This window comes from Drosophila obscura, unplaced genomic scaffold, assembly GCF_018151105.1.
Source record: "Drosophila obscura isolate BZ-5 IFL unplaced genomic scaffold, ASM1815110v1 contig_73, whole genome shotgun sequence".
Taxonomy (NCBI): Eukaryota; Metazoa; Arthropoda; class Insecta; order Diptera; family Drosophilidae; genus Drosophila; species Drosophila obscura.
This window is the reverse complement of record NW_024542865.1, coordinates 6,611,735-6,755,913: the sequence shown is the minus strand read 5'-3', so window position 1 is coordinate 6,755,913 and position 144,179 is coordinate 6,611,735. Positions and strand designations below refer to the sequence as shown.

The window sequence follows — 144,179 nt, the reverse complement described above, 5'->3', positions numbered from 1 at the left end:
CAGTGGCATCATTATTAATGGTGGATTAACACGGCATGAGGTGTTGAGAGTTTGACTGTTCGTTCCCTTTTGGGGTTAATTTCATCATCAGCGCTGGCCAACAGTCGAATGGAAATACAAATACAAATCAAAGCAAGTGGGGCGTCGCGATAGAGTGATAGGAAGTGAAAAGCGGACACGGAGTTGAACGAAAAGCGAAACCAAAACGGAAAGTTTATTGGGTGCGGAAATTCGAGGCGTGACATTAAATGTCTCCCGGTTTATGTTTATGTTTAATATGTATGTACATATGCAAGTAGCAGGTATGTGTGTTGTCTCTTCGCGCCAATGATCGCCACTGCTGCTAATGACAGCCGTTTCCACTTCATTTGTTGTTCCATTTTCCAAGAACGTGGCGGCGAGACACAACGAGAATCAAGAGAAATTAAACCACAAATAGTGATAGGCTAGGAGTATTTTTTGGCCATGTAATATGTACATTATACAAGACACAAAAGTGCGTATAAACTGCATATATTCTTTGAGATTTTTCCATAATTAATTCTGCAGCAAGACACAAAAATTCCGATGTGATTTCATTTATTTAAAAATAGTTGCGATTTATAAGCAAGTTTATTAATGTAAAAATAAGACAGAAAAAAGATAAATCCTCACTTAATTTGAAAATTTCATTTATTAATTAATTAATTATATTTATTATTATTTATTCATTTATTTAAAGTGATATTGGAATCACCTAAAATATGTTCACACGGCTGTCAGGGACTTGGATAACACTACTCGACACGAGTTTTCCTCAAGGAACAAAACCAACTTTTTCTTCAAGATTTCGGGCTTAGAAATGGTTTGATGATACCTCAAACGACGCATAATTAATGCACATATACATTACAAAATAGAGAACACAGAATATAATTTCTTTTCGACTTTTCCTGAGTTTTTAAAGTCAAAATTTCGTAAAAAATACCACACAAAAATCATAATTTTTGCATTTAGTGCTTTATATTTCCCAGACCGTAAGCTAAAATCACAAAGTGTTTGGTCTGGACTTCTAGCTGCTTTAAATATATTTTTAAAATAGCAAAGTTCTTTACAACCAGACGTAAGATACTAGAGTTATGTGCAAAAAAGAAGCGCTACCTCTGAGAAAGCTTTATAAAAAAAAACAAGTTTTAAAAAATTCTTCAAATAAAAATTTCTGCCATAGAAAGAAAAACCATAGTTCTTTATAAAAATGTTAAGTCCCATAATTATCAGAAAAAGTAGCTTTGGATGCTTGAGGGAAAAAAGAAGTTGGATTTTGTCGAGTAGTGTAACATCTAACTGATAGCCTCTGCACACTGAGCATATTTCGGTGGAACGATGGATCCATTTATTGGGTTGCTTTGCATGGTTTTGCCTGTTTACTCTGGGGAACCAATCCGACACTCTGTATGTTTTGCACTCAGCCAAAACTCAGCACTGCTGCCAAATATTCTGCGTTTTTTTGGTCAATTGGGTTACATTTCAGAGTCCAAACATTCTTATTGGCCAAGAAGTGACGCTTCAGCTGGAACTGGAACCAGTTCCTGCAGCGCCTTCAAAAATTAACACACACTCACATACATGCATGGATGCAAATGCGAATGCGAGTGTGTGCACTCGCACACAGCCAAATGTTTTTTGGATTTTGCGAATAATTGCAATTTACAAATCCAATAAAGAATGTCCGCATATATTTGTGAACTGTTTGTTGATGGCTGAAGGAGGGAAGCAGGTCGAGCAACGTAACCAAAAAGGCACATAAACTGTTTTGGGCCAAGTAGGCCTTGCCACGACACTCACACACAGGCACTGGCACTGGCACTGACACTGACACATGCAACTCTGCCGCATAGCAACAGCGGCATGAATCAGCTAAAACTGCAGATGTACATATAGACAAATTCTGCTTGTACATTTGCACATTTCTTTTCCATTTTTTTGCTATTAAATGAATCCGAATACGCTACTAATGAATTTTAATTCAATTTATTTGGTTGTTCAACTAGTTTTTACATACAGGCTATGGCTATGTACGTGAGTGTGTATTTGTGTGGTTGAACATCTTTGGTTTTTGACTATCCGTCTGTGTGTTTGTGTGTTTGAGTGTGTGTGCGTGTGTGCGGTTTACTCCTTGGGGCGGCGCATGGCCTCGGCCTGGAAGAGCACGCGAGTCTCGTACATCAGGCGGTTGCCGTTGTACATGATGGCGGCTTCGGCGTCGGCCGATCCAATGATGTTCGGCTCGCAAAGTAGCTTCTGGATGGCAAGCAATATCTGCTGAATGGTAACGTCAGGGCGCCAATCCAATTCCTCGACCAGCAGCGGCATGCAAATGGCCCCCGAAGAGAAAACATTAGGATGAAAAATTGGTGGATCGAACTGGCACTGAGGCGGAGTGATGGGATAATCGTTGCCAAACGTCATCTTGAGCTTGTAGTAACCCTTTCCCCAAATGGTGTCCTTCATGCCGGGGATGCCGCACTCCCAGGCGAAGAGATTCAAAGTGCCGTCAGGGTTCTTCATGGGGCGAGCCATGAAACCGAAAGGGTGCTCGCGGCGCCACTCCTTGCGCTGCTCACAAATAGCGTTGCTAGCCACAGAAGACATTCTGCACTCAGTTCTTTTCTGCACAAGAAACAGAAACAGAAAAAAAAAGAAAAAAAAAAGAGAAAAAAAAACCGAAAAAAAGGGTTATGTTGCGGAAAAGTTGAGCGAAAACTATTAACTATTGACTATTGGTTTCTGCACTCACCTCGATTGTATTATTCGGTGGAAAACGATTTACCTTCTTGCGGTTTTTTATCACTCTAGAAGTATTCACTCGGATTTACGAATTATTTGATTTTTTTTTCCTGAGAAAATTTTTGCTCGATACGCGTCACTCGGATGCCGGTTGAACTATGAAATATGGAGCAAATATGCCATCTTGAATCCCCCCGAAAATTCAGTTCGCTCACTACGTTGAATAGTTCATTTTAGTTTTTGTTCGGTTACCCAACACTGGCAGAGCGAGTTGTATAAATTATCACCAAATAAATATATAAATATTTTTTATTGGCATTCGGCGAAAATGTAGACTGGGAGAGAGATAGGCCAGACGCGCAGCTGTTCAAGTCTAGAAAAGGATCTCCAGAAGTTTTTTTTATAAATGGCCATCTAGCCAGTTCAAGTCATGTCTAGTCTAGTGGCATGCGGAACATTGCAAAACAATTTATATATCAAACAATAAACTGTCCAATATTAAGACTGTTCATGTATATATATATATCTACTCTATATTCATTCATTCGATGTTTTGGGCAAAACAAAAACATCGATAGTATCGATCTGACACCATCGATGTTTGTCCAGCTGTACGACTAAGCTTTACTTCCGATTTATGCTGCAATTTTGCTTAAAAGCACCTTAAAATTAAAATCTTTGCCAAGTAACTTGAACAAATGAATAACCGAGTGAGGAACTGTTTGCCCATTCATTGGGTAACATAGGACGGGAATATTATTGTGGAAGCGCGCCCTGGAAGGCGGCTCAGCCACGTGTGTCCGCAGTCTTCGCAAAAGAGTTTCTTTCTGTCGCTTAATGAAGTTTCCAATTGATCATTGTTCTGGTCACTATATACTAAAGTCCTTTGCTTTGCTTTCATGTGTCGCTGAATGTCGTGCTGCTGAGTGGGAACCCTCCAGAAAACTGATCACCGATGGAGCACCAATGGAGCAAGGCATGTGAGTTTGGTGTATCCCGGACACTTGTGAGTTGGTTGCCGGTACCTAGCTCTGGCTCATATTTATGTTTGTACGTATTTGATTGGTATTTTGTGTGTACATTTATGGGGCTGCCATTATTAATATTATTATTCTCTGCACTCGAGCATAATTTTGTTAGTAATTAGTTGCAACATCTTTGTGGCACATTCTAGTCTAGGCCCACGGCCAACCTCATTTTAAATTATGCTCTGAAATATGATATAAATTGCAAAAATATTTACCCCTAAGTCCAGCAATTTCGATTAAAATAGTTGCAAACCACACACACAGGGACACAGGGAGATCACATGGGGGAGCACATCCACAGCCACCTGGCTGTTGCTGCTGCAACCCTTGCAAAGCTCTCGTCTCGTCTCGCCTCGCCTCGCCTGGCTCTCTCCCTCTGTGCTGCTGGCATTCCTTCCTGGTCAGCGCAAACTAATTAAAAACAAGCGTTCTCTCCACTTGAGCATCAGGTTAAAATAGCTCTGCAGGAAGTGTTCTCGACCTGTGGACCTGTGGGTGGGCACACACACACACATCCATCTATGATGGGATACTACTATAGATGCAGAGATATAGATAGCCAGATGGCCAGCCAGGTAGGCAGGCGAGTAACAAATGAGGAGTCTGGGGCCCCAGTCAGCTATTTATAATTAGCCCAGACGATGGGCAGGCCAGGCCTGCCAACTGAAAGGGTGAGGCTGAGGGTGCTGCGGCTAAAAACTTTCTGCCCACACATTTGGGGATACAACAGAAATTGGAAATAAAACCGCAGTCCTCATACGTCACATTGACACCACAAATGATTGGTCTGAAAGTGTCCAAGTCGGATAGGAAGTGGTTGAAGGAAAACGAAATATGCATGCGCTTTGGCAGTGGATTTATGCCCAACCGATCTTAGCCCTTCGCCCAGCTTCAGCTTGGCAGTTGGGCAGTTGGGCAGTCAAGTGCTGTGTCCAACTGCGGCTAATTCAGACAGCAGTCAGGCCACTGCAAAAGTCTGTTTGGGGTCATTCATTTGCAGTCTCATTCGCATTCGCTGCATATCAGTTGCCGTAGTTGCCCCGCCTTTGCTCCCTTTGCTCCTTTGCTGCTCCACCTATGTGTGGTGCAAAATGTTGTCTGACTTGGCTAAATACTCTCGTACTTCATTTATTTTATGAATAAAACCGAAACAACGGGCCAAACACGAAGCCTCGGCCAAGTAGGCTAAGACAAAGGGCAATGCATACGAGTGTATGCCCCCAAGCTTACATTCTCAACCCTTAACACATAGCCACACACACCACACACACACACACACACACATACACACCCTCTCGACATACAGGTTGAAGTGTTGAGGAGGAGGACGACGACGACGACGACTTCCTGTTTATCTGTCAAGACTGCATAACTGTCTAGGGCCCCGGATGGAGCTGGGTGAATCCTGATTCCTGATGCCAGACTATCCGGCTCAGAGGACAACGGCAATGAGGAACACACACATACATATACATATACATGTACATATGTATGTGCGAGTGTACCGGGAAATTTTTTGCAAGTGGCGTCCGTGCATGCTGAAGCATCCACTTTGGTGCCATTCACATGGCGAGGCAAAGACGACGCCCTGAAGGGTCTACTCTATCCCTTCCTCGTCAGAGGCTCTTGCGGTTAAGCGTTTTATATTCCCTACCCAGAATCCCAGGCACCAGGCAGCAGGCACCAGCACCAGTCCCAGCACTTCGGCACCGTCTCGTAGCAAGATGCAGGTCCAAGAACCCAAAGCCTCAGACTCAGACTCAGACGGAGAGCCACAGCCTCAGCCTCAGCCTCAGCCTGTGCTGCAAGACAGGGCTTCGTCGACGTCTATGCGGTTAGAAATTCCTTCGTTTATATATTTTTAATAAATTTTAATACTGAAATTGTAGAAGCCAACCACCACCACCACCACCACCACCACACCCCTCTACCCACGCTCTCTCTCTGCTGCTCCCACTCCAGCCACTTTATGGGGTTTCTCTCGTTCGCTGGCCACAAAATTATAATTTTTATGCTATACACTTAAAGATAAGATTACAAATAATTCATAATTGGGTTCATGGCAAGCGGCGCACTGGAGAGGCAACACCCAACACCAATAAGCAACTAACAACAATACGTATAACGGGGATGGCGATGGGGATGGGGATGGGGCAGGCAGGTGGGAAAGGGAGAGCGAGAGCGAGAGCCGGTGCTGGAGCTGGAGCTGGAGCCGGAGCATTGTTGGTTGCTTTAGAAACTGAGCCAGGATCCCAGAGTCGGTTCAATTATTAACCTGAGTAGCAGCAGCGACGAAAGCAGAGAGGGGATTTGAAATATCACAGAAAAGGAGGCGGGGAACGGGCGGCACGGCTGTGCATTCACGTCGACCATGCTAATACCCTGTGGCTAGAAAATAGCCGTCAGTCAGGTGACACGTCTGCTGCTTTCTGCTCGCAGTCCTCCTTCTGCACTTATCCATTTTGTGTACCAGCAATAAGAGATTTTCCATCCCCTTGTGGGAGAAGGTGCCCCATAAATTTCGCAATCAAATTAAAGGCTTATGGGAGGGGTATTTATTTGTCGAGAACATTTTGGAATAAGGAATATCTTGCACAAGTTCATACTGAAAAGTATTGTAGCTAAATCCTTTTTAAATTTAAAATTAAAAATTCTTTGATTGTGTTACTCTGACATAAAGGAATTTTTGAATGGTCGCAAGTCGCGTCAGAAATTTCCATTAGCTTTGCCATAGTCAACGTAGTGACTTATCCTATCTATCTGCTTATCTAAGATCAACTTGTGGTGTGATCAAATGTATATGCTATTAATTTGGCTTCGATCAAAGCCTTTCGCGGCGGCACTTTGCTGCCTTTAATACGCCTGCCGTTGTGTATGGGATTTACGCGAGTGTATGCATGGGGAAAAATGTGGGTGCAATGAGGCATTTTAAAGTCAAAAACAATAATCACACCCACGGACGGCTCTGGCTTTGGCTCTGGCTCCGGCTCCGGCTCTCCGGCTCTGGCTGGGCAGCAGCTGCGAGTTCGAGTATGCAAGCAAAGTGCCGAATGCTTTTTACTGCTGGCTGCTGGCTGCTGGCTGGTGTTGTTTTCGCTGTTCTTTTGCATAAATATGAATAAATTAAAATCGGAATCAACATTTTGATATGCGCATGAAACTGAACTGAACAGCACAGCACAGCACAGAACGGGGAAACGGCGACGGCAGCCCACCCAAAAACCCCACCACGTCCAAACCCGTGCAACTCTTCGCGTCCTGTTTGTGCGGCTTCCCGGATACTGACACGGACACGGACACATGGATGGACGCACAGCAGAGGGGACAGAGAGAGAGAGAGAGAGAGCGAAAGAGAGGAAGAAGTAGAGGTTGTGGTTGGGGTGGAGGCTGAAGGTGGAAGGTGGAAGGTGGAAGGCGGGGGCCATTTTGTGGCCTGCAATTAAAAATGGCGCGCTGTTGCACATTTAATTATTGGGAATCGGCTTTCAGGTAATCATTGTTAATGGCAACTACGCTGCATTTAATCTTAACGTTGTTGTTGTTGTTGTTGTTGTTGCTGTTGCTGTTGTTGTTGCTGCTGTAGCTTTTGTTGCTGCAGTTCAGTGCAGTGTTTGTCCAGCCAATCGCCTTTAAGTTGGGCATATATTGACATACATATCTGGCCGATATATTGCCGGATATATGCACATACACACTGGCACACGCATTTATGTACGATGCTTTTATATATATATATATACATATGTAGATTATTTTTTTTTTGTTCATAATTTCATCGCTTCGCAGCCGTGTCGCTGCTCAAGCAGAAATTTCCAATTAAATGCAATAGCATTAAATAATGTGTGCCATGGGCACCCACTCCAACCCCCCTCCCACCCTGTCCACTGTCCCTGTGTCCTGTGTCCTGTTGCACCCATCAGTCAGAATTGATATTTTATTTTTAATCAATTCGATATTCACACACGCATTGCAAAAGTATTTAAATTAAAAAAAATATAACCGTGGAAGCGACCGGCAAACAAGTCAATAAAAAGGAGGCATAAGCAAACATGTATGCGAAGTACAGTGGCAGCTAAAATTATATTTACATGCGATCTGAATAATTGAATGCAGCTAGAAAATAGTGAATGCAGTAAAATGCCTCTTACTTGCTCCTCATAATCCCTATTAAATGTAATGGTAATGGCATCAAATGTGCAACAATCGGTGTCTATGCACGACCTTTAGGAGCAGAGTTCATGGCTATTCCTCCCCCTATAATTTAATAGAAATTCATTTGATTCGTTTAATTTATTTAAAACAATTAACCCGCTCGATATCTTCAGTGGATAATTTGCATTTAATGCTGATGCCATTTGCATCCACTGTGCGCTGTGAGAGTCGAGTACGCCATCATAATTGTACACAGACAAATATTTCGTTTATCTGTAAAAGTCATTTAAAATATTTACAGTCGGTAATTGGATTAGAAGCGGCAAACGGAGAAAGACAAAGGCAGCCCAGCCGTATGTGACAGATTTGTTCGCGCCTGATGAGCAATCGGGCAAGCAAAAAAGAAATGGGTGGCAACGGGCACAGGCGAGAGTCTCTGGTAATAATATACAAGTTTACAGACATATACCGACATCAAATTATCCATGGCCAGGGAGTGGGGAAAGGAAAGAGAATACTCTTAGGGGATTTTCCAATGACTACTGCTTCGAGTGTCTCAATTACGTTCACACACACATATGTATGTACCCTCGTACAGTAAGCACCATCCATCCTTCAACGATTTATTGATTTATTCTGGCATTCTAAATACTCATAATTCAGAGTAAATTTGATTTGATAATAACGAATCAAACGGATGATGCAGAAAAACAAATTTTAATTGCACACTTCTAGGAATAAGCTAAATACACGGGAAGACCAGCTAAACAACCTGCAGTGTGCACAAATGTGAAGCCGAATGAGTTCTAATTGGAACACTTGGAGCACAGCCAGTCGCCCAAACCAATCGACAGATTCCCCTCCTCAGCTGTTGCCGTTTTGGGATTAACGTTTTAGGCTCGAAATTTAAAACCGAAAACGAAAAAAGAAAATAACGCAAACCAACGTATAATGAATACAAAAAAATAAAATCTCGAACTGAAACCAAGTGAAAAATTAAGCAAAGCCTCGAAGAAGGGAACTCAAGGATGACAACGTCAGGACAGGGCGGCATGGATAAAGTTGCAACCAGCCATAACCGAACCAGAACCGAGAGGGGAAAGAGAAAGAGAAACTGCTGCGCCCTTGCGGTTAGTGCCTTGTCGTTGTCGGGTAGAAAAAGACGGGCTGTGTCATCCAGCAGGCAGCAGCAGAGCGAGCGAGCGGGAAGAAGCTTCCTCGCCGTTCCCTTGGCGGCTGTACAAATATTTTTAATAACAGGAGCCCGACCCCAAGCTGCATAAATAACATCGCATCGAAATATGAAGCCGTCGAATCCTTCCCCGTCCTGTGCTGCTTCTCCCTTGCCACTTGCCCCTTGGCTCGTCCTTGGCCAGCGTCTTTGGGCTATTAAGGTATTACATTGCCCCATTGCAATCATGGTAAAACTTAAAGCTTCAATCACAAAACAAAAAAAATAATAAGTAAAATATGAATAAAGGAGCAGAATATTTCATTTCAAGGATCGAAGATCGAATGCCCTTAAAAAGAGAAACTTCTGCTTGAATTAATTAAACGGAATATATATGTGCAGATACACAAAGAAACTCCCGAAGCAAAGCTTACTCAGCAAATCTTCTAATATCAAATGCATTCAGAAAAATACATTAAAATAAAAGATTTTCACATGCAACAACTCGTTGAACTTTGCATAGTTCTTTTGCATAGAGCAAACGAAAATAGGTGTAAGAAATTAACGAAAATTTCATATAAATATCAGCAGGACAGTCGAGAACCGGTTGGACAACGTCGCCCATCGATTTTGACAGCTACCTGATCTGGCAGCCAACGAACACGTGTCCCTGCGTCGAGGGGATTGCAGTCCTTGCCAGCAAAGGAAGCCCAGAAATGGGGCTTAAAATATGCCATAAAAAGATTCTACCAGTTTTTTTTTGGTTCCCCCTGCATTGCTTGGGCACAAGTTTTGGATTGATTGGTTTCGCTTTGCAATGAAATGTTTTTAAATACATTTTTATGATTATGGGTTAGTTTTTGCAGGATTTTTGGGGCGCTTTGCAGGGCTGCTGCTTTAGCTACATATGTATATAAAAGTGAAGTCATTTTACCTGCCAATTTGAGGTTTTATTATTAAATGGTCACTCCAAAACCATTCGCTTACCAACTGCAGTAATTTAACTTACTCTCTTACTTATTTTCATTGTACATATGTATTTTCAAAAAAATATTCCTTAAATTCGTTGCAGGGTGTAACAACGTATTTTATTTGCTAGACATTGCCCAGCAATGCGACCAATTTTCCCTAGCTTTATCCCTAACAGCGTTCTCTCCCCGCTTTGGTCAACGTTCATTTCTGTTCCATGAATTTTTCATATTTTCATTTCTGCACCGTTTTTTGCTCCGTTCTGTTTGCTGTTGCTTCTTATTGCACGCTCTCATTTGGGTATTTCTTGTCCTCGACATCGGTATTGCACCGCACACACGCCCACATTGTACTGCCGCCCATCTTGTTGCCATTTCTTGCTGGTTCTGTCTCTGTGCAAAATGCTGTAAGCTCTTCCAGAGGGAGGGCACTTCCAAATGTTAATACGAGCATGTTTTATATCTAGTTTTTGTCTCTAAACAATAAACCAATGAAAATCAATGGCAGTTTCATTTTCTTTTAACTTTAACTTAATCAAAATGGAATGTTAATAGTCGTTATGCTGAGTTTCGGTCTCCAAATATCTGTCTTTTTTCTGCTATTACTTGTTCGAATTATTTCATTCCATGTTTAAGCTTTCGCTTGGGTTTTTTTCTGCTGTTCTTTTTTTTTTGTTGCCAATTTGTATGGGCTAAGCAAGTACGTCCTGGCCCTGCCTCTTTTCTCAGTGTTTAGTTTTTGTGTTTAAATACAATGAAAATTTAACACCCCCAGTGTACCACTGTCCCTCTGTCAGAGGCCCCATCTATGCAGTCTTCAGCCTCCTCCCGTCGACAGGATGTCAGTTTTTCATTGCAGTTTGCCAGTTTGGCCGTATTCTCCGGAAAAGTTCTTTGTCATCTCTGTTGTTGTTCTGGCCTGGCCATGTTGCAATGGTATTTGAGTACACCGCCCACCACACCGCACTGCCATCCTAAACGAAGGCGAAATGTTTTCATTTGCCAAGTCCAAATTGACATTGACAATAGCGCTGGTTGTGCCACTGCCTGGGCTGCCAGTATTGGAAGGAGCACGAGCTTCAAGTTGGTATTTTCCCAGTTTTTTTTCCGGGGCTAGTTTTGCGTCTCTTAAAGTGAAATGCTTAAATGCAAGACTCGTTTCTTTTTTACGTTTAATTTGCCACTGGATTGGTATGAAACAAAAATAAACTAAATTAATAAGTAATGAGACATTGGAGCACTGAACCCAAACCCCAACACGAACAGTAATTTTTATACCCGTACGTTGTGTATGTAGAAGCTACATTTCAGATGTGGAATCCACAATATACATGTAGATGACAGATGTAGCAATTTATATACTGACTGAGTAGAGTCGTAAAGTAGAGTCGCGTCCACAGAAGCGACTCACACGTTCCTTCTCTTTTAATTTTGAGTGCTGAAAAGACTCTTGATTAAACCCATTATTACTCCCCTCTAAACACCCAAAATTGTATTATGTTTCTGTTTCAATTTCTAGAATGGAAAAAAGGCAAAAGATAAGTTGGAAAACTTTTCACTTTCTCTTTCAATGCCTGTCCCAGATGGCCTTCAAAACCATCTTTTTGGCAATAGTAAATTTTGAGCTTGGTCCAAAAATGTGGACATGGCTTCTCTACGGCTCTCTCTCCCTCTCTCTCTTTCTGTGGTGTGTGTGTGTTCATTGTTTAGAATGTGGCACAGTTCCAGCTGTTGCAGTTCCTGTTCTCCACTCTCACAGCCCCCCCCCCCCCATACGCTGTGCACACGCACATAAATTGCTCTAGTAGTTGCAGCTAAACATAAGTTATGTGTGCAAAGTGCACACACAAAGAGTGTGCAACAAATGGTGGCACACAGGCACTGGGCTGGGTTCTGGGTCTGAGAGGGGGGGGCAGCTAAAGACAGTCATGAATATCATCTTAATATGGTGTGGGGGTGGCGAGGTGACAAAGGGTCCAGCTGTGAGCCAACTGTTGCATGTCAGCAGCTGAAATAGTGCTCATAATTGCCGTATATCTATCTGTTGTAAGCCGCAGATACCCTGTAGACTGTACACTGAGTGATGGACTAGACAGAAATGCATATACATATCTCATGCAATCAATTAATTTCTTTTCATTCCCTATATAAACTGTGAAATATTTATTTATTTAAAATACAATTGAATTTCCGAGGGTATCTGCATGTCGATCGCTGAGCTGCTCGCACAGCTTTTTGTGCCATTTGCTTGGCATGTTTTACAACACTTTTTTCTAGGGCCAAGATCTGTCTCTCTCTGTCGCTTCCGTCTGACTGACTGTTCCGCAATTTGACAATCTCTCTCTCTGAGAGAGAGAGCCGCAGAGTCTGTCTGTCAGGCAGCTGCCATCAGGTCGCCATCAGCATCAGCATCAGCATCGTCGTCGATGGCACAATTCTCGTGAAATGCTTTTGACTTGACTTTTGTCGACAAAGTTTTTATTTTGGTTTTTATTTCAATGCAATTTTCACATCGCCAAGCTGCGCTTTTCCTGCTCCAAAAAAAAAAAAAAAAAAAACAAAAACAATTGCAGCAGAAAAAGCAACCAAAGGCGGTTAAAATCGCCCATCTGTCGTCTCTCTAAATACGGAACAAAAAAGGTTTCAGCGCCTGCCTGCCTGACCGCCTGCCCGCCTGCTCCTCCGACGATGACTTTTTGGCTGATTAGCGCTTCTTGCATAATCGCCAGCCGCATTTTCATTGCAAATTATAGCCAACGTCAAGCGGCTGTGCGATGAGTTGGCTGTGGCCAGCAAATTGCAGGTGCCCCATCACCATACCCCATACCCCACTGGTGCACTGCTGATGTAGATGCAGAAATGCAAATTGAAATAATAATTAATTATGGCAATCAGGCTACCGTCCTAGACCCCAAAAAAGGTAAACTCAGAATGAGATTAACGTCTTGTCAGGCAGTAGTCACAGCCCCAAGCCCCCCCCCCCCACTTCCACACCACCACCCCCTCATGGCCCACAGTCTGGGAAATGTTTGCAATTTGAGGCAACTTAACCAGTCAACAATGAATGGCTCTGGCCAACAACAGCATGCTGTCCATGTGAAAATTGCGTAAGCCTTCGAGAGAAACAACAGATCAACGAAGCAACAGCAAGGGGGGGGGTGGGCAGGGAAAGGCAGGGAAAGGCAGGGGTAGGCAGGGGAATGGCAACTTCTACTTGATTTAGTTGAGGTTGAAGTTCTGTGTGGCCCAGTCCAGTCGAGTAAATGACTTTATCTGGCTATAACTTTGGTCTGCCTTTGGCTCAGCTTCAACTTATGTTTTGGGGGGCCAGAATTGTTCTTGAATTTGGGTTCATTTAAATTATTAATTCAGTCTTCTGCTTGTGCTTGCCTTCTGGTTATGTTTCCTTAAAGCCTCAAGCCTGATTCTGTGTATTTAGTGATGCAAAAACCCAAAACAATTCCATTGTAAGGGCATTATGTTTCAAGCTATTCTACTGAACACTTACAATTAAATTATCTTCATCTGTATTAGCTGTAACTCATGTAAATCGCATCAGCTGTGTGTGGATTTATTGTCTTTCTTTTAATTTTTAATTTTAGAAAGCCAGAGGCTGGCAGATGAAGTCATTCATCAATGATCCTTTCAATCGAGTTACTCAAGTGATGTGTGCTAGGTTTTCTATCGGCATTCAAATGCAGCAGCTAGTTTCAGCATCTATCAAGGGTTACCCCCCCCCCACCTCCCCCTTTTGTTACTGTTTGCTGCACAGACTGACAGATGCTCGAATTGCTGTGGCTCTCATTAGAGCCCCACCCAGGCAAAAAGGCAAACAATCTCAGCACATCCTCTCCCCACACACACACACACACACACCTGTAATCGCCACCAAATTGACAACAATAAAAAAGAGTAGTAAATGGAGGGGGGGAGTGGTGCAACGAATTGCAAGTGCAGAACCTGTCAAGAGAATGCAAGATGAGCCCAGAGCTGACGATGCTCACGCACGCTTCTGCTTCTTCTTCGTACTCTGCCATTTAGTTACACTTGCAAAGGGTACTAGCCACTGGCATATGTGCTACACTTTGGGGGTACATAAAATATATATATATATGTGTAAAAAAGAGGCCATTGAGGAGTGAATTATGCAAAATGGGATTACAAATTGATCTTTATACTGATCTTTAACGATGGCTCTTTTAGGGTATCTAAGGATTCAGTCTTCGAGGATGGTGTGGTGGTATCCATCGCTTGTTTTCTACTTTTTTGCATATGTTTGGAACAGTTGTTCAAGTTGCTGCTGCTGCTGCTGGTTGGACATGTTAATTTTAAATTGGGTAAGCACAACACAGGGGTAAGGGAACGGGTAAGGGAACGGGTAAGGGAACGGGTAAGGGAACGGCAACCGGGTCCAGGAACTGCAGAGCTGTGCAAAACTGAGTCGAAATTGAGTTGCCGCACGTCTTCTTCATCACCGTCACCATCAACGTGCTTGTTTTGCTTCTCCTCCATCATCATTATCATCATCATCATCATCATCATCATTGGATTCTTTTTCTACTGGTGGCAATTACCAAACAGCAAATCTTACGCTGCTCTTGGGCATCATCGCATCCCATCTTCATGGCACACACGGTAGCCGACTAAGGCCAAGACATCACAGAAACTAAACACAAACAACAACAACAACAAAAAAATAAGAATAAGAAACCCAAACCCAAACCAAATAACAATTTTGCGCAAGTGAAACTGCAGGCAGCCCGTGGAGATGACAGCGTGACACGGTTCGTAGACGGGGCATAGTGTCCAGCTACCTGGGGCCTGTTTGTTGCCTGTTTTATTTACACAAATATATTCTGGATAATTGTAAAATAAATACCTTTTTATAGGGGTTTACAAACAAAGCTTACGCTTGCCTTTTGTAGTTTCTTCTGGGGCTCTATCATCTGCATCCTCGTGACTATTTCCTTCGTGTCTGTTCCACATTTTGTTGCTGCCTAGCTGGTCAGTTTTGAGCGCTTTCAATATCGCAAATTATGCCTTTGTTTCCAGCCTACTTCGTGCCCACTTGGTGTCCCAATTTCACGTTTAATTCTAATATTTCTGGCACTGTGCCTTGTCTTTCTGTGTTTTCCTTTGGTGTGTGTGGGCGATGCCTTGCTTCCATTTGCAACTGAAATTTAAAAGTATTTCCTATAGCAGACCGAATGGTCTTACTATATTGTCACGTGCTCAGCTCTGAAAATGAGAAAATGGGGAAATTACTGAATCTGTTTTGGCCTGCTCTCCGCTCGCTGTTAACTTCTTTGGCAATGCCATTATAATGATGATGATATATGTCAGCAGAGCTGAGGAGTCTCCACTTGACTGGCATACACACTCGGCGTTGACTTTATTCAGTTTCATTCAGATGTTTATCCGTTTTTAGAATATCAATTATAAGTCATTTACTTGTGGGGCACGTCCGCTCTGCTCTGCTCTGCTTCTCTCTGTCGCTTCTGTTCGTTCACCCAGTTACAGTTAATTCGGGCCAAACGCACCACCCCGCCCCATGCACCACCGCCGCCCCTTACCCCATCCAAGAGTGTGAAACTGTAAAAGTGAGTTTTAATTTAAGCTCATTTTAATTGTGAGAACTTTATTCTATTTGTTTTGAAGTTTTTGGTGTTTTGTTGTTGCTTTTATTTTGGGCTTTGGTTTAGGTTTCTTTTCCCATTTTCTTTTATTGTTTTTTGTTTTTGTTTTTTTTTTTTTGTTGGTGTAAGCCCAAGACAAATCACATAAAATGTTCAACTTAATTTTGGGCGAAGAGATTTCACAATTACCTCATTTTTGTCTCGCACTGCCTGTAATTACATTTTATGAGGTCTTTTGCCCAATTAGTTGCATCATTTTCTCAGCACTCATGCTCGCCCCATTCGAGAGAGTTTTGGGCTTAGAAATGAAGCTATCTCCCTCCGCTTGGGCATAGTCGAACCCTGGACTGGCCTGGCCTGGCTGGCCATAAAATATATATTCCAATCGGACTATTGAAGAGCTTTTTCATGTGCGATTCGATGGCAGATGAGCTGAAATCATCTCCAGTTTTGTCAGCTTCCAGCCCATAAAGATTCGCAATTGATGGGAGGACAAGGAGGAGCGAGCCATGGTGCAGCTTCTGTGGCCAGATTCAAGTAGCCGGTACCGACACCTTTCGGCCGGGGTTCATTGACCACGCCCCACCTGTGGAAGGCGACTACCTGGCTTTTTGGTGGTCCGCCGCCGCGGCTGCCGCCAGCTGTGAGAGTCTTTTTGCTGCTTCTTTTTTTTGTTTTTTGTTTTTTTGTTTTTTTTGTATTTTTTATGAGTGGCCATTAATTGAGTTTTTATCGATCCATGGATTATGATCGTATGAGAGATATAAGTATTTGGCCCGGCATATGGGGGCTCCTTGGCCTATCCCTTTGGGAATCGAAGGCGCCGCAAAGAGAAAGGGAAGGAATAAATATTTAATTGATGCAGCAGTTAATTAATTGTAACAAGTTCTCTTCGTACTCCTCTCGTACTACAAAACACTGCAAAATGAGTGCAAGAACCCAAAGACAACACACACACAGAAAGAGATATGAGTGGCAGGCACAGCAGACAGCAGACCCCAGCATCATCATCAGCATCAGCATCAACATCAGCTGCAAGCTTCAAGCTCCATCTGCCCGGAACAGTACAGAAAATCGACATCATAAGCAGAGGCAGCTACGCTAACTACCTGCCCGAGAGACAAGGGAATAAAAATAAAAAACAAAAAAACCAAATCGATGAAGAACCTCGGCCAACTGCGATCACGAAGTGGTCATTCGATTCGACTCGCAATCGCACTGTGGCTGCAACTGGGGCTCCGACTCTCAAGTTAAGGTTGGGGGTCTGCGAGTGCCAGTGCCAGTGCGATTGTGACTTGGATTTGGGGTCTGGGGTCTGGGGGTCTGGGGCCTGCCTTACACAAAACGGCGTGTTGATGCGAACTGAATGGGCAAACGTAAAAGGTGCGGAGCAACAAGAAAACAACGAGAAAAACAATTCAATCGCAGCCAGGCCAAACTGGCTAATACCCTAACCAAATCGCTGAGCTGGCTTCTTCCGCTATTTTAGCTGAGAATTCAAGCAGTTAATTTTCAATTTTAATATTTATTTTTAAAGTATTTTTAATATATTTATTATAATTATAACTAAATAATAATATATATTATATATCTATAAATAATAATAAATAATAATAAAATAAATACAAAAAAATAAGTAAAAAAATATTAAAAAATTAATATTATAATTATAACCCTCAATGATATTTTTCCCTGCTACCAGTGTTACAGCTTGGCTGGCCAATGCGAGCGACTCCCAGAATAATGTAACTTGGCAAGGCCATTAAAAAAAAAGACTCGCAGAGAATAGAAGGAGAAATAACGAAAGACTTAAGGCACAAACCTCAGTGTGCGAGTGTGTGCGTGCGAGTGGGCAAGTGTGAGTGAGGGTTTGCTTATGGTGACTATTTAGGCCCGGTTTAGAAGACCAAGCTGCACTGGGGCCCCGCCAGACATTCCGATGCAGCAGGTGTTTAGCATAAGTAATTGATATTCTACACACAATCACCAAAGACCCAGGCACAGCAACAGCAACAGCCACAGCCACAGCAACAGAAACACTCTGGACGTGGCATAAAAATCAGAGGCAAGTCGATGTTGCAGCAGGCCAGCAGAAGCAAATTAAATGAAGCAACATCCACTTGAAACTTTTCTGCCCAAGAGCCACAGATCTGAGGAAATCAACTCCGGAGCACTTTGAGAAAGAGAATCAAACAAATGATTGGAGATCTCGGAATGGGGCCAATACTCAATGCAGACTGGGATCTGCTTGGATCTGCTCGTGGTCTCATTATTTACGATTATTGGTAATGAATTTGCATAAGGCGAATGCTCAAATGCTCAAATGCTTGAATGCTGGTCTGTATGCTGTATGCTGTATGCTGAATGCGAGCAAAATTTCACACAAATCAGAAGCTTATTGGCCGCTATTTAGCTGCGGCCCATTATTATATTGATTATTATTCAAGCGATTGCTTTGGCGCCTCAAAAGCCCATACACGCTACCAGCCAGCCGACTGTCGGACGCCGTTGCCATTGCCTTCGTCTTCGTCGTCTTTCACTGTCTGCTTTTGTTGTAATTTATGTTAATTTTTCACTTTAATTTTACATAAACCACAACAGAGAAAAACGCAGACACAAGACATATTGAAACGCCTAAACAAATGCCAGTCAGTCAGGCCGGGCTTGCGAGTTAGATATATCGCTTTTGGCTTTTATTTAGTCAATGCCCCCCACAGGCGTAGGGCCCATCGTCAAAGGGGAGCGCGGGTACCACTCGATAAAAAAAAAACTAATTTTGTATAAATATATTAATGCGAATACTTTGATTGTTTTATTGTAAGAAATGCAACAGAAATTGCTTTATTCCACTTGATATCAAAAGAGAATAAAGTTGGATATTTGTGAATTCAATATATTGTGGATCTGAAAATGATTTAGATATTTGCTTATTGTTTTTTTCGGAAGGCACCTGCCGACAGTATGATTTTTGTATTCTGAGTTGGTTAAATTAATTTCAGCAAAAATTTAAATAGTTTAAAATATAATAATTATATATAATATATTATAATGTTTATAAACCCACCAGACCCCACCTGAATATTCCCAGCAGACGGCACTGCCTTTGGAGGGGGGCGGGCCCATTCATTGGCGTCGACTATTAACATTTTGCTTGTGCGGCAAATGAAAAATTTGTGTTCAGCCAGCGACCAGAGATCATTTAGAAAATATAGAAACCGACCGAACAAGACATAGGAAAAACCTACGCCCACATGAAATGGACACGAACACGACACGAGCACGAACCCATGAGGCCCAAGAGCAAATCCAAATCGAAAATGAAATCGAAACTGAAACTGAAACGAATCGAATGCAAAAATCAAATATAAATATGTATATGTATCTATATGGAGTGGAAGTTGTTAGCCTGGCTCGGAGATCTGGCATTGGTCAGGAGGGGAGGAGAGGGATGGCGCTCGAGTGGCCAGCGCAATTAATGCAAAAGGTCACATCGAAAATCCATCTCGAGCACTGCGCTGGTCCAGTCCAGTTGCCCGATCGGTCCAGTCCCAAGTCCGGCACGAGAGCCACAACAAAAACAAAAAAAAACCAGTAAGAAGTCAAGACTTGGCCTGGGGCCCACTCTAGAAGATTGTCTGTGGTTTCCCCCCAGCAAAAAGAGCTAAGCAAAACACAAAAAGACAAAAAAAAAAAAAAAGTTAACTTGCATGTGGCGCTGCTGTCAGCTTTTTGTTTGACATGGTCGAGAGTGAGGCAAATGTTTAATTATAACATTGCAAATTGTTTTAATTGCACTGGAAGAAAACAAACAGCAAAAACTAAACGAAACGAAACGTAACAAAACGAAATAAATCGAATGAAAAGACCTTGCTGCTTGGCTCGACATTTCGACTTTCTACTGCCCCCGAATTGGAGCAGAGAAATAAACCCAAGTAAATATATACGAAAGGGAAGCTTTGTGCGACTACTCGCAGTTATTATGAATGCAATCGTCTGACGAAAGTGTTCAAAATATAATCAAATCACCTATATTAAATACAATAAGAATTAGTAATTCTTCTAAAGAAAGTTAATTTGCCAACCCATATAATAGGGGTTCGAAAATACAAAAAAAAAAAAAGGAAATGACTCCAGCAGCCACTTAATCAAAAATTGCGGCAGTCATTCGCACGGATAAGGGTTCACCGGAAATGGGAATAGCATTTTAATCATATCTACTTAGACTAGATAGACTATCCTTCCCTTTTTTGGGACTCTAACTCCTTCCACACACACCACACACACACACATTGGTAGTGGTAGTGTGACTTTTGGCTGCTTTGATTATATCGAAAATCGAATCTTGATTCTAAATCCGAATGCGAATCCCTTTTTGGGGGGCAGCAATTTAAAATGATTCGCATTTGCCGTTAAGTGGCCGACACTCGAAAAAAAAAAAAAAAAGGGAAAAAGGGGAAAATAGGAAACTAAGGCAACCGAGAAAAACTTCCGCTTGTCTGTCCCTGGGTCACCTCTCGTGGGGGGGGCATCCACTTTCGACGCCTTTTGTGTCTCGTATTGTCCGAATCGATGAGTCGACACAAAACAAAATAATGCTCGTACAATTTTTAGGCATTTTCATTACGAATCCATCTACGGGGCAGATGATGGCAATCAGTTCTCGTTGCCCGGCTCCGTCTACGGGTCCCCGTAGCCCCGGGTCACAGGATAAAGGGCTGGCTCATTGCCTGGACTTCCGTTTTGCTGCCTGTCCATGAGTGTCAGTGTGAGTGTGTGTGTGAGTGTGAGTGTGGGTGCCCATGTACGTGTCGCCATGGGGCAGCAGTTGCTCAAAAATCCCAATCGCTATCTCCATTGCCTGTTCCGTTCTGTTCCTCTTTGGTCTCGTGATAAATGTTGCCAGCGAGCTCAATCAGTGCACTGGTAGAAACTAGCTAACGACTGGCACGGGCAACTATCTGCCTACCCCTGGCCGATATGATATTATCCCAACTATAAATATCTTTGGCATGCGTCCTCGTAGCTGACCTTTGGCCAATCGATGCCAATCCACATCCCACATACCCGCCAATGCTGAGGCACAAATCGCACAAAAATTCGACATACATATTAGGATTTAGTTTCGGTTTCGATTTCCCTAAGAGTCAGTCACAGTCACAGTTACGGAGCTCTTCCCTTTTCAGAGTCGTCAATTAGGATATTAGAGCAGGATCTAAACGACAATGACCATGCACACACACACACACACACACGCACACACTCCCTGCCTGCCTGCCGCCTGCTTTAAACCAATTTGTCTGGCCAAGCCCTCATCCCTTACCAAACCATACCAAACCGAACCGAACAAAACTAAACTAAACAGAAACTGTCTCTCATTCACCACAACCACAGAAGAAAGAAAAAAATATATATTTAGTGACATATTTGGGTTCTTTTTGGCCTCTCATTCTATCCCGTTTTCGTTGCTGTGGTCTAAATTGATATGCTAAGTAGTTTCTATTTTCAACTATTTTGTGGCGTTTTTTTTTGTTGCTGTTGATTGGTTCGTTGTGCGTTGATTTCGGGCCACTTAGATTAGCTACCTGACTTGGAATTCCTTTGTCATTCATCCTGGCTCTGAACGAACTGTCTCTGGCCTGGCTCTATTTTGGATTTCCATTTTACCCAATTATCACAGGTTTTTTTTATCTGGCGACACAGGGCGGTCGACTAATTTACAAATAATGAAACGAAACCGAATCCCAGTCCCAGAACTCGAATTTCTTTCGTTCTGTAGATCCCAGGGACTCTTTGCCCCGAGCTGCATATGTAGAGTGGATTTTTGGGGTATTGCGGGTATTGCTCGTTGCTCTCCATCGATAAGGAACCACAACACCGGCAACGTCAACAAAATAAAATACGTAGGTAATAAATAAAAATTGTTTTTAAACAACTTAATCGAATTTGTGTTTTGTGATTGACTCGGCCCTGTCCTCTCTCTCTTTATGCTCGTCCCTGGCTGGCAGGCGAGGTTAGCGCCAAAAGTTTTCCACGTTCTGGAATTAAAGATGATGTATCCTATATTTTTTACTCTTTATATTTATATATATTTTTTTTTAAACTCTATATTCGAAGGAGCCAAAGTTCTGCATCGTTTTAGTTATTTTTTTTTTTTTCTCTACATCTCTGTGTATATAGGGAAATCACTCAATCCACCCTCGTAGTCAAACACTCCGTCCCCGTCTGTGCCTGTGTGTTGGTTTTTATGTGCTCGCCTTTTGGCCTTTGACTTTGACATAAAAGAGGCGCCGATGCCGTTGCCGATGCCGCTGCAGCCCCCGCCGAGTCCCCGACGATGGGAGTGTTTGTGGAGCGGTACCAAATGCGTTTCTGTTGTTTGTTACAGCAATTTTTATGGGCCATTAAATTCTGACGCTCTCTGGCTTATGGCGGAGGGTGTTCCTGGCCCGCCCTTCTCTCTGCCACCCACCCTCCCTCACTCTATGGCAGCATTTGTTTGTCGCCTACACCATCGTACCACCATTGTCCTTGTCTGATCTATTTGTGGCCGTGGATGTGGCATGGCAGTTCGAAATGGGGAGTGGGGGAGTGGGAGTGTGGCATAGGACATAGGGTGGATGCTGTATAACACCATTTTCATCTCTAATGGAGTGCGGCTGTTTTTGCATTTGCCACGCGCCCCACATAAAAATTCCCAGTGCTACGGATACGATACGATACGAGTGTGTGCGATATTAACTCGGAATTTGTTTCGCTTTAATTTGTCAGATTTGCATTCTTCAGTTATGTTTTTGGGAGGCAGACAACTACAAAAAAAAAAAAAAAAAAAAAACAATCAAATTACAATCATTTTTTTGCCCAGCACCAATCTTGTTTCCCATGTTTCGGGCGAGCTGAAAATTACTGGGGCGCCACAAAACTGCCAAATCAAGTGAAAGTTTGCCACAGACAAAACATGACAGCCGCAACAATATTAACAAGCCCCAACCATTTTACACGTGTCAGTTGTAGTTGTAGTTGTTTCGTTTCGTTTGGGTTTTTTTTGTTTTTGTTTTATTTTGTGGCAGGTTTATCCACCAAATTAGAAATATGCTTATGAACAGACAGACAGCGGACAAAAAACAAAAAACAAAAACAACAAAAACAAAACAGGCTAAAAAACATACAAGCTCTGAAAAAACTACTCTCTTTGCGTGTTTTTCTTCATCGGACATTCCAAACATATGTGTGTGTGTTTTTTTTAGTTTTTTTGTGTTAGGTCTTGTGGAAAATATTTTTATGGACTTTGTTGTGGCTGTTCGTTAATATACTTACTTTGGAAACATATGTACATACTTATTTAAAGCTGCTATTAAGAATCTTTAAAGTTAATAATCAAACAAAAATTGGAATGGGCTGGGAACACTTAAATATTCTGAATTTAAATATCGTTGCAAATACTATTCAGGCGAAATGCAAGACAGGGCTCTCTCTGTGCTGTGGATATGAACAGCTTGAATAAACCTTCTAAAAGGAACATATAAGTATATAATTCTGGAATGACATTTAAAAGTATTCCAAACCAAGAAATGATATTGTCGAAAATACTACACATCCATAAAGCTATGGATGTACTTAAAACTAAGTTTTGGCTGATTCCAAGACTGCGAATAAAGCTACATACAGTTGAATAACATAAATAGCTTTATTTTCTGTTCCAAAAAAAATCGTTTAATTCAATTCCAATTAAAATTAAAATCAAAACATGTTTTAAGTTGAACAACATAAATCACGAAGCGACTGATAAGCCTAGAAATCATACAAATCGGACTATTTAAATTAGAAACAAAGGAAATAAACCCATACGAAAAGAGAACACTTAAACTTCTGCTGTCTAGCTTACGTATAGAAAGAGAAAGAGAGGGAGGGAGAGAGAGATGAAAGAACACAACCATATGGAGGCGCAGCTCATGAGTGAACTGCGATATCTTCATTGCACTTGCAACAACAACAACAACAAGATCCATGTTGCACGGGAACAGCAACGACGACGTGTGGGCAGTCGTCTGCCGTTTTTTCGCGCTCCAAAATATCAAAAAGCAAAAGCAAAAAAAAAAACATGGTACCATAATAACAAAACAAAACAAAACCAGAAATCCAGATAAAAAGTTTTCTAAGCCGAAGCCTTACATACCCATTCATATGGATTATTTCCATGTTTCTATACATTCTTTTTTTTATCACTTGATTTTTATCACACAAATTTCACTGAAGAGCGCACATGTCTGTTATATGGAGTTGTTTAAGAATATATGTAGTAATATATTCGCTGCTCATTGAAGTCTGTGAACAATTACTTCTATGTTTGAGCCAACACATGTTCAAAGTCGCAATACCGTTTCACCGTTTCAGGGTATCGAAAGCGAGTCAGGCGCACGCGCACAACATGCGAACGGCATGCGATCGCACTCTTTTGAGTGCGGGAGTGGGAGAGCGACTGCCGGAGAGAACTCCAACCACCTCCGCCTTCACCTACACCGCCTACCTGCTTTTCGCTGGCAGAGCCTGCTCTCGCTCTCATTTTCTCTCCTCCACCCGCTGCTTATTAGCAGGGCTTTGAGAGCTAAACTTTGAACTTTTGCCTGACAAAACCGCAGCTGGCAAGCTTTTGACTCGAAGGCATAATTATGTATGCTGTGCCTACCCCTCTCAGTTGCCTACGCCGTTGCACTCCTCTGCTGCGAATCCCCCTCTCTGGGGCTCGCCTCTGCTGCTCCCTCTTTCTGTCTTCTGCGGCAACCTGTAAACGATACAAATCACACACACAGCAACCGCAGGGTTGGCTGGCTGATGGCTGGGGGCGGGGGGCGCTGTGGAACTTTTGCGGCGGCAAATTGAAGCACCGCAACAACAGCTTCGTTCTCTCGGCTGCACTGCTCTCCCGCTCTTCCGCGGCTCAAGCTTCAGCTGCAGCTTACCTCTAGCTGTCTCCCTTCCTCCTGTATTTATATGGCTTGAAGCAAATATGCGCCCCTATCGGCCAGTTTTCGCTCTTGTCCTCTCCACTTCACTCCACTCCACTCATTTATCGCATAAACCAGTTATGTATGTGACCGTTCCCCCCCCGCTCACCACTCTGGCAATCACTTTGGAGTGCGGAGTGCGCTTCGGTCCTGCACTATCCTGGTCCGGTGCGCGGTCCCTGGTCTTGGGTCTCCGCTCTCGGATCTGTTGGGGTCTGGGGTCCCCGTCTCTGCTTTCATATGCGGTTCAACGTATGAAAAGTGATTTCTTTGCATAAAATTGCGCCAAGGCAATGTACACTGCGAGAAATTCCTGTGGTGTTGGCAAATCCGGTACCCCTGGGAACTACATATACTTGAATAAAATGAAGAGAGAAATATTTCTCTTAGGTACTTGTAATATTAGCCTCAAAAGGTACTCGTTTGTTATCGTGGTGCAAATCTCCTTCAACTTAATCTATATCAGGTATAATCAATGATTCCAAAGATAACCCTTTACAATGGGCTTTAACTGCTTAATCGAAGTAATCCCCCATTTCCCCTTGTATTCAATGGAAATCTTTGATTCTTGCAGTGCACTGAAGCGATCCCGATTCTGGGGACCGGGACTCGCAGCCTGATGATGATTGGGTATAATGGGTTTTATGGAGCAGCTGCTGCTGCTGCTGCTGCTGCTGTTGCTTCTGATGTTGCTGTTGCGGATGATGCTGCATCAACCTACCTGACTGCCCCACCCCACAAACACCCCACTCCTCCGATGCTTGGCCGGGCTTGGCTCCCCTCCTAAAACTTGACTTGGTTCGTTTGTACAAGTTTTGTGGCTCACACCTGTGCCCGGTTGGTGGGGCTGACATTTTGAAATATTGCCATTGATTTTGGTCGGAAGAGAATAAAAACTGAACAAAATAGAACAGCAAAAAAGAAACTGATACAGATTGTGAGTCGAACTTAGTTAGTCGGTTTTTTTTTTTTTTTGGTTCTGTATTCTGTGTTCAGTTCCCAGTTTGTTGTTCCCATGGCAAATTCTGTAGCCCTCGATTCTCAATTGTTGTTTGTTAACACAATTAACAAAGAACGACCAAAACGATTGTAGCAACGTAACCATCCATTCTGGGTCAGAGGCAATTGGTATCGCCTGGCGCTGGAGCGTTTATAATCCCCACGAGCTGTCCGTGCACAGTGCCCCTCCGCCCCTCCGGATCACATGCATATCTGTGAATATATTTATAGACAATTTACAGCAAATCAAATGACAATCCCTGGGGGGGGAGGGGCGCTGGGCCGTGGCATAGCCAAATTAATTAACATTTTCGGCACGCACATACTGTAAATCTCTTAGCATAGACATAAAAAACGTCTTGGACTTTGAATTCGGAATTGGAGTGGAGCTTCGCCTCTCGCTCGATCGCTGGCAGTTGATCATCATAAAAGTGATCGAGAATCAGTCCCCCCAACAATTCTCGCCTCGTTTCAGTGCGAACAAAAAGGAGGAAAGTTGAGAGGAGATGGTGAAAAGAAAGAGAACAATAGAAGGGGAAAAATAGATAAATGAAGAAGATTTTTGTGGTGTGGTGGGGGAAACAAAGGAAACATTTTGTTGCAATGGCTTTAAAAACTGAATTTAATCGTATTGAAATAGATTCTGTTTTAGTTTAAATTTGTTTATATTTCTGTGATCCAATTAGGGGTTTTCCTGCAAAGTTCTTATGTGCAGAGAATCGCCAGGTTCCCTGCTGAATCTCTGCTGAATCCCTGCTGAATCCCAGCTGAATCCCTGCTGAATCTGTGTGGGTAATCCCAGCTTGAACTTCCAATCTGTTCTTTAATGTTTGCCTCCACTTGATTCATTTCTGGCCTTCTCCTTCTCTGCATACAGTATCTGTATATTATCGTATCTGTATTATTATTCAATCCTTGCTTTTTTGTACTGAATGAAGTGGTTGATTCGTCCCATACCCTGGCCATCGCCATCTGTGGCCTCCGGCCAAATTGTCCAAATGTTTAGTTAGCAATTGTTGTTCCTGTGTTTGAGTGTGGAGTGTGGAGTGTGTTGGGATCCCCGTCAGACGCCCGACGGCTGTCTGCAGTCCCATATGACCCCATGGCCCCATCCTTGGGCAAGCTCCCCTCTGCTCCCATCCCGTCTCCAGTCCCCGGGAGTCTCAAGTGCAAGTGTACTCACAGTCTACCTGATGTTTATCCTCCTCTCCCCAGTCTCTGCCTCTCTCTCTCTCTCTCTCTCTCTCTCTCTCTCTCTCTTGCTTGTTCTCCCTTTCTTTGTGAGTCACTCAAACCCCCCCATTTTTTGTGTGTGAGTGAGGGGTCGGCAATCCCTCGCGGCCAAACCATACAAAGATTCTTCCATATAAATACATACATATGTACATATGTATATGTATATAAAAAGATACTCGCACATACTCCACGTACAATATACATCTATGTATATGTATAGTCAGTGCTCCATCAATGTTGCTTCTTTCACCTGTCATGCAACGGGGTTTTTTTTGTTTAATGTTTTTTTTTTTGTTTACTTTTGCCACTGCCCCAACTCTAACTATGCCCCGCCCTTGCTGCTGCCTGTGTGCCACTGTGATGCATTTTAAAATTAATATTTGGATTTTAATTAGCAAGAAATTTACTTTGGGGCAATATGGCAGTTTTGGGGTTCTCGCTTTTGTGTTTGCATTTGCCTCGGCTCCCAGCTTTAGCTGCTGCCCCTCTGCCACATTCCCCGATACCCTCGCCAGTGTATGCACACTAATTAAATATATACACACACACACACACACACACATGCTAGGCACACATCAATGGGTTAAGGAGAGGAGACGAAGGCACAGCACGGCACAGAGGAGTAGGACCAGGAACAGGAACGGGAACAGGCAGAGGCAGAGGCACAGGCAAAATGGGTTAACCCAATCATCAAATATGCAACATTTGCTTAGTTACAAAATTTAATTTTCGCTCAAAACCCATTGGTGGTGCTTTGCACCCAACACCCACCACCCCTGCTGACATCGACTCCCTTAACTGCATTTTCCGATAACGTGGCTCTAAACATTTTCCCCGACTTTTCCACCGCTTTTCCAGCAAAAACAGCACGCGAGCAATGCGATTATTGGGATGATTGTTTAATATAGAGCGCTTTTGTTGCAAATGAATTTACCCAATCTCAATGCCCCACGCACCACCCCCCACCCACCCACACCTTGCATTTCGTTTTGTTTATCATTTTGGCCCGGCCTGAACCCCAAAACGTGCTGCAACTAAAACCCCATGCTATGCCGCATCGAACCACATCGAACATGTTGCAAGCCACAGTGCTGTTAAGGCAAACAGCGCGCTGTTAGCTCTGTTAGCTGTTAAGGCTAGCCGCTGTTAAGGGGGCCAGAAAAAATATAAAAAATAATGGAAAAACTCAATTGTACAATGAAAATTACACATCTATGTAATCAAATTGAAATTATTAAAGTCATCAGACATATCTACATGTTTATGTACAAAGTGCATTAATTTCTGGGATTTAAAAGGACAGCTGGTTCTCTGCTCCGGGACATATTTAATGCAAAAATATTTACATTCACCTTCACGTTCATAAACTTTATAAAAACTTTCGCAATTTAAATTTTGTACCCTCAACGAACGGGCAAATATATATTTTTTTTAGAATGTTTTTATGGCCAACTTGACGTGACCACAAAAATGGCATTTCCTTTTGCGAATTTTTTTTTTCGTCAAGAGTCTTGACTGCAGCTGCAGCTTTAATTAAAAAACTGTCGCCAAAACGAGCAAGATTTGCTTGCCCCACCACCATGACCACCAAAGAAAAATGAAATGAAATGAAATAAAATGAAAGGGGGAGTGGGATTGGGAGTTGGCGAGAATGTGTACGTACGTTAGAGAGAGTCTAGAAGGCTCAAAGCCGCCAAAATGCGAGTGTTCAAATAATAAATTCTATTTTACGGCTCTGCTCAGATGTGCGGGAAAGTCCCCCTCCCCCTACCGCACCATTCCATGCCACTCTCCGTTCAATGGGGGGGTTGAAATGAAAGCCAACTCTTTCAAAATCGATTCAAAAGCAGCAGCAAAATTAAATGGCATAAATTTTCGAAAAACTGGTACTTATTAAAATTATAAAAAATAATACGTACATAAATTTTGCCTACGAAAATGTTTTGCTGTCAAATGTTCACAAAGATGACGACAATCAAATTTTTTCAAGTGCCAACGCGGACCCATAAAAAGCTCCTTCAAGAGATGGAGATGGATGGTTGCCGAAGCAGTGGATGTGGAAGAAAATGGATGGCGTAGAGGGTGAATCAACCACCAAAAAGCGGAAGCCCCCTTCAAAATTGAGTCCCCTTCACGAAATCAACTCAACAGCTAAGCTCCATTCATTCATTCGCTGGACTGTGGACTGTGGACTTAACCCCCCAAAAAACAGCGACCACAACCCTCGTCGGGCCAACAGCCAACACTCCCCACGCAACACTTATTGAAGTTGGCAGATTTATTGGAATTTAAAATTCCCAGAAGTGAATCGCAAAATCTAATAAACGCCAACAGTCAAAAAAAAAAAAAATACAAGAAATAAAAGGAAGTTGAAGACTCTGCCAGGCAATAGAAAATGAAAAGTTAAAAATAAAAGTTGTTGCTCACTTGCCCTTGGTGGAGAAGGGGAGGGTGCTACGCAGCATTTCCTACACTTGGAGTAAGTGAGGTGCAAAGTCGAGAGATTATCCAATCAATTAGCATAAGAAGCATCTATGCATATCGATTGGGCTGAAAGGTTTTCGGCCCACGAAACACCAAGGGAGTGGAACCAGAGAATCAATGTTTAACCATTTGCATATTTAGTAGCTTCAGCCTTTAAATATAATGTTAAATTAAATTATTTTAAGCAATACTAAATCAAGATATATAAATTACAAAGGTAACTTCTTTGGGAGAGCTGCCAAGAAACATTAGCAACATTTTCTCCACTATCTGCACGATGTTGCCTAACGATGTTGAAATGTTGAAATTCCTCTTAAATTGTGGTTGTTACCTGCCTTCAAATGGAGTATCTATCTATTGACCAGAACAAGGCGAAAATCCACTCTTGAAACTCACACCATAACACAAATTGTGGCAGCAACATTCCTGGCAAACGAATTTAATACAACTTAACTGATATAATGCCAAAGCAAACCCCAGAGAGATGGAGAGAGAGATGTATTTCAATTTAATTACAAGACTCTCGGCCTCATTAGGTTCCTTCCTCTACTTGTGGTGGGCAGTGGGGTGGGGTTCGTTCCTGAGATACTTTGAAGCACATTTCTGTTTTGTGTTTTTTTTTTTAATAGCAATTTGCATGTAACCGTTTTTTACTCTGGTTTTTTTGGCGTGTAAGACCACAGCCAAGAGCCATTATCAATTTCCTCTTCCTTCTACCAGAAGGAGACGCAGAGAGCGGGGAAAATATACAAAAAAAAAATATATAACGATTTAATTAAAAAGCTACATAAAATATGTTTTTCAGTCGAGGAACAAAATCAAAATCATTTTGGTACAAAAACAAAAATAAATAAAAAAAAAAAAGAAACGAAAAAAGATACAACCAAGGTAGTATCCCTCCTCTCATTCTTTACCACGTGCCCGTGCCCCCCCAGCCCCCCTCTTTCACCTGTGCGGCCCACTCTCTCCACCTTTTCCACCTGGCCATCTGCCTATCCCATCCACCCAGCCTGAGCCGCATCCTCCGCTCATTAAGTCATCGTTCGAGTCGAGTTATTCAATGGGCAACCTTTTGAGTGGTGAAAAGGGCGGCTGAATGCAGGGGCGAGGACTCCCAGAAGGAGCGTTCAAAAATGCGGGGGAAAAGCTACAAGGAGAGAGGTAGGGAGAGAGAGGGAGAGCGGGTCGCATCGCATCGCATTTTTATTTTCATAATTTAATGTGCTGTGTGGCGCTTGCCTTTTGTTTTTGGCAATGCCCAAAACACTCGACAGCAAAAAGAACAACCACGAACGAGAAAATGCGCGGAAAATCTGTGCGCGCTGCAAAAGCAACAAAAACAAAAACCAAGCACCAAACACAACACAAACAACAACGAGAAGGAACGTGTGAGTCGCTTCTGGGGACGCGACTCTACTTATACCCGCACTCAGTTTCCTTGTCTGCGCTACACACATCCACTTTTACCACAAATCGAATATAGAAGAAGATTCAGGGCCGAATCCTCAAATACCCTTGCCGGTCCATCTCTGCCATCAAATTCAAAGGATAGTTACTAAGGTTAGGCAGATCGAATAGAAACCTATTTTGTGGTCTTAAAAATGTTAATTCTCTGCCTGGCTAACGGAACAGAATACCCCATTCAAGGGTATGCACATTTTTTGTTATGTTCCCCTGCTCCTTCTCCTTTTTTTTTTGGGAGGCAGCGAAATCAAAGAATGCGAATGTGCGAAACGTGGCAAATGCGTGGCATGCCCACGACCACCCACACACTCACTGCCGCTGAGCAGTGAGCACACACCCCAACCCCAACTTTCACTTGTGCCTCAAGCTAAGAAAAAGAAAAGAGAGAGAAGCAGGGAATGGCTGAGAGAAACAAAACAAAAATTAAGCAACGGCTGCAAAATGAACGCCAAAAACCGTTTACCGAGAGTTGTTTACGAGGCTGCCATTTTGGGTGAACTGAAACCCACGACCAAAACCCAAAAACCGAAACTTCCCCACTCTTGATTTCTTCAACCGCCCCACGGAAAAACATATGTTGTTGGAGCATGGGATATGTGCTAGAGGTGGTGCCAGTGCCGGTGCCTGTGCCTGTGCCCTATGCTTGGGGGGGGGCAAAGAACTCAGCCTGCCCTAACCCAGTTAACCAGGTAAATGGCATGTGAGTTCAAAGATTTCCATTACATTTTTGACATAGTACTGGGTGTGGGGCTGGAGCTAGGGGTAGGGGATAGGAGATGTAATGCTACAATTTAAAGAAATTAAATCACGAATAAGAAGGTTGCGAGCACCTAGCACAGGGAATATGGGATACAATTAATCAATGCTGCAGTGGTGTAGAGGGGGGTGTGAAAATTCGGGGAATTAGGCATATCATGGGCTAAATTTGTGTTAAAATAATACGCACCATTGGCATATGGGAAAAATAAAATATACATTAAATACAAAATCTTAAACACTGATGGATATAAATATACAATATGTAGATGCTGCAATTCAAAAGGCAATCAGGCAACTGATAAGCAAACCGCCCTAAAATCCTCCCATTCCCATGGCACTCGCCCGCATGCTCAAAAATTATAAATGCTTGTTTAATATGTCAAACAACACTTCTAGGAGGGGCAAACACAACACACAAAAATTTAAATATATTTTAACGCATTTTTACTCTTATGCAGAGTGCAATTAAAAGCCAAAGCCAAAGCAGCAGAGCAGCAGCAACAAAAAAATATCAAATAAAAATTCAATTGATTTATGTGGCATGGCGGCACGCATGTAAACGAGCCTGAAGCTGTGTCTGAAGTCTGAAACTCAACTGATGATGATGATGAGGTTGGTCTGGTCTGTTCTGGTGTGGTGTGGCCTGGATGGATGGGACTGCGACTGCGACTGATGGGAATGATAATTCGTATGACGTCCGCCCCCCCGCCTAATAGCCGTTACGCCAAAACAATCAATGGGACTGCGCTAATACTGTAGCTGTGGATATTATTCTAATTTTAAACAGCACGTTTGCAAAGCATAAATGAAAATTTGGCATTTATTTTATTGCATTTATTTGGGTGGAAATTAGCTCTTGCAATGCACGTAATAATTATTCAGATAGAGTATCTAGAGCTTCGTTGTCTGCAGCCATTAATCTCGTTATTTATATGTTTGTTTTTTTTTATTGTTGGGTATTCTCTGGGTAATTTTTTCGCTGTTTCTATTAGACGTAATGACTTTTAAATGAGACGCGTGCCCGTGGATAGCGGCTTCAAAGCAAGGCGATGGACGGACCCCGTCCAACCCAAATAAAGCCATCAAAGCACATACACATACACATACATACACACATATATTTGGCTAAATAATTATTATTAATAATAATAGTCGCATTATGACAGAAATAATTAAAACCCGTCAAACGGTCCGTGGATGCGGATGCGGATGCGGGTGCTGGTGGGAGGGCGTTCGTGTGTCGCTTTGTGGCTTGTGGGCGCCGTTGCCACTATTTTGAATTATTGAAAATGATTAAAAGGCACAAAGAGAGCACACACTCGCACACTTTTCAATTAAAGCAATTAATGTGCAAAATAAATGCCATCGAAAAGCAGCCAAAAATTGTTTCGACAACACACACAACAACAACAACAATAAATACCATAAAATAATAAAACAACAAAAAATTAAGCACAATGATGGATATAAAAATTGGAAAATACAAAAAAAAAAAAAAAAAAAAATATATATCAAATGGGGATTTGCAATTGGAATTTTGCTTTTGAATGTTTGAGTTTTCCTTTTGGAAAAGTTGGCCTTAAATTTAATGCTCCAAATGGTTCAGGCAATAGCAAGCAAGTCCAAGTTCTAAGACAATTCAGAGAGTTAAAAGGCTAAATGCCTTTTGTTGACTGACAGCCCCAAAGCATCGCTTAGCTCTATGCTACTCTTGAAACGTCATAGGAGTATCAGCTCGTGGCAACCCTAACTAACCTAACAAAAATCCATTTAACCTCTTCCAAACTAATCCAAGCTCATCAAATAAACCCCCCCCCCCCAATTCTTTTGTGTGTGCCTGCGCCTGTGCCTGCGCCTGTGCCTCTCCTCAATCACTATGACTAAAGATTCATATGCACAGCACAACAGTCGAAATTGGGTCAACTTTGGATTGATAACCGAAGGTTAAGCTGCCATAAACAAGGACTGGCTGGCTGGCTATATCCCACTGAAAAAAGGTACCTTCCACCGCTACCTACTTCCCCTAAGGGATATTTGCTTGACCTGGCGACTGGCATAGTGGGAATAGTTTCGGGTGCCATCATGATGGATGCCTTGCCAGCGTTGGGTTCCGCCCGCAGTGTGGATTGGATGTAGTAGCAAAAGGAATGAAACAAGACAGCGCCCACATATCACTCAGATGGACTGTGGCTCTCCTCTGTTTTCCCGCTGTCTCTCTCTCTCTCTCTCTCTCACTGTTTTGGTGTTGGCCATAATGACCACAGCGACGAGTGGGTCGAGTGGGTCGAGTGTGCTGATGACGAGCAGTTGGACAACAATGGGCATGGGTGGTTAGAGACAGACAGACGGACAGCATGATAATGACGTTGATCAACGCACACACCCTTCAATGGAGAGCAGGAGAACGCGTTTATTGCGACGTCCATTTGTCTAACCTCCAGTGCTCCAGCCATTAGTACTATGTCTAACACCAAAGCCAACACCGAGCATAGCCCACAGTTGTACGCACATTGCAGTCGTCTGTTGGTCGTCACCCACTACACCCAGTCGTAACTCCCATGTAACTCCCAGTCATACACAGGGGTACACCGGTATAACCGCCAGTCATGCCACCCACTACAGCTCCCAGTTCTACACCCACTTTAGCCTTCCATGTTAGCCTTGCCGCCTTCCATCCAATTTTCTGCTTCCTGGTAGCGTCTTCCCAACATTTTTTTTTTTGGTGCGTGTGTCTGTCCTTGATTCTAGTTCCTGGCTCTGTCGCTGTCCCTATTCCTGTCTGTGGCGTTTTTTTTTTCCACGAACACCTCGCCATGGGTATGCCACACCCACCACACGCACACAGTTCCACTCCCACTCCCACACCCACTGCCATGCCACGCCCACATTCAAGTCACTTTCGTTGGCGCGTCAGCAGCTACAAAATATTTACAATGAAAAATGTCAGCAGGTATTTATTTTTATGGCTCAACATTCGTCAGTCTTATTGTTAGTTGAGGCGGCAACCGTTTGGGGGGGGGGGTTTCTCCCGTTTCTCCCGCCCTGCCTGCCAGTGGGTAGGGGTGTAAAGTAGCTGAGTTCAGTATGGGGACGATACGGTAAAGGTAAAGGGTGTTTCATTTATCCATGGCATAGCTTTCGCTGGCTAAGCTCGATTTTTATGGGTTATCCATCAGCCGAAAATGTTTGCCATTTCGCTTAAATTTCCGCAGGGATTTTTGCAGTATATTTTAGCGAAATTTCCTTTTATTTTTTGCAATTCTTGAATAATTAATAGTAGTGCAGAAATAGAGACAACTTGTCTAAATCTACGATATCGTTGCATTTCTTTTCACAGCTTTATTTTTGTGTGTTTATTTTCTGTATTTTTTGTAGGCATGTTGTAGGCATATTTTAACTTCGTTTTTCTTAGATTTTGTGTGTTTTATTTTCTGTATATTTTTTTGTGCACATTGTAATTAAATTACGCTTTACATTGTGTACTGAAATATTTTCTAATTGCTGTTATTTACTCAATTAATTTGCTCGAAATATCTGAGATATTTCATGGTTTTTTTTTTTGTGTCTTGAATTTTCGTGTGCGGAAATTCAGTTGAAAATGTATTTAAGAATATTTTCCTTGGCCCAGACCTGCCTTTTGCCTGGCCTTGCCTTGCCTTGCCTTGCCTTGACTTTGCCTGGCCGCTCCTGTCTTTGCTTTTGGTCTACCTCTGCTCTGCTCTGCTCAGCCATACCCCTCTCTGTGTCTCTGTTGCTTGGCCATTTTTATGAATATTTATTTTGTCTCGCATATTAAAAATACAAGCCCCAGAACACACACCAAAAAAACCACACAGAGAGCTGTGAGCTGAGCGCTGAGAGCAGGAGCAGGAGCAGCCAATGACTAATAGTTGTATATTTTATTAATATTTGTCTCGCTGGGAAGGCACTGCCGCAGCCGAGCGTCGGGGCAGCCATATTAGAAAAGCTTTTCACATGCCACGGACACAGGAGAAAGTCGTAAGGGAAGGGACGTGGCCAAGCCAAGCCAAACTACGAGTATAGGGCTATGTGCTGAGGCCCAGCCCCAATCTCAAAAAAGCAGGCAGCACATTTTTGCGTGCGTGGCCAAGACACAGACAGAAGACAGAAGTGGTAGCGAAGCAAAGGGCAGAGAGTGCAAGGGAAAGGGTATTGGTATTGGGAAGGGGCTAGAAAATGCTGCCACATGTTTTTTTATGTCACTTCCGCTTTTTATTTATTTTTATACCCTCGGCTCTCTCGTAACCCCAACTGGGGCTCCCCTCACGAAACTGTCAACGTTGCTGTCGTCTGAGGTCGAGAGCTGAAAGGGAGGAGGGCTGGCTGGAGGAGAGGGGGTTATACCGACCCCAAAAACATTTTGTTTTCTCATTAGACAGTTTCTCTCTTTCACTATGTTTTTGTTTTTGGTTTCTTCTTTTTGTATTTCCACTTGGAGCATTTCATAATTGTCAGCCCTTAACCCACACACACAAAAGCGGAAACGCTCCAAAAAATAATCCCAATAAAAATCCAAAGCGGAGTCCAAGCCCAGACCCTGCCAAACCGCATTTCCGTATTTGACTTGATGTCTGCTACGTTTTTTTGTGTGTCGAGCTTCTAGAAGGAGCTTGGGTCTTGGCTATTATGATATGGCGCGGACATGTGTGATTTATGTGGAATTTGTTCTGGCGCATTCTCGGCTGCGGAAAGGGTTGCTATAAATCGTAGACTGAAATCCGATCCGTTTTGAATGAAAGTGGAGATCTTTGGGAGAAATTAGTATTAAGATTTAAACCAGAAACAAATTGGAACTCCAATCAAATCTTAAATAATTCCATATTAATAATAAAATATAAATGATTCATCGAGGATACACTTTTGAGTTCTCTCTCTCATGCAAAGGCAACTTTGCACTTTGCACTCTTAACTTCACTTTTTATACTCGTACTCAAAAAAGAGTTAGGGGGTATATTGTATTTGTGGTTAAAGTGGATGTGTCACACATCATTTCTATCATCATTTCTCCGATTATTCCTATATGCACATAAACATGTTCTTGTTGCACTTGCAAAGCGGGGTTTTTCCCGCAATCTCCCTCTTACGATAATATGCACAAATTTTTCCGTTGTGTTTCCGTAATAAAACCATTGAAAACCTACTCGGCTATCATTTATCCGATTATTTCTATATGTACGCTTTACTTGTTGCACTTGCAAAACGGGGTTTCACCGCAAAATGTGCTGACTGAGTACGGGCATAAAAGTAGAGTCGCGTCCCCAGAAACGACTCACAAGTTCCTTCTCGCTCTAATTTAATTTCAATGTTTCTTAAGCCGAATGTTTCTGCCACTTCTGGTAAATCCTCTGGAAGAGCAGCAGCATGAATTTCTATAGTTGACTCAACAACCAAAAAGGGGTATTAAATATTTTGGATTTGGATTGGGTTAGTTCTTGGGCTTACTTGGGTCTACGTGTTGATATGTGGCGCCTGCTGCCACTGCCGCTGCCGCGTTGTGAGTCATGTGTGAGGGACGAGAAAATGTTTTATGACTACGCCAAAATGAAAATAACAAACGAAAGGAAAAAAAAAAAAGAAACACACACAGTTGCCCCCACCTCTCCCGCCGGTCGCTCTCTTTGCACATCGCCTTTCATTTCCGGTTTTGTGGCGGTCATTGATTTGGCCGAGCGCTAATTTAATGACATTAAGCTGGTTCCGATTTCGTTTCCTTTCTGACCACCTTCCCCGGCCAAAAAAAAAAGAGGCCCACCACACCTCACCCATTTTGGCATTTACCCCGCAACCGGCACTTTGTGCCGCTCTCGAGTCCCATGTCCATTAATTTTCTAGTTTTTCGCTCAACTTGTAATTTGGCACAGCTGCAGTTCGGCGGCGATGACGATGGCGATGGCCAACATTGAATAAATAGCAATTTCTATGCAATGTTTTTCTGCAATTTAAACTTTATTTTCATTTATGGCTGCTGCTGCTGCTGCCACTTCTCCTCCGCGTCTCTGCGTCCGGGCGGAGCTCGGTTTAAATTTCACTCTTATGGCATTCCACTTTCTCTCTCTCCCTCTCTCTCTCTCTCTCTGCTCTCATTTTTTGTATATTTTTTGTTGCTTCTCTTTTTGTTTAAATGGTTGAAATATTTTGTCTTTTATGTTGGAGCTGGGCCCATCAACCAGAAGATGAAGATGACGATGGCAGCCAAGGAAATTGGATTAGTTGTACCGAAAGTGCATATGGAAGTGGGGAATACGCTATAGGTGGCATCACATACATGTGTGTGATTCTCTCAGATATTTGTGTACTTAATCACAAACATAATTATGATTTAAATCATTTTGATTGGAAACTTCCGAATTAAAACTCTGCTTCTTGTCCTGGGTAGTCGGAGGCTCTTTCCCTTTTGCCATGGTCAAAGCTTATTTTGCTATTCTTAGCAAGGACCTACCTAGTCTCATTGATGGCCCAAAACTTCCTACAATATCCCATTAACCCTACCCCTGGCCATTAAGTCGCCCTCTGCACCACTTCACGCTGTGGGGCATCTGCCCAGAGGTAACTCAAAGTTTCTCCTTACCCATCTTATTTAATACGACCTAGGACAAGGCAAAACTTAGAAGTCCGGGGGTTGAGCGGGAGCTGGAGGCTTTGGCATAGTTTTCCACGTGTAAAGGTAAATGAAAATGTGGGGGGAGGGACAGGGACAGGGCCAGCGACAGGAACAGCCATCTCTCTCTCTCTCTCTCTCCCCCTCGCTTCCTGCTACTTTCTCTGTCTGTGTCTGTGTGTACTTTTCTCATTTGCTGCTGAATTTTTATTACAAATTTCTTCATGATGATGGCAAGCAGAAGGCGAATTTTCTTCCATTTTGGTCCTACTGCGGAGGGTATTATGATTTTGACTAGGTGTTTGCAACGAATAAAAAAAAAAGGGAATTTGTATCGTTATCAATATGTGTGTGTTTCTTGTCTCTTAATTTTAGTCCCGGTACGCTTTGAGTGCAAAGAATTTCTATGAATTTTGGTACATTTACAGGGAGTAAATATGAATGAAGAACTTATAATAATTATAAATATATTCCTACATACAAAATCAGTGAAAAAAAAAACCAAACAAAAATGGCAGTATTATAATAAAATATATAAAAAAATAAATAAATAATAAATAATAATAATATAATAATAATAAAATAACTCGAAATTCATATTTATCTGCCAGGGCATTTGTAGCTTCGACCCAAAAGGGCTGCCTTGCCGTCTTGCTGTTTTTTTTTTTACTAGTGTCGACATCGTTGATAGTGCTGCGAGTGGGGGTGGGGTTTTGGCCAAAATAAATAGCCGGCAAAAGAGGAAAATCATTGCAATAGGAAATGAAAATGTTGCGGGCTGCAGAGCGGCAAAAAAGGCGAATCGAATCGAGGCCAGGCCAGGCCAGGCACGAGGGAGGGGGGGAGCGAGAACAGAGAACTGGGAACCGGGAACCGGCAACCGGCAGAGATAGGTGCTAGAGACAGGAATGTTGCAAAATCAATAGGAAGCAGCATAAGGATATTTAAGCAGGATATTTAATATGTCTCCCCATGTTCTCGTCCCCCGCACCCCCCTCTGTCCAACCGCGCTATAGGTGTATGCGCTGTGATGGCATTTTCTGGAAATATGATTTTCTCCACAAAATACACAGCACAAAAAAAGGGGGCACATTCAAGGGCTAAAATTGAATTTTTTATATTTATTTAATTTATCGAAATGCCTTTAATTATGTTTGAGTTGTTTAAAAAATATTCCTTCAATGTTAATATGGTTGTTTATTACTTAATAATAATAATATTAATTGCGGTTTCTTTTTTGCTCAGTGCAGGATACACTCAGGCGGATACAACTCTTACCACTGCCGCTAAGCGGAAAGAAACATCATCTTGCAGATACATTTTCCGTCATTTCTTTCTCGCTGGCTTTGACCAAGCCACTTAAGCCACTTTCAATTTGATATCAATAATGGGAAAAGAGCTGGACCCATCTCTGGGTTATCTTCGAGCATCTTTCGCCATCGCCTGCCTCCGAATGCCCCGCGGCGATTTCTAACGTCTGTTGCTGTTTTCCTGCATTCCTTGGGTTCTCTTTTGCTTGCTATCTTTGTTGTATCTTAAAGTACGTTATACATACACCCACACCCACAGACACAGACACACACAGACACACAACTCCAACTTGAACTATTTATCTTGTTAGCGGAAATCTATTGAAAATGTTGATGTCCTTTGTTGTTCCACTGCCTGTGGGAGGTCCTTCCCAGTCTGTCTGTCTCTCTTCTGTCTGTGTGTGAGTGTTTTCCAGTGTTAGTGTGTGTGTGTGTGTGGGAGTGCTGCTTCCATATGCTTCGTTCGTGTGCTGAAAGTTTCCCATTTTCAAAAGCCATTTTATGTGGGGGAAACCGATACATACATACATATGGGTTAGATGCGGATCTGTGCTTCGTTCGATTAGCAATCACTTACATCTTTAGCAAAGAAAGTTCCTCCACACAGACCTATCGAATGGCAAGTTATCGAATAAGTTATGCAACAATACGTTCACATAAAAAGCTCCATTGCATAAGAAGGGTTAGAAGCGTTCTACTTGCTTGCTCATATATTAATTTATTTATTTTTATTTAATAAGAAATATTAAATATTAAATCTGGGTAGTGATTGCTAATATGCTCGCAGTTTGCTTGAAAGTCAATGCACATTAATCCCAACCCATTAAACTACAAATAGATACAGCACATGCGAGTATATATAATTTTAAGTGCCTCATAATTTCACTTTGAATGCCAAAATGCATCACAGCACTGCAAATCCATAAATCTATTATCTATCTGCTAACTAAATTAAAACAAAAAAAAAATGCTCCAAATTAATCGTTCAATATGTTTAAATATGCCGCAACACTCGTCTGTCTTTATCGCAAATAAACGATAGCAAAAATAAAAAAGAAGAAAATAAACGATTATTTTGCCGAACATTCCCCCAAATAGTTATCTCTGTTAAGCAAAATCAATAAAATGAGCAACGTTCAAGGGTTTCGATACCTTTTGCTGTCCTGCCCGGGGAGAGTGGGTGTCCGTGTCCGTGTCCGTATGCTCGGGGCTCCGGGGGGTTCAGTCAGTGGAGTGCTTTCAATTATTTTGCAATTGCGCTTTTTGCCTGCCTGCCTGCCTGCCTGCCTGCCTGGTGCCACCAACGGTAAATGGTAAACGGTAAACTCTTTGCCATAACGGTTAACGGTTGTGCCATCAAGGTGGTGGCCCCCGCCTCACCGCAAGTCCCAAGCACTGCTCAAGCTCCTAGCCTAACAAAAAAAAAAAGAATAATAATATAGACCCAACCGAAAAGCAACAACATGTTATTGTCATAATGTATTCTAACCCCCAACCGCCCCCCCACAACCCCCACTGCCCACACTGCCCCCACCCAATCCAGAGCTCACGACATTTTCAACCCTTCAATGAACTGAATCTCCTTTTAACCCCCGTTTGGTTAAATTTGTTGACTTTTTAGCGTTTTGTCTTCACATTCATTTGATGTTGCCTTCGTTTTTGCCGCTTTAACCATTGAACCCAGCACACTTTGCCGTGGCCTTCTTTGCCTTCTTTTCTCTGGTGCTGCTCCAGCTCCTGCTCCAGCTATTTCTTTCTCTTTCGCTGGCATTCTACTCCGTCTGGCTGGGCCATAATGTTGGCAACTTTATTTGCGGTTTTGGGTGACTGTAAATTACACAAACAGACGCGCAAATGAAACATATGTAACAGAATGTCTCCTCTCGATATATATATCTCCACCCACCCCACTTCACTCTGTCAGGGAGAGTTGTGACTGCCAAGGCATAATAAATTATTAAGCAAAACTGCGAGAGTGTTCAGTGCTCAGTGCTCATGGCAAATGCCAATGCCAAAATGTTTCACACAGTAGACACAGGCACAGTAGAGTACTCACAACCCCTCACACCGCCACAACCCCCGTTTTAGGGCCCTTCTCCTATGCTCTCAACTCTTTGGCCGAGCCTGCATGGCGTATGCGTAATTTTGTTTTATTTGCCGCCTTTTGTTTCTGGCGCTCGCTGCCATCTCCCTGCCTGTATTATTTATGCATAGGACGCATGGAAGATTGCATACATATCCAATATATGTACACCCATATATACCCAACAAAAAACAATCAAATGGTTAATAAAAATCCAACAGCAACAGCAACAAATTCGAATCGAGTATCGGTGCCCCCTCAACCGGGAGACAAGCAACTTCACGTTACATTTGTTTAAGGGGCATGGAGGGGGGAGGAAAGGGAAAGGGAATGCCAGAATAAATGTTGCTTGTGAAAAGTCAATTTGAAACACAGCTGAAAATGTTTATCCATAATCTGCAAATGAAAATAATTCCTGAAATTTACAGGGTGAAATTTTGTAAGCCATAAAATAAGTGAATAAAAATATGCACAAAGTCTGCTCATAGTAAAATCGAAGACGTATAATGAAAATATTTAAATAAAATATATTTAAATAAAAGAAAAGGCTAAAGCCGGTTCTGCCTATGAAATTTGTTGGGAAATTCTATTGGAATATTCTCCCTGTACAGTGCACGCGCTGCCTAGCTGCTAATCGATTTATCGATTGGGAATAACCATTTTTTTTCGTTGTGTGTATTACCAACTAATGAGAGAAAAATGGTATAGAAAAGTGAAATTAAATATATTGTGACGAAGATGTTTTTCGGTCAGTTGTAGCTACGCCAATCCACCCCCACTCGCAGCTGATGAGTGACCCACTCAGACCCCCCCCACTCCGTTCATCCCGCCCACAAACCACTGTGTGGTCTTGGCCCCAACTATCGTCAAAATAGCTGAAAAATTTACTGGCAATTTGCATAGCTAATGGCAATAATTCGTTTCTCTCCGACAACTTGGCGCGTTTAGTCGAACTTAAAAAGTTAGTTGTTCGTATTGCGGCCCCAGCTGCTATTGGTTGGATGGCGCCAAATGTTTGGCCCTCCAATGCTCCCAGCAATTGTTAGCATTTAAAATTTTAATTGTATTTGGTGGATATCTCTTGAGGCGGCAGCCAGTGAATCTTGAGCAGAAGCAAATCAATTCTTTTGAGCAGCGGAAGCAGTGAGCGCAGAGCTCAATTCTTTTTGCAGACAAACATGCCAACTGAAAAAAAGTATTAAAATTACTTTTAGTTTGTTTTACTTAGTGTTTTTTTTGTTCTATGTGTAGAATGACAACAGGAGAAACAGTGCAGCCAACACGGCAGCAAAATGCAATGACATTTTAATCGACAGCCAGCGACCGCTTACAGCAGCCCCAGCCCCAGCCCCAGAGCCAGTCCCAGCCCTAGCCACAGTTCAGCACCGCCCCCCAATCCTGTTCCATAATATGGGTATGTAATAACGTTCTAGTCACCATTGACAGCTTGCACCGACAGCATCAACCACGGCCACAGCCGCAGCCACAGCCACAGCCTCAAACTCAACGGCCAACGGCAGCCTCGCCCTCAACAGTTGTCTGGCTGACAGGGGCTTCAGATTTCATCGCTGTCGTTGTTGTTGTTGTTGTTGTTTTTTTTCTGCAGTTCTTTTTGTTTCTTTTTCAGTGCTCCCCTTCATATTTCGGTTGCAGTTTGCAAGACCCTCTACAAAAGCAGGGACGGGACAGGATCCAGCAACACAGAGAGCAACGGCAGCAACGGCAGCCAGCATTCGTGTCGTCATCATCATCATCATCGACTTGTGCAGCATCAGTGCCTCGTCAAAACGTCAATCGGTGTAATCAAGCGTTAAGTGATTCTGCGGAAGCGCAGCGAGGCCTTTACTTTGTCGTGGCATTCCAGAAGGAAAGCGGGAACAGGACGGGCCCATGCCCAGACCCAGACCCAGACCCAAGCCCAGGCCCACTGCACAACTTGTGACGAAGCTAACCTCCGATGGACGGGGCCTTGCCCGAGGCGCAACTGTCAGATGGAGACACACTCTACAGCTACCGCGCCCCCCCCAAAAAAAAAAATGTTTACACAGCAGAACCAGAAGCAGAAACAGAAACAGTAACAGAAAACAGTCAAATCGAATAAAGCTAAATTTATAAAATGTTCAATTTATTTTAAATTAAATTTTTCAACCATGGAAAATGTTCGCTGCCGACTGATATTTATTGGAAAATCAAACACGTGTAAATGTGGCATAATGGAGATATTTGAATTGGGTTTGCAAGGCAGGGATAACATAAAGGATAAAGGATAAAGCTTTCAGAATACAAAATTAGGAAATAAAATTGTATTTTCTGGCGGGGAAAATAAAGCAAACACTTGGCCCTAAAATGTGCCCAAATGATAAATCTTAAGTGCAGCAGCAGCAAGGCACAACAAAAACTCTGCAGAATTTAAGCTGCACTCGAAAATTGAGCAATAAATTGGAGAGGGAAATTGAGTAATACGCTAGAAAAGGTGCAGGTTAAATGCTTGTTAATTTTTGTAAGCTCCCGCGACGTTCACGATGGCCTCTATGACATTTCAATTAAACGATCATAATGAGAAGAGCGCCCAAGCAGCCGCAGCAGAGAGCCTGGCACTGCCACTGGCCCTGGCCCTGCCACTGGCCCTGTGAGCTGTTGTTGGACATGGGAGCCGAGCCAGAGCCAGGTCCAACAGCAGCAGGCGGTCAATGATTAATGGGCCAAATGCTGAAATCTGCGCCCAGACTGCGAAAGTGTTGACTGCTGCCGTTGTCCATCTCAGCCAGAGTCCGTCCCCATACTCATCGCGGGCATAATTTGCCTACACATGTGGAGGGGGAATGGGGGATGGGGACTTGGAGCTGGAGCTGGAGCCAGTTGCATTATCTCCATTCAACGATCAGCATCCTTCTGGTATCAAGGTGCCGCTTCCAACCGGTTCCACAGTGCAACTTCCCCACTTGTACTTCGTTCAAGCAGTTCGTCTCCTTCTCCTTCTACTTCTCCTTCTCGTTCTCGTCGTCGTCTTTTGCATTGACTGCTGATTGCACACGAAAAGGAATCGAGGAATACCTGAGCAATGTTTTCGCGGCTTATTACGCGCGATCGCTCTGGCTCTCTCTCTCTCTCTCCGCTCACTCACTTGTGTAGTGTAGTGTAGTGCAGCCACCTGTGCGCAAAAAAATCAACCTAAAAAAAAAAAAAAGAGAAGAACAAAAAAAAATGAACGAGAGGCAACAAAATCAAACCGAAAAGCAAAGCAAAGCAAAGCTCGTTATATGCTGGGAGGGCAGCGAGTCATTGGACCAGTTTCCAGATGGATGGATGGCTGGCTGGCTGGCTGGCTGGCTGGCTGGGCTGCATGGGGGACAAGCCAAACACCGCCAAAGTGGAGCAGTCAAGCAGGCTTTGAAATGCCGCAAAGCTGCAAACGGTTTGTCCTCATCCATTGATCCAGTGATGACCCTTTCTGGTGGCTTCATTTCGCACCGACCCTCTCGCACTTCCACTTGAATTTATTTTTTTGTTTTTAAATTTTTAATCCAGCTGTGAGAATTCAACAAAATATATTAGCTGTTCCCGCAAGCATTAAATAATCTTTGTTTATCGATAAATATTATACTTATTCATATGCTCCATGCCAATGCATTCCCAGCCACTTGGCACTCAGCTCGCGATTCATTCATGCCGGCTGCAGGCGCTCCAGCTGATTCACATTTAGCGGCTTTTTTTTGTTTGCTGTCGATATTTAGCTAAGTATGATCAGCACTGACCACGCAGCGAGGCCTGCAACTGGGGCTTGGGCTTGGGCTAGGGGCCAGGATGCTCAACACGCAGCACAGGGAAGCGCTGCTTACCCATCAGAGATCTCAGAGCCGAGCCCAGCCGAGCCCAGCCAAGCCCAGCCAAGCCGAGCAGGAGCGAAGCTCGAGGAAACATGTTACGTGCAGAGTCGGTGCAGATTCGGTCCAGTCCGATCCGGTCCAGTTGTCAGGGGAGCTCAGAGATTAAGCACTGTATCAGGGGGGCTTTTCGGTTGCATTAGACCTGTGACCACCTGGCGCTCTCCGCCAATCAGCGAGCAGCTAGCTAAATTAGTGCTGGACCCCAATGCAAAAGTAGTTTCTTAGCTCATAAATATACTTATGTATATATATATATATATATATATATATATATATGGGACATACATACGCGTGCAATTCTTCTGCTTTTACGTTTTTTTCTTTGGGGGGGCCCCGGCCCCTCTGCCACTTTGGTTTATTTTTATTTTTAATATGCGTAAATTTTTACGATCTCATGTTCCTTCGTCCTCCTGTCACTGCACACTCCTGGGAGCTGCGTTCCGTTGCCCCAGCCTGTGCATCTGTGGGGTGTCTATGGGCGGCGATTTGCCTCGCTTCAATCTGCTGCTGCTGCTGCTGCTGCTGCGTTTAATTTTTTTTCCAGCCGCTTCTTGTTTTCTGCTCGGTGTTTTGTTTTTCTTTTTTTGGGCGGTCCTCGGACACTTGTACACTTAAGTGATTTAGTGTAAATGATTGTGGCAAAGCGGAGCCTGCTAAAATGTGAAATTTTCAATGTAATTGACAAGGCTTCTTCATTTTTTGTTCAACAGCAGATCACTCACCCTCCTCCCCCCCCAACCCGACTGCAATCGTTTTGCCATTTTAGGCAGGTGGAAATCAGTTGGAATGGGTGTGGATATGACTATGGGATAAGTGGAATCGTTAATGGTTAATGGATAATGGATAAGGTTACCCGAAAGACAGTTGAAACAGGAACAGAAGCTGTGTCTAGCCTGGCCTGCGCTGAATAAAGATAAAAATAAAGCGCTAAAATAAAAAAAAAAACTTGGTTGCATCATCTCTGATTAGTAATTGATATAAAGAAAAATTAAATCAAATCTTTTTCAAGCTAAAAACCCATTTAAAATGGAAAAATCTCTTGGCTTTCTCGAACGACTTTGGAGCATTCCAAAATAAAGATAGAGAGGGAGAGGGAGATGCAGATGCAGATGGAGCTGGCGTGGAACTACGCTACCGATACTCGTTTGATCTCCTGCAAGTACGCCCACATTTTCAACATTTATCAATGTTTCAACACTAAACGAGCGACGAAACCAGTTGATGTCCAACATATATACAAACAAACAGCAGTTGACTTGGTTGTGCAACAAATTAAACGCGAAGAAACCAGTCAAGTGACAACATTTTGTCCCAGATGATGACGATGATAGACAAAACTGGCAAACTGCAGCCAGCTGGAGCAGCCAGCTAGAGCAGCCAGCGAGCAGCCAAAGAAGATGATTTTTATCATTTGGTTGTGTTTGGGCTGCTGATGCTCTTGAATTTATGTGCGCGTTCTAATTTTAATTGGCAATTTGTGGCCATAATTTGTCCATAAAACTTAATTAACGACGAAAGCTAACAACAACCGGCCAGCCGAAAGATGTCAAAATAAAACAAACACCTCAGCCAGCCAGTCAGCCAACCCCGAAAGACGGAGATGAACGTTTGTGGGTCGGGGGAGCTTAGGGGGCCTGACCCCGTCGTTGTTGCTCTATTTGCATGCAAATTAAACGAAACACCAATGGCAGGAGGATGAGGAGCCAGCTAAAAACAAAAAAAAAGAATCAAAGAAGAAAATGAAAAACTAAAATAATGGCAGGGGCAGGCAGCGTTGCAACGAAATCGGAATACCCTTAGTACGTATAAAATCAATGCATTAATTTATTTCAATTTTATTTGCACCTTCTTTAAGCCACTAAAAAACCAATCCGTAAGAGTATTATTTGAAACAAAGTACTGGAACTGGAACTGACACTGGAAACTGGAAACCGAACAGAAAATTATAAATACACAAATAAGAAAAAACATTTTGTTCGGCCGGGCCGCACGTTAAAACCAAATCGAACCAAAATACCATTATAAAATCAACAAAAGAAAATAACGCAACAGCAAAATCGAAGAAGACGCGTACAGAACGTACGAAGCGGAGTAAGAAAATCGAATAAAAAGAATCAAATCAAAATAATATAAAACCAGTCGAAATGTTTTATTTTGGAGGCACAAGTTACTCGACATCTTGAATACCTGCTACAACAGGTTTAGGGTAAGGAAAAAGTATAAAAAAAAAAAAAAACAATAGATTATAGCAACAAGGGCTGACTGGTAGGGAGGTAATTTTCGAGTACATTGCGAGATATTTAAAGGTGGAGAGAGCAAAAAGAGAGAGAGATGGAAACTACCCCCTTAACTGCTAAGCCACACTGCGAAAGAGTGAGCAAGCGCAAGGTGGCAGAGTCGGAAAACACTTTACTTTTCCCTCTGGATATGCTGCTTATTTCTAATATATTCAAAATATTCACATATGCAAGTAACTAATGGGCTGGCAAGGGGCACGTACTAAATGCTGCCTTCTGGCTGAAGCTTGGCACAAATCGAACATACCCCTGAACCCCCTGTGAGTACCAGGTAACATAGCCAACGAATGAGACAGAGACAGTGTTTTGATACATTTTTTTTCGTTGGAGCGCAACGCATTTTGAATTTGATTTGATTTTGTTCATCGTTTGTTTTTGGTCATTTCTATTTAAATTTTATTTGATTTTATTGCATTTCGTTTTACGTTTACAGCGGAGCAGAAGAGAAGAAGCGTAAAAATTAACAAAACAAACGACGATGGCCGGACCGGGCCGGGCCGGGGGATCGTTAAAAAAAAAGTGAGAGAGCAACAGGAGAGAGGAAAACCCTCACATACCCGGGTTCGGGTTCAAAATCAGTATACAAAAAATAAATACAAGTCGAAACGTTGTGAGTCGCAGCACAAGTGATAATAATACTAATAATACCTGGGTACTCCAGTGAGTAAGTTTTATACGAAGGACCGACTCCGAACCAGTATCGGAGACAATTTTCTCACTTTCTTTTTCGCAGAAGGAACACATTTTATTTTTCTGTTAATGCCGGAAAAAGGAAAGGAGCAGAACGCGCATCACCATCAATTTTGCATTGACTTTATACCACATTAACATTGACGGGGGGATCAAGAATATATTAGGTATACACATACCTAATGCTTCCGATGGGAAGTGCCTTCATTTTGCTGTTGCATACATCCACTCAAATTGCATATACCCCGTAATACCCTTTCAGTGCCAGGTACCAGGCAACGCCGCGCCAAACTTGCATAAAATTTGCATTTGAACAATGTTCGGTCTGAACTTAGAGGTGTGGGGGGTCGAGGGGGTTGAGCAACAGTAAACACCTTATAAGCTTTATGTAATCTTGTGTCTTTAAATCAATTAGCTATGGCATATATATGGCCAACACGACTCGACAAGAATCTGGGTCTCGCCATATCTCTCAATCAAAAATATTTCCCCCTTTGGCTGCCAGTTTTGATTGTTTTCATATCATTTCTGTTTGCTTCACATCTGTTTTACATAATAAAAATCTTTATTATAATCAGACATTAGCCTGGAAATTGTTTTGGGGAATATCATCCACAGTCAATGACCGCCGGTCGTGGCATAACTGGAGCAAGTTTCGAATTTTTGGTGTGAATTTGGTAGCAAGGTTTTCATATCAATACCTGGGATACCTTTGCTTGACGATGATCGCTTTTATGAGCACTAAAATTCAGCGAAGGAATAAAGATAACGCAGTCTTGCCTCGACTCATAAGAATCTTGGCTAATACCAGACTTGAACTGGGTTTAAAGAGGTTTGACAAAATGTCTGCAACTCAGCTGAAATAATTTTCGTTTGACATCTTTTAACACAAACTTAAAACTTCAACAAAAATCATCCGTGTAAAGCTATCTTTGTGGATCCATAAAACATGTACAAAATAATCATGAAAAATGTAGAATCTTTCACAGGCTAAAGCGCAAACCACTCATTATCCAATAATTGTACAGCCATGATAAATGGCCAAAAACGTGGCAAAAACGAAAATGTTTCATCGGCTAATTGGGATTCGGCGGGGGCTTTGCATATATTCTAATTGCTATTCAATTTCTCAAAGACAATTTTTCAATTGTTTTAATGCCTGGATGATTGATACGCCTAATTGCTGCTTAGGTGCGCCGCCGCAAGACTCTTCAGCCGTGGGCCCCAGGCCACGGTACGGTGCCAGAGCAGAGCAGAGCAGAGCAGCAAGTGCATCGCAGCCCAGAGAGAATCAAATTGCAAAACAGCAGCCAACTGGGAAAGCGAAACACGTTTCAAAACCTCGCATTTTGCTTGCGTCATTAAAAAGAGCCTGATTTATAGCCACAGCCCCAGTCACAGGCACAGCCACAGCCACAGCCTCAGCTCCAGTTCAGGTCCAGTTCAGGTCCAGGTCTAGGCCTAGGCCCAGGCCCAGTTTCAAGCTAAGCATCAGAGCTCTGCTGCAGTTGGCAGTTGGCTCTGGAAATGGCCGTGTTTCCACACATTGGCTACCACTTTGGCAAAGACACAAGGCAAGGCCCAAACGCACATTTTCCCATCGAGCTACTGGGGGGACTGGTGAGTAAACTATAACTATGACTATCGCAAACTACTCTGCCCCTGTCCGTACCCTGCTTTGTACTGAGGATGCGAGCAGCCTGTTGCTGCTGGCAGCGCAAATCAAAGCGCAATATGTTGACTACATTTGACTTCCCGGTAATTAGACGTGCATGCCAAGGCGACCGCAATGACGACGATGAACTGAATTTGCAGTGTCCCAAAACCAAAAGGGAAACAAAAACCAAAAATTAGAAATGCTCTTAGAGCCTCTTCGTTTGCTATAACAAATATTCTGCTTGCCACTGAGGTTTGTCGTGTATTTCCTTCAACTGAATGTTTAGATATTTGTCCATTACGTAGAGCTATTAAATTTGGGTCTTTAACCTAACAAAATGTCCTTCCAAATTTAAGTCATTGAGCTCCAACTGACTTCAGGTTATAAATTTATGGGAAAAAATTTAAATCAAAGTCCCAAGTCCGCAGACTCCTCCCTTGGAGCTCAGCCAATTAATTTAAAAATGTTGCAAAAGTTTTGAAATAAACTTCTTGAAGCATAACACCAAAAATATAACCACTTACGAGTGTGTGTGGAACCACTGTAAGCGATGGCGTCGGCGTCGGCTGCCATTGATTAAGTGTTTCGAGTGTTTTGGCCGTGCTGGGGCCCGGTCTGTGGGCCTCTCTTTGATGTGAAGTGCACCTGTTTTCTAAGCCAGGCCAAGACACTGGCAACACAACTCGAATCGAGCCGTGGCCGGGGCCGGGGCCGGGGCCGGACCGGGGCGGAGGCCAGTCCAAACAGAGTCATAAAACGCCACAGCGGCCACGCGCACTCCACAGCTTCCAAGGCTTGTTACAACTGGAGTTGGAGGTTGGGGCTGGTGCTAGGACTGGGACTGGTGCTGGGACTGGTGCTGGGACTGGGGAGCAGGCTGTAGAGAATAGCCACAGAATGGGCTGTGCTCAGTCTGCGACGCGCCGCGGGCTGCTGCCGTTGATGCTGTACTTGGAGCTGATGTTGAGGATGAGGCTGGATGTGAAGCTGAAGCTGAACCTGGAGCTGGACCACCGACGAGCGATGTCCAAACGATCGGCGATCAACGATTTCGATGTCTGCTTGTTATTATTGATGCTGCAGCATATTGGAAGTGCTCCGCACATAAATAACTTGCCTCATAATCAGACGCAGGCTTCTTCAGTGACTTCACTGCCTCGCTCTCCTGCCTGTCGCCTTTGCCATTACGTTTGTGGCAACACACACACACACACACAAAAAAAAAAGCTGAATCCACCAAATATGGAATCATATGTAGCGCCAGTTGCAGCATTTGCAGCTGCCGCACTCTCCAGCATCAGCTTTCAGCTTTAGCTCTCGCTATATCTCTTCCTGTCCTGCTCGGTGGCTCGGTGGCAGCTCTTCGGCTCTGTGGCGAGTCTTGTAGGAGGCGACAGGTGCAATTATGCGCGGCTCGCTGCATCGGCTTTAGGCGGTGATTTCCGCATGCCTCACGCAGCATTTGCACATTGCCGCATTTGTCATGAGATGCCACAAATTAAAAGTGCATTGCATTGGCATCTCCATTTTGTCAGCCAAAGCGGCAGGGAAAGCCTTTCCACTGCAGCTGCGTTTAAGCTTCTTACGGGCCAATTGTTTGCGTGAATTAAATCGTTCAAATTTTGCGTGCTTCTATTTTTTATTGGCTGATTTGTTGGTGCTCCCCCCTACTTTATGCCTCTCCGCTTTCTGTCTGCAATCAATCATTGATCCTGGCCGGAGTTGTGGGCTCAACCAGCAATGGGTTCAATGCTTAAATTCTATCAGTATTTTGTTCTCCTTTAGTGCTCTATTTTTCGTTTGCTGGCTATCACAGATTTGTTATTTACTTTGCATCTTCTTTATATTTAAAATATAAAATTATATTTGTTTAATTTTTCGTTGCATTTGCAGTTTTCCTTTGGCTTTATTTACTTCTTTTTTGTTGCCTCTTTTTTCGTGGCTTTTCTTATGTATTTCATATTCTATTATCCAACCGCAAGGCTTCTGTTTATCACACCTTATACCTTATGGTCTGCCGCTGCTCATTCTGCTGTACCCTTATCCCCCTCCCCGCCACACTGCTCTTTCTACTTCGATCTTCGATCTCCGTTCTCCGATGTCTCGGGTTACGCTTATCGATGTCTGCCGATCACGCGCCATGTTGGCAGTTTTAATTATGTTGTTGCTGTTGCTGTTGTCGTTGTCTTCGATGTCTGTTCTTCTATAGCTTCTTCGGCCAAAGATTCATCCTCTACCTTCTCCTCACCCTCACCCTCACCCATTCCCTTTCCCTGGTGTCCTTCTGCTCTGTGTCTGTGCCCCTTGTCTCCGCGTTGCCGTGTGTGGAATGTTGACGAACTGCTGTCGCAATTAATACGCATTTGCTGTCGTCGTTGTCGCTGTCGCTGTCGCTGCAACCGAGACTGTTTACCCATCTCGTAACTCCCTTCCCCCTCCACCACACCACACCCTTCACCTTGTCAACAGTATTTGCTATTTATAGATGGCTTTTGTCCCCACGCTGTCCCCACAAAACAGTTGCACAAACTGGTCCCACTGATATGGCTGGCGCTCATCACGGTGTTGGCTGTTGGCTGTTGGCTGTTGCTGTTGTTGGCCAAGTTGTTGTTGCTTCTGTGGCTTGGTGTTGCAACTGGTGTTGCTCCTGTTGTTGCTCCTGTTCTGCCCCGAGTTCTTGAGGTTGCTGCTGTTGCAACTAATATCACTTATGTGCTTGTTGCAGTGCTTTCGGGCTTGGGGGCCAAACAGTTCGACAAACATCTTGAGAGCATAATTATAAATGGGTTATTAAAGCTTGTCACAGAATTTAGTTATTATTATGCTGCAGCTGGGGATGGCTTGAATATTAAAAACAAAATACTTAACCTTTCAATCAAGGGAAATCATGAGGAAACTCTGCCTGCCCACAGTCCACTGTCCCTGATTTGTATTTGGCTGGGAGCATAGGCTCATGGCTCACAGGTAAAGGCTCTCACCAAAGGGAAGTGCGCAGCTTCAAGGGTATCGAAGACTTCGCGACCCTTGCGCATCGCTGTGGTGGTTGCTTCTACGGATTCCAATGTTGCATTTGTCTCCGAAATTGATATTGCTGCTGCCTTCTATCAGTAGTAATAATTGTGGTTGCTGTTGCACTGCTCACAATCCTCTGTTGTTGCTGTTGCACTGCTCACAATCCTCTGTTGTTGCTGTTGCCCTGCTCCACACCTTTTGTTGTTGCTCTCTACTACCTCTGTGGGACGTTGTTGCTGCTGGATAGCTCGGCTGGCGCTGCTGTTGTCGCAATCTGTCGCTCGTCCCACTCTGTTTGCCTGGCAATCAGTTCTGCATTTCGTTGTCCCCTTCTTTCCGAGTTGCTGCTTAACCTGCTGGGGCCACTGCCACTGCGACTGCCCCTCCCTAGCCACCACATTCTCCCTGGCCCTGCTCTTAGACAGCATTATAATGAAATTATTTGTACTTTTTTTTGCATTCTGCATTTTGCTTTTGCTGCTGCTGCTCTGCAGACAGTTGCCGACATTTTCTACCGGGCTATGCTGGGCTTTGGGGGGGGGGGGCTGGAGACATTGGAAATGCTTTCCCTCGGACCGATTGTTCGATACGTGAAGCAGGCCAACACCTGCCCTCCCTACCCCTACCCCTGCCCACCCCATCCACGCTACGATGTAATTATTTCAAACTGTCTCTGCTTCCGTCGAGTGAATATCCTCCTGCTGTTTGTCGCCCTCTCCATCGCCATCACTTTTGTGTAGTTCGCTCTCAGCTCTCACCTCTTGCAATTTCCTTTGCCACACAGTTTTTCTTTTGAGCTTAGAGCACCAGAGGAAGAGTGCAAGGGGAGGGATTTATGCACCACACACACACACACGACACGTTTTCCAATTGAGCAATGAGGTTGAGCTGGAATGAGTCAGATCGAAACTACTTAGGAAGTGGAGAGTGTGGAGAGTGGAGAGTGATGGAGAGTGTGGAGAGTGGAGAGTGGAGTATGGAGAGTGTGGAGAGTAAAATGGAGTGGGTCTAATAGAGCAAAGCTGCAAAATGAAAATGAAAATGAGCAGCGGCGAGTGAGTCGAGTCGAGTCGAATGCAGCAACTGAAAGATGAGAAATGTTGTGGAAAGGTGGAGGGGAGGGTTGGGGTGGGACTGGGCGCTGGGCGCTGGGCGCTGCCCACGGAGCTGTGTGCGCTTTTAGCTTAAAATTTTCCATGCAAAATCAATAAGATTGCCGCTGCGAAAGGAGGGAGAGACCCAAGTTAATTTTCGTAATTGGCATCTTAACAAGGTTATCTGCATTCGTTGCGATTTGCCACCTCAATCACCGCCCCGCACCGCCACTCCAAGCCAACGCCAAGCCACGCACCAGCCCCCATGCCTTATCAATTATGCAACTGGCGTACGTCACACTCCACGCCCAGCAAAGTCCCAGCCACCCCCACCCCACATTAGCATCCAAATGCAAAGAGATTTGAAATGGAAAATACATTTTTTTGTTTTTTTTTTTTGACTGTCAAATGATTTTTGGATCAAACTGAAGTTTCATATGCGAGTATTCGAGAATTCCCTTTTGCTGTCCGTTTTGTTTCTGAAAGTTTCTGGGTGCCGCTTCTGCATTTAAATGAAGTTGTAAGCCAAAGCCAAAGCGAAGCGGAACGAAATAAATAAATTTATAATACATATATGTATGTATGTATGTATATCGTATGCATAAGGAATCCATTGCGAATGGGGGGTCGTCGGTCGGGTCGCTGTGCAGGGTCTTTGGTAGCGATGCACTGCGTATAAGTTTTTTTTTTGGGGTCTTCCAAAGTTTCGAGTCAGTGAATTATGTACCTGGGATATATCAGCTTGAGGCTGTGCACGACAAATAAAAAAAAAATAAGAGACACTTATGACAGGTACAAATGAGAATATTAAAGTTCTACAAAATGTTTCAGTTTAAAAATCATCAAAGCTGTCCCCGTCTAACACACAACTGAGAGGGATAAGCCAAGACACCCCCGACGCACAAAGAAAAAAATATATATATATTTTGGGACGCAAACAAACGAAAAGGAATTAATTAGAATTTATTTTAAAAATTATAACTGCAGTTTCGACTCACAAAAGAAACGCAAAATATGCCATCAAACTTCAAATTAAATCAGCGATAAAATCAATGAAAATGCCTTAGAAATGCAGTTGCAGTAATATGTTAATCGAAAGCAACTACCCAGCGATATATAAACACTAAAAGATTCGAAATATTAATTACTGCATCAATTAAAATCCATTATAAAATTTTCATCTAACACTATGTATGTAGAGAAATTATAATATACAATATAATAAATATAATATATTAATATATATATTAATACTATAATTAATTAATAATATAATATATTATATAGTTTATTTATAATAATATAATATTATATATAATATATAATTATAATAGAACAAAATACAAAAATATATCCAAAATATAAAAATGAGTTTTGAGTGGTATTGAAGAGCTCTATTTGAGCTCAAGGTATCTGGCAGACCTGCTGCACCTGCATTGCCAATTCCCCATTTCTCATTCACCATTCACCATTCAGCCTTCCCCTTCATCAGCTCGCTGCTGCTTAATTTATGCACGACCAGCAGCTACTTGGCTTGCCCTGGGTCCAAGCGTCTTCTTTACCCATTTGCCTATTGCAGCATAATTTATCTTTATCATTCCTATATTATGATAATCTGTCGCGTCTTTCGCTTTTTCATTTTGCCTCGTTTTCTTTCAGTCATTTTATTTAGCCATTTTTTGATGTATGACCCACTGGCAGCAGCAGCCATACATACATATATGTACATATGTAGATGGAGACATTTATGTTTGAGTGCGTGTGTCCACGTTAAGTTGTCATTATGATTGACAACAAAGTCGTCGTCGACGTGCCTTGGTTTTGTAATGGGCAACGTCGATTAATTCTGTTTTGGGGCGGACACTCGGGGGACACTCAATGCTGTCCTACCTTCAGGGGATTTGCAGGAGTTCGGTTACGGCTGAGCACTTCCAAACGTGTAGTATCATAATAAATACGTAGCTTGGATACGTTTGGGCTTAACCAAAAACAGACGGACAGGACTTAACAAAACATTTTGGATTTAATTCGGAATTTATAAGCAACAACAAAAAATCACGTATAAATTAATAAATAATTAAAAATCAAGTAAACTGATATTGTATTTTATTTTTATTTTTTTTTTAGTCAAAAATGTGCTGTAAGCCATATTTAATTGTTCCACTATCAAATTACATGCTGTATTAATGCAATTAAATATCCAGATTGTTTTATTAATGTATTATCTTTGCTCATCTTATCTTTGTGCTAATTAATTCTGAACTTACATTTTAATCCACATAAAAAATCATCTCGCAATTAAGTTTCAAATTACTGTAGGCCAGTGTAAGGTAAATTGAATTTAGCACATAAATGGAACAATTTTCTTTGCCGCCCCTCTATTACCAAATATCCGTCCTGCAATGCAAACGAAATCAGTGAAACGAAGTTACATTCTATATGTTTTTTTTTTGTGCGTTGTTTTTCTCTTCATTTATACCCTGGCAATGGGTATGATGGCTTCTGCCAACAATCCACAGTTTTATATACTTCTTCATGGCTTGGTAAATTGGTTGCCAAGGGGCAACGATGGCTCTGCCAGGGTATCAAATGTTTCGGCCTTAGAGGATTGCTTAATTTGTTATTGCACGAGGTCCTTGGGCCGATTCCAAAAGACGCAGCCAGGCACAAGACATCCAAGAGGCAGGAGGCAGCAACAGAAAAAAAAAAAAAAGAAGAAAAAGAAAAAAATATAAAAATAAAACGCCAAGATAATCAATAAATGAAATTCAATTTGCTGCGCCATTTGCGCAGACAGTCAACAACAAGGACACGGGACTCTGCCCAGATCCTCGCTGCATTGCTACTTTAGCTCCTTGCAGCCCCAGTCCCAGCTCCTCCCTCTCTCATCATCATCAGAGCCCATAAAATGAGGACATCTAATGAGCAGGAGGCGGAGAGCTGGTAGAGGGGCTTGGGTGGCACCGTGAGCCGTGAGCGACGCGTGACGTTCGTGTATTTTATCGATATTGCAATTTATTGTATTATCCCGCAAACGACCAAGCAGCTGGGGGGCTGTCCCCCATCTCAATAATATTCGCTAGCTATAAAGTGAAATATGTGTTAATTTTTTTCTTACCATAGCAGCAGGAGGGGGGGTGGGGGAGACTGCCGTCACGCCCAGACATCTCGCAGCAGTTCTCCGAATATACATACATACAATATACACACATATATAGCCATAAATATTTGTTGTAATGATAATATTGACATTGATAAGCGTCCACAAATTTATGCACAATTTGGCTAATTGATTGGGGCGCGTCCGGGATCCAACCACACAGCCAGCCAGCCAGCCAGCCAACCATCTAGTCATTTATCCACTTGGCTCCTCTGCAAAATGGCAACAACGCACGCAAAAGAAAAAAAAAAAAGAAAAAAAGAAAAGAAAATAAAATAAAGAGTGTAAAGCAGTGGGAGGTGGTTGAAAGGTGGATAAGCGATTGGATTTGGAATATTTTAAGCGAAAAATCATTGGAATTAAAATTCTACATAAATGAGAGAGCATCTACAAATTCTTTCAGTCAGTGAATTGAGTGTCAAAATTAAGCGGTAACCAGTAATCTGTGTAAGCCATAAATAACCATGACTATTAGGAGTCATGTCAGCGTCATTCTTTGTCCAAAACTTCACACAGAAGCATTCTAGTTTGGGTAGTGGAAATTGATAAGTGCCCCCCTGGCAACAGTTCCCGTTGCCACCCATCAAATTGTAGATGATTAGCTGGGATTTTAGTTATTTAATTAATCTGCCCTGCGATTCCAGCGGCATTTTTAGCTTCAACTTCAACTGGAAACTTTCGCCTGTGCGAGGGCAAACTTTTGTCAAACAGAAAAGTTTGACTAACAGGGAGAGAGAGTCTAACAGGGAGAGATGAAAATGAAACCGAAGCCCGCAGCTGGGTACTACATAGAGGCTAGGCTAGCCCTTTCTCTCCAGAAACACTGGATATGGCCAGTCGGTTCGGACCGTTGTTTACTTTTCCAACTGATTGAACAGCAGCGTTGCGCGGGGCGGCATCAAATGAAGCATGAAGTGTTGAGGCAAGACGCAGCAGCCACCGCAGCCACAGCGTGTCTGGGGTGCCGGAGCCGGAGTCGGAGCCGGAGTCGTCAATGTCAAGTGCACAGAGGCGAGCGACGATGTCGATTACCACCGAAAATCCACACAGAGATGGATAGACAGATGGAAACCAGAGAGAGCGAGAGAGAGAGAGAGACAAAGCCAGACAGTTAAACGCCCACGCAAAGCGAAAAAAAAGGCACAGCAGCAGCCGCTAACTGGACCCCTTTAAGGGGCCCTCTGACAGGGCTGCCAGGGCAGCGAATAGAAAATATTACCTGAGATTATTATGGGCAAAACTTTAACGCAATTTTGTTCATATATTTAACTGGAATGGTGGCAATGGGCAGCACAGCAGAATCAAATGAAATTGGACTAAAAGCTAATACAGAAGACCTGCCAAAAGTCAACAATATTAGTACATATAAAACGAGTAAAATTAGTTATAATACATTTTATTATTATTTTAATATTTTTTTTTTTTTTTTTATTGATATTTTTATTATAGATTCTTTTTTATTATTTTAGTTTTACTTATTCTTTTAATTTATTATTTTTTTTATTATTGTTTTTTATTTTATTTTTATTATTATTTTTTTTTATTATTGTTTTTACTATTTTATTATTTTTATTATTATTTTCTTTTTATTATTATTATTTTTTTACTATTATTATTTTTTATTATTATTATTTTTTTTATATTATTTTAATGTTTTTTTTTGCACCCCTGGGTTACCTTGCCGCTGGCGATTTTTGCGTAGCGACGACTGTTTTGACACAAATTGAGAGCGAGCCACAAAAACGCTTAATTCAATCAAAAGACAACAGCGAACCGGACAACCAACAAACAAGCAACAGCCAGCAGCAGCAGTCAGCAAATGCAACAAAAGGGGAAAAAAACTTTATACAATAATAACAGTGGACACAAATTAATTTTGCAAGCCGTCGCCAGCGACACAAATTGCCGTGTCATGTCCAGAGTTGAGTTATCTGTTTTTTTTGTCGTCTTTTTTTTTTTTTTTTCTTTGTGCACGCTCTTAAGGTGAAGAGAGAGAGAGAGAGTGAAAGAGAAAAAGCGAGAGAGAAAGAAATGAAAGAAGAAAAATGCGAGTATAAGTGCATATATAATGCATAGAAGTACACGGAATATCCACTGTGGTTTGTCTTCGCTGACAAACTCATTCCAAGGCGACTACAGCACGAAAATATGTTTGTGACATGTGAGATTTTATGTAAGTGTAAGGCATAACTGAGAGTGAAAGAATAGCAGCCAGCAAAGCATTGAAAATGCTTGTATTGCTTTAAGAAAAATTCATCCTGAAGTCTCGCTCCAATTTTCGCATATTTCCAAATATATTCATCATTTTTGTATACCCAATAAATGGTTTAGGTGCTACGCTGCAGCATTGAAAGCGTGTGTCCACTTCGTTCTTCCGTTTGTATTCCTTTTTTTTTTGTTAGTATTTTCTTCATTGGTTTTGTTGGTGGAGCCAGAGGCAGGAGGTGTGATCGAGCCGCGATCGGTGCGCCTGCCCCCCCGTTCATGGTAATTATTATTTCGCTCTCTCTCGCTGCAGGGAGAACACTCTGGTTTTTTGGGAGGGTAGAGCCAAGCCGAGCCGAGCCGAGCAGAGCAGAGCAGAGCAAGTAATTTCCACTAATTACGAGGCAATGAGTTGGTAAAACCACTGGCCAGGGCCAGGGAGGGATGTGAAGATGTGTGTCCTCTTGGGGTGATCTTTAGTCGCATGATTTGCGTTTTGTGGCCAAAGTGTTAACGGGGAACTTCGAAGCTGTCGCCGGGGAAATTGCAAATTAAATATTTTTTTTTTTTTATTCTTCCTTCACTTTTTGTGCTGCTGTTGGTAAACACTCAACGGACGTTGGGTAAAAATCATAAACACAAATCAAATGAATTTTCATAATTGCACTTGTGTCTTGCCTCTTTCCGTTCCGCAGCATGAAAACAAAAAAAAATAAAAAGCGCCTGAATGAGAAACTGCGAGAACATAAAAGACATTATGGTCAAATGTGCCGCAATCTGGGTTCCCCAAATGGGGCGTGGCCAATGTCTAGACATGGAAAGTTGTCACTGCCACACGGGAAAACCTTAGCAGAACTAACGTACTTGGGCTCGCCCGAGTGTTCCGATCGATACTGGCATTATTTTTTTTTTATCTAATTTTGGTTTCAGCTTGGCCACACGGTGTTATATTTACTGCGAGGATAATGTATTCTATAAAAATATTATTTTCTGATTGCTGTCGCTGTTTGATTGATTGTAAAACAATTTAGTTTTTGTTCTTAAGGTTGACTTAGATCTAGAGCCCAGTTATGGGTTCATTTTATGCTCTCGCTGTGCAAAATCTCCTTCAATGTCCCGTCCTTATGCCTTATTTCCTTGGCAATTTTTGCTAACTGCATTTAAAAATATTTTTGTGTTCAGTTTTTATAGTTTTATATGAAGTTCCTTTGAGAAGGCTTGATGGCTGCTTGATTCAAAGTGCTCTTGGCCCATCGATTATGTGTTGGCTTGGCTTCTTGTACACTTTCGTACTAGTGTAACATTTTCTTACTAAGCTCTAACCAACAGAATGCCGTAATAGTTCGGCATTTCTTCCACATGATGGCTCTCTGGCTCTATCCTCCAAATGCCTTTGGTCTTTTCAATTTGTGAACAAGAGCAGGACAGAGCAGAGCAGAGCAGAGCCGACTGTTGCCTTAAATTTGTAAAGCTTTTGTCATATGTTGCCACATGGATAAAAATGAATCTTTCGGTATTCCTTCTTCAATTTCCTACGCTTTTTGTGCTGTAATTCTTTGTTTCATTTCTCATTTTTTTTTTTTCGGCTCTGCTTTTGTTGGCTTTGGTCAAACTATTTTGCATTTGTTGCACTTCGTTTCGGGTGCAGTCCTCCAGTTCTCCAGTCCATAGCCGTAGTGCTGCTGTCAGTATTGTTATGTCTTTGATTTGATTTTATTTTAGTTCCTTTATGCATTCTTTTTGTTGCTTTTTTTGTTGCTTTTTTTTGTTGCTTTTTGTTGTTTGTAGCGTCTCTGGGATTCATTTTTTGAATGTGTGTGTTCTTTTTTTGTAGTGTGTTTTTTGTTTGTCAATTTCACGCTCTATTTGTGAGGTTTGCTATTTGCCTTTGCCTTTTGTTTGATTTGGTTTTTGCCATTCCCACTCCCATTCCCAGTACCATTCCTTTTTGCCTTCTGTTTTTCGGCTCTTGTTTTTTTAGCTGTTGTATTTTTTTGCGCTCTGTGTTTTGTGTCGAATCTTTGATATTTTTGTACTTTTGACCAATTTGCGGCGCACAATGCAAACAAACAGCCAACGGTATACACATAGACACAACTATAGCTGCTGCAGGAGTATACATACATATGTATATATGTATATGTATGCACAATCTATACAGGGTTTTTGTGTGAAAGAACGGGCTTTGGAGGTGACAAATGATTGGCAGCTTTTCAATATGGCGCTAATTGAGTTTTTAATTGTTTGACTTATTGACTTGTTACACTTGTTGACTTCCTTTTTTTTTTTGCGGCAAGCGAAACAGAAACAGAAACAGAAACACTCCTGGCCCCGGTAAGGGTATCCCAAAGTGTCGCCTGAATTGCTTCGTAATTTGTTACGGCTATTTGCTATATCTATCCGGTACTCGTAGTTCGTTTTTGAGGTATATTGTTTTTTTTTTTTTGCCATATTATAAACTATACGGATATATGTATTAATTAATTTTCATTTCATATAAATGTGAGTGCAATTTCTGCATCATTTCGATTTTTCTAAAGTTTCTTTGGTATTTTATTTATTTTATTTTATTTTATTTATTCGTGCATAGTATTGGTGTGTATATATTTATTGTTTGTATATATTTGCTTGCAAGGGTATTCTATGGTCGGTAAAGCGACTGGGCACTTGCTTTTCGTCTGAATTATTATGTTTATTTGCATCTCGGTCGCTCTCCATTTGGTGCATCTGCTGTGTCTGCCAGCCGAGGACCAGGACCAGAACCAGAACCAGGACCAGGGTTCCATAAGTATTTATAATTTGATACGACAACAACAACGTCGAGCGGCTGGCTGCAAAACAGCAATCAAAATCAGGGATGCCTCTGGTTGGGTGCTGGGGAGCTCTTTGCAACTGGTTTTAATGGCTCCGTTATTTGCTGAAGACTCTTTCCATCCAGCTTTGCGAGGGGCGAACCACTCAAGTTGAAATAATTTTAATTTAGTTGCTTTCGGCTCTGGCGCAAACTATAAACAGGCTCCGCTTCGTCCTGGCATCACCTCCTGCCTTCTGTCTCCTTTCCTCCTTACTCCTTCTATATGTACGTTTTCTGCTGGTCCTGCTTCGCCTTCTTCTTCCTTTCATACCCCCTCCCCTTCTGGCTCCCGTCTGCTCCATCTGCCGGGTTGTCATCAGCAGTTTCCATTGATAAGCAACACGCACTCTCAAGCCCCACAAGCGAGTGATGCTGATGCCGATGCCGATGCTGATGATGCCACGTCATGTGGTGATTATGTCTGGAAGCGATTCCAAAAAGGGGTTGTGGCAAGGTGCTGCCACTGAGGGGGAATAAGTTGAGTGAAGATGCGGCAGATGGGGGGGGCTTTGGTTTTGATTCACAAGAGTTTCAAGTAGATTCAATAACGTTGAACGCAAGAAACTCGTAAGTAGCGAAACTCGAACAGGATAGAAAATTTTCGAACTCGTATTTTCAGACTACAAAAAAAAAACCCCCCAGTTAAATATGTCGAATACGCGATTTGGCAGTTCCCTTAAAATATTTATATATACTAATATAATATAATATAAAATAATATATAATATAATTTAATTACCCGACATAAAATAAAACGAGAAGGAACTTGTGAGTCGCTTCTGGGGACGCGACTCTACTTATACCCGTACATAGTCAGTATATACATGTTTGAATATACATGTATATACATGTGCGAGCGAGAAAGAGAATGAGTAGCGGGTCTCTGGCTGGTGGAGGCGGGGGAACCAACAGAAAATTTCTTCATTCTAGCTATAGTTATGATCCGATCTGATTCAGGCTAGGCAATCTGGTAGATATGGTCATTCTCTAAGATACTGCGTTTTTAGTTTTATCGTCCTTTGTGGGGGCGGAACGGGGCGGGGCGAAATTTTTTTCTAGCTCTTATAGTCTGAGATCCAGGCGCTCATCGATACGAACAGAGGCACGGACGGACTCTTTTTTGAGTACGGGTATAATAAAATATTGCTCGTTGTCAGTAGCCATTCTCGTCGAGATTCCGGGCGATTTTTTCCCGCCTTGGATTTTATTTAATAGAAATAAATGTGGAAAGGGTTACACAGCAACAGAGTAGTACCGGGGTTGCCCAGGCAAACCTTTCAACTGGTTTAAGGACCCAAACTGAACCACTCGACTTGCCATTGCCATACAAATTTCGTTTCAAATCAACCTTTTTTTCTTCAGGAAAGAATTTCTCTTTCTTAGCCCTCTTTGCCATTGAGGTGGTGAGCGAAGCTTCCTCATGGCAGACAAGAGTCGACAAACTGCATTTGTGGGGGGGAGGGATGGGGTGGGGTGGGGTGGGTTGTGTGGTTTGTACTCGCACAGTGTCTGGGAAAGTAATTAATTTCAATTTGTAAAGTTCACAAGTTGTTCCCCACCATCGCATCGACCCTTCCTACGTTTTACAATGCCCGTTTGGCTTCTCTGACAAGCTGAAATAATTGTGGTGCATTCAGATAAGCTCTCAACGAGGACAACAAGGACAACTTAATATGCATTGGGTCCTCCTAACCCCGAGCCCCAAAAATGAACAGCAAAAAAGGATTCTTGGCTGGTTCCATTCATTTTCTCAGCCCCTCGACCTGTTTTTGCCTTTCCTCGGCTGCAGGAAATTCCCCAACTTTGGTTGAATTCAATTTTTTGAGCCATTTCAGTTGAATGTTCCCCATCTGACAGACAGCAATGGGGGCATAGAACTGGAACCCACTTTTTTGTGTGGTGGACTGGTGGGCTGGTTGTGCGTTGGAGACCCCGAAACGAATGCTATAAATTTATTTGCCATAAATTTACGACCTGCTGCAATGCAGGCAATTGCAACAGTAACTATAACAATAGCAACAGAATTAGAAACAGAAACACAAATAGAATGAGAGCAAATGACAATCGAAATATTCCATGCTCGTTTGCTTGGATTTTAAGGGTCCGAAGAGAAACAGTCTGGCACAAGTGCACTAATGAAGATAAATGGGTAATGGATCGATTGATGTATTCACATATTGACAGACATAAATTGATAGAATCCAGATCTTTAGTAGGGTTAATGTATAAAGATAATAAACATCACTACAGCTAATGTAAAAACAGAAAAATGTATGGCCAGTGAAATCGAAAGACATATCTCTCGCGAGCTAAACAAACGATCCTCGTTCCTGGGCTGGCTTTGCTTTCTGTTGGGCACCCCAATCTGGTGTTCTGAAACGATGTTTTCTATAGCTTGCAGATGGTTTATAAATACTGTAATATTTAATATTGCTGCTGACTTGGATCGTACTGTGGCATTTTCTATAACCATATATTTAAGTATTAAATAAAATAACTTAAATAAAAACAATTGCTGTTGATTTCCTGAGCTCTGAATATATGCTGAGAAGTCGATACAGTTTTACGGATACATGAATTTGCCACAAGTTCGATGAAGCCTTCATGGATTTGTAGAAGTTCAAATGGAACAAATACAGTGGGAAAAATCCTTGGCACTAAAGGAACAGTGTTTTACAGTGGAATGGAAATGATTCTTCCAGTTCGAAATGCTTTATCGAGTTCGTAGTCAATTAAATTTCATAAAGAAGATTTGCAAATTGGGTGCAAGAATTGTGGCTGAGCCCAGTGCAGGGCGACTGATGAGTTATCTATAGAAAGCAGTCAGATGGATCCATATCCAGAGAAAAATTTACATATGTAGAGCATGCTCTGAGATTTTGAGTTATTTATACAAACAAACAAAGAAACAAACTTCAGTTGATCGCCAAATTCCCTTCTCTACTCGTACTATAATTTATTTTTTAACGCAGTGACGACATGGATTGCTTCCAAGTGCCGAAGGTGGTCAACAGACACGTGCTCAAGGCCATCTATCACTCCTCGGAGCGGCTGTTCCAGGACTCAATCGCCTTGTCGGCTATTAAGCTGGAGGTGAGCTACACCATGAGGAATGTCAATCCTGTCCATGACCTGGACACCTTAATTGAGGCGTCGCTAAAGAACCTCACCCTGATCGGCGTACTGAAAGAGACAGCGATCAGTGGCAGCGCTGAGAGGGAGTATGAGCTTCAGTTGAAGCCTGCAAACGTGTCACAATATCAGTTCTAAATCCGCTGTTCCTGGATCCTCAGAGTCCCCTCGAGACCAAGTTTAAGAAGTTCGCGGTAGATCGCTCCGATAGCTAAATTTGTTGCAAGGACCGGAGGTACCAACTGATGTTCAGGATGAGACTTTGGAGGATCAAATCATTAATACAAAATTACCCACAACAAAAGTACATAGTTAATGTTCATAAAATTATAATGTTCTTGCATGCTTGTTAAATGCAATTGTTAAAATATTAAAAAAATGGCCAGCACCCAAAGAACCATTCACATTCAATCTTCGATTTCATTTCTCAGTCATGCATTTAAATCAAAGGCAACTTCATCTTCATGTGGCGATCGTCCGTCAATGGGCATGGATCAAAATTATCATTTGTCGACAACTTTTCATTCTCATCCTCCTCCACTTTGCACGCCCTTCCACACACTTTTCTGCTGCAGCCCAGATGGAGATTTTTTTGGTAGAAAAAAAACACATCTGGGAAGATGAGAGAAGTGTAAGAGAGAGGGGGGAAACTACGAGTAACCCACTATGTGAGAGTCATGTGAATTATGTGAAGGGCTCTGGGCAATATTTTATGGTCCTGGGCCTGGGCCTGTGCATGGGCCTGTGCATGGGCCTGGGCATAGAGGCCTGTGTTTGTGTAGTGGCCATGTGTTTGTGTGTGTGTGTCATAATTTACAACTGTTGCAGGAGAAGGAACAAGGAACAAGGGCCAAGAAGAGAGCCCACAGCCAGAGCCCTGATTAGATTACAATTCCCTTTCCGTTTTCCATCTCTCTTGCTGCCTGCTCGCCTACAAATTGGATCAAAAATGTATTCCCCGGAATTGTTATTTCTGTTGCTCGTTTACCCTTCCAACTATGCCGCCTTAATTTCCGAGTTCCTGGAGTTCCTTACAACAACAGCCACAACAAAATAGTTAAATTCAGGTTAATCTAAAGAGACTTTCAACTGGGCGAGCGAGATGAAGATGGTAGAAAAAGTTGGCTCTGAAAATTACAGAGCAGCGGAGCAGCATCGAACCGAACCGCTAATTAAAAATGCATCCATCTTTCCCAAAAAAAAAAAAAAAAAAAAAAAAAAAAAAAATAGGGAGATGCAGCAACTCTTTCGGTAAACACACTGCTGGCACCCAGACATAAATCTTTATTATCACAAAAGCGACAAACGACAATGATATACCAGAGCCAAATAGGGACAGGGGACAGGGTACAGGGAAAGGGTACGAAGCCGAAACCGAAGCGAAATGAAGTGATGATAAATACAGGAGTCGTCGTGGAATTAAGATATAAGAATATACATACATAAATGCAGATAGGTAGATAGGTGGATAGGTAGAGGTGCATGTGGGCTATGTTGAACGAGTATTTATGTGGTGGAACAGCGGGATGGATAAACCAATAAGCACAAGACATTAAGAAGCGGACAAGACTGCTCTCCAAATTCAAATGCATCTTAATTAGACTGCCCCAGAGCACAGTGGGGCAGGTTCCATTAACTAAACGAACCACTTCACAAGCGCTTAGAACAATTTTGCTGTTCGTATCACGCATAACGATGAGCCCCACAGGGTATGCTAAAGATATCGAAATGTTCCCACATTGGGCCAAAGCCAAAGTTATACTATATATGTACCATGATGGAACAGATGTGATCAACTTACTCGTAATATTATATTCCACTGCTTTCTAACAATTAAAATCGCCATCAGCATATCTACGTGGATATATTTGAGTAGCGCTGGATCCCAATTTGTATTCCCTTTAGCCGTAAGGTGAAACCATCGGCTTTCTTAGGGTCTTAATCCTTATTTTTGATCAAATTTTCCATTGGCTTTGTGCCACTGTATATCATCTGCTTTATTGGGCGCCATCGTCGGCACTGATTAGACCATGGCCCTTCCCATTTATGAGTTCATATGCACAGTTGCCTAATGACTGACTGAAGGCATAGCCGGGTGACGGTCCGACTCCGTGGCTCCGACTCCTCTGCACCTAATCAAGTACTCCATAGACTCAGCTTCAGCTTCGCTCCCTCTGCTCTCATTAGCATTCACACTAATTGTTGGCGGGCAGGAACAGTTTTTCTTTCTTTCCGTCGGCGCGATTGCGATTGCTTCTGCGACTGATTTGATTGAAACCAAAAAACAATCAAAGTTGCTCTAGCGCCAGAGCCAGTTGCCAGTTGCCAGTGCCAGCTCCAACTTCAACACACGATCCAGCTGCTAATGAAGTCAATCTCATCAATGCACATTGCGTGCTCATTTCCGCTTTTGATTTATGCTGCCCCCAAAAACAATGGCCAGACCGAGACCCAGACCCAGACCGAGAGGCCCTGGCCCCGCGAGCAGGGAAATTGCAGAAAGTGCGACACTGGTAATACATATACTAATAGAGGCAGCGAAACGGGAGGTGGTTGGCTGGGGGGGGGCAAGTGTGTACTGGGGCCAGAACCAGGTGCTGATTGTGATGCAGGCCAGGCAGCTACGGCGGCACAGTTCGTTTGCTTTGATTGATGATGTGCGATTGTGCAAACAATAATTGCGAAATTACAGTTATGCCAGGGGGGCTTCGAAAAAAAGGAAACACACAAAAAAGGGAACCTTTAAAAATTTCCAAAAACGGAAACAATGCAAAATGATGATGATTGAGATTGATTGGTTGATTGAAACGGCTGCCAAATGGTTATGGCAAATGTATGTAATGTTATACACATTAATGTTAATGCAAGTTTAGCCTGATATCTGATTGATTGACTTGTTGAACAAAACTACATTAATAGACCCATTTTCACGGTTAATCCTGTCGACACTGTAGGCCTGCAGGTAGCCAATATTATTATTGGAAGAGAACTTTAGATAGATCATATAAGCTGGAGAGGGACTGAAGCTTCTAGTTGCAGAATTTATTATATTTGAATAATTAGTGTCCCATCTGTACAAAATGAAACGAAAATAAATACAATACTTCGAGTAATTCAAATGTCTTCGGCTCCAATTTCATATCACAGATTGACGAATAACTCAACAAAAATACTCACATTTATATAGACTCGTTTCATTGTGTAATCCCGCACTCCATTCATTTAATTCAATGCGACTTCATAAGCTTGGACTGTGGTGCGAAACACTTCTCGGAACAGATGTTCCTGGACTCCATCCCTTTGTCAGCCACGCAGATCTGCGGTAAAGATGTGAATATGTAGGGAAGTAACGCCGGGGCACAAGGAAAATTCTATGGAATAAACAAAGGCATAGACGATTTAAGTTATTAAAACTGCATGATGCTGGTGCTTACTTTTTGAAAATAGCAAAAAAAATTGAAATCAAAATTAATTTAATACCGAATAAAAAATATATATGTATATAAAAAAATTAAAAAAAAAATAAAAAATAAAATTAAAAAAATAAAAATACCAAAATATTAAAATAAAATGAGAAAAATCAACAAAGAATTTTATTCAATTTTTGCACCACGCCCCTCTGTCAGTTGCTTTGACATTGATAAATAAATAAATAGAACCTTGTACTCTACATGTCCCTTATGTACGAATTTTAGTCGCATGCCAAAGATGAATGCCAACTGGAATATTGAATATTGAAGAACAGAAAACGGTTTGGAGAGCATTAAAATAAATGCTTAAGCTATGTAAATATATACTATGTACATACATGTGTACATATGTATGTAATTAGAAGAACGGGAGTAAGGACACCAGCAGCTACTATTAGAGAGAGAGGTGCCTGACCAACTGGGATGGATGCCATGGGAAGAGAAGTGAGAGCGGCACAAGTGCCGAAAGATTCGCAACGAAAATCTGCTCAATCACTTTTCACTTAACCCAAAACACAAGAACTCCAATGGAATGGGTGAGAGGGAGAGAGAGAGAGTGAGTAGAGAGGCGAAGAGAGGTGGACAGATGAGACTGGGATGAGACGAGGCAAAGCTCAAAGCGCTCTTCTGCGGGCAAGCCGGCATACCAAGAGAGCGAGAGCGAGAGTGGAGTGGAGTGCAAAAGAGTGAGGGCAAAAGTGTGTGATGTGATGTGATGTGTGCGTGTGTGTGTGGGCTTTAGAACAGCAAATAACAAAAAAAATAAAAACAAAAGCTTAGAGGCCGAACATTTTGCTACCCTGGCAGATGCAACCTTTCCATGACAGCACACATAGTAAACTCAGAGTTACATATGTACATACATGTATGTATGTATACATATGTAGTGTTCTTATGGGAATTCTGAAAAATAATAATTATTCGTACATTTGATACTCCATGAATGATCATACCCTCTTACAGGGTACATATGAAAAGAAAGAGAAACAGGAGAAGAACAAATAAACAAACAAACAAGCAACAACAGCAGCAGCAGCAGGCAGCAGCGGCAGGCAAGCTGGCAAAGAGCAAAAAGCAAAAGCAAACTTTACGTGGATGATGATATGCAAAAAAGGGCAAAGTCAGGAGGAGTGTCAGAGGGAGCGGGATGGCTGCTTGTGGAAAGGCAACACATGTGCAGAGGGCTGTCCTTACACACACACACACACACACACATCCCGCACACGTAAACTTGATATTTAATTCCTGCTCCAAAAAGTAGGAAAGAAGCAGCAGAGGCAGAGAATAAAAGCGTTGCCAGCATCAAAAGCCCCACTTGACCCCAAAGGAACAAACAAACAAAAAACAACAACAAAGGCAAAATCGAAGCGAGAAGGAAAGAAAGGCGAGAGTGAAAGAGAGAGAGAGCGAGAGAGCGATAAAGGAGCCAAAAATGTACCCCGTCTATGTTGCTTGACCAAAATATGTTTGCAAGCAAAAGTCAGCCTTTGGGCAGGAGCGTGATCGGAGGAGAGAGAACCGTTTGAGGAATCTACATAGCAGTTATTGGAGATGTTAGCGTGAAACATATCGTACGTACATATGTATGTACACAGGTATGTACATAATCACATGCATGGGAGATGAATGCATCGAAGGGTCGGTCGTTCATCTATGATTTGTGAATATTTTAAATATTTTAATATTTTAATATTTATTTAAATATTTTAAATATTTTAATATTTTAATATTTATTTAATATTTTAAATATTTTAATATTTTAATATTTTTAATATTTTAATATTTTTAATAATCTTAAATAACTTTTATAGCTTTTTGAATCGATCTGTGGCTATACTGAATTATCATTTAAATTGTATATGGGAACACCAGAAATGATTTAGTTCGTTACCCCATATTCCCCCAGATGTATTTTTTGAGTGAAAAGTCATATTTGTGTCTTCTTTTGATGATTGGAGTCGACTGATCTTATGGGTCGTATAGCCTATACCACATCCTGCTTCCTGCAACTCCTACACGAAGCTCGTGCTGGACATTGACTATCGCTGGCCTCCAATTCTCCTCTCTGATTGTTGGCTTATGCAAAAGGCTTTGCCCAGGACTTAAACGTTCATTAAAGTGAGGAGCCTGAAAGAGGGAAACTCTCCATGCAATTTGTTATTGTTGCTTGCAGCACTCCACCCCATTTCCAGGGGGTTGGATGGATGTGGGTTGGGTGGCTTATATTGGCAGTTTCGAATGTGTCAGCAGCAGCAGGTGGCATGCTCCAACACCCCACACTGCCCCGCCCCGCCCCGCCTTGCCCTGCATCCTCTGCTGCCCCGACTCCTCCTTCTGTTGATGATGAAAGTGCGTCAAATGGTTTTTTGATTTGCTTGTTTGCGTAACTGAGCTTCAAGCTTCAGCTTTCCCTGGCCTTCCCCTGCCCCTGCGCCTAATCCTAATCGTAGTCCTGGTCCACAGCTCCATACCCAATGCTCCTTCCTAATTGCGTATGCGTGTGCTGTGCCCTTCCCGGCTGAGAGATCCTTGCGTAAATTTAACAAGTTCGCACTTGAGCCGAGTAGACCGGTTCCGGGCCCGACTCGAGTCGAGTCCTGCAAAAGGGAAAGCAAAGTATAGCACAAAAAACTACGCCTGCCAAAAGGCAAAGAGAAAGTCGAGGAGTAAAGGGCGCTGCCAGCGCAAGACCTTCCCTGGGATTAATTTGATTTAGATGTTCAAGTGTTTTGCCTCAAGTTCCGCCCACTCCATTCCACAGGCCAAAACTTTTTTTTTACTTTTTCTACATTTTTTTGCAGATACTCCAGAGGAACTTTTTAGAATCGCAAAGCACCACAGGGTACACTGTATTCCAGTACATGTACTCGTAGTATGTAGTAGCAGGAAGGGTTTCCAATTCTGTGATATTTCCAGCTTCCTACTTTAGGCCGTAAATAATTATAATCACATCTTTAAAATTGTAGAAAATTTAAATGTAATTGTGCATCGAAAAAGCCGATTTGTTGCCGTTATAAAGCGAATAATTATGCAAAGAATTTAAAAGGATTTAGGAAAAACTCTTAAGCGGTGTGAATGAATTCGAAAAGAGTTTGGAAACAGAGTGAGGACTGTGAATTTATTCGTGCAGATCCAAACCAAATATGTTACCCTTCCACTTGGCGGTATAGACTAAGGTAAGGAATCCGCTAATAAATATTACAAAAGCCAAAGAGTTTTTAACCATAATTAATTCTCAGTGTGAATATATTTTATCTATTATAATTATTTTTCTTTAGAGCAGCATAGATCTAAATTCTTAGGCTATTGGTTGGCAAGCCAATTAACTATCTGTTTGCATACATTTATTATTATAAATCATTTAAGTGCATACATCAAGAGTTCCCGAGTGTAGATCAGGAAAAAGCTTAAAATATAGTCAAACCCTTTGCTTTCTATTAATTAAAAACTGATGAAAACAAAGACAGCGAAGAGCAATTAAATTTAAAAATCCTAAGCACATCCAATGACTGCTCCGCGAAGCAGAAAATAAAAATGTAGAAGCAGAGTATACGACTATTCAATATCCAATTGGAATACAATTACCATCTAATCAGGCTCCAGCTGGCTCTCCATCTTGTTCTCCTTCTCCTTACTTTTCCCTTTTTGCACGCGTTTTTTTTTTGTTGTTGTTTTTGTTTTTGCTGTTTGTGTTTCTTCCTCTTTTATCAACAGGAAACAAAGTTGCCACGTTGCCGTTGACAGCTCGTAACACAAAAAGAATGAAAGCACCAGAAACACTTAAAACGCTGATTTACGTCACGTCTAAGACAGGCTACAACACCTCTCCCTCACCTCGCTCACTCTCTCTCTCTCTGCCACCCACTGCCCTGCCATCGCACAACCGACTTTGTGTTAACCCTTAATTGAATGGAGGCGGCCAAAAAGGGTGGCACAGGGGATCATTACAACGCACAAAAATGTCTCACCCCCTCCCCCACACCATTTTTGGCAAATTGACTTTTGTACCGAAATGCAATGCAGCGGGGAGTCGGGATGGGGCAGGGTACTGGGGATATAGAATGACGGGGCTACAAATCGATGAGGTGTCAACAATTCGTACCCTCACCCATTCATCCAATCCTTTAGCTAACCGGTACTTTTTTTTCCGTTTCCTTTTCTCTTTCTTCTTTTCAGTTTGCGCTTTGACAGCTGCAAATTAATTAGATTTAATTATTTGCTTCATTCTCTCAGTCCAGTAAGAGTCCCCTGTCCCTGGCCCTGTTCCTGTCCCTGTTACTGTCCCCGCCCTGGCCATGCCTTGTATTTTCTCTCTCTCGGTGTACTTGTATACTGCCCTGTCATGTCCTCGTTTCTCATTTCGTTGTCCTTGTACATTGATTGAGCCTAATTAACTGTACTTGAAGTTTTGTACGCGCTCTGCGAAAATTTCTATCATCCATCAAAGCCATCAAAATCAAGGCCCTTCCCCTAATAGCAGGTCGGCGGCACGGGTCGGGTCGATTGAGTAGCTGTTTCCTCTTCAACCCAGAATTTGTATCTCTCGTTCTCTTACAATGGCCTGCTATTACGGGACAACAGTCGAAATCAATCAATTAATTTTCTTATCGATGTACTCGTATCGCTTTTTGCTAATTTGCAATTTTATTTTCTTGAAAATTATTAGAAATTAAATGCGATATTCATTTGTGTTTCTGTGCTTGTGTGCTCTCTCTCGGATTTGATTGGAAGTTTTGCACTTAATAGAATAATCATGCAAGTGCACCAATAAAACGAATGCTCGTCCCTACGTCCACATATTAATTAGCATTACAGGAAATTTGGTTTTGTAAATGATTTTAGATGGCTGTAAATTATGTAAAATTTGCAAAGCAATATCACAAACAGAACGAAGACTGTTGCCTCTCAACAGTCAATTTATGTGCTTTAATTTATTTGGAATAAAATGATTGATTTAGCTCTTAGTCTCAGGCACTAAATCTTAGTTAAGTCTCCATTTTCATTTGGGTTTCAACTACTTAAACTGAAAACTTTTGGTTCGCATTTTTCCTTTTTTTTTTTTGTTTCAGATTAGCTCATAGTACATGGAAAACCAAATGACATTTATCAATCTCTTGATGGATAAATGCTGTGCATGCATAATGACAGTACGTCTCGAAATTATAAGTAGTTTAAACGATTTGGTCTTACTATGGAGGGGATGTAAATCAAATAGCAGCAGAGCAGCAATTTTGAAAATATATCTAGAATTATACTGAGAGCAGGTGACTGCTCCTGGACAGCCTTACCTTACCGTATTGAAACGCACAGCACTGCACTAAAGATTTCTCAGTGAGATTGCTGTAATTAATTCACCAAATCATTTATCAATCAATCAACGGTAATGTGTCAAGCCACAAGCAAAACCAAAACCAAAAAAAAAAACAAAAAAATACTTGCAAAAAGCAGACCAAAAACCTCGAAAAGTGGGCTAAAAAAAGTGGACACGACAAGTGGATAAAAAAAAAAAACCAACCAACGACAAGGTCGAACTTGTGAAGGCCTTGCCGCACCGCCGCCCCCTTCCCACCGCTCCAAGAGTTCCATGAAGAGAACCGAAAATTGGCTTACAATTGGTCTTGTAAAGCAACCGAAAGCGGCGACAGCCAAAAGTACTAAGTAAATCAAACGTCAAGTGGCACACCGAGCAAAAAAAAAAAACTACAAAAAAAGAACAAACACGTTACGGCAATTAAAAGCCAAACGGAATACAAGAAATTCAACGACAAAAAGCATTAAAAAAAAAAACCAGAATGAATGGGAAGGCATCTTTGGGGCCGAAGATTTTGATGCCCTCAAGTAGAGTATGAAAAAAATATATGTTAAAGACATCCCTTTGAACGGTAAGGAGTAAGGCATGGTTTACCGATTTGTTTGTTTGGTTTGGGAGATTTCAAAAGCAGCATGTCTCATGCAGCGAAAGGAAGAAAATGTTGTATAATAAAATAAAGAAAAAGTTGCTGGTGTATGGCCGAATGCTGGTAAATTTTCTTAAGGGGTATACAAAATGCCGCACACAAAAATGGAATAAGAAAAGAAAAGAACAAAAAAACCCTCCATTGGATGTCGTCGCTGTTGTTGGCATGTCAATAGACCAATAGAAAAAAAGAAGAAGAAAAACAGCAGAAGAGAAATATCAAAGAAGAGGCTTAGAAACCGCAGTATTTCGACGTTTCTTAGCTGCATTGACACTTGGCCCAATATAAATTACACAAGAAGAATAAATTGCATGAAGATGACAACTTGAGGTCCGTTCGTGAGTCAAACAGATGAAATGCAAATATCTGAATTTTTGATTCAGGGCCTAAAAACTAATCACAAGATTGGGTTATGAACTCTTTTTAAATATTTTTCCCATATGAACTAACTGGAGCTAATGTAAAAATAAAACTTTTTTCACCACACACTTTTCTGCGTTACCCCCTATCTACTTACTTGCTTACTTACTCCCTTATTATTTCTATTTTGCTGATTCAAGCTTTATACTGGGTATTCTGGCTTAATTTAAAGCATTGGTACTACGTAAATTTTTGTACCCGTACTCAAAAAGAGTTAAGGGGTATATTAGATTTGTGGTATAAGTGGATGTGTGCAACGAAGAGAAATACAATTTTTTCTTTATTCTACATAAATCATAAGCTCAAAAATGTATATACTGACTGAGTACGGTTATACAAGTAGAGTCGCGTCCCCAGAAGTGACTCAGACGTTCCTTCTCGTTCTATATGAGAAGCTCTAGTAATTTTACTTCAACTTTTTTTTTTGCTGCCTCTGATACTGTCATCAGTGTAATTTTATTAGAAGTAGTTATTACTAAAGTAGTGACATTTGAGTCAAAATAGTTTCTGCACGTATATTATTGAAAAGTTACGGATCATCGAGGGTAGTTTTAATTATTTTTTATTATCTATTTCATAATCAATGTAAGATTACCAAAATCTAAATTTGCAATATATTAAAAATATTAAATATTGAATATTAAAAATATTAAATATTAAATATTTAAAAAATATTAAATATTATATATAAAAAATATTAAATATTAAATAATAATAAAGATATTAAAAATATTAAATATTAAAAATTCCAAAGCAACTATTTTTGTAATTGATATAAAAAAGAAATATCCCTATATTTATTTGTGATTGAGAACGAACAGCGGACAATGGACAGCTGAAGTTTATCCTGATCACAAGTTTTACAGTGCGGCTAAGGAGTAAGGCAACAAATCAGAGCGTTCAATGCAATCATGTGATTGATATTGATTTCTGAAATAGTTGGACGAATGGTCGAATTTTTGTAAGCTGAAATAAACCACAGCAAAGTGAATTCCCATGTGCAATAACGAGTATGCGCGCATGCACGAGTATTTGTATTTTTCTTTACTGAGAAGAACGTTTTTATGCACACATATGGGTAGCAATAAAAGTGCCCCTTTCATCGCTATGCAACACAAGAACCACAAGCCACGCGTGTCACGCACTCATCGCTGCAAAAGGAAAAAAAGGAAATTCTACAATTATGCTCCGGCTTGACCACAGGCATGGACACTCTGCATGCCAAATGCCAGCCAGCCAGCCAGAGAGCCAACCAACCAAACGGACGGAGTCCAGACGGCAGGGGCAGAGATGAAAAACTTTTCCACTTTGCAACTATTTCAAAAGTGAAACGAAACTTGTGGCCCACTTAGCCGGCTATACGAGTATGTGCGGACGGGCGGGCGGGCGGTTGGGCGTCCGTCTTCTCCTCCTCCACGAAGCCAGTCCGTTTTTGTGTCAACGCTCGTCCTCGGCACTGTCGATTTCCAATACGGTTCGTGTCTTTGCCTGCTGCATGATTTATGATTTTTACCAAAAAGTATTTGCGGCTTGTGCCCCTAAAACCCCCCACCCAAAGCCCAAAGCCCAAAGCACAGAGTCCGAATCGGAATCCGGAGACCGGAGAGCAGAGTCAGTGCCAGAAGCGTTCAAAGTTGTCTGCTCAAATCATTTTAATTGAAAATTACACATGAGCGAAGCCGAAGAACTGCCAAAGAAATACAAAAAAAAAAAAAAAACCAAAAAAAAAAAATGAAAATGAAATGAAACCCACATTGCAAAAACCTTTGACCAAACCGAAGTCTGTTTGCTCTGCGATATTTTTGGGAACTACATATTCAGGGGTAGAACGAATCCATTTAAATTGATATCCGTGAATGAATGAATAATGCTACTTACATGTATTTTTGTATGCCTCATAATTATTCCCTTATGTCTATTGTGTTTTATATTATGTATCTGTGATATGATATATTCAACGAAACCCGTGTGAAAAACCCGCTCTGGCAGTGCAGCGAAATGTATCCGACCAGAGTACCAGTACCCAAAGTGGAGCCAAGGGCGCAGCATGGTGATGTGTGTGTGTGTGTGTGTGTGTGTGTGTGTGTGTGGAGGGAGCAACACATGTCCTTGGTTCTGGCACTGGCCACCCGGTTTCCGCCTCTAAAGGTTTCGCGGGTCTTGGCCGGGTGGCTTGGCATCGACTTGACTGGATTGTGTTTTGGCCTGGACTGGCGCGGGACCGGGTCTGGGTCTGGGTCTGGACTGGCACATGGCACGTTTTGTACGTACCGGAAATGTCCATTCACTTGCATATTAACAAAGTTCCGCACACAAACACAGCAGCAGCAGAGTCTCCTGCCCCTTGACCTATGCATATACTTGGGCAGTACTTAATAAACTCCCGGGAATCGGACAGACATGCCCACAAAGAGAGAGACAGAGAGAGAGAGAGAGAAGCAACTGAGTTGCTCGTACATCATAGAGTCCATATCCTTGCCAGGGGCCGCCGACTGCTGTGGCTGTGGCTGTGGCTCCTCGCTCTACACGGTTCTGGTTGTGGGTCTGTGTTTGGGTTTGGGGGTCTGACTTGTGGGTCTGTGGGTTGGTTGGGTAACAGGAAAGTATTTCGAAGGCACCGGAAACCGGAAGCAAGCAATAATTCAAATGAATTTCAAATCAAATCATTACAAAACATTTACAAAGTATGCGCCAAAGCGCTGCACAAAACCGCACCACAGGGAAAGGAAATGCCATGGGGAAAGAAAGTGGCAGGAGAACTTCAACTTCAACTTTGACTTTTTTCTCCAGCTGCAGGTGGGCCGCGCGCGCCCATAAACCCATATACCAATTTCTCCACCCAACTTGGCCTCACAGTGATTAATTTCTATTATTATGACACTGATTAGGTCCACTTACAGGCTCATTACAGTCATGAGCACATAATGCACAGCCCGGGACACGTGACGGTGATTTAGAGGAAGACAACCAGTCCCAGTCGCAGTCGCAGTCCGAGCAAGCGATAGGGTACCCGCGAGGGTACTGCGTTGCTGTACGGATAGCGGACATTTATCAAGACATTGACCGCCGCATGCAGTGCCGTCGACCGTTTGTCTTGCACTTGACCAGGGCCCAACCCCAGCCCAGCCCAGCCCAGACCCTCGGGGTGGTGGTGTGCGCAGGCACCTAAGCACAGACCCGTACACGGCCTCCCCTCCGACTCATGCCCGGGGCACTGGGCTGAGGCCCTGAACATGAACACCAGTTGGCCCATAAATTAAGGCCCTGGGACATGGCACTACACTACACCAATTTTGAGGCTGCTGGAGCAGGTGGTGTGCCGGCATTCCCACTGTAAATGGAATTTAAATATTACGAGAACTCTGTAGAATTAAAGCTATCGAATGGTTATGCTATATGTCCTTATAGTAATTAGGAAATGCATTTAACAAATTCCAAAATTAATTTTTTATTTCCGAGTCAGTTGTTCGCCTCGAGCTGGTATAAAGATTTCCCACAATTCCATAAAACTTCATAATTTAAATTTTTCTTAGACAAATTGAATTAAAACGTACACACCATTTTAACATGAATCCACGAGCATTTGAATGCTGTTTTAAAATGTCAAAAAAAAAGTACCTCGATAGACCAGAGACAATATCTGAATAAATAATATTTTAGTTGCTTTCAGTCAGAAAGACCTTTGGCAGTAGAACATTGCTGGACACTGGACAGCTGTAATACCCTCAGTCTGATGTCCCCAGAGCATGATGGAATCCAAGTTAAAAAATATTTTGGGTCAGTGTTCGCAGCAAAGTGAAAAATCCTCGGAGCAATTAAAATTAGCTCATGCCAAAATAATAGTCGAATTTATTATTCAAAAGCTGTTTTCGAATGGTAGATGTTTGGTCATCAAATCAAAAAGTTCCAATGGGTGTGCAATCCGTGTGCCTGGTTTAAATAATTATCCAAGGCAGAGACTTTTCCCAAATAATCGCTTGAAGTAAACGCGCCGACAAATGTGTTGCACAGTGTAATTTGCTTGCATTCAATTATTTAAATAAATAAATTAATGTTGCCTCTTGCAGGGTAATAATAATAATACAAAAAAAAAAATGGTTTTACTCAAAACAAAAAAAAAAAAACCGACCTAGGCGATGGCTTAACTAAGTGAGGGGAGTGTTGAAGGACCGGAACTGGAAGTGGGAAATGGAATCAACCGCGATTGGGCCGTACGACCATCACCTGGGCCTTCTTCTTGCCCCGCTTGTTGCCACGACGCCGGCGTCGTTGCAGATTGTTGTTGTTGACGCTGCCGCGTCGCTTATTGACGCGCCGGCGATTGGGCACACGACGTCGAATGTTGTTGTTGTTGCCAGGACGACGACGCGACGAAAGGGCACCCTCGGCCACGATCTGGGGCAGTAGATCGGCGATGGGTGAAGCCCCATAGATGGCCTGATTAATGGCCGAATTGGTGATCGTCGAGCCCGACGATGACGACGACGACGAGGAGCTGCCACCCAAATTCACATAGATGGCACCATTAGTGGTGGTTGTGACCAGCCCACTGCCGGTGGTGGCAGTGCCGGTGCCACTCACGGAGGTGCCAGTGACGAGGCCCGTACCAGTGGCTGTGCTGGTGCCTGTGCCTGTGCTGCTCGGACGCAGCTGCTCCAGCATATCCTGCTTGTTCGTGATGTACTGATTCAGGGCAGAGTTGAAGCCAGTGCTGCTGCTGGTCGAGCTGCTGCTGCTGGTGAGGCCCGATGCCAGGAACCGCAGCTGTCCGTTCTCATTGCCATCCTTCACAAAGATACCCGCCAGACGCGACTCATCCAGATCGGGCGCCGCCTCAGCCTCAACCTCCTCCAGCTCCACATCGGCTGGAATTTTGGCAACGGGAGATGGAGATGGTGCCGCCATGGCCGCCGCCAACAGACACAAAATGTAAATTTTGTACATCATTTTGGGGGAATTGCTCTGCGTCGACTGCGTATCGTTGGCCAGATCATGGGGGCTTATATACCGCTCAATGAGTTGACGGAAATTATGGTTCATTCAATGCATGGATTCATGGGCTCATGGATTGTTTTTTTATTCGCGCTTTCTTATTTCTGGTGGTCATGTGTGATAGAATTCTCGCCATCTGCCAGTTGCCCATCGCAAGCAAATACGAATATGATTTTCATTTTGGCATTTTTAGAAAGCACCGCATGGCCCCAGGGCCTATCCATGGCCGGTGTGTGATGACCATGCGATTGCTAAGCGTGTCAAGAAGTACTTTTATCCAATTGTTTGCCAAGATCGTGAACCTCAAGAGGGGCCCACAGCAGACCCACAGAGACCCATGGCCAGAGCCGCACTTTAATTAAAATTTAAAATCAGAAACAGGAGAAATTTCTATACAGAAGATGCAACTTCTTCTGTACGGTGGGTTGTTTTTTTTTTGCCACTGTGGGAATAGTTTGTCAGTTCTGTAGTGACACGAAGGTCAAGTAACATCCGCAATTTAGTGTATGTGGTACTAAAAGTGGCTTAAAAGAATAAACATTTAATATATAGTTAAGGTTTGAGAAAAGCAGAAGTGATTTTGTTTATTTCGTGCCTCTTGTGATGAAAATTAACGCAATTGCGACATGCCCACACGCACATTTTCGTTATCTTTTTCGATACGTCGGCCTGTTTTTTCTGCTCTACTATTTAGCATGGTCATTGCTTTTGCATTTGACGTCTCAAAGGTATTTTTCACTAAAACACTATCACCATATCAGTAGTTTCCAGCGGTCTGTGGTCAGTGTGCCACAGATGTTGCCCCTGTCGGGTTGTGCTGCTCAATTTTTCGCCTAAGTTGGCCAACACCGACAGTTTTTGGGGCCGAATGCCTGGAGGGGTGGTGGGGCGTGGCTGTTGAAATAAATTTCACTTACGCCAACGCCAAGGCACACACTTGCCAGGAAACGGGCCCGTGCCTGTACCCAGAATGGGAGCTATCTCCGAGTGTCTGTCGCACAGTTCGCGGTTCGTCGTTTACTTGGCAATGCAATTACAGACGCTAACCGCGCGTGAAAACAGCAGCAGCAGCAGCAAAAGCAACAACAACAGCAACACTCGCCCCTGATACACTTTTGCCCCCCAACCAACCCACATCCAATCTCCCCAGCAGCCAGCATACCCTGGTAGAGGGCATTCCCATTCAGAGTTGCCATTCAGATATTGCAAATGAAATGTCTGCCTGTCCTGCACTTCGTAAGCTTGGAGGATCCCATTCCCTGTTTGAAATTATTGATGGCTCTTTATGTCTGCTGAAAGCAGCAATAATAATGAAATTTCTAGGCAGCTAACGCTCTCATTCCGTTCGTTCGATTTTTTGGCTTCTCTGACCAATCGGAGAATCACTTTCCATGCCGCAGCTTCATACGTCATCTGTGTGCCTATATAAATATGTGTCCTCGACGGCCTATATAAATATGTGTCCTATAATTTCATATGCAATATTATGGAGCATTAAATTTTTGCAAAAATATGTGAAGACTGACCTGCAGAAATTATCCTGTGAAGTATTTTATAGGGGATTCATAACGAGACATTTTTTAATTGATTAGCATTTAGAGTTGCAGTTTTTGCAAGACTGTGATCTGATTTACGCCAGAAGGTTTTCAAAATTCGAACAAGATTTATAATATGCAATTCTCTATATTTTTTGGCTTGGAATTTCTTAATACTTTTTCGAGTTTCGTATTTAAACAGGAGTTGTCTTCAAGGGTACTGGATGTCTCGATGCCGCTTGAGGCTTCCTTTGCTTCCTGCTTTGCTCTCACGTTGCTTTTGCTGCCACTGAGCGGCTTAAAGCGACGCAATGACAATTAACAACAGGCGACAAAACGACAAAACGACAACGAATGAAGGTGAGAGAGAGAGAGAGAGAGAGAGCGAGGCGGCCACTGGCGGAGGCAGGCAGGCAGTTGTGGGTGGGCTGAGTCGGAAGAAGATGCCATATCAATGACAGCGACAGACAAACGTGAAAATGCAGAGTGGATGGGTGTGGATGGGGAGGGTTTGGGGGAAAAAACTTCAACTCAGGATTCTCGAACCTGACACCGCAAGAGGCATTCAGAAAATACTCTGCTCATTCCCTGCATATACCCGCGCGCGCGCCGCATAACACACTTACGCATATTAACACAGGCTTGAATTTTTCAGTTTTTCCCTCAGCTTTGCCCCCGGAAAACCTCAAACCAACGGCAGCCCAGCCCAGCCCAGCAACCCCAACCCCAACAAACACACACACACACTTCACTTAATTTTCATTTTCACGTGCAATTGAAGTGCAAAATGCGTTTGGCAATAGAATTGCCAGCCAAAGTTTTTCCTTTTGCCCTAGTTTTTCCTTTTTTCCCCTTCCAAAAACCGACCACAATACAAAACTCAGTTCAGTTTTTCCCACTTTTCCACTCGCTCTCTCTCTCTCTGTCCCTATTTTTTCCTGGATTTTGGGTTTGGGTTTCGGTTTTGAGAACAATTTTTGTAAGTGAAATTTCAATGACATTTTAATGGAAATTGCAAATGAATGAGGGGGCCAAGAAAGCACGAAGAAAACTCTGGCAACGGTTAGCTCAACTCCTTCTGTGGATACAAAGTTGCATAATTGATGCCGAACATTTTTTTTTTGGATTTTTCTGGGTGCCAAATAATTGTATTGGAAATGGCGAACAAAAGAGGCACTTAGTTGCAATCTAAAAGTAATCAAAAACCAAAAGAAAACAATCATATGCAGAAAAAATTAGCGAATGTAGAGAATGTAGGCAAATAAATAAATTCTATTATTTACTTTAGCCCAGTAGTCAGATCAGAACAAATGTTGCCTAGAGTACCATATATATTTTGCTAGTTGCAGTGTGACCAGGCTCTGTGCAGGCTCAACGGTTACACTGCACAGTCAGCTGTTTTTTGTTTACAAATTTGTTTAAAGTAAACAAAGCCTATGAAATGCACTTCTCTGGCTGGGGTTGCTCTTGCCCAGGCATATCCTGGGCCTCCAATTATTTTATTGCCAATGGAACGTATCGGGCTATCAACAGCAGCAGCAGGGGGGACATGGAAATGAACGCAAGTAATTTAATGTAACACTGAGGCATGTGCCCCTTGACTATGCCACATCTGCGGTAGCGTCGGTAGATATATGTAGTTCAAGCCAATAAATGCAATTGTAAGTACTTGGTGTTAGCCCAACAAAAAACAGTAAGCAAAACGCCTCTGAAAACCTCTAACGAAAACCGTTACTACCTCCCCCGTCATTAAGTATTTTAGCAGCGTTAAACCTCATCTGCGCTGGATAAGTCCAAGGGCAAGAAATGTTAGGGTATTGTATTTACATACACTGCGTGGGATCAGTGGCAGGCAGCGTGTGCCTGATTCGGGATTAACTTAAGCAAACATAAAAGTCCTTTGTTGTCTGCGGTGGATTAGTAATAATTATAATTATCTGTACACACGTCGTGTAAATGGGCAATAAAATAAAAGAATACATCTCAGGTAGCTGTAACGGCGGACATCGTCCTTCAACGCTCGTTTTCCCTGCACTAAAATCAACAGAAACCAAAACCTTGTCTATTGACTTTTGAATACCACGAACTGGTTAGGTAAAGTTATTTTTGTTTGTGCTAACCAGCACAGATGTGGTTTAATGGTAATTATATATATAAAATGTCCATCGGCTGAGAAATTGTAAAATAATTGTGAAGAACTGCGAATCGCACACCTACGCTGTTTTCCGGGAAACATTTCCACTGCACGTGTTTACGTTGAGCTTCGTTTGATTCACATAACTCACGTTCATAGCATAGCACATAATTACATTACAGCTTAAGCAGTGCTTTTGCTTTCACTACACAAATAAAAACAAACCAAAACAAACAAAACAAAAAACACAAATAAAATCAAATATTTGTATGTGCTTAGAAGAGTTACGCGGATTAAGAGATGACATTCTGCATAGAGATGACAAGCATAGTTATCGATACAATTATGTAAATAAATATGACTGCAAGCAGGATCGCGGTATTGAAACATTAATCTTATTAATAATATATTTAAATGGAGAAAAATTCTTAATTCAATATAAAAATCCAGACAATTGTTATACTTAAAATAACAGAACAGAAATTCATTTAAAAGGTAAAGGCCTGTCTCCAGCACCGCGGAAAATTCCTGCCAAAAATTTGCAAGTTATTCCGTGAGGGTGTGGCACATAGCTGAAACAGCTGTGTTTTGTAAACAGAGTCAGTTGTGAAATTCAATTGAAATTAAAAAAGAACAAAAAAATGCACTCTGACGATGAAGTGCTGGTGGCGGCATATATTGCTGCACAACAAGAATAATATTTTGCCTTCATCTTGCACCATTCACTTCGTGAATAATTGTTGAATTTTTTGTTTGTACCCACGAAATTTCCAGTCTTCGATATAATAAACAAAACAAAGCTCTATTCTCAATTTGTATTGTGAAATAATGGACCAGTAATCAAATATTAAAATAAATGAGCGATTAACGCTTTTGAAATTTTAAAGGCATTTATTTAATATTCAATTAGTGGAAATAGTTTGTCATTTTAATTCCTGAATTCAATCAACTGAAAAACAGATATTGTTTCTGGAAACTTTCATGTTTTTCTGAGAACCATCAGTTTGAAGGAAAACATTATCCCGTTTTGGTACGTGATATTCCAATTCCGTTGTACCTTCAAAACTTTTTCAACTTTTCTTCACAGAATTCTTGAAAATCAGAGAAAAGATCTCTAGGAGATCTCTCAAGATTCAAAATCCACTGGAAAAATGTTCTATATCCAAATCAGATTGTCAACATGGTCTAGCACGTGATATCAATGCATTAACGGAAGTGTTTCAATTGTCTACTCCCTGTATATGTCGCTGTTCTGGGGATGGATGAGTGCTGCCCAAAAATAGATGCGGAAATTTAACAAACTTCTGGCTAAAGATCAATAATCGTCTCTGTGCTGTGCCGTCAGGTAAGCCGCCCCCGGAAAAGGAACATTGAAAAATGTAGCCCCAGAGCTACAGAGTCATAAAAAAAAGTGTCCCACCCCGAAAACGCTTTGTTCTTCGACCCCAACCGAAAAATGCCAAACAGACGCGGCAAATAAATAACCAAAGGAAATACTAGAGGGCGTAAAATGCTGCCGAGGGTATTACCTACAGATCTCTTCCCCATGCCCCCCTCCCACCAACGACAGAACGCTGGGCTTACCCACTTAAGCTGAACCGAAAATCAAACTCCTCGAGGGGCGACAAATTAACACACAACAGGAAGAGCGACAATGAGTGAGGGAGTGAGCCAGGTGGGGGGATGGAGGATCTATTCTTGGATAGCCTCGCAGACAATTTGGTCGCTTGATCCAGTCATCCCCCAGTCAGTGTGCCCACTCCTCCATTCCATTCCATTCCTTTCCTCTAGAGTCCCCCAGTCGCCTAGTCCCCCATGTAGCACCTTTATTAATTGCAGCCGACGACGAGACGAGCGTTTGACATGTTTAATGCGAAAAATATATCTAGAGATGGGGGATGGGGAGAAACGAGGCATAGTCTCATTTTGGGGGATTGTAGGGGACCATGGGAGTTCTATTTCTGTGCCATCTGCAGAATTCTCTCTCGGACGCTGACGCTGACTCAGCCGCAGTCTCGTGTCTCCCCATCGGTGGTGGGGCGACGTTGACATAGGCTGGAAATTCATTTGACTTTTGCCTACATATGTACATCCCAAGCATCATCTATTTTCTGCCAGACTCGGGGCATAGCCCAGACATGCCCAGCAACAGCGATCCGTTGACTGGAGACGCCAGCCGCCCGAGGCCAAAGTCGAACATGGAACGCTATGGGGATCGCTTGCATATTGGGGTATTGCGATCGAAAGTGAGAGACTGCAGACAACCCGCTGACTCTGAGAGATCTCTTTGTCTTTTATGGAAGAAGGAAACGAATGCAAAAGTTGTAGTTGAGAGAACTACCAAATACCCTACCTATTCGCACGCAGAAATCAGTTATTGCTGTTGATCAGGCTTGTGCCGGAGTCTATCCACAGCTGTTATGTGACTAATCTTCCAGATAACCGCAATACTCCAGCAAAAGGCTACGAATTTTCCAACAGGCCTACAGCCAATACCACATGCTCGTATATCTAATCTAAATGAATAGTTTGGCGCCTAAGAGGATCCTAAATCATATCTCTGGCAGGACACCCAGCAGCCTTTTTGTTGAGTGGGGCGGGGGGGTGTGTCCGAGTGTGATTAGGTCTGGTGGGTTTGGTGACAGCTGCAGGCGGACACGATTGCAATTAGGAACAAAAGTATTTTCGAATGACTCTCTGCCATCATAAGGACGTTCATAAATTAGTTTGTTTGAACCTGCGACTGGGAATGGGACTGGGGAATGGGGCGTAACACAAACATCCAAAACATGAAAATCAAATTTCCATAGCCAAGTGGAATGCATTTTCGTGAATAGTTTTGACCACTTGAAAGAGGCATCGGTTAACGGGCATTTTCCACTTGACTCTCTGAGGCGCCGAACGAGAGAACACACAGAGAAAAAAAAGAACGTGCAGGAAATATAAGAAAAAGGATGGGGACAGTTGGGACAGAAGTGTTTTGGTCCTCTTTAGTCATCTGAATGCGAGTTTTATATAAATCAATGTCCACTACTGCAACTGCACTTATCCCAGAGACCGAGAGACCCGAACCCAGCAGATACTCGTAGATTAGAGTGCACTCTTCTGTTCGGCTCATCCTGCTCCCACTGCTCATCTTTTGATTTCGGTTTAGTCGAGAGTCTCCTCCATCCCCTTGTGACCCACGGGCTTGCGTTACACTCGAAGGATAATGACAGACCGCTGCATTTTCGGTTACATGTCATTTGTAGAGTTCTTTCTCCCACTCGAGCAGGGCATTGATTTCGTTTTTTTTTTTTTAGTCCGTAATTTGAGCTGTAACTTCTTTTTCGTTTGAATTTTCGCCGCAAAGTTTCACTTGTTTTCTCTCTCTCCTCTCATTTCCCCCTCATGTTTATTTGTTTTGTCAACATTTCGATTTTGCTGGATATCTTGTGGATTTTTTGAAGCTGTCTACGGTTACGCGTTTTTTTTTTTTCTTTCTTCTTGTGTGTGTGTGTGTTTTTCCATTGAAAGTTTCGGATTCGTTTTTGGAAAATCAGGAAATGCAACTCAATCAAAGAACTCTTCTTTGGCCCTTGTCGACTTGTGTGGCTTTTCTCACACATTTTTCACGCTAAACCCCCGTCAGAGTGTCGGTCGGTCGGGGCTCTCTTTATTGGCTTACCCGACATCACCCGCTGTTCTGGTGGTGCCCGGTTCCCGGTGACGGTGCCCCGTTCCATTTGTCATGCTACGAGAGTATTGTTGGATGTTGCGTAATGAATTTGTTTTTACCAACCTACAAAAAAAGCAAAAAAAAAAAAAAAAAATTAAAAAAAGAACAAGGAATTGAGTCAAAAACTACCGTGTCGTGTCTTAGTTTTCCTTTGATATATGTTCATATTTTTTGGTTTGTATTTACGTGCATACACATCCATGGTATATATCCCCCCGATGCCCTGCATGTGGCGTCAGCGACCACCGCAGCGCTTTTCATTGGATTTTCATTAATTTGAGCCGTGTAGTTTTTCCTCCTATTGTTGTTGTTTTTGTTGTTTTGGGAAGAGAGGGCCGCGTAATTGATTTGTGGTTCATGCATCCTAGGCAAACAAATTGGATTTGCATCGGTTGAATGCCAAACGGGGGGGGACTACCAACTGGAATTGTGGAGTGGAGGAGAGTGGGGAGCGGGGTTAATCAAATACAAGTGAAAGTGCCGGAAATCTGTTGAATACGATTGTATTTAGAGCTGGAGCGATGGTTATATCGTGGTAATTATACAGATACGTCATGGTATGTGCTCCAACATAGCCTACTGAGCCCACTGGTAAATGCCATCAGATGTTTTGAGTGCAGTCAATAAAATCATAAATTGTGCGACAGTTCTCAATGCTGTTTACCGAAGAATAAAAACAGAACAAAAACCCCCCGAGTTCCCTAGAGCAGAAGGAAGGCGTGAAGCAGATCAACGTACCAGGCAGTCCCAGGTAGTCCCAGCCTCAGCCAGCCATGTCAACAGATCTGCATAAGCCCTGATGGGATTAAATACAAATTCCGTAGCCACAGAAGAACCCTAGAAGGCAGCGTCTACATGGGGGCTACCAAAAAACCTTCAGATCTAAAATTATATATTTTTTTTCGAAGGTCTTAGCTGCCAGTACATAAACTGCTGAACATATCGAATTATAGTCCCCATTGACGCACTCCCAGGACACAATTTACTTTGAGGAATTCTTCGCCTTGTTTCCGCACTTAACAACACCTGCTCCCTGCTCCCTACTCCCCACACCCTGCTCAATTGTCCGCTCCATCAATCATTCGTCAAAGCAGCAACAATTGAAGCCCGTCATTGTGTGAGCCACAATCAAATCCGCCGACTCATTGGAGTGGCTTTCGTGTTGTTTTTGACACATTTTTTTGGAGCACCAAATCGATCATTATCATCAGTGCCAGTGCGAGCCGACGTCGCAACGCCCTCAAAAAAAGCAAAAATAAATTCGAATAAAAAAACCACAATTAGGTTCGAAGTTTGGGTTACGCTAGTGGATTGATCAGTGCTATGGGAAAGCTTTAAGTCATGAGGAAATGGAACATCAACTTTAAAGAAGAATCCAAAATGTGACCTTCCCAGCGTTCCCAGCGTTATAATACCCCCAGCCAAAGGGTATGCCACAACAACAACACACATAGCAAAGGAATGATCCACCAAGTGGTGGGCTGCTAATTTGGAGCTCTGATTTGGTCATTTGCCGTCTGAAAAGCGAGGCCTATTGTTTCTGCTTTTTTTTTTTTTTGGTGCTGCTTTAATTTTTTTTTTTTGTTTGAGCGCTAAGCTGCTTTTTTTTATTTGTCTTTGTTGTCTTGTGTGCAAATTAAGTTTTATTAATTTAATTTTTTAACGAGCTGCGATCGGCCAAGAGATTTATAGTTATGCTGGGGATGCGACCACGACGACGGCAATGGCAACGGCAATGGCGACGATGATGATGATGATGATGGGGCAGGCGTCGCGTCGGCGTCGGCGTTGCCCAGATTTATTGAGACATATATTTCTTATAGGGATTTCTGGGTCTGGGTCTGGTCTTGGCTTATTTCTATCGTAATTTCGTTCGTAGAAGGCATCGTAATGATCGCTGATGAGGTGTTTATGAGCATCGCCAGGCATTTTGCATTAGTCACGACCATTGTGGCGGTGGCTACCATGGGGGCGTATCGTTGCGCGCGTCGGTCAAGAAGCGGCCTGCCCTTTGTATTGTTTCCCCTTATTTCTTTTTTGTTGTTTTTTTTATATATATTTTTTGTTTTGTTTTTGGTTTTTTTGGGAATTTTCTATCTGGGGCAGTCATTAGGCGGCGAGGCAGGGAAATCGATTTGAATCGATCCGGCGTAGAGAAATGAAATCGAAAACGTGAGAAATTGATTTTGATATGTAAGTGCAAGAAAGGGTATAGCCTCTGTTATTTGCCGGAAACCCCCCTCAGAGGTGTGCATATGTATAATCATAAATCAAATCAAATAGTTTATCCATAGTGGCTTCCGATGATTTTTAGAACTAGATTAACTGCTTGTAGAGTTTTTTTTTTAAATTCAATAGCCCACTTTTGTTTTAAGAAATACAACACTAGTGGTAACTAGTGGGGAGATCTTCATATAGACATTTCTCTGGGTAGGCAAAAAATGAATTGTAAATAAAAATACATTTCCATAAAATTCTGTCGCCTTATTATTATTCAAATAGATGAAAAAAGCAACTTATTTAACGAATTTACACATAATTTCATTAGCTTTGATGCGAAAACCAATTCAAATAAGCAAAACTTCATGTTTTTGGTATATTTCGGTATTTTGTTTGGTATTTTTATAGTCATGTTTTCTTTTAAAAATATCTGCTATAAAACAGATAATTCTTGAGAAAAGTTCTTCCACAAAGTCCTTCTAACATATTCAACTATCTCAAAAAAATACTAGGAAAGCGTTTCGATCTCAGCTAACGGTATATTCCTTGCTGTTATTAACCTAGAAATTTTTGGTATTTTAGTATTTTTTTAATATTTGAAAAACTAAAAATTATAATTGCGTGAAATTAAAAACTTTTCGTAGAGACATCAATGCACAATATTTACCAATACATTGCCTCAATCTTCGCTGAAATCTGAGTTTAAATTGATATTTTTGTGCATTTAATAGCAAGCATAATTATTATTTTCGAGTTGTTAAAAACTAAATAGATATAAAGAAACCCACAATTATACAAAGCACTTTAATCGGGTGGCCGTAGCCGTTTAGAATAGCGTTAATGGTTCCATTGAACGCGGCCATCCATCTATTTGCCTCGACAAAACACATTAACACTCTCCCCCCCCGTCCCGCACACTTTACTCGCCACACCGCACCGCACCGTTGCGCCGTGGGTCGCAAATATTTCCCCACTTAGCGGATCTCGCACTTTGGCCGCCCCAAAAGTGCAGTACGGAAATCAAACAATGCCATTAGGCTAATAATTGCCGCTCGTTATTGTTGTAATTGTAGCGGCAGGGAGTCAGGCCAGTGGCACAGGGAGAGGGAGGCAGAGGCAGAGAGCTTGCCCATAGCCCAGTGGCACACACACAAAAACACACACAGACACTGAGAGAGAGAGAGAGGCAGACTAAACGTATTAATTAAGCTATTTATCTAAACTAATGCGAGCATTTAGTGGCCAAGACAAGAAGCAAATTGCACTCATTAGCCAGCAGAAGCAGCTAAAGTAGTAGCAGCAGCAGCAGCAATGGGCCTCTCCACGGCTCAATGGCAGAGGGAGCCTCGCTGGCCTGCCGCTCCTCCAATCTTCGATGAGCCAATCGGTTTTTCTTCCAACTTTGGCTGTGGCCCCCAAGAGATAATTGGCTTGGATAAGTAGACACTGCAGAGCAAGTGCCTGTGACATGGGCCCCATAGCCGGAGTCGAGAACGAGAACGAGAACGGCAACGAGCCCGTGTCCGTGTTCGAGCCCGAGCCCTGGCCCGGGGATTGAGGAATGTTTTGTGAACCAATTGAAGATATCGTCACTGTGGCAGATGCGATCAATGTGGTCTGCTGCTGCTGCTGCTGCTGCTGCTGGACATGATGCTATATCATCATTAAAGCCGTTCGACGAACATAGCCGAAACGGCTCTGGCTCTGGTCTGTGGTTCTGGGAGAAGCAGCAGCTTATCATCTGCCGCATCATTAGCTTGATTATGATTATCAATGAGCACATCGCCAACGCCGTTGCCGTTGCCATCGCCATCGCCGTCGCCGTCACTGTGCCACATTAAATAAAACAAGAACTTGTCTTTGTCTTTGTCTCCGCTGGAACGCTGAAACTTAAACTGGAGCGAACTCTGCTGTGGTAGCCCCTGGCATATGCTTTGACTTTGGCTTTTGGCCGTTTTCTGGCATCTGCTTAGCTGACCGCCGGACCATTTGACCGGGCTATGCCCCCCTCCCCACACAACTCACACAGCCGCCAGCTCAAATTAATCGTCACCTAAGCTGCAGAGCTCATTGGCAATGCCATTCAGCTGGTAACACGGGGAAGGTAAGCCAGGGCAAGGTATTCAAAGGGAAAGTCTCAGTTCCCTAATGGCAAATACAAATATTCTAATGTATTTACACCAACAAATCTGTAGTGCAGCAAAGTAGAAATCGGCAAAAATGAAATAATAATTTAAAAATCAGATATCCAGAAGTCTAGAAACAGATGGAATTAATACATTTCTTTTATTTTTTATTATTTTTATTATATATTTATTTATTGGTGAATTTTAATTTATTTATTGTTTATTTATTTTATATTTATATAAACTTTAAATTTTAATTGAATTATTTTTCATTTGTATGTTATATTTAATTTATTTATTTTATTTTTTTATACGTATTATATATAAATTATTGGTCTTTATTTTAGTGCGAGAGGGTGTACCTATATTTAAGGCGCTAGTCACAGATTTATTTTATTTATTATTTATTTAATCTTGTAATTTACAAACAATAATTTTAAATGCTAAACATTTTTGTAAGCATACTTAATTATTTTTAATATAAACTTTAAATTTTTTATTGAATTATTTTGCGTATGTTATATTTAATATATTTTTTATTGGAGCTCTAGAAACGAAAACCAAATACAAATGAAATAATTACACATTAAGGGTATTCGTAGTTCTTGTGTTCTCTTTCGGGTTTTATGGCCGTCTCTCCACTTGTTTTAATTTTCGCCGTAGTTTCATTTTTGGGGCTTTCTCAGATTATTTCAAAGATCTGATGCGGTCGATAAAAAAGAAAAAAAACACTGGATACCATTGTTGGTTGTTGTTGCTGTTTTTTTTTTTTTGGTTTGGTTGTTGGGTTCCGACAGTCAGCGTGACAAATTGCTGCGAGCAGAGCAGAGATTGGTTTTTCGGATTCATACCCCTGCACCATGCCCTCTCTCCTCTCCTCTAATCATTATGATTAGCATAATGAGGTAGATAGTCAGCAGAGCAGGGCCAGAGCAGGGACAGTCCAGAGCAGAACAGGGCCAAAGGCATCATGGTAGGGGATAGGCTGGCTATATATTGATTCTGTCAGCTGTTCCTCTGGTTTCTGATTTCTTTAATGGAACCCCAACAGCCCCTAGGGGACAGGACACACCACACACACACCCCTCCTGCACTTACACGTAATCATAATCGTAATAAAAGGCCACATATGGTTGCCAGGTAGCAGGATGCCAGGATGCCGTCTGTATGGGTGGGGATGGGGTGGCGGTTGGGTGCTGGAGATCATAGGCAAAATGGCTATTGAGAAAATGAGAGGAGATGAGCAGGGTAGAGATGATGCCACATGTAGAACTCGCACACACGCAGAGAGTGAGTGCGGAGGGTGTGGGGGAATGTGCTCATATTTTAACATACCCGGTACCCCGTCCCCTGAACACACACCGAACCCATCAAAAGGGCAACAACAGCATCATCATAAGCAGGATACCATCTTCTGTCAACGACCCCCCCAACCCCCAACAACAACAACAACAATAAAAAGCCACAAAAACTGTCGCCAGGCCAGGCACAATGTTTGACAGATGGACCTTCCGGATGGGCGGAGCTGGAGTTGGTTTTTCGCAGCAGCAGCTCATCTAATTTTTGCTACTGTTGCCGTCATCCATCCCCCCGCCCCCAAATCAGATTTGAAATGTATCCTGCTCATCGGGTATACATACATACATATGTAATATCCTGCAAACCGCAATATGAATGAAGTTTTAATAGTTGTCTCCGCGGTGACACATTAAAGAGCCAAAACCAAAAACCAGACAGATAACAGATAGCAAGAAGAAAAACCAAAAAAATGAGAATAACAAAGGGAAAACTATAGCCAAGGTGTGTGCGGGTTCGTGGGGGGGTGGGGCATGTGGCAAACAATGGAGCGACGAATAATGAATCGCACGATGCAAAGATACAGCTAGGCAAACGGAAAATCTCTCATATTTTACGACACTGGTGAACCCTGCCACAGCCACATTCACACAACACTCACATCTGGTGGGGATTGCAGTTTAATGGGGGATCCAGATTCTGGGGATGCCTGCCGCCTGCTTAAGAGACCATCAAATGGGGCAGACTAGTTCTGGTGTAGATAGAGTGGAAAGTTGACATTGAATTAATTTTTTTTTTTATTAAAAATTAAAAATCATCTTTACTTCTAATTTTTATTGGATAAAATAATAAAAATAAGAATTAAAAATTATTTATAATAAATAAATCGTAAATAGAAATTTTTTTCGAATATATGTACATATGTAGCTTATTATAACTGAAATATCAATTACAGTATATTCCATGTTACCGTAACTTTTTTCCTTCACATTGATTTATTTATTTTAAAATTTATTTAGTTTTAAAATTTATTTTTATTTTAAAATTTATTTAATTTTAAAATTTATTTTATTTAAAAATTTTTTTTATTTTTAAATTTATTTTATTTTAAAATTAGCATTCATAACTGTTATTTGCGGTCCCTGGATTTTTATTTTCATCATTTATAAATATAGAACAAGTCCCAAGATTAACTTAAATCATAGCACAACAATTGGAGAATTTACGAGAATTTCCAAGCGAAAAAGTTTCATTGTTTCAGAAATTGTTTCAAATATATCCTCAAAGGTTGTTGAGTTGAGTTCCTCCAACTAAATCAGGTGCCGTATGCAAATATTGTACTCAAAACCAATTGATGCAATATTTATATATGTAACATTTATATAACATTAATTTTGCATTAGCTACAAAAATTAAAGCGGCTGCAAATTAAATATAGAAAAATCTGCAACTGGCTGGTGAAGTAGATTGCTGTACTACTGGCTTTCTGCTAATTTCTGCAGACACAACCCTTGCATCAAATCGATTTAGTTAATCGCTGCAATGCATCCCTGTTGCATATGTACGTAACTTCGCTTTCCTGTTTCCGGTCTGATTGCTTCTAGAACGTGTTCGTCATTCGATATCAAAATGCTTTTAAATCTTCCACTTGAGATCATGGACATTGTGTTCGGGTACCTGCCGGAGCAAGACAAACTGAATGTGGCCCAAGTCAACGAAGAGCTGGGCCGTGCATTTCTCTTCCACGCTCGAGGAAAATATGAGAAATTCAACTGCATTTATTATGAAGACGAATCTATTCTACGAGCTATTTTATTATTTTGCGGACACTCAGTATTAGAACTAAAAATTTTTTGGGATTTACCGGGTCCACTTTGGAAGCTCATAGCAAAGCAGTGCACAAATCTAGAGTCTGTCACCATTAATACCCCCCACACCCCGCACGAGAACTCCGAATATGTGCTGGCCATAAAAAGTCTGAAAAATATTAAAATTTATCCCCATTAATCCGGACTGTGAACATATTTAATATAACAGGGTAAGAACTTAACCAATAAAACAAAACAAAAAACAATTTGATTTAAATATGTTTTCTATTTTGACAGCACATCAAAATTTTAAAACTAACCAAACTCAGAACCTCAGAACTCAAGAACCAAACAATAACCAAGTTATTACACATATGCAAGAAAATTTTTGAATTTCCAGAATTGGAGCACCTGGGGAACTTCATTCTTTCCCAAACTGGCCCAAGCTTAAATACTTTGAGACTGCAAAAACATATACCTGAATATATAGTTAGAATAAACCTTAAAAAATGTACAACTGTTCCAAATATCATTAGGGCCCCAAATACACAAGTGACAAATCGACTTGGCACAAAATTCCGATGACAGAGGACCGCCATACATATTGTTAAATATATACTGTATGTTCACAAGGCTTACGTATATGAGTTTTTTTTTTATCCTAATCAGGTAGAGCTCTGCTCCACTCACTCTTTGCGGAAAGTAATAACCGGAAATATTGCATATCGGGAACACAAAAAAGAAAGAAAGACATAAAAAAACTGTTGTAGTGCCTTTTATCGCCTGGCAAACTTTCGAAAGTTTACGTCTCCCTTCCTGCCTCGTTCCCCGCTCCACCGAGCTACGCGGAGCAACATCTCACGTAATTTTCCACAAGCATAAAAGTTCCCGACTTCCTTCCGAAAATCAGTTGCGAGGAATGGAGCGAGTGGGTCTGCCACAAAAGCCCCCCCCTGCATATTGTATTTATATTTTGTGATTTTAATGCGGCATTTTGTGGCTGCCTCGGAGCTGGCTCCTCTCTAAATATACTCGTAAGTAGGTGTATGCCCCCGACATTAGCAACAACATTTTTATGACATAATTTTTGTTGTTCACCAGGAACAACAAAAAGTACATACACCTAAAAAAGGTACGCCCCACCGTCCAACCTGGCCCAACCTTTAAACAAAGATAATCTGCATATGTAGTCGGAGGATTTACCGACCCGAAACCGCTCCGACATCGATGACCCGGCAGGCAGGCGGGCAGGCAGGAGACTGGATTCTGTTTTTTTGGGTGGCAGCAGTGTAGTAGGCGGGCGGCCCCACCTTGGACTTGTATTACTCATCTCGGGTGCCTGCCTGGCTCATTCCGGGCCATAAAACCGAGCGAGCGTTGGGCGTGTGCGTCGCTCCCACAGTCTCTGAATTGTAATTACAAGCATGTAACCTAATGACACGGTGCTGCCGCCTTTGCAACATCTCCCCGTCTCTCTTTGGTCCTTGGTCCTTGGCACATGCACAACACAGCAACCTTCTTGCCTGCCTTTGTCATTATTTTTTGTGGCTTAAGTGAAAAATGTTTTACAACTAAAAACTTACATACAAATATGAATACGACCTGATTTCAGAAGGTATGCAAAGAGATTATTACCACCTATTTCACATTTCATTCTATATTTTTTTATATATACCAAAATTTAGTTTTAGCTCTCAATCCAAATATATAGCAATAAAGAAAAGTTTACATATACAAAAAAAGAAATCATTAAATATGGTAGAAAACTTAAACTTTGGGTCGCTATATCTCCAGGTAAAACCATTCCATTCACACGAATATAAAATCCTGTAAAAGGTGGCACAGTTAACTTGTCAACCCTTTCTTATTTTGGATATCCACGCGGCGAATTTCGAGTAATAATTATGAGAGTGCACAAAGTCTACACAGCAAGGTTTTTTATATATTAAAAAAAAAAATACATTTTTAGGCAAGCCAATTTACGAAGCAATAATATATATTATTAAGAATATCAGCAGAAAAATCTTTAAAAATAGAATCTAAATAAAACTAAAAAAAAATAAAGATTATCTGAGATTAATAAAGACCACGAAGACGACTGGCAATAATAAACGCATCATTATACGCATACACACACACTCGCACATACAGCCTCATTAACGGCATGCCCACACCCACACACCCATAGTACATGGCACTGTGGGCACCAAAAAACGCGTCTCAGCAGCATCGCCAATTGCAGGTGTAATATTTCAATGTGCGTGAGGTTTACCCCCACCACCACCCCCGTAGAAGCGCCATTCCGGCAGAATTTATATTTGCGCTTAGCTTAGTGGGAGCCGCTGCCGCCGCGCTGCAATACTCGTAAATAGAAGAGCACGGGAGAGACAGGAGTCGAGTTATGTGCCGAGCCTAGGCTCGTTCTAGTGCCTAGACCCTGTGGTAGGGGGCACTCTGGTGTCTTGTGGGTGTATTATCTTTAGAATTTATTACCTACAAATGTTATTTCTGGAACGTTAGACACACTTGCAGCAGCAGCAGCAGCAGCAGCCACAGCAGCAACAGCAGCCGCACCCGCTGCTCGTTGGAGGCTGGGTTGAAAGTCAAGTTTTATGCGGAGCTGCCTGGGCGGTAGGTCTGCCTCATCAACGCGTTCATTAGGCGCCAAGTAGCATTGGACCCCTCCTCCTGGCCACCCCAACCCACCATCATGCGGAAAACCAAAGTGAAGCTCTAAAAAATGCAAAAAGCAAGCGAAGAAGGTGGTTGAGCTATGTATATGTTCGGTTTGGGGGTGGAAGCAAAAACAAGGCTAAAAGGAAAAGCAAAAACATCATTAAATTTATGAGAGACTTTGGCCCGGGCATAATACGAAAAGCAACAAAGCAGCTTACTTATTTGGGGGCTCAGGGGGTATTGATATAGGAGTCGAAAACTTTGCCATAATTATCCCAGGTGAGTCTTTGGCCAAACTAAGCGTTCGAGTGGCTTTTTGGGCCAAACTTAACAGCCACTTTTTTACCCATAAAAGTTTCATTTTTTGGCAAGCCGTGATATGGCTAGGATACAACATTTTATCCAATTTATCCCTCCAATAAAATCAGTTGAAACCCAAACCCAAACCCAGACCCAGACCTATGACTTCACTTTCGTTTAATATTCATATTTAAATTTTAATTTAATTAATAAGGTTCACTTTTGATCAAATTTGACTGTTGTTATATAAATAAAATATATTAAAATATAAGAAAAGTTTTTTTTCGACTTTTTCTGACTTTATTAATGTCAAAATGTTCCGCAAATATTTCTCAGACGGTAAGCTAAAGCTACATGGTAATTATTTAAGTAGCGAATTTTATGTAACACCTGCGCTAACCCAAATTAAACATAATAAATTATAAATAAAACCATGAAGTCTATGACAAAACCTGCTGGACGTTGCTCCCACCCTAAATAATAAATGTATGTGCATAGAAAATTCAGTGTTTGAGTATTTACCGTCATAAAGTATTTTACCAGCGTTGAACCACATCTGCGGTGGATTTGTGTAACGTTTTTGAGGCCAGAAATACAACGGTCGCTTGCTTTACAGTAGCTTGACCTACCCAAACATTTACCATCTTAGGAATTTCGATTGAACACATGTCTTACCCCGAATAGAACCCTAACAGCAGACCCTTGCTCTGACCAAACGTACTTGACTGCCGTTATGCCACATCTGCGGGGGATCAGTTGAAGGCGGTACCTGACTCTGGATTAACTTGACCAAACATAAAGGCATTTTGCTACCGCGTAACCTCTTCTGCGGTGGATTAGCACTAATTAGTTGTATGCCTGTGTGTAGCAGGTAGCCGTACCTGAGCAAATTATACTTCAACGGCTATTCAATACAAAAAAAAATTTAAAAAACTCAAGGAATTATTTATATTCCTTGCTGATGGAATTTAACTATAGAATAATGCTTTCTAATGCACCTAGTTCACAGATGTGATTTAACACTGATAAACATAAATAAAGGGATTGAAATCCAAAGAGCATTCTAACTATTTTCTATACATGGCAGAGATACGTAATAGATATATGTAATTATTTATATGCACTCCAAAATAAGAGCCATTCTGTAAATTAGATGCTCGTCATAATTTTTATACACAAACTTAATTTGTGGAATGTTATGGACATGCGTTTTATTGGGTTTTTAAGTTATTTTAATTAAATGGATCGGAGCGGAGCATGTTTGTAATTAGTAATTAGTATTGATTAAGTAACTTCTTCAGAGGTTTTTGTTTGACTATTGTTTTTTGTTGATGCACCAGAAATGATTTGCTTGACAGACTCGGGAACAATTATGCAGAATTTCTGCAGTTGCACTTGAGCAGATTCTCGAATCCTTCGACTGTAGCAGGGGGCACAGCAGTCCAGCAGCTAATGAAAAGAAGTTTACATATATTGCATGGATCTCTATTAAATTATTTATATTTCCCTTAACACTTACCAAGTCTGAAATTAATTTGGAGTTTAATTGTTGGCAAGTTTGTTTGTTTTGTTGGATGATTTGATTTTATGGTTGTTGTGTCGAGTTCAGCTCGCTACTGCTAATTCATTTTGCCGAATAAAATTGCCTGCGTGATGCTCTTGAGGACGTAATTATCCTGCATACCAGCCCATGTGGCAGTGAGAAGCGTGGCCAAGTACATCAACAGCAGATTGTCAACGACTGCTCCCATCCAAGCGAAGCCGAGCAGCAGCGAACTCATCATGATGACGAGCATTGCCGACTTGCGCTCCATAAACAGATACTTATCCATTGCGTTCCAAATTGTCTTGATGCTGTAGATCTGCCCGCAAACACTCTCATATTTGGCCTCGTGGTCTTCGTCCCAAATGACGCTACTCAAAAGCAGGCGTGAAATCGTGGGCAACAAATAGTCAATGATGATAATCAGCCATGCGAGCAGAGATATCATTGTTATGACCGATAGAGCCAAGTACCACAACATAAAATATATGACGCTTATGCCGCCAAATACCAGCACGCAATAGTAATTTTTCTCCCACGTGAGCACACGATATGCACTCACTATGGCCCCCTTCCAAGGCTCCAAATCACGCTTGAGAATCTCCACATTTAGGTGCTGATCGATCTGCAATGCTGTCATCTTTGGTTCCTTTTTTTAAACGCAATTTCTGTCGTCAATGTAAAGCAAAAAGTCAACTCTTTTCTACGTGCCAGGCCAACGCTTGTGCTGTCAATGTATGTGTGCATAAAATCAGAGGTGTCAAAAGGATACTATCGATAATGTCGATAATTTTGTACCATCGGTTCCAGTACCTACAATATTTATTTATTAACAAAATTCCCTGATTATATTCTGTACAAATTTAAAAATTCAGTGCGACTACGAATTCTTAATCAAATCGAAATAAGCTTTCGAAATCCCCATTATATTGAATATACATACATATAAATAAAAGCGAAAACAATTTTGTTTCATTCCCATAGATATATGTATATTTATATTTTGTCGTTTAAAAATTTTAATTTTGTATACTTAAATGTCTCGTACTTAATAAACCGAGGCATATTTAATTCGTGTAGCTGCATATAACAGGCACTGGGGACTTCTATGGTTTCGGGATTAATCAAATTGTTCTCCAACCGCGTAACCAAATGTCGTACAGAATTTTGAAGACGCGACAATAACCGCAAACCGCTGAATTATAATGAATCCTTTATGTATATCTATTCTATGACAGAGAAACGTTGCGATTCGTATCAAAATAAACAAGCTCTTTGAACACCTGTCGACAACAGCACGTTGCAAGCATCTTTGTGCTTAGGGAACAAGGCTATAATTATTTTAGCTGCTATTATTAAGCATTTATACTAAAAACAAACAATCGAAATTAAATGGAACTGCAAACTTTTAATTTTCCTGTTTCCGCTCTCAAACAGACCAAAAAACAGCCTTTGGCTGAGTTGGAACAGTGGAAATGAAACGATTGTGGCACTCGATATGCTGTTGACAGTCGGAAATGCTATCTGAACACACGCCTTCCTTCCGTTATTTGGACATTTTGATTGGGCGGGTAAACAACGTGTGTGTGTCCTCTCTTTTGTTTACTTGCAAAATTAAAAGCTCACCAAAAATGGCGACTGAAGATAATGGCAACGCGTTCCACATTGGCGATTTGGTGTTTGCCAAAATACGGGGTTACACGCCATGGCCGGCAAGGATTACGCATAGTCTAATGCAAAAAAGCAGTACACTGTGTTCTTTTATGGCACGGGTGAGATCGGCTATATAAAGCCGGAGAACCTCTGGCCGTACAGCCAGCACAGGCAAAAGTACGCCACGCGAAAGAACATGAAGCGAGGTGAATACTCGAGGGCACTGCTTGAAATAAAGTGTGCCTTCAAGGGAGAGCCAATGCCGAAGCCAATCATTGTACCGAGCACCAATAATTATGATAATGATTATGATTATGACAATCAAGCACCAGAGATATCGACAAAGGTCACAATCCCCAAGCCTTCGCGCCCACCAAAGGTAAGTTACACTCCAACTGAAAGCATCTGTCATCAGTCATCAATCGAAATATTTGGCTTACCACACACAGAATACAGAAAATGAGGTTGTGCTGGTGTATATGCCAACAGCCAAAGTCCTGGGCATCAACATCGACTACAAGAAACCAAAGAGATTTGAAAATGCCGCCGCAAAGCAGCTCTGGCTGGATAACGCACGCAAAGAGGCCAATCTGCTGAAGGAGAAGCTGCTGTCGGGCCAAGTCGATGCCAGAAGGCTTCCAGCTGGCCAGATCATTGTTGATCCCTCGCCCAGAGCCACAGCCACAGCCCAGCAGCAGGAAGTTGATTTAATGAGAGAGCTGCACGAACGCGAGGACAAACTATTTACGGAGCGAGACTTCATTGAGATTTGCGGACAGATCCGCGAGTGCCTGGGCACGCGGCAAGCCAATGTGGGCAAGTGTCTGAAGCTGCTGGATCTGTTCAAGGAAATAGAGCTGGACAAGCTGATGCTGCTGCGCAATCCCGAGTCCGTGGACACAATTCGTGGACTCACAAAATATGTTGGAAATTTGAAAGTTTGGCAGATGGCGCCCAGCGACGAGGCCGAGTTCAATTCATTGGCCCTAGTCGTACGGCAAAAGTCCAAGACCATATACGAAGGCTTCCAAAAGCTGTTCAACTTCGCTGTGGGGGCAGACTTCTATCTGGAGTTCTGGAGGGAGGTCACGACCTACAGGACCCACACAGACCACCTAAATGCAAATTTGCGCGTTTTAATGAACGAGCGCTCGTACAGAAAGCTCGTTCGTGACAAACAAGGACAACCATCAGTTAAAACTGAATCCATCAATAAAAAGCACAAATACCAACAAGATAATATAGAATATTAAGTAAAACTAATTTAATTTTAAGTACAAAGCATTTGTAATCCCGCACTACAGCTCGGCAGCACAACTGCTGTTCTATTGCTAAGTTTGCTAGAATTAAGACAACATTGACAGGTATATCTAGCTCCTAAGTTGACTTCGTTTGAACTATTATCATTATCTTCACGCAATTACAGTTGCAACTGTCCCTAATTTAATATACCGGCATTTATTAACTAGGGCTTTTTGTTTTTGAATGAATTTTGTTATCATTTATTTTAATCTGCTACAAAATAAATACATTGCTCGATGAACTTTGCTTATAAAGTAAAAACATTCTAGTAGTCCATTGGATCCACATCCTACAGCCTAATTCACATTTGTGACATTCTGAATGTGTTCTTACAACAAATATATTTAGCTAGCTTAAATAATTTACAACGCAATGGATTGCTTCCAAGTGCCGAAGGTGGTCAACCGACTCGGAGCAGCTGTTCCAGGACTCCATCGGCTTGTCAACTATCAAGCTGGAAGTGAGCTACAGCATGAAGAATGTTCGTCCGTTCCATGACCTGGACACCTTGATTGAGTCGTCGGTGGAGAACCTCCTCCCTAATCGGCGTTCTGAAGGAGACAGCGATCAGTGGCAGCGCTGAGAAGGAGTACGAGCTTCAGTTCAAGCCTGCAAACGTGTCTCAATATCAGTTCTAACTACGGCGTTTCCTGGATCCCCAGAGTCCGCTCGAATCCAAGTTTAAGAAGTTCGCGGTAGATCGCTCCGATAGTTAGATTTGTTGCAAGGACCGGAGGTACCAATTGATGTTCCGGATGAGACTTTGCAGGATCCAATCATTAATACAAAATTAACAACAACAAAAGTACATAGTTAATGTGCCCAACGAAGGTCTTGATCAAATTATTATGCATTTACATACATGTTGAAGCATTAAAGCATGGCCAACGCCAACAGCAACATTGCGATGACAATTTTTGCAGCTAGAAATAGCGGGCAGGGATCCTTGGAAGTGCCCTGGCAGCAGGTGCTTAACCCGCCTACGAGCTCCCTTTTTCTAGGTTTATTTGATGTCCGGTATTGTCTGTCTGTCTGTTGCGATTATTTCGCCAAAATATTGACGCTCGAAAACTATTTTTAAGCTTGCGTTTGCCAGACGCCCCAACCAAATGCATTTTTGCGGTTTCAAAAGTGCCAAATAAAAAAAAATACAAAGACGCAGCAGAACAACAGAAATGATGGCTTGGCTTGGGCGCTCTTAACCCTTTTGGCTTAGCACATAGACAGGCAGAAAGACGGGCTGGCAGACAGACAGACAGGCAGGCTGGCAGACAGACAGGACAGGACAGGACAGGACAGTAGTCGACATCGGTGGTGGCGCCACAAAACTGTTGCATTTCTTGTCAGCTTCTGCTTCTTCTGCTGTTACGCTGCCACTTGCCCTGCTCTGCTCTGCTCTCATCCTCCATGTGTGTGTGTGTGTGTTGCTTTTTCCGGTCTTTGACATTTACAGCAGTTTGCCCTGACAGGACACCCACCCACAAGCCCGCCAAGAAGGAAGGGCACTACTCTGGATGGTGGGTGGATGGGTGGTTGTGGCTGTGGCTGTGGCTGTGTCAGGACTGACAGTTAGTCATAGCATGCTGACGGAAGGGTGTATGTGTATGAGAGGGACCCACATGCATGTGGATAACGGGCGGGCACCCCACAACAGCGGTACAGAGGGGACAGACAGCTACCATAATGGCGTCATAAAGATGATATCATAATTTCCTACTTTGCTTTGCTTTTTGTTGCCTTTGTTGTTGCCATTATTTTGGATTTACCTTTTGCGCCATTTCACCTTTCCATTCCCCGTTGCACCCTTCTCCCTCTCCCTCACTCTCTCTATCCTTTGGGGATCTCTCTTTGTTTATTCGCCACTTGTTTCTTCATCGCTTCGGTTGTATTTATTTGCTTGTCTTCCCATTTAGTTGGGGGGGTATTTTCTGATCACCACCCCTCCACTGCCACAATGCGTCAATATTTGTCAACCCTAGCCAAAGTACGGTGGCCCACAAAACGCACACTCCAGTGGGTTCGCTTAATGTCCAGGAAATTCAGCACGGCAGCAGCACTTTAAATCAAACGGAAAAACTCCCAGTGTAGTCGCAGCCTGTAATCCCCTGGAAGATCTATTTCTATTGCCACAGATCATTCTTTGTGTTAACAAAAAGATTCGCATATTGGCTTGAAGCTGAAAATTTGTGCAGCACATTGTCCAGATATCCCACGAAGACACACCTCTAACAATAAAAATAGAAACAAATTAAAAATATATATAAATAAACTCTAAAAACAAGCAGCATGCAAAATCAAAATACACCCCGTGTTAGGGTATGCAACAAAAAAAAAAAATAAGAAAAAGAAAAATACATTCCCTTCGTTGGTTTGAAATTATGAATAAATTTAATTTTCCATAGCAGGGTAAAATAAAAAAAAAGAATTAGAAAAGAAATATTTTGTATAACTAAACGGAGCATGGCAACGCCCGGTTTCCAGTTGCCAGTTCCCCCCTCCAATCCATCAACAATGACGACAAGGGTTTGGGTTTGGATTCGTTCCATTGAGGACCTGCGTCCCCAACTAAAGACTGAGAAAGAAAGCGAGAGTGGGGGCACAAAACTACACTAAGAATCTATTTTTAGTTTTCAGCATTCAATGCTTCAAAGGGCGGTACAGAAGTGGGAAGTGGGTGGGAAGGGGAGTTGCTTTAAGTGAAGGCGATAAAAAATATTGTGGAATCTGGAATTATGCTAAGAATCCTGGAACCGGATGGCATGCTTTAATGACGAGGAATCCAAGTAAAAAAAAAAACAACACAGAAACCAAAAAAAAGAATAAAATCCCAAGCTTATAGTATGATAGACAGTGAATTTAAATAGTTGAAATAATGGAAAGACTATTCCTTATTGCAGGCGGTAAGTACTTAAGTCCGGGAGTAAGTCGAACCGATTGAATCTCGTTTACGAGTGTTGGCACTCACTCAGTCATTTATTCGGCCTTCTCATATTTCGTGTTAACATTAAACGCACCCTAAAAAAACACCAATCCGACGAACCGCAAAATGTCCTGTGCCGCCACTTGGCTTAAAATTAATAAAAATTTTATTTGCCTTTCATTTTCATTTACTTGCATTTTATTATTTTATTTTGATCATTTGGTTCGCTGGCATGAAGTGTGCGCCGCTCGGGGATTGGGGATTGGGGAATGAGCAGTGAGGCCAAATTGACATGAAATCAAATAAAGAAATTTTTATGAAGCTATTAAAACGAAGAAGAAGAATCAGAATGAGAATCAGAATCAGAATCACAGAAACGGAATACAAGGCGAATAAATAAATAAGAAACTGCAAGGACGAGAGACGCGGCGGCTGAATGAAAAGCGAATGGAAAAACATATTTATGCATGGCCTGGACAAGTCGCTGAGATGGAAATGAATCACCGCCGTGGAGCAGGAGAGTGGCAAAACGTGAGGGGGGGCAACGCGAAATGGAAAACGAAAAACGAAGAACGAAGAACGGAACTGGAAATCAAATCAAAGAAAATTAAAAAACCATAAAAAACTCATTTAAGCCAAAAACAAAAATGGAATTTTCTTGCCGAATTTCTAGGGGGTACAACCAAAGTCTTAGATACTCTTACAGATATGATTACAGGCATAATTATGGCAACATCAAATCTTTTGATCATCTTTCCTGCTGTGCGCTGCAAATGTTTGTCCATAGGCGTCATACCCTCTGCAAAAAGTCAAGCAGCATGCAAAGGACAACAATAAATGGCTAAGCAGCAGCAGGCGGAGAAAAACATGCAACGGAAATGTGGCAAATGGTAAGTGGGGCCGGGCAGGAATCCATCGAATCCGAGTCATTCGGGCGCGGCAAATGTTTAAATTAAACTGTTAAAAATTGTTGAAGAAAAACAACACGAAGCAAAAACATCTTTTGGGTGAAATCTTTCCAGAATAAATAAGGAAAGGAAGCGAAGAGAAGCAAGCGAAGTGTTCAAATGGAAAGGCGATGAATACTAATCAATGGTTGAGTTTTTTGAGTTACATAAACTGTGCCTCAAAATGCACTTTAAAAGATCAAAATGTTGGAAGGGCTAACAATTCTTTGGAGCTCATGTTTTGATCACACAGGATCGGCACTAGATATATATATCTTTAAAATTAAACAAGTTTAAATGCAACAGTTTTTTTTTTACCCTCACCCAAGTGGCACACAAATATTGCACTTACAGATTACAGCTGGATTATCCAGTGTCCCATTGGTGACAGCTTTGCCGGTGAAGTTGCACAGTAAATATTTCCTCAGCACATGAAAACAATAGCAGAGACTTTAGTAAAGTAATTAAAATTCAAATGACAAACACTAAGGAATAATTGGTAGATTAAGCTACTTCTGCCTCCTGTATGTTTCTTCCTTTGCCACACGAGGTGTTGCACAAACAGCAGCTGTAAGGAGTTCTCGATGCTACCTTCCAGTGGCTTCTGGCCACAAAAGTGGCTCTGCGGCATCTGTGGAATAATTACAAATATAAAATAATTGATCAGAATATTAATGGTGTCGCCTGTGGCGTAGATTCACGACAAAACTTACCATTGCAAGCCTGTATGTACACACTTTATGGGATAAAAAATGCTGGATCCTCCGCTTTTTCGACATCGGAAAACAATTCTACACTCTTCTCTATACCCCTGAACACCCTTCAATTATAAATATTAATCCATTCAATCAAGTTACATGTTAATTCATTTATTTTTGGTTGTAGAAAATGATAAAAACATGCGACAAAAATTGAATAAAATTGTGTCTAGAATAATTTGAATTGAAGTCTAATTTAAGAGTGCAATCCAGCAGAGATCTGAAAAGTGTATATTTTAGATTGAATATTAAATGAATTGCAGCAAAACAGATACCTTGCGACTGCAGAACGCAGATCACAACTGGAAGTGGGCTTCATGCTTTACGCGCAGGGGCAGGCACCGTCGCCATCTTCATCATCAGTCTCGTTTCCCTTCTCATACTCTTTCGACAAATTTGCAATATCTTTACGCAAAGACCGAATCAGAGCTATAATACTTGTTAGCCGACGGATTATACGTTTATAGCGCTTGTTGATTTTCTTATAAAGCCTCAGCTCCTCGATGATTTCGTCATCTTCAAAACCACTTTCGTCCGACATGACCAAAAACGTGCTTTCAACTTTTATGCGAAGTGCTTAATGCCGGAAATCCCAGACAGGGTTGATACCTTTGACAGAATGCCGGAAATCACAGACAGAGTTGTTACTGCACCGAAGGTTTCCGATACTCCAGCAGCGGTATTCCTGAAATGAACTTGGTTAAAAGAGGGATTTGTTTCTATAGATATTTTAGTCTGAAGTACAGGCTGCCTAAGACACATGACTATAACTTAACTCCATGGCGGCAAAGTGCACAAACAAGTGCAAGCCAGTTACAAAAGTGCAATAATGAAGACATAGTAAATTTAACTAAGGCAGTCGAATGAAAACAGATTATATGGACATTATATTTTATTAGTTTTATACCCGGTACTCATTTTAATTTTTTAAAAGGATAAAAAAACATGTTGATGGCATATTTGTCCTGCAGGATCGGATTTATACAATATTGCAGTGTACAGTGTACCGTCCTCCAGCTCCACAGCGCCCACAAATAACACATTTCTGCTTGCTTTACAACATTTGAAATTTTATCAGATTTTTTTTTTTTTTTTTGGGGCTTTGACCATAACGATGGCAGATTGGTTGGTCACAGGAATCTTGCCGTAGAGACTAGTAGCGCTAGTTTTTTTTATATTTTTTTTTGAGAAAATATTGATTTGACGAGTGATTGATGATTTTATTATTATTTTGTTTTTTTTTTATTATTATTTTTTTATTGATCACAGAAGGTGTTCAAGCAAGGACTTTCGCCATTACAGCTCGGCAGATTGCTTAAATCACACATTTATTCGTGATTTATTTATTAGGCTAATGGAACAGATTTTTTAACAGATTTCTGTTTGTAAACAAACACAATACAGTGTAGCCGTAGAGCACGCATATTGATCGCATTGGTCACACTGGGCACCGCGTGTAATAAATAAGCACGACGGAAAATTTAGCGCGGGTGAGTACTAGGCTTAAACCTTGAACACGTGGGGCAAAATACTCACTAAAATAAAGTGAATCCCTCTGAAAAACAACAAGAAAATGCAGACCCAACAAGCGAATGCAGTTTGTGAACGATTTGGTCGGGGGTCGCCGGTGTCGCGAAAGCTGCTCTCGGACGTGGCCATTGGTAAGTAGTTCCTGTGTACATGCACATGTTCCTACATACATTAATTTTGTTTGGCAGCCATGACTAGCAGACGAAAAATAGAGGCCATAGACATTACCGTCTATGTTCTGGTGAAGACCAAACCACTGCAGAAAATGGACACAGTGCCGCGCAACGTTGCCAAAAATGATATTAATGAAAACCAAAGCCAATGGTTCGTGCAACATGCAGTTCGAGTAAGGATCCCAGAGAGATATCCACAACACAGCGCGGATTTGCTTTTTTTTAAATTAATATCCAGTGCTGTTTTTTTTCTATGGAAAAATAAGGTATTATTACTTAATTTTCGCTCCAAAAGAAGTGTGAAAGCTTAACCCGTGGAATGTTGTGGTGCCGGTGCCAAGTGGCGGATATAATGCCCGGGCACTTTCGTATACACGCAAACACGTACATTATTATTACTGTTACTGTTGTTATTATTTTATAATGCGCTTTATTGCATATTGTACATATAATTTATATGCTTCTAGTTGTCCCTGCTTTTGCTCCTTGTGCCCGTACCGTAACCTCGTACCGCTGTCGATTCGCTTAAGAACTCCTCAGGCGAACTCCTTAGAGCAGATGTAGGCCAGTAGGAAGGTGCCTTTAACATCCCCAGATGGATCCTTTACTTGATCTCCTTATTGCCCGTTGTCTGGGGGCAACTGCTGGCCAGGAGTTCCTGCATTTCACATACGGAGGGGGAAGTGCTACCTTCAAAGCCAAGAGGCATTTGTGTATCGCTTGGAATAGTCGTATTTAAATTTTAAATAACAAAATGGTTATGATATATTCCATGCAGTCGTGTGGGAATTCTTGAGGTTCTTTGTTGGTAGGAGGAGCCAGAGCCAGAGTCTCCTTGGTTGTCCTACCCTCAAAAAGGGTTAAGTGGCAAAGAAACAGCAGAAGATATTCACACTGGAAACACACTCAAATGAATTAAAATGCAATTGAAATATGGCAAATGGCAAATGGAAAATGGCATGCCTTGCAGCTTGGAGTCCCTGAGAGCCAGAGAGAGAGACAGAGAGAGACACACACACACACTCAAGACGTGAGGAAAACAGCCAGGAAAGGAAAATACTGTCTGCCGGGAGGTTGCTCAAGATGAGACACAGACGGCGTCTCAGTGGGATTTGCCCTGCCTTGTCGTCCCCTCAAAGACTGCGCCAAAAATAAAGCGAACAAAATAAGAAAATAAAAGAGCGAAGAAAAAATAGTCGTACTGTTTGCGGAAAATGCGCAAAAAATTCGCTTTTCCATTTAATGAAACTATCAGCGTGGACAACAAGTGCCAGACTTGACATTTAATGCATTTAATTTGTTGCACCAGTTTGTCACAACCCAACCCAACCCAACCCCACCCCACTACACGCATCCATCCCCCGAGAACTCTGCTCCCGACGATGAGTTGCTATCGACTGTGAGCGAAAATTTAAGTTTTTGAAAAGTAATTCAACTTTAAGTTGTGCCCAGCCCGGCTCTCCCTCAAAGTGTGCGGCAAAGTCTTAAGAAAATAAACTTCAACCAAAGGATGGACATACTCCGGGGCTTGCATACAGTTTGGAAGGTGGGGGGGGACCCTTGAAAAAGATAGTCCCATCGTCCCAATCGACTGCAGCTTCAATTATAATTGGAATTAAATTTTTAAGTGCAGAATATTATATTACAAAAAATTACGTTTAATTCTATAATTCAACCAAAGGCCGTAACCTTGAACGTTTTGAGCCAGAATTGCCAACACATTGTGGGGCGTTGCCGCCCACAGGCGACCCGACCTCGGGCACCATTGTCCTTAAGGCGATTTAAGCTTTTTTTCAAACACTTCTTTGTGTCATTCAGGTATATTTTCTGCAAAGCTTCCCACCCATCTCCTGCCGACCCGCCTTCTCGGTGGGCTAATTGGAAATTCAAATGCCGCCGCCGCTGCCGCCCACGTGAACGCCCTCGCCGATGCTGAATGCTGCTGGTGATGGTGATGGGCAAAACCGTATCCATGTCTAATTAAACGTGAAAATCCTTGACCTTTGAACCTTTTTGTCGAAGCTTAGGCAAAAGTCGAACGGGGGAATCTTCGTATAAATAGGGGAAAAATGAAAGAACAGGAAGTGAAATATTTGCGTTGACATTTGTCTGGGGGCACATGCTCCTCGACATGTGGTGGTCGGTCGGTTGTGTTGGGTCGGGTCGGGGTCGCTCCTCCCTCGAGCCTCGAGTGTTTCATCTGCTTTCATCGGTAGCACAGTTCCGTTTCGGTTCCCTGTCTCCGTCTCCGTGTCTCTGTGCCTCACTCACTCTCTTAGACATCTTATGGGGGGGGTGAAAATTGTTATTGTTGTTCCAAATGGCGTCATTGTTGTTGTAACAATTGTTGTTGAAAACGCAATTTCGATTTGAGACCCCCCGTCCGTCTGTCCATCGTACATACATACATATGTACAGATATATGTACACATGTATGTTCATACATATATTTATATTGTACTTTTGCTTCTGGGTTCCTGGGGTTCAGCAGAGAGCTCCCCTACTTGAATTGTATTTCAGCTGGAGTGTGAATCATTTCCGTTTGTATTTGGTTCATTGCATGATTTTCACATTAAAGTTCGAAAAGGGGACCCCGAGACCAGACCCTGTTGTAGCAGATCTTGGTAGGACCTCCTCCATCGCTTGGCTGACTCTCGGGTGCCTGCCCCCTACTGCCACTCTGCTGCTGTTGCTGCTCCTGCTGCTGCTGGTGCTGCTTCTGCTTGATTGTGTTTTCCTTAACTTCTTTTCAAGCGCAATTATTGACGTGTGCCCCTTGAACAAGCAACAGCAACAAGAACAATCAAGTTGATGCCTCTACAACAGAGTGGCTACAGTCGGGGGGTTCCGCCTCCTCTGCTGCTGTGTATTTTTGCTCTATTGCATATTTTTCTGCAGCTCCCACTAAGCCCATTCAACAGAAGACTCTATAAGACACGTCCTTAGCTAGTCAGAACAAATGACACATACAGATACACAGATGTCTTGATGTTGTGATTCTTTCAAGTTTTCAGAGGCAGCAGCTATCCGCGACAATCCTTGTTGTTGCGCTCCTTGTGTACATTAATTTTAATCGAGCTGAAAGATTCAGGAGTTTAAACTTTAATATATTTTGCGCCGTCTGAACGGCATATGTACATAAATTCGTGGGGCAGCTGCTCACGTAGTTATCGATATTTCTCACGAGATGGTCACACTTATACCACAAAACTGTAGTGTTATTATTTCTACGGTCTCACTATTTTCCGTTCGATGTACGACCACACTTGCAGCACACAGACGTATGTACATATGTATTTATATGTATGTATGTACGTACATAAATTGGTTGCTGTACGTAATAAGCTGTATATATTTCACTCATAACTGCGTTTCACGCTGCATCCGCATGAGCTATAGCTGCAAAATTTGGCGACGCACACACACGCACACAAATGTATTTTTAAGTTATGGCAAAAGGTTTTACAGGAACATCCTCGACTCACAGGCAACGCACTCGTACTTGGTGCACTCTTTCAGCGTTTGCTGGGTAACAATTAGTCGTCTAGTCGGCCTAACTCTCTCACTTCTGTCGCTCTTTCCACGCTGCTCAATGGTTAGTGTTTTGTTGTTGTTGTTCTTGGTATTTATTTGCGCTCGAACGGTTTTAGTAGCAGTATAATTGCCCCACTAGCAACGGAAGCGGAAGCGCTCATCACACACCCGCTCGCTCTCGCTCTCCATCACACCCCCACCCATCACGTTATCCCCCCCCTCCAGAACATTCTCCATCACTTGAGGCACACAAACACACAGAGGCACACACAATAACAAAAAAGAAAAAAGCAAAAAAATAAATCTTCCATTTTCGTGTAATTTACTAAATGGATGTATCATCGAAACTCATTTCAAAGGAAAACAAAGCAAAAATAAAAAATAAACGACGCGCTATACCCAAATATCGGAAATCAAATACTTGTGTACAATAAATTAACAAAACACCGGATTAAAACAACAACTTCAAGCACCGCGCGCCGCGAAACTGCCGAAGCAGAAGCAGAACCCGAAAGCAAAGCCTTTCGTAGGAATGCGAAAAAAATAACGGATTTCCTAGTGCATGATTGTATAGCACTGTACGTGGTACATACATATAACAGTGTTCCACAGTGGATAATTACTAGAGACCAGAAGATCCATTGCCGATGGTAAGCAATTCCGAAAGAATTAATAATAAAATATGAAGTCATATACATATGTATTTAAGAGACCACATATAATACGAATAAAATATAAAATTTATAACATATGTATGTTTCTGTGGGGGAACCCATAATCTCATCCCAAAAATCAGTTCGATCGTGTATGTACATATGTGTCCCACTGTGCATTGCAGTGAAGACGGCGCTTCCTTCCTTCCGTACAGCTGTCATCATCTTATTCCAACCACAAATACTATCAAAATCAACACAGAGAACAACGTAATAATAACAACGGTAAAGAGGCAGGAACCCAAGCAAAAGAAACAACGCATTGCTCGTAAAATTCGACTCATCTCCCCCTCCCTCAGTCCACAAAGAACAAACAAAAAACGAAAACGAACAAGCAGCAAAGGAGGAAGCTGAAAATTCACGTTCGTGAAGTACAGCAATTAGCGCGCAAACTGTCGCGCCCCCGACCGAACCAACAACAACAACACCTTTTTCTTGTGATGATCATCACGCGCGCTCTCGTTCTCGCGCGCTCTCACAGATTTCTCATTCCATCGTTCTGTCCCACTTTAGCGCTTGCTAGACTCTGCGCTATCTCGCTCTCGCCACCTTCCCCACACACATATGTACATACATACATATTTATCAACATAGGCGAGGGTGGAAATCGTTCTGCTTCCATTAGCCTGTTGCTCTCGCCTATGGAAAAAACATCGCGAGCGGCTCAACCACAGTGGACTCTAGTTAAGGTGAAAATAACCTCAATTGAGATCGTTTGGTCTTCGGCTATGTATATATTTTAAGCTAAAAAAAATTGGAAAGAATGGAATATTGCTTAAAAAAAAGGTAAGGACTAGTTGTGACCATATACGGACTATTACTGTACTCTCCCCTCCCGTGCAACAGAACATCATATTTTTCCTCGTCTTGGCTCATTGGCATTTGAAGCGTCTCGTGTTTCCCGTCTACGTCTTCTGTCCATCTGTCGGGCTTCGTCTGTCGCTTCCACTAAGTAATCCCTCTAGATTTAAGGATGAGGAACCAAATCCCAGGAAATGTGCACAAAAATGTACATAAATTCGTTTTACTTTTAGGTCCGTGGGGGCCCACCACCGATCAGACAGACACGTGTCTTCTTTCGTGTTCAGCTCTCTCTCTTTCTCTGCTTCATCATTGCATTGCTCATCTTCCTTGCTTACTAGCGTTGCTCATCTTCATCATCTCGGTCTGTGCTCTCTCCCGTTAATTCATTCTCTTTCATTCGACGCTTCATTGCAGCGGTAATTGCTTCCAAATGCTTAAATGCCTTCCATTGTACCTCTTTGTGGGTCTGACATCGGTCGTACATCTCGTGCTCCTTCTTCACTTTCTTCTCCTCCTTCTCCTTCATCCCGTTTCCAGTTTCGGTTTCAGCCTGCCCCTCCGCCTGTGTACGGGATGTCCAACATGTGTCGTCGTCATTGATTTGTTGTTGATGGGCATGAGGCCTGTTTCTGAAGATGGGTAAGGGGGGGATGGATGGATACGTACAGCCGCCGCCGCGCTCTATTGACATTTGTCTGTCAAAACCCAAAAATCAAAAACGAAACAAAAAAAATCTCATTCGAGGGGGCGTCTTCGGTGTTTTTTGTGCGTGCTGTTTCTATACCCTTGTAAAATGAGCACTACTATTTTGGGTAGACGTTTCAAACGCAGACAAATAATTATCTTCTACATACATACATACATATGTACATACATTTACATAACTAGGAATAGCTGCAATGGAATGTGGTTTTTGTAACATCAATGGATCTGCAAGGGTATGACTATCTTCGGCTAGCAACAATTTTTTTTTTGATTTGGTTTTTTGTGTGTTGTTCCAGGAGGCGTTACTCGTAAATTTCTACTTTGGCTGCTGGAACCACGTTTTTTTTTTTTTTTTTTTTTTATGGTACGGTACAACATTTCGCACAGCTCGGAGAGGGAGTGGGAGAGAGAGTGCGAGAGATTGATGGAGCCATGTGTGTGAGGGGGAGTGTCAGAGTGCTGTATTGTTGGGGTGGGGAGGGAGTCTGAGAGCATGGAAAGTTCTCCGCTGCATTCTGGGCCAGTCGAACGCTCGTTTTAATTATGAGCCCAGCCTTTGTTGTGCCGTTCTGTTTACAGTTGTTGTCTTCGCATTACCTCCCCTCCCCCTCTTCACACCAACCACTTCTCCTCTTTCATCGTGCTGCTTCTTTTTCTTATTCTGCTTTTTGCATGCGCATTTTATTTAAATTTGTAACCTCATTCCCAATCGCATGCAGCAGAAGCTGATGCAGCAGCAGCAGCACAACACCAGCAACACCAGCACCAGCCTCAGCATCAGCACCAGCAATTGTCAATAGTTCTTCGAACTGGGGAAACGTTTTCAAGTGCTTTGTCACGAGATCGCATGGCCAAAGAGTGACTCAGGCAGGGCCTGCGAATTGGCCTGCTGACAGAGATGCAGTTTCATCAGCTGTGATGGCAGTGAAGCGGCAGGCAGTGACTGTGAAAAGTGGCTGCAGTAACTTAAAGCAAATGTTTACTGACATCATTATTTCCAAAAGCATTCATCGCTAGTGTACAAAAAATAAATTCAAATAAATGTTTAAAGTCGCGAATTTTAAAATAATTCGGTCTACAGTTTTTCGTTTGAATTGATTTTTTCCAACCGGACCTTGTCAAACGCGAATTTTATTTTGGTAGCATTTTTAGCGTCTTAAAACAAAAGGTCCTTACGTTTTTGTTTCATTTAATTAAATGTTATTACGAGTGGGAACAGTACAGCATCTTATTTTAGTTGCTTCCAAATCATAATTTCAGGAACAAAAGTGGAATAAGACTTAGAAGAAAGGCTAACATGGCTAACATCCTATACTGAAGATAGGATAGATCCCATTAAATACCAATAATATTGCATATTTATGACAATGTTGTATAATAAAACAATTTTTTATTTTTCCAGGTTTTCACCTTTAAACGAAGGATCTTCAGATACTACTCCCAATAGTGACTATATGGATGCTATGGTATGTATAATATTTATAAATATTCACAAATGTACTCTAACTTAAATTAAATTTTCCCTGCGGAAGAGTCATTACATAAACTGTCAACTTTTTGGACTTCAAGAATTCATCTGAATCTGAATGTATATTAAATCACAGTTTTTTGTGAGACCCCCCAACACCCCCAACTCCAAACGATGGCTCATCTCCATTTCGGGCCACTCCCCCGGGGGCCGCTGGGTGACCCATTCTGGATGGGCTGTGGAGCTCTTTATGCCAGTTTGTCTTATCAATGTCAAGAGAGTTCCCTTTCCCATATAACACTTTTCCCATCGTGTGATCGAACATGCAAGCAGCGTATATGTACATATGTATGTATGTATGTACATGTGTATATTTACATACTATCTGGTTGATGGATGGATGGATGGGTGTATCTCTCCAGCCTCAAGCACACACACGCACACTCATCGTACATACAAACATACATACATATGTATGTAGGGCAATGGTGGAGCTGTTGCTGTCACTTTTGTGTGGCACTTCCGGCCGGGGGGCGGGCAGAAGAGTAGAGAGGTGGAGAGGTAGAGGTATGCGTATGCATGCTACTGCTGCTTTCTTTCTTTCGGCTGCATCTCTGCATCTGCTGGCCACCAATCAAGATTTTAATGCCATTGGACCGGCTAATTTATGCCAGAGTATAATATCACTTAAGCTGACTCCGCTCGGGGAATGGAAGTGGAAGTGGCAGTGGCAGTGGTAGTGACAGTGTGGGAGTGGGAATGGAAATGGGACTGCGATTGGGGACACTATCTATAAACAGAGTCATGTCATGTTAGCGACTGTCCCCCAGCCATCTCTGTTATCCCTAACAGGGGCACGAAGTGCCAGACAACGACCTGGTTTCCTCACGGCTGCCTGCCGAACAACATTACGGTTCTGGGGCCGCCTCGTGCCTTGATGCCTGGATGCCTGGCTGTGCCTGCCTCGTGTTGCCTGCTCGGGGGACATCCCCCACAATCGGGTCTCATTTTTTGTACATGTACATCCATGCGACACACGACGAGACGAGCCGAACGGTAGACTGTGCGAGAGAAGTGTTCGGTCGGTCGTTTGGTCGTTTGGTCGTTCGGTCGGTCGGGTCGGGTATTATTGTACATATATGTATTTTTAGCGGAGGCACGCGACGACGCCACAATCCGAGGCTTGAGGCTGCTGGGAACAGATTCCCTGCCACAGCAAATGTTTTGCATGCCGATGCGCGTGCCTCTGCCACCGTTAACAGGGGCAGAGCGCCGCTGTCTCTGTCTCTGCTGTCCTCTGCTGACTGTTCTGCCACTGTCATGCCGCGCCACTGCTGCAGCGCTACTTCGGGGCTCCAATGGGGTTTTGCTGCGTTTTCGTGGAACAAGTTTTTAGTACGTGTTCCGCCGTGTCAGCATACAGTCGTTCCCAGCAGCGACTATCGGAGGTATCGGACCCCAGAAACCCGTACAGGTCGCGCTCGCTTTGGGTTATCTGTCTCGGTCTAGCTCGCTCTCGCACTCGCACTCATACTCGTCCCGCTCCCTCTCTCTCTCTCTCGCTCTCACTCTCCCCCTCCAACTTAAACAACAAAAATAAGAATCAGAAACGCAACAACAACAACAAAACATCCAAATAAATAACGGCACCGCCGCGATATCCCAAACATTATTTGTGTTATTTTCCTCCTGGATTCTAAGTGTTGGGGTGAAATTTTTTTGTTGTATATATTTTTGGGAAAATAAAATAATTTTAATTATTTTTTTGCCTGTGCAAATTTGAGTGCAATTTTTTGATATGTACCTACAACAACAACAACGAAATTGAGAATAATTTATAAGGAATACAAATCGTAATCACACAGTGTCCAGTGCTAAATGACCGAAAGGAAAATCACAATTAAAATAAATTAAACATTTTTTTGTGTGGTGCGTACCAGCCAGCTTCCTGTGCAAACCGGTCCAGCATCCGACGCGCGATTGCACCTGCAAGAAGAAGTCAAGAAATTCATAGAGAGGCGGAGTAGTGGAGGAGAGTAGTGGCGGACAAGTGGCAGCACAGCACAGCACAGCAAAGCCGCCAAGTGCAAGACGTGAAAGAAGTGCCTGACCACAACAGAACCAGTAACCAGTTTTATTTTGGAAAAGAAAAAAAAAGGAAAGAAGTGGTTGGGCTGCCCACAAAAGGCTGCGGGCCCCCCGAGATTCGCCGAGAGCCTGCCAAGGCCACACCGTAATCCTTCTCTATTGTACCGTTTAAAGAGCAAACAAAAGGACACAAAAATATCACAAAAAACATTTGGACATTTCTTTATGGTAAGTTCTTTGTAGTGACCCCCGTCCGCAAATGTTTCACTTTCTCGCTTTTTGGATGCAGCTAAAAATGGCCATGGGTTCGCTCTCTCATTCTCTATCTCCATCTCTCTAATCCAATCCAATCCAATCAGTCAATCAATCCATCAATCAATCAATGCAAAATGACTTGAAATTTTCATACAACAAATAAAATGCTGCAAGTCAATTAAGATGGACATCCATAGAAATAGAAACAGGGGGGCGCCCAAGGAGCAGCCTGAAGATGATAGGCGATAATATGCGATGGGTGTGAGGGGGGGAGCGGAATGTGGGGGTGGACAGACAGGCCTGGCCAGGTCTACTCTAATGAACTATGTCCGTCCGTTTACGGGATAGCTTCTATTTAGAATTTAAACCAAAATAAAATAAATTTCAATAATTAGAAAACATTTATAAAAATGTGCTTAAAGTTTTTAATTTGCTATTGGATAAAATAAGTTTATAAAATAATAAATAAAATATATGTATAATATTTTCAGCCGTTACCCGTTGTATTTTCTTATAGATTAAACAACATTTTTATTTAGTCCACTTTTATCCTTGAAAACCAAAAAAATACTAAGTATGCATTAAAAGTTCTAAAGAGAATTGAATTGCCTTATTTATAATAACAATCCAATCAATACATTTACATAAATGAGAAATCTTGCAGAGCCCACTCAGTGGTCTGTTTTTTTTTTATGAGATTTTTAAAAATGCAAATCTGTTTGCAGTGAAATGAAATCCCAAGCTTTTGGCAAGTTCTTTTTAATTTGCTAATTTCTCAAAGAAATACAAGCAAATTATTTTGCCTAATTGGGTCAACTATTTCGTATACCCGAAAATCACTTAGCAGAAGCAGAAGCCGAAGCAAATCAAACGAAAACTTTATGAAGTTAAATGTTTTCTCAATTTCCAATGGAAATATGAAACATTTATTTCATTAAATTGGTTATTTAAATGAAATAGTTTATTTCCAGATTTCTCGCCTGATTTCTTGTTGCACATTTCTCTCTCATTTCTCCCACATTTTTCCAAACCCAACAAAAAAAAGAAGTACAAGTCAAATTGTTGTGTATTTTCCTGCCAAATTCTAGAGGAATTTTTCCAATTAGAAGTCTATAAAATTCTTGTCGCACACATTGAGGAGAGATTTTGGATTTCAGGGGGAAAAAACGGTTTGACATTTTTGTGGGTTTCGTTCATTGAAATGCTACTAGGATTCCGGTACGTACAGAATTCTGCCTCCTTTCCGCATGAATTCTTTGCTGTGGCGTGGGTGGGGAGGGGGGCCTCTAGCCATAATTTAATTGCAGTTTAAATTCTCTAACCTTGGATACGCTCCCCTCTCTCGCTCTGCACACTCGGTAAACTTTTAGCCAATTGCCAAATGACAAAACCAACAAAAAAAATAAAAAATCTTGTTTGCCAATCAAATTTTTCAAGTGAAGACCACAACAAAGCAACTGGAGAGAATCCAAGGGGTAAATGGCAGAAAAACAGAGCGGGTGGGGTGGTGATGTGGGGTGATTGAGTGTGAGAAAAACCTCATCACACCAGACCAAAAATATTTCCCTCTTTGGTATTTTTTTTTCCTTTTTGCTAGGCTCTTGGGCTTTTCAAGTCACAAAAAATGCCTCATATATAGTACATATGTACGTATGTATGTATGCATGCTTATATTCTTGATCAGCAATCTATATATCAAAGACGAGAAACAGGTCGCTTGCTTGCAAAGATATTCGAACCAAAGTCAAACATCTCTGATTTCAACAGCTTGTTTCTCGCCCAACAAAACTGTGCCTCAAGTTAATGATGGATACTGAATGGTAAGGGTATCAAATGCTTCGGCATCCCCGAGACTTTCCTTTTTTAAGTTGAAACTTTTCTAATCAAATTAGGAGTGTGGCGGCGTTTTAGGAGGGGTGGCGTGGGCTGGGAGTGTGATGCTGTGAAAGTGAAAATTATCAAAGTCAATTTACAGTCGGTGGAGAAAGAAAGAGGCCATAGAGCATATGGCCATAGACAGTGGGTGTGTGTGGGAGTGGGAGTGGGAGTGGGAGTTTGGGGGCCAAAGGACACTTTAATAAGCGGCGAGGGATAGGCATACTGGCAGCAGTCGGACAGCAGCCAGCATTACTTATGGTGTGCTGTCAGAGCAATTTCCATTTTGATTTGAGTGAACGACTACTTACCAGCCTAACAGTCGTGAAACGCACTGTTGGCTTGGCCTGGCCCGCCCATAAAAATGTTCATCATCATTTGTTGCCTGGCCCGAACTGCAAATGGCCAAAACTTTACACATCTCAATGACCTTGGATCACCGTTTCCACTCCTCCATGTTGTACTTGCCACCACGGCCCCCAAACCAGAAAACATATTTTTTTATTTATAAATGCGAAACGAAAATGGCAGATGAAGCGGTGGCAGAGCAGGCAGAGAGGGGGTGGCGGTGGGAAAAATAGAAAAGTTTGCTGCATAAAACTGAATTACCGGAAATTGGCCAACAAAATAAAAGGAAAATAAACGGCAATGCGAAAAAATGCTGGAAGCTCCAGCAAAAGTAGGTGCTGCCCAAAAACGAGGAATACGAAAAGGTAGAGAGAGAGATAGAGAGAGAGAGACAGAGAGAAATACGAATGCGAGGCAAATCGAGTCGAAAAAGTTTTTACCAATATACCCCGGTGTGGCTATGGGGAGTACAAGGGCATATTACTTACCCACAAACAGGATGATCAGATAATACTGGATCGGATATGGATAACTAGAATATCGAAGTGCAAATAATACATACCTAAGAAAAATCCTCAGTCGGTAGTGATTCCCCTGATGACCCTTCAGATACATCCAACTAATTCCCCATTCATACACGGATGGGATGGGTATTCGCATTGTCGATGCAATCGGCTCTTGTATCGTTCTTACTTGTTTTTACCTACTTAAATTCGCTTCTGGTGCTTCGACTACTACAACTTCTCCTCGCTGCGCCGAAAGTGTGTGAAGGGAGTGAAAAAAAAGTGCAGAAAATAAACAAGAAACTAGCGCAAAAACTTTGCTCCAACTGAAAGAGACAGCAGCACACAGATAGACTGAGACAGGAATACTACAATAGAGGGAGAGAGACACGGAGAGAGAGAGTGAGTGAGTGATTGAGTGGGGTGGGGTGGGGAAGAGGAAAAGATGTGCCAAATATGGCACAGAGAATGAACCATTAACCGAAAATATGACAAAGGCAGAAAATGTCCCAGAGAGAGATGCCAGAAATTAGAGAGAATAAATGGCAAAGAAAGCGAGAGGCAGAAAGCGGCCAACAAAATAAAAGATATGAGGAAATTGTGAAAAATACTTTCAACTTTTGCTAGACCATTACAAAAAATGTACGAGTATGTGGAAAAGAAAATACATATCTAAAAAACAAATAAGATAATGCTAAAAAATAGATTTATTGATAGCGAGAGGGCTTCGCTTTAATGCTCTCGTTTTTACCCTGTTCCGAGTCCTCAAATCTGTGCACAAGAGAGACTTGAAAACTCGCTTAAAATATCATTTATACTCAAGCTAAATTTCAAAGGAACTGCAAGAAAAGCTTTTCCACAGCCCACCCTCTCCTGTTTTTTGCACCTCGAAAATTATATCCATAATTTGTGCATTTTCTTGAGTTTTCATTTAAATTTAATTTTTGCAGCCGTTTCTGTGGCCGTTTGTGCTGCTTTTTGTTGTAATTGCAAGTGTGCCACTTGCTTTTGACACCTGCTTTCAACAGGGTGGGGGGGGCAGTCATTTATTATGGCCAAGAAGCTGGCCTTGCCCCGCACTCAAGCGCCTTCATTTCGCCCTCTACAGATGTGTACCCGAGGCAACAAAAATACACCGACTACTGACTTTGGCCAGATGTTTGCTCGTAATATATATGAATGATTATAATTTAGCTTTTTTTTTAATTAAATAACTCGAATGCATTAAGTTAAAATCCGATTACTATATTACTATATTTATGTGTGAAGATAATGAGGATATATATTTAAACATATGTACATAAGACAAATAAATAGTCGGTTTTTGGCTGAGAATTATTTAGTAGATATTCCCCAAATGGAATCGAATTGTATGGCAGCCAACATTAGTGGGAATACATCTGAGTAAGGGTATCAAATACTTCGTACTTCGATGCTGGCTAGAAGAGTAAATGGTATTATTATTGTTGTTGTTGTTGTTGCTGGCTCTGTCGCCGTTTGTAATTGACATGAAAATTTAATGCCATAATTTTATTTTGCACTTGGCCTCGCACTCCACCATCCACCCACCCACCATCCAACCACCCATCCCCTTTCCCAGCATTCCTTCGCACTCTTTCAGTAAGGAAGGCATGGCACCCACCCACCTCCACTTCCCAGGCCACCTTCAGTGGTGTTTGCCTTTGTGCTTTTTTAGATTAGAAAAGTTTTGTCGTTGTTTGTAATTTTTTGTTGTTTTGTTTTGTATTTTTTTTTTTTTTTATTTTATATTATATTTACGGTTGGTGTTTCGTTTTTCTCCTTTGCCCTTTTGTTTAATGGGCCCGCAGGCGGCCGCCCTTGGCTTATTCGCCGGAGGGGGGGGTAGTTTTTGGTCAACTTGAAAGTGTTTTGAAGTGGACAAAGTCCAGTGGCAGTCAAAGCAGCCAAAGGAGCCAAAGGAGCACAGGTTCATTGTCATTTAGTCCTCTTTCCATCTGCAGTTTTTCTACTCCCTTTTTTTTTTGTTTTCCCTTAGTATGCGAGAAGTTTTTGCGATCAATCGATTTTAATTCAATAAATATACCGCTGATTTTTTTTTCTTTGGTTTTTGTTTTTTTTTTGTCTCAATTTTTGCAGAATTTGATTGAATTAATTTGCCATAGCTTTTAGGAACTAAGAATTTTAAATGCATTTTAATGAAATTATGTGGATTCTATTCAAGGCGATTATTATCGGTAATTGAAAGCGATTGGAAAGTGTGGGCAAATGTCAAGACAAAACCCATTAAAAAACAAACAAAAAAAGCGAAACCCATATTAATCCAAACAGATTGTCCATAAATTATAATTGATTATATGTCAATTATTATAATTAATAAAAACTATTAAATGTTAGCAGTAGATGGTAGATAATGCTCACTCATGGTACAGTTCCATTAAGGGAAATTTTCAGCTATTTTCCGGAGTATACATTCCACTGGCTTCTTTTTTCCAGAGACTTTCCCGTTTGAGTTGTATCCTCCTGTTTGCTGGAAAATATATGGGAGTGTGTACTCTCCTCAGGATACTTGGGCGTTTACTTTGCTTCACTTTTTTGTTGAGCTGAAAGTTATTAAAAATTAAACAACTTTAAAGTGGTTTACTTGTAATTAGAGCCCCCAGTTTTCTTTGTGCTTTTAACATCGTGGTGCTCCAAATGGGCTTTTCACGTTGGTTAATTCGCATTTATTTTCCGTATAGCATTCCTCGGGAAATGTTTCACTTTGCGGGGGAGCAGGGCTGTATCATTTTTTGTTCGGGTTTTTTGTCTGCTCTTCTGTTTTTTTTGTTGTTTTGTTTTTTTTCTGCTTTTCTGCCGCAGGGAGTTTGTGCTTCCATTTGGGCAGAAAATCGCACCGAAAAGGCTCCCGGGGCGCCTTCTGCATTCGAATGACCTGCTCAATGCGGGCCACGCCCCCACCACCGCCACTGCCAAAGGAACAGAGAGAGAGAGAGAGAGAGAGAGAGAGCAGCAGCAGCATGCTTAATAATTCAATTCGTAGGCACAGTCACGGGAAGGAGTCACGATGTACATAGCAAACAAAATAAAACACCCAAAAAAAAATCCAAATAAAAAATAAAAAACCGCAAAAAATAAAAAATAAAGCTAGATTCGATGGCCGAAGCTTTAGATACTCTTACTTACATATCCAACATAAATATATACATATTAGTGGATAATAATAGAAGAAAGGAAAGTCCCTTCCTTATCCACGAGGCCCCCTGGGGCTAGGCCATGCCATCCTTAAGCATAGAGCCGCTGGGCAGTGACCTGTGCGGGGGCGGGCACTTCCGCTGTCCGCTGTCCACTGTCCACTGTCCACCTGACCCGCACTACTTCCAAGAAGAAGCAAACAGAACACAAAATGAGGAACAAAATCATTTTGTTTTTTATGCTTTTTTTGTTGGGTTCTTTTATTGTTGTTTTGCCTTTGCCTTTGCCTGTGCCTGTGTCCCTCTGTGTTGTTTGCCTTCATTTGCATATACAATTTTTTGAGTGACGCCTCTCATTCTGTCATCTGCCCCCCCCATCTTCAATTTGTGGCATAACGCATTTTGTGTGCGGTCCTCCAGGCGCAGCAGTTCTCCCCACAACACGGGCTGCACGGGTCTCTGATCGCATGTGCAAGCCGTGCTCTAGCGTGTCCTTGCCTGGTTTGATCAGCATCAAAAACGCATTTGGATGCGGCTGTACGACCATTGGGGATATTATTAAAAGCCACAATCAGTCCAGAGCCGGGCAGGGAGCGACTGTGCTTGGAGCAGTACTAATTCCAGTACCATCACCACATAGGCCGGGGAAACCAACAGTGACTCCAGTAATTCATCCAACAGGATGTGGATGTAGATTTATGTTTCCTGAAAAACAGGATGCCAAATTTTACAGTCACAGAATCAAGTTAGAAGCGAAGAAATATCATATCTGCTATTGATCCTGATCATAAATAAATACATACATATGTATTCTTTCTGTGGTTTTCATCTACATATCTTTCTGAATATCATTATGATCTCTTCCCTTGCTACACGTATGAATAGTGAAGCACGTGAAGCCAGCCAAAAGTTGACTGCTACTACGGAGGCTGCTCCACCCTCCAAATGAATGTGGTTGAGGGTGGGTGTGGGGTAGCCTACTGCCCCGTTGACTATCCAATCACTTACTCCACTCACTCATTCATTTGGTCATTCATTCATTCATTTCGGGCCGGACTCTTGGGTCGACTTTGCATTTAAATCAATTTAAGCGTTTTACAGTCAGTTGAACCTTTTGTGCCCCATGTCATGTGCACACACACACACACACACACAGATAGAAAGAGGACTCACACACACATGTCTCACACACATACAGAAACAGACAAACCCACAGGCATAGAAACAGAACAGAAAAATGAATGTTTTTTTTTTCCTCCGGTTTGGGTCAACGGGAAAGGGTCCAGAGGCAAACCAGAGGAGACAGAGGAAAGACCCTCGACAGACCGAACTCAACCGCAGACTAGAGATGCAAAATGTGAACTCTGAGCATTTTTACATGAAAGTTGTTTAGCCGCAAAACTTAAACCTCAAAAGCTAAATGCTAAGGGAATTTAAAGCGGAGAGGGCGGGCACTACTCCCCGAACGGATGGCTAGCCAAATGCACCAACTATTTATGGTCTGGTCCAACAGAAAATCGCTTTGTTGCTGCAGAGTCTCAATTTGAAGGTACTCGGAGAGATATCCATTGAGTTGTCACATCCTGAATGCCAGAATCAAAATGATAAACTTGTAGGAAATAATGATGATTGCTGAATGCCTTGAGAGACTGCGAAAATTATAAATCAACAAGACAAGTGAAGGCTTACGGAGATTCTTCGAGCAGAAGAAAGACAAAAGCTGATTGCTACCAGTCCATTTGCACAAGCCAGAGCTGTCCGTTATTCACTTTCGGGCCAAAAAGGCTGCTTGGAATGCAATGGGGTAGCCCTAAGCTGAAGCTGAAGCTGAAGCTTCAGCAAAAAGCCCCAAGATATTCATGCAGAGACCCGCTCGATTCACATTCGATTCGATTGGCATTTGGTAACCCAATCACGTGCTCATCTCTAGCACACACACACAATAGAAAATAAAAACTGGGGGGGGAAAGCGGAATGCGAGAGACATTTCTTTTTTTTTTTGCAACTGTGAAGCCGAGAGCAAATTATGCAGACACTTAAATATGCCATAAAATTATTTGAATTCTGCATCAATTCTTTGCATTTTTATACCTCCCCCCCACCCCCAGCCATGGCTATTTCATCCCTTTACCGGTTGGGTAGAATGTCGAAACAATGTTTGGGGCCTTGCTTCGTTTTGTTTATAACTCGAAATATATTTATTTTTGGCTCAGCTCGAAAGAAAATATGTAAAAATTGGGGGAGGGTATACAATGCTCGTATGTATCTTTAAGGGTATTCCCGGGGTCTCTGTTCTCATTGGTATATAGCAGTTCAATGGGTTATGGAGCTATCCTTAAATGGGTATTGCGTATGTGAGTTTGAACTTTAATCGTATGATTCCGTTTCTAGAAATAAGAGTATTTAATAGCATACCCTGTTCTAGACATTTGGCCATCTTTGCACATAGTTTGGGCGAACATTTCACTCATTGCTGGGATTTCTTTGGGGTACATTTGATTTAATTTAAATTTATTATTAAACATTAAAATGTTCACTCTTTTTCTAAACAGATTATTTGATAATGTACCTACCTACATTTATTTCAATATATACTATATGTATAAAGTTATTTCTTTATTTTGTAATGAGCTTTGGACTTATTTGAGGGAATATCTCTGTCAGGAAAGCATACCACAAAATCTATGCTGCTATTTCCATATTGACTCGTGACAAAAAGGATTTAATTTATACATATACCTATGTATGCATACCCTTACAGCAAGTATTTTGATTTGGACTTGCAGTTGGAAAATCAGAGCAGAAAGAACTCGCTGGCTGAAAACGTTCTAAATGTAAATAAAATTAGAATAAAATAAAAGATTAACTTCCATTGAAAATAAACGATCTGTAGGTGTATTTAAAGCTTCGGCGCTTTTCCCATATCGTTTTTAAGGTTTCCCTTTTTTCTTTTCTCTGATGATTTTAATTTTTATTGTTGCTGTTTTGTCCGTTGTTGTTTTTTTGTTTTTGTTGCTTTTGTTGAGCCCAAACAAGCGTGTGAAAATTACAGCTGTGTGAAGAACAGGATGCAGGCCGCGCGCAGCACAAAGGACAATGGGCAGCTACTGTATGTGTGTGTGCCTGTCCCTGTGCCTGTCCCTTTACCTGTAACTGCAACTATGTGATGTGCGCATCTCGATGTGTGTGTGTGTGTGTGTGTGCCGTGTCCTAGCTGCCACCATTGTCACAATTGTTAAATATTTATAATGATACAACAATTTTTTTTATTGCTGTCTGGACACTCGTGTAAATTATTAAGCTTTCTGAGCGAGCAAAGAGCTGAGGGCAGGGAATGTCCAGCTTCCTGTTGCACTTGTTCGTCAGCTGCCACGCCCACTAACAAAAAAATAAAACACTTTATTTACTCAAAATTAAATGCAACATGGACCACAAAACGAAAAAAAGAACAACATTAAGAAAAAATGGGCATGGGAACACCAACGTCAACGGTTTTTTCTTTTTGGTTTGTTTTTCAGTTGCAGTGTTGCAACAATTGTCCTGCCTATGCACTTCATGCTGCATGGCCATTGCCGCAGAACAAATTTTAATTTGCTTTCGCTGTTCGTTTTAATGAAATGGTAAATTTATATGTAAATATGTATGTATGCATGTTGAACACATTTCACTGCCGCCACTAAATGATGACAAAACAAAAAATGAACATAAAGAAGGCAGGCCACACGGCGGCACGCAGATCGATACTTGCTGTGGGATCTGCCATACGCAATCCGATCACACAAATCACAGCTCCAGGAGTGTCCCAGTACCCATTTTTTATCTAAACAAAAAAACATTTAAAAATGTATATAATATATTTAATTTGTAGAAAATATATATTTATTGTAAATATGAAAATATTTAATTTATACAAAAAAAAAATAATATTTAACATATATATAAAAAATAATAAAAATATATATATAAAAATATATAATCAGAGCTTCAGGAGTGTCCCAGTCCCCATTTTTTTATCTAAACAAAAAAAACTTAAAAATAAATATAATATATTTATTTTAAATATGTTATATATGTTTCATATATTTGTAAGTCGTATTTTGCTAAACATTTTTAAATCCAATTATTCGAATCTCAGGGTTATACTTATTTATAATGCTCTCTCTCTCTCTGTCTCTCTCTCTCATTTTGTTTCGCTCTTTTTGAGCTTTTCTGCCATTCCGAAAACTGTTCATTCATTCCTCGTGCATCGCGCATTCGACCACAATTGAATCGATTAGAAAATACCTTAACACCTCTCTAATAACCCTTAATCGAGAGACTAATCCCCGCACTTTGCATGCCCAGCACGCTGCATAATTTTCCCAAAAATTGCACACTGCCTAATTTTCGGCGATTTTGGAGTTAAAAAAAAATTGAATTTAATGTGCGTGCATTAATTGCACGTCCACCATGCCACCATGCTACACACAATAACACGTGTCCGCCTTTTGTGGGCATATGCCAAATGGTATTTCGGTTGTGAAAAATGTTCTAACTTGTTGTCCAGGCCAAACCGCCGACGCCGCCGACGCCGCCTCCACCGCACACAATTGATGATGATTAATGGGAAGAATGAGGGCAGCGGCGGTGCAGTGTGACGGATGGTATGGTATGGTATGGTTGGAATCAAGCGGTAAGGGGCAACAACAGTTGGCGGGGGTTGGTGTGGTGTGGTGTGGTGGCATCAAATTGAAAACCCAATAAAACACTCAATTTATTTAAATTGCATACGATTGACAATCCGCCCTGACTTACCGTAGAGCATCGATGCAGCAGGCAGCAGGCAGCAGGGCAGCCACAGCACAAATTCATTTCATTTTATTCCGTTTCACACAGGCACTTTTCTCTCTTTTTTTTTTTTGCCTCTCCTCGTAGAGCGGGGAGCCTTGTGGAGTGCGTGTGTTATGGCTCTGATTAGTTAAACAGAACACGTAATGCTTGCCACAGCAAAAGGCGATGACAACAACCAGAACGACCCGCAAGTCGAACAAGCAGAACAACAACAAAAAGTTGAATATGACAACAACAAAAAAGAAAGAGAAAAATGAATGGGGCTGGGGGCAAATAAAAACGTAAGCAAATCACAAATTTGTGAGCTGTTGTTCCTCCATGGCATTAAGGAAAATGCCCTGAAATATTTATGGAGATTTTAGGGAAATTTCAAACAAACAAAAAGCGATCAAACCTTTTTTCACATGATTAAATATTACACTCGAAGATATTGAAACATTTTTTTTTGGTAAATTTTGGCTTGGCTTCTTTTGGTTTTCAAGTTCCATAGAGTTTTCGTTTTGGGGCGGGCGGCAGGTTGGCTCCGAAAAAATTGTAAACTGCAATTTTTTTTTGTTGCCGTCACGCAATTTTCTATCACTACATCTTGGGCAATTGGTGGGCGTGCTAACACACAGCACCGCCCAGCCCCTTCCCCCTTCCGTACACCCCCTTACCATCACGCAAAACCCATTTGTCATAAAACATAACTCAGCAATTGCCCACGCCCCAATGAGCCCACGTACGCCCATCAATTGTCATTTTTATCAGCGTACCATGTCGCGCTTTCGTTACATTTTTGTTGTTGTTGGTTCGTACTGGCGTTTTCTTCTTCTTCTTCAGAGGGTACCCTTGCCAGAGGGTATTATGACTGCTCGGCCAAGAATAGAATGAAATTTGTTCGTTACTCTAAAATAATATTGCATAAATTAAGCGTGATCAGCATCAACTCTGGCTGTCTTTATCCGTTCTAATATCCGCATTGTTTATTTATTTTTATTGTTAAAATTGCGCTATACTGTATCCAAATCGTAGCGTAGGAATGAAGGATCTGCGAGGGTATCCGAAAGCAATCGGACCAAGAAGCAGGCAGGTTCAGTGAGGGAGCAACCAAAGTGATGCCTCCTGACGCCAGAGCAAAGTCGTGTTCCACTCTCTCTCTCTTCGGCTGATTCTTTGCTGCTTCTTTGAGCTCATGGCTGCTCTGCTTTTTCATTGCCTGTCTTGCATTTTGCTCAGTTCATCTGTTTCTGCAATAGATCATTATTTTGTCTGGCTTTACTGTCTCCGCTTCCTTCCTTGCTGCTGATCCTGCATCTGCTGCTCAGCTCAACCTTCAACTTTTATTTTTGGCACTTTTGCCTCGTTCTTACGGCGTTCTGCCTACTTTTTTCCCCCCTAATTTTTAAAGCTTTTACTTTCCTTTTTTCTTGTTTTTTCGCCTGCTGCTGCTTAGTCTCCTTCTCCAGCGCTGCTTCTTCTACTGCTTAGCCAGCGTGACGCTGCTCCCCATCTTCCTCTTGTTTCTCTTCGTGTCTCGCTGCTGCTGCTGCTGCTGCTTTCCCCTTGGCAGCGTCTCGCATTAAAATTTTAAAATGCGTGCCCAAAATTTTCGTGCCTTTTTTTGTATTTGTATTTTCTTTTGTTTGCTTCCCACTGCCGTTACATGTTCTTCCGCCACCCAACAGCCACCACCCACTGCCCCGCATCGCCACTTGCGCAGCTCTTGTGGCGCTGCTTTTACGCCCACGCTGTTCTGTTGTTGGTTTTTCTGTGTGGCGCAACAATTGCCTGCCACCCACCGACGCAAATGGTCGATGGTTGAACTTCAGAAAAAGAGCAAAAACTCTGATGAAAAAGTGTTGCATACTTTGCAGCGTCGCTTTAAGAACTTTTATAAAGGAGATTTTAATGCCTGTCCTTCTGTTTGCATATAAAAACTGTTGCTGCTGTTGGTATACACCGCAGGCAACTGACGCAACATATAAATTATGTTCAGTGAAGCTTTCCAGCAGGTATCTATGCCCCACCCCCCCCCATAGTCGAAATTTTCTTCGCATCTTAGCTGCCAAAAATGTTGCTAGAGATACATTTAATGTTCGTCTTGGCAGTTGCTGTAGTTATTGTTGCTCCCGCCCACTTAGCACCTCCCACCCCATGCTGAACTTTGGCTAATCAAAGAGAGCTTTGGCTGCCGGCCATGACATACACCACTCCTCCCTCTACCCCTCCTGTGTGTGTGCGAGTGTGTGTGTTTCTGTGGTTAAATCAACTTCAACTTCAAAGCTGAAAATATTAAATACTTCAAGCAGATATTTCTGACATTTTTAGGTATTTGTGAAGTGATTTCAAGGCGATTTAAATTCTTAAGTTTGTCTATTAAATGTTGAGAAAACAAAAACTAAGAGAGAGTAAATTTAAAAGAGCTGCAAACCATTTAAGTTGGCAGCCTCAGGAGTTGCACCTTCCGGCGCCGCAAAGTAGGAGTTATCTGTGGTGAAACATCTCTGCACTGCACTGCTCGGGGCTCTGTTCTGTTCTGTTCTCTTTCCCCCTTTATGCCACAACTAATTGCCCCAAAGTCTTGAAATAAATTGAACTTATCAAAGATTCGCTGGCTGTGTGGCAAAACTCTGACCAAAAATAAATATATGTATATTTTTGTTGCTTGGCGTTTGTTGTTGCCGCAAGGCTCAAGGCGGGTGGAAGTGGCAGCTGGTAGCGGTGCTGATGAGTGTTTTTGCATAGCATATGGTTATTGTCCAGGCCCAGTATGTAGTAGCCATCCGCCCATTCCTCATTGCCTGGGCAGAGGCATAAATTTTCCTAGCTCCAAGCTCCAACTCCTGCCACTGCCCCTGCCACTGCCCCTGCCACTGCAACTCTGTTTTGTGGGATTGCCTCCCAGTTTTACTGTCTGTCCCCCCCACCATCCATGTTGCTCTATTTGTCAGCTCGTGAAACAATCATAACTTCCCTTAGCCCCCGTTTCCCTGCGTTTCCCCCAAAGCCCCAGTAGCCCTACCGGCCCTTGATCATTCCTGGCTGCATGGCCTGGCAATGTTTTTTTTTTTGGTTTGGGTTTGGGTTTGGTTTTGGCTGCCAACGCATGCAGAAGACTGCCCCTGTCCCTGTGCCTTGTTGGGGCCCCCGCTTGCATACATTTGTTATGCTATTTGGGCAGCCACCTCACACGACTCTTCCCAGCCCCTTTGGGCCCCTTCAGCCGCTGCTCCTCTTTGGCCTCCTGCAGTGTCGCCCTGTTTTGAAAAATTCATTGAATCATATGACAAGACAGAAAACGTACTGTACAGGGTGTACCCCTCGTAGGAGGAGGGCTGGGAAACGATAACTAGGCCCAAAGCAGAAAACAGCACAAACATTTCAGCTTACAGCCCCCCTCCCCCCAACACTCTTCGTTCCAGCGCCCTTTCTAGTGCGTGTTTTTGGGCCTGGGGCTGGGGCTGGGGCTGGGACTGGCGCTGGATCTGGTGCTGCTGGCTGAAATATTGCGTATACGCAATTTCTGCTTGCAACAAGAGGCTGCTGCTGGGGCGTCTGAGTGCAACGAGGAGAGCAAATTGAGAGTGCAGTGTGGAGTGTGTGTAGGCCGTTCTGAATGGTAAACTAACGATGCCCCAGCCACGACTCGAACGTCCTTATCAGCTGCAACTGGGAATGAAGCATAGAGAAACAGTTTCCAGCAACAGCAACAGCAACAACAACAGCAACAACAAAATGAAACACAGCGACAGAGAGATAGTTTTTGGAATATCATGAGTCTTATGGGAAACGTTTCTTTGGTTCCTTTGGTTCTTCGGTTTTGTGATCTTTAATTATTAATGAGCTTGCAGATAGCAGCGAGTGTCATACATTTATTCTATGTTCTCACTGTGTGATAATCCCGGGGAAATTGTAGAGCACGGAATAAATATTCAAGATAATTGGGTGCCATTCTCTTAGCCGTTGCAATTTTTGTATTTACACCTAATAATACTCGTGTGGGTATAACGCAATTAACGCAATTTTCTGTGGAACTATTATTATTTTTTTGTTTTTTTATATTATTCTCCATTTTATGCCAATCAACTTTTCTGTCACATGTGCGCTGGATGCGGATTAAAGGGTGGGTTTAATACTATTAACATTGATGCTTATATAGCAGAATTTTTTATTTCCTTGCCTTGTGGCATCATCTAGTTTCCGCTACGCTATTCTACCCCTAGCTCCACTCTCAACTGAGCCCCCCCCCCCTCCCCCTCCCCCCCCCCACAGTGTTCTTCGTTTTCCCATTTATGAGCATCAAAAAAAAAAAAAATAATAAAATCTGAGAGGACACCTGCAACATAAAAATTGCCATTCAATTTCCTCTTCAATATCCTCTAATCATGCTGAAAAGTATGCTACGAATGGTGTCTCCATTTCTTTTTTTTTTCTTTTCCTTCCTTTTTTGGTTTCTCTTTTCCGGCCATTTCCCCGAGCACTTCTGCTAATAGCTGGCGAATGGAATATCTTTATATAATATCTATCTATCAAAATTAATATTTCAAAAGGAAACATCGACAGTGGGTATGTGGGTGATGGCGGGGCGACAGGGAGCAAAGCCATTTCCATGGACACATTTATATTTATCAAAATGGTCGTTTCTTTTTTCACTCCCTTTTTTTTTTGGTTTGCCTGCGAATATTGTTTTTTTTGTTTGTTTGTGCCTCGAACGACGTGACATAATTAGCCAAAAAAAGAAAGAATGAAATAGAAATATATATGCATAACGCCAGAGGTGGGCGTGTTCCCGGCATTAGGGCGTAAAAATATTAATTTCCACTTAAATGAAAAATTATGCTCAATTTAAGCGAATTTTTATGGCGGCTACGCCAGCAAATAAATTCTTGCACATAAATTTATATGCTGCCCCACCTACCGCCTACCGCTGCCTGCACGCTAATAACAATAATAATAATAATAATAATAATCAGCAGCAGCAACATTAGGGCGGGGTAGTGGGGCGTGGCACACACACACACACACACAGGGGAGGGATGTAGGTAGGTAGGTAGGGAGAGGAGTAGGAGGAGTGAAAGCTAATGCGTGGCTATCGTTGGGCGATTACAATTTTGTTATTAATTAGATGCGCCCAAACGGACGCGCCGTGTAATAATTCACAGCTCTCTCTCTCTCCCATCTATACATACGCACATGTGCGCCACTCTAATACCTGCACCTGGATCTGTGTGTGTGTGTGTGAGAGTTGTTAATGTGTTGAGTATTAGTGAGAGTTTAGTCCGTTTTATGTTTCAGTGAGGAGGAGTTGGGGGGGTCAAATGAATCATTGAGCAGTTAAAGCAGCCAAAAGCTCAAATGGCCTTTTGAATGATGACTCTCCGTAATTAGAGCATTTTGCATTCGATTTTTTTTAATATTAAATATTCGCTTCGAGCAACAGAAAGTTGCATTAATCCAATTCACAAAGTAAATTTACGTTTTCTTTCTGGAATTAAACGGCAAAATTATGTAAGACAATTACCAAGAGCCCACAAGAACCGTATCGGTTTTTTGTTAGATCGCTGCCAAAAAACAAATTCGAAATAAATAGCCAAATATTTGTAGCCAAAATCGATGCCAAAATGAACCACCACCAATACATCGAATATGCGAAAATAGTAGCCATGACCCAAAGCCAAAAACGAGCAGAAATGAAATGCTGCCGCACCACCAGCACCACACATACAGCAACAAAAAAAAAAAAAATACATACCGAAAATGCAAAGCAAATGTATGCCCGGGCATTAGTTTGCCGCAAAATTGAACAGTTTTCCAGCATTTTGTGGCCTCGGCTACATAGCAATCCTCATAGCAGTCCTCCCCCCCCCAGCAATCCTCATACCAGTCCCACTCCAGTACAGTACACCCTGTCGACTCCATGCCCGGCGGCCTCTATCAATTTCAATTGCTGTTACTGCCGCTGGCAGTGTAATCAGTTTTTCGCTTATTGCCGCTAACTTGGCCCGCACACAACGAGGTCAAATCAGACACGACACGCCTACTCCGCCATCTACCATCTACCCATCCACCATCCACGATCCCAGCCCTGCAGCTTTTGCAGTCCTGCCATCCTGCCAGCCTGCCCTGCCGCTCATCAGTCGTCAGTCAACTGCTTCGTCAGTATCCTCCACTTCACTCCACTTTGGCTCATGGCGAATGAAGGGGTGGGGGTGGGGAAGCGGTAGCGGGAGCAGTCACTATATTGGATAATTGGGCAATGTGCAAAATCATTCGACACTTTTGCCCAACTATTTTTTCATCAGCCTCTCTGCGCTGCTACAAAAAATTGGTTCACTTTTTTTATGGTTTAATCTCCGTCTTTTTTTTCTACAGCAGCAGCAGAAAATATATTCCCATTTTGTATTCTGGTTAACTATTTAGACACATTAATTGCAGAGCCACAAGTCGAGAAAAGATTTAAGTTATGGATTTAAAACAAATATATTATTTAAATAATATCCGTCAGATAAAATAATAAATAAAAAAAAAAAATCAAAATATGGAAACTCTTCTTGGGTAGCATTTTGTATTTATTTATTTATCTCAGCTGTGAGGCTGCCACGAAAATTAAATCCGCATAAAAGGTATCCAATAGTCGTCCATAACTCACTCTCCCTCTCTCTCTCTCTCTCTCTCTCTCTCTCTCTCTCTCTCTGTCTCTCTGTCTCTCTGTCTCTCTCTTCAATATGTTTTATTGTGTGTGTTTTCTGTTTATATTTGTTCGCTTTTGTTGCCATTCTGCGGAGATGCACACAGCATAAATGTTGCGTTTGTTCATTTTTTGCTTGTGCAATTGGCGAGAAATGTAAATGAAATCAATTTCTAGTTTACCCATCCGGCGATTGTAGAACCCTTTTTGTTATCGTTGTAATTGTTGCTTGTCCGATTGCTTTGATGTTGCTGCAACTGCCACTGCAACTGCCAACTGCCACTGCCATTTATTGATAGTACTATTTTTTTTTTTTGCGCTTGCAGTATTTTTGTTGAGCCAACAAGTGGAGAGCAACAAAAATGAGCACAAAAATGCACTACGAATTAAGCGAAAAAATATTTTACCCAAAAAAAATAACTCAAAAAAATTCGTTGTAAACATTGATTTTAAATATTCCCTTTTTTTCACGCTCTTTCTCTATTTTCAGGTGAGTTCACAAACAGAGATTTTGGAGAGCTGTAATACAATCAATAAGTGAGTGTATTTTGTTACGTTTCGAGTTGAACATGATGGAGAAATGGAATATTTTAATATTTATGAAAATTAATTTAATAGAAATATTTATATAAATTTTGTTGTTGTTGTTTGGTTTAGTTCACTTTACTTCAAAGACAATTGCGAAACGAGCTGAATTCTTTTTTAATTAAAAAATATGCCACGACCCACAGCCCCCCTCGCATGGCAGCGCACAGAAAAAAATATAACAACTACTGGTGGAAATAGACAAAATGCAGTCATAGAGAGAGAGAGAGAGGGAGAAATACAGTCCTCCAAAAACCGCAGGTCCTTCCCTCTGTCGGTTCCATCTTCAGTCAAATTCATTTTGAGTTGGAAATTTTTACTTTTTGTTTTGCCTGCAATTTTTCGTTCCTGCTTTCTTCTCTGCCTTTTCCTGCTTTTCTTAAATTTGTTATTTTTTTTTTTGCGCTCTGCGACAGCTTTTCATTTGGTAAAGGAACCAGGCAATCCCTCAACCCTTCTCCGGCATCCAGCCCACTGCCAATGAAGCCCTTTCTGGCTTAATGCCTTCCTAATTGAAAGTTGCAAGAATTACAGGTGAAACCGAGTGCAGAAAGAGAGAGGAGAGGAGAGCAGAGTACAGTTGAGGAAACGAGAGATAGACACAGAGAGGGCAAACGAAAGAGAAGACTCCGAGGAGGGGAAAAAAGCAAACCGCAAATAATAATACGAAGAGGAAGAAGAAACAGCATCAACTGGAAACAAAGCTGTCCAAAATGGGGGAAGAGAACAGAGGAGGAGAAGGCAGTGGCGAACAGAGAAGGAAGGAAGGAGTGGAGTGGAGTAGAGGGTCAGGGGGCAAGGCTATTGAGTAGAAAAATGCCACAGCCGAGAGAGAGTGAGGGCGAGAAAGCAAACAAAAGAGGAGAGAAGAAAACTAGGTGAATGTAGAGGCAAAAAAAGCAATAAAAAAGGATCAAACGAGAAGGAACGTGTGAGTCGCTTCTTTGGACGCGACTCTACTTTAATACCCGTACTCAGTCAGTATAGAAATTTGTGAAATATAGAAAGAGACTCGGCTCTTGATGCTGATCAAGAATAGATATACTTTATATGGGGTCGGATACGTTTCCTTCTCTGCGTTGCACACATCCACTTTTACCGCAAATCCAATACACCCCTTAACTCGTTTTTAGTACGGGTATAAAAAAGGCAAAACTACACAAAAAAAAAAGGAAAGCTCTTAGAAATGATAATTAAAAAATGGCAGGATAATATGAGAAAATCTGGAAAAATATTTCATGTATAGATGATAGGCTGAACTATTATAAAAAGTGAATCAGTGCCAAGAATTCTCGAAAGGAATGTGGCAAAGGAAATGTAGAAATCGAGCAAATGGAGCAGATGTAGCACTGGACTTGGTTAAGCTTCTCGAATCAGATCAAAATCGAACATTTCCCATTATCCTCACTCAAACTTTTTCTCTTTCTATATTTCTATATTTCTATCGCTATCCCTTTTAGCTCCTTTCAGGGGCAAGTGCCTGCGAGCGAATGGCCAAATTGATGGCGTCGTGAAGCGATTTAATTAAGTAGGCGTGGCAATGGATTATAATCATCGCCCTTCTGAAAACGAGCAACAAACCGAAATAAAAATCGAAATCCAAATGCTAATTGATTGCCAAATTGAGTGGGTCCTAAGGGGATGGGTTGGGGTCTGGTGTGTTGTCTGAGGGTCAGAACATGCATGACCTTGTCGACCATTTTGTAAAACAAATTTCTCTGTTTCCCCTCCCCCCCACCAAAATGGCAAATCTTTATTTAGTTTGCTTTTGCCCATTGGATGGGGGCAGGCAAAACTCGGCAGAAACTCTATAAATAATTTATTATCAAATCGGATCGAAGGCAAAACTTTTTGTGGCATAAAACTAGGAACTTCCAAAATTGATTTCTCGATAAATAAATTAATTTTAGTTCAAATGCAACACACAGGGGATAATTGAAAAATAAAATTTGAAAAAATTGAACGACGGGACGAAACGAAGTTACAAATTGACGCATCAACTGGTTAAAATCTTTATTGAAAAAATAATCGACTAAACTAGTTTCAAAGTGTTTACTTTAATTTGGGGTTTGTGGATGTAACTGAGGAGGGTGGGGGTGCTGTTAGAGCTTAAGTAAAATCGTATAATTTTATTTTGATTTGAAAATTAGTTTATCAATTTGAACTTAGGTAAATACGATGGATTCTATGGTTATATCTATGAAAGTTCGATGCTCCGAAATCTCTCATCGCTAGTTCCATGAACCATAAACCTTTCAGTTATTTATTCAAGTCATTCATTAATGTTTCATTGTTCATTATTTTTCATTAGCTTATTTTAGCATCCTGCAAACGATATTTACAAGTTGCTGCCCATCTCTGATTCGCTTGGGCTTTGGCTTTGGCGTCCTTCCTCCCTTGGGGCCAAATCATTCACTTCAACACTTTTCATTTTGTTCGTTTATCTAATTAAGTGATTAATTGTTGACCCACGCCCACTGGCTCTACAATATCTGCTTCCTTCTCCTCACTGCCTCTCTGCCCTGCTTTGCTCTGTCTGTCTGTCTTCCTTCTGTGTTCTCCCCCTTCAGTGGCGTTTTTCCTTTGGGGGCTGTTCCTAGCCTTATTTTCCTGCCTGCCTTTCCTAAGTCAATAGCATCAAAAACTTTTCAAATTGTCATAATTATTCAAAATTCAAAATTGTTTTCTGCCTAATTTGAAGACGACGCTTTTGCTTGTTTTATTCTTAATTTCTTAGCTTTGAAAGTTGAAAGCATTTTTTTGTCTCGATTTTTTATTTTTGTTGTAGCAAATATAGCAGAATTTTCCCACTTTGTTTTCTTCTTCTTGGCTCTGATTAATGGGCAGCCTGGCAATTGACAAGACATTTTTGTTAGCCCTGCCTGCTGCCTCTATCTACGAAGTAGAACAGCACCCAAAAGGGAGAAAACTTAAAAGACCTAGAAATAGATGCAACAAAAGGCGAAACGTTGCCAAGAATTTTTGTGGCTGAGCCAGAGACAAGCGACAATGAGGAGACCAAATTGTCACAGATTTTTCTCTCCTTTTTTTTGCTGCTGCTGCTGCTGCTGCTATTTGTTGTTGTTGTTTGGCCCTGCGGCATTGAAATATGCAACAGCAAAGGGCGACGAAAGGGAGCCAGAAGTGGTGTGGGGAGGGGGGGGGAGTGGCACATACCAAAGGTAGCTGCCAATTTATTTTGCATTTTCTTGGCTGATTTTGGATTTTCGTCTTTCGTATTTTTTTTCTCTTCTATTTTTTCTTACACTTGGAGACTTTTATACCTCGTACTGCTTGCCTCTAAGAGGGTATATTACTTGTATGGATTTTATGTTTTTGAATATTCTTTAATATGAATGGGTTTTCCCCATAGTCAAAGATGAGGCTTATCCTTTGCTTCTTTCCGTTTTTATTGCAACATTTTGCTGCAGCGACTTATGCATGTATGAGAGTGTGGTGCAGGGTCCAGCAGGGGGCAGGGGGCACACGGGGTGTGGGTGTGGTGGCAATGAGTTAGGAGTAGCTGCTGCTGCTGCTGCTGCTGGTGGTGGGGGCAAATATGTTGGGGTAGGGCCCTGGCATTCCTGCATAAATCGCATTGATACGTTTACAACACCCCGATTAAAAAAAAAAGGCAAAGAAAAGAAAAGAAAAAATATGAGAGTGAAAGAAGCAGCAGAATTTTTGCCTTTGTTCGGTTAGGCGAAGCCCCCCAGCCCCAAGCCCCAAGCCCGTTCAAGTCTTGGCCACGTTTTATGGCCAAACCCCATCGCTCGCGCTCCTCCCTCCGCACTCTGCTTAACCTGCACGTGACATGAAAGAGTCTCGCTGCTTGGCTCTGTCTCTGCCTCGGTCCCATCTGTGCCCCGTTCCGAGACGTGTCCGCATTGAGGTCGGCTCCTCTCCGAACTCCGACACGGACCTGGCAACCCGGACCTGGTACTCTCCAAACTTCAAGTCTCAGCCTGCACTCCAGCCTTAATGACACGAGTGAAGTTTTTCGGGTAAAAGCAGCAGCAGAACCAGCACCAGCACCAGAAGAGAGCCAACAGTTTTGTGTGTGTGTGTGTGTGTGTGTGTGTGGGATAGCCCTGGGCGTCTGCCCTGCTTCATGTGAGCAGGAGTCTATGTGACAAATGAGGCTGAAGTTGGCTCACAGGGAGGGTGGCAGGGTGGCAGGGTGCCAGAGTAGTGGTGGTGCTGGTGGCGCCTGCAGCAAGTTATGGATATCAATGGGCTTAGGGCAGTGATGGCACAGAAGTGCAGAGGGGGTTGTGGGAGTGGGATGATTTAGCATGGATTTTATATATAGATGCAAAATTGGATGCATATGAAGAATCAATATTTGATCAGCGATTGCAAATTTGTGTCTGACATTTTGGTTATTTATTATTTCAGATAAATATACATCCATCCATCCATCTATCTATTTATCTATCAGCTATGTAACTCCAAGCTGCATATCACATGTGGAAAATATTACTTGTAAACATATCCTCCCCCTTATCTGCTTATCCACTTTAATTTCCAATTCTACTTCAAATTGTCCATGATCTATCTCAATTTGTTTTGGTCTCTCTCTCCCCGCTCTCTGATTGACTGCCAAAAGCGAATAATTCAAAGTTCCTGACAAACTTTCCTGCTGTTGTTCCTTGTTCCCCCGAATTTCTTTTACTTGGATTTACTTTCTTCTTTTTTTTTTTTGGCTGTGTCCTTTGTTCCCTGGACTACAGAGAGAATTTATTTTTATGACTCACGCACTTTTGCGGCTTCCGCTTAGCTGCTGCTCCATCAAAATGGAGCCATCAACACCTGCTTAGAGCGAGATGGAGGGCCAAGCCAAATGTACATGGTGGGGTGGTAGGGAGTGGGACTGGGCTTAGAGAAATGCAAAGAGCAAGGGGAGGAGACAAACGGGAGCAAGTGAAAGTGAAAGGACCAAAGCGAGAAATATTTATTTTGAAGGCAGAAAACTTCGCTTTGAGTTATGGCCGGCAGTCGGCGAAACTCAATTTGAATAAATTGTTGAAACAAAACAAAACACACACACACACACACACATGCACGTATATTCCCACACACACACACACACACACGCACGCTGCAAACAAACACACAGTCAAACAAAACTCAAATTTGGAGCAAACAGAAAGAGCAAAGCCATAAAATTCAAGGGTAAGAGAAACCATGCAGCGGGGGCATAGCCAGCCACAGTGCACCGATTGTGCCGACACTGTGGATACCCTACCCTAGTAGCTATGGTTCTAATCCTGTAAGCTTTAGAAATTTCTTGATTCAAGGGTCGAGTCGAGTCGTCCGTTCTTCGTGGATTGCCACAGCTATTCCGGCTGATACCGAAAGATGTATATCTATACAGATATATTCTGGCCTGATATGGGATATGCCCTGCTGCGCTCTACTTTGCCAGACCACAGGCCACCTCCCCCGCTACAGGGTAGCGGACGACGCTGAGTGGGCGGCAGTTGTAATGGGGAGGCGTGGCTGGGCACTGATTTTCTTCTTTTTTTTTGTGTCGGCAGTCCATTGAGGCTGCCAAACTTTTCGCGTTTCCGACTTTAAAATGAAATTTACAACGAGCAAAATGCGCGAAAAAATATCGTACTTTTTCCCTCCCCCATCTGCCCCTCTCCAGCTCCTACCTGCCTCCGCGCACTTGCTCATGGAGCTGCAATTGCCAACAGTTTGAAATGTTATGGCGAATGTAGATGGGTGTGGGTGGTGGGGGCTGGGAGGTAGCCCCTCTGCATGTGTGAGGAATCAAGACGCATAAATTTCCAAAAGCAGCCAAACAATAAGTACAGTCAGCACTAGCCCAAAAAGCAAATTAAGTACGGCTCAAAGTTAAGGAAATATTTAAAGAAAATTATGAGGATGAGTATTTGAATATTTCCAGAATGATTTCTCACACAACCCAAACTAAAAGAGAAGGAACGTGTGAGTGGCTGCTTTGGACGCACCTCTACTAAAATCGAATATGCCCCTTAACTCTTTTTTATTTACGGGTATAAAAAAACGAACAATCGATCGATGAATGGATGGTCCAATATGTGGTGTATTCACTGTAGCTGCAAAAAGGGAAGCTGAATGGAGCCGCCCACGCGGCGGCTTTTAAGCTTATTTACTGCTTATATATTTTAACACTCCCCTCTGCACTGAACACACCCTTCATTTCCCTGCCCCGTCCCGTCCCGCCCCGCACCGACCTTCGCACAATCCAAGGCCTCTTTCGGATATCCCTCACCCGACCCCCGCCCACAGACTCCGCACAGTTCGACAACAAACGAGAAATGAAACCAAACAACAACAAACGATTTCCCTCCTCCCCCCCCACCACACCACTCCGATGCTTCCCTTCCCTTCCCTTCCATACCCTACAATATATTTTATTTTTCGGCAGCACTTCCGTTTCCCCATTCCCCCTGCATCCTGCATCCCTCCCTCCCTCCCACACCCCTCAACATGACAAATGGCTGCAAATCGTCTTCCTGTCGCGACCGCCGCCGCGTTGACAGCAAATGGCAATGGTTCCAGGGAGCACAGGGTTTTTGGGTAGAGAGAGAGAGAGTGGAATGTGAAAAGTGTAGAGTGGAGACTGGAGAGTGAACAGATATAGCAGGGTATCCGGGCGGGGAGGTATATTTTTTATCGTTATTTTTCATTATTTATTTATTTATTTAGCATTTCTTGTATATTTTTTTTCTCGTTATTCCTCTTTTGGGCTCCTCTTTTTGGTGGTTCACGTTTATATATATATATATATATATTTTTTTTTTTTTGTATTTTTTTGCGCCCTTTAAGCGAACACGAACCATTCTTATCTGGAACTTTTCCGGCTTCCCGCTCGGAAATCAGAGAGACGACGCAATTTTCTTCTGCAGGCCAAACTAAAGAATGCGCCAGAGAGACAGAGAGACAGAAAACAGAAAGAGAGAGAGAGAAAGAGAGAGAAGAGGAAGCCACAAAGCGAACCGAAATACAATAATAAAATACACATTAAAGTCAACCAATAAAAATTTCAAATATTAAAGTTTACCTGTGCTAAAACATTTGAAATTTCGGAGTAAATCAATCGAAAGTACCCCCCCCCAGCCACACAGGGGTCAGAGTTTGAGAGCTGAGATTTATGGCAAAATTCTGTATACGCATGGGACACCATATCCTCAATAATGTACGAATATTATTGGTGAGAGTACAGGCCAAACTCAAGCCATAACCATCCAGAAGTAAATCTTTTAATCCATGATAAACTATGGTATATTTTATGATTGTCCTTTGTCCCACATACGAACCATTCCTCCATTCCTCCAACCCCCTTGCCAGAGCCAGAGTCGCACACGAACGTTGCTTTCAATTAAGCAAGAAAAAAATCATTTGTCATGTTTTATAAACGTTCCACAGAAGTATTACAATCCAAAAGCACCTCCGAGAATAATTAATATACAAATATTCTGTATTCAGATGTTA

General features: G+C 42.0%; 4 protein-coding genes and 1 long non-coding RNA gene across 6 annotated transcripts; 2 read left to right on the top strand and 3 right to left on the bottom strand.

The window, feature by feature from the left end:
• Positions 1-1,985: 1,985 nt before the first annotated feature.
• Positions 1,986-2,933, bottom strand: LOC111067050 (SUMO-conjugating enzyme UBC9-A-like). 2 transcript variants are annotated; one of them, XM_041595540.1, is made up of 2 exons: positions 2,777-2,933; positions 1,986-2,644 (listed from the first exon to the last, which is right to left on the bottom strand). In XM_041595540.1, exon 2 carries the CDS (start codon positions 2,629-2,631, stop codon positions 2,149-2,151), a length of 483 nt encoding a protein of 160 aa, XP_041451474.1. In that variant the 5' UTR covers positions 2,632-2,644; positions 2,777-2,933; the 3' UTR covers positions 1,986-2,148. The 2 variants fall into 2 exon arrangements, with proteins under 2 accessions (XP_041451474.1, XP_041451473.1); XM_041595539.1 differs by having other exon boundaries at positions 1,986-2,649; positions 2,777-2,932.
• Positions 2,934-79,706: 76,773 nt separating this feature from the next.
• On the bottom strand, positions 79,707-80,417 carry LOC111067013 (period circadian protein). Its single transcript, XM_022356025.2, has one exon. The coding sequence runs from the start codon at positions 80,415-80,417 to the stop codon at positions 79,707-79,709; it is 711 nt and encodes a 236-aa protein (XP_022211717.1).
• An 18,454-nt stretch (positions 80,418-98,871) lies between these two features.
• LOC111067054 (ADP-ribosylation factor-like protein 6-interacting protein 1) lies at positions 98,872-100,611 on the bottom strand. Its single transcript, XM_022356078.2, has 2 exons — positions 99,837-100,611; positions 98,872-99,766 (listed from the first exon to the last, which is right to left on the bottom strand). Exon 1 carries the CDS (start codon positions 100,498-100,500, stop codon positions 99,937-99,939), a length of 564 nt encoding a protein of 187 aa, XP_022211770.1. The 5' UTR covers positions 100,501-100,611; the 3' UTR covers positions 98,872-99,766; positions 99,837-99,936.
• Positions 100,612-101,414: 803 nt separating this feature from the next.
• On the top strand, positions 101,415-103,052 carry LOC111067053. Its single transcript, XM_022356077.2, has 2 exons — positions 101,415-101,892; positions 101,963-103,052. The coding sequence occupies exons 1-2, from the start codon at positions 101,710-101,712 to the stop codon at positions 102,764-102,766; spliced, it is 987 nt and encodes a 328-aa protein (XP_022211769.2). The 5' UTR covers positions 101,415-101,709; the 3' UTR covers positions 102,767-103,052.
• A 10,032-nt stretch (positions 103,053-113,084) lies between these two features.
• Positions 113,085-136,680, top strand: LOC121404984. The gene is made up of 3 exons (XR_005968306.1): positions 113,085-113,327; positions 116,302-116,365; positions 136,600-136,680. It is a non-coding gene; the product is annotated as an uncharacterized LOC121404984 (long non-coding RNA).
• Positions 136,681-144,179: the final 7,499 nt, after the last annotated feature.

Coding starts and splice junctions, on each gene's coding strand:
- LOC111067053 (XM_022356077.2), top strand. CDS start 101,710: ATGAAGCGAGGTGAATACTCGAGGGCACTGCTTGAAATAAAGTGTGCC. Junction 101,893..101,962: donor AGCCTTCGCGCCCACCAAAG/GTAAGTTACACT, acceptor TACCACACACAG/AATACAGAAAATGAGGTTGT.
- LOC111067013 (XM_022356025.2), bottom strand. CDS start 80,417: ATGGCGGCACCATCTCCATCTCCCGTTGCCAAAATTCCAGCCGATGTG.
- LOC111067050 (XM_041595540.1), bottom strand. CDS start 2,631: ATGTCTTCTGTGGCTAGCAACGCTATTTGTGAGCAGCGCAAGGAGTGG.
- LOC111067054 (XM_022356078.2), bottom strand. CDS start 100,500: ATGACAGCATTGCAGATCGATCAGCACCTAAATGTGGAGATTCTCAAG.